The sequence below is a fragment of the Neovison vison genome, chromosome 1 (assembly GCF_020171115.1).
Source record: "Neovison vison isolate M4711 chromosome 1, ASM_NN_V1, whole genome shotgun sequence".
NCBI classification, from domain to species: Eukaryota; Metazoa; Chordata; class Mammalia; order Carnivora; family Mustelidae; genus Neogale; species Neogale vison.
The window spans coordinates 218,980,033-219,104,914 of NC_058091.1; the positions used below are offsets into that span (position 1 = coordinate 218,980,033).

The 124,882-nt window shown below is 42.0% G+C and overlaps 2 protein-coding genes and 1 non-coding gene across 9 annotated transcripts; 1 reads left to right on the forward strand and 2 right to left on the reverse strand.

Annotated features, from left to right (window-relative positions):
- Positions 1-25,836: 25,836 nt before the first annotated feature.
- GTF2H2C (GTF2H2 family member C) lies at positions 25,837-51,799 on the reverse strand. 4 transcript variants are annotated; one of them, XM_044267553.1, is made up of 16 exons: positions 51,771-51,799; positions 48,639-48,722; positions 47,915-47,992; positions 47,558-47,594; positions 47,064-47,150; positions 44,441-44,491; positions 44,061-44,115; positions 39,549-39,654; positions 38,291-38,381; positions 38,036-38,123; positions 36,841-36,948; positions 35,424-35,487; positions 32,410-32,513; positions 31,772-31,874; positions 29,022-29,061; positions 25,837-26,431 (listed from the first exon to the last, which is right to left on the reverse strand). In XM_044267553.1, the coding sequence occupies exons 2-16, from the start codon at positions 48,692-48,694 to the stop codon at positions 26,312-26,314; spliced, it is 1,188 nt and encodes a 395-aa protein (XP_044123488.1). In that variant the 5' UTR covers positions 48,695-48,722; positions 51,771-51,799; the 3' UTR covers positions 25,837-26,311. The 4 variants fall into 4 exon arrangements, with proteins under 4 accessions (XP_044123488.1, XP_044123495.1, XP_044123505.1 ...); XM_044267560.1 differs by lacking the exon at positions 51,771-51,799 and adding an exon at positions 51,736-51,753; XM_044267570.1 differs by lacking the exon at positions 47,064-47,150.
- A 4,449-nt stretch (positions 51,800-56,248) lies between these two features.
- Positions 56,249-120,346, reverse strand: OCLN (occludin). 4 transcript variants are annotated; one of them, XM_044267600.1, is made up of 9 exons: positions 120,222-120,346; positions 110,717-110,829; positions 104,785-105,460; positions 102,175-102,336; positions 72,700-72,845; positions 65,990-66,205; positions 62,555-62,726; positions 61,200-61,241; positions 56,249-58,789 (listed from the first exon to the last, which is right to left on the reverse strand). In XM_044267600.1, exons 2-9 carry the CDS (start codon positions 110,764-110,766, stop codon positions 58,688-58,690), a joined length of 1,566 nt encoding a protein of 521 aa, XP_044123535.1. In that variant the 5' UTR covers positions 110,767-110,829; positions 120,222-120,346; the 3' UTR covers positions 56,249-58,687. The 4 variants fall into 4 exon arrangements, with proteins under 4 accessions (XP_044123535.1, XP_044123526.1, XP_044123551.1 ...); XM_044267591.1 differs by lacking the exon at positions 120,222-120,346 and adding an exon at positions 119,977-120,112; XM_044267616.1 differs by lacking the exon at positions 120,222-120,346 and adding an exon at positions 120,049-120,100.
- Positions 78,376-78,487, forward strand: LOC122898254. The gene has a single exon (XR_006382937.1). It is a non-coding gene; the product is annotated as a U6 spliceosomal RNA (small nuclear RNA).
- Positions 120,347-124,882: the final 4,536 nt, after the last annotated feature.

Genomic DNA, 124,882 nt, shown 5'->3' on the forward strand with positions numbered 1-124,882 from the left:
CACTCCTCCTGCTTGTGTGCTCCTGCTCTCTCTGTATCAAGAAATAAAATCTTAGGGGCCCCTGGGTGGCTCAGTCGTTAAGCATCTGCCTTCAGCTTGGGTCATATCTCAGGGTCCTGGGATTGAGCCCTGCATTGGGCTCAGTGGGGAGCCTGCTTCCCCTCTCTTTCTGCCTGCCTCTCTGCCTACTTGTGATCTCTCTCTCTGTTAAATAAATAAAATCTTAAAAAAAAAAAAAAAAAAGAAAGAAAATCTTAAAAAAAAGACACATAGCTCAGTAGAACAGAATAGAGGGCCAAGAACTGGACCCTCAACTCTATGTTCAACTCCTCTTTGGCAAAGCAGGAAAAAATATCCAATGGAGAAAAGACAGTCTCTTCAACAAATGGTGTTGGGAAAATTGGGACAGCCAAATGCAGAAGAATGAAACTGGACCATTTCCTTACACCACACACAAAAATAGACTCAAAATGGATGAAGGACCTCAATGTGAGACAGGAATCCATCAAGATCCTTGAGGAGAACACAGGCAGCAATCTCTTCAACCTCAACCCCAGAAACTTTCTTCCTAGAAACATCGCCAAAGGCAAGGGAAGCAAGGGCAAAAATGAACTACTGGGACTTCATCAAGATCAAAAGCTTTTTTTTTTTTAGATTTATTTATTTATTTATTTGACAGACATAGATCACAAGCAGGCAGAGAGGCAGGCAGAGAGAGAGGAAGAAGGGAAGCAGGCTCCCTGCTGAGCAGAGAGCCTGACGAGGGGCTCATCCCCAGGATCCTGGGATCACCACCCAAGCGAAAGGCAGAGGCTTTAGCCCACTGAGACACCCAGGCACCCCAAGATCAAAAGCTTTTGCACAGGAAAGGAAAAAGTCAACAAACCAAAAGGCAAAAGACAGAATAGAAGATATTTGCAAATGACATACCAGATGAAGGGTCAGTATCCAAAATATAAAAAACTCATCAAACTCAACACCCAAAAAAAGAAATAATCCAATCAAGACATGGGCAGAAGAAATGAACAGACATTTCTACAGAGAAGACATCTAGATGGCCAACAGACACATGAAAAAGTGCTCAACATCAGTTGGCATCAGGGAAATACAAATCAAATCCACAGTGAGATACCACCTCACACCAGTCAGAATGGCTAAAATTAACTAGTCAGAAAACACAGGCATTGGTGATGCGGAGAAAGGGGAACCCTCCTACACTGTTGGTGGTAATGCAAGCTGGTGCAGCCACTCTGGAAAACAGCATGGAAGTTCCTCAAAAAGTTGAAAATAGAGCTACCCTATGACCCAGCAATCGCACTACTGGGTATTTACCCTAAAGACACAAATGTAGTGATCCGAAGGGGCACATGAACCTGAATGTTTATAGCAGCAATGTCCACAATAGCCAAACTATGGAAAGAACCTAGATGTCCATCAACAGATGGATAAAAATGACGTGGTATGGGGGTACCTGGGTGGCTCACTGGGTTAAGCCTATGCCTTCAGCGTAGGTCATCACCTCAGAGTCCTGGGTTTGAGCCCCACATCAGACTGTGCTCAGTGGGGAGCCTGCTTCCCCCTCTCTCTCTGCCTGCCTCTCTGCCTACTTGTGATCCCTCTCTGATTCAAATAAATAAATAAAATCTTTTTTAAAAAAAGACGCGGTAGGTACACACACACACACACACACACACACAAATGGAATATTATGCAGCCATCAAAAAATAAAATCTTGCCTTTGCAACGATGTAGACAGAACTAGACGGTATTATGCTACATGAAATAATTCAATCAGAGAAAGAAAATTATCATATGATTTCACTAATACAGGAATTTGAGAAACAAGACAAGAGGATCATAAGGGAAGAAAGGAAAAAAAGAAACAAGATGAAACCCGAAAGGGAGACAAACCATAAGAGACTCTTAATGTCAGGAAACAAACTGAGGGTTGCTGGGGGGTGAGGGGAAGGACAGACACTGGGGAGGGTATGTGCTATGGTGAGTGCTGTGAAGTATGTAAGACTGATGAATCACAGACCTGTATCCCTGAAACAAGTAGCACATTATATGTTAATAGAATAAAATAATAAAAAACAAGAAGCTTCCATCCTCATGGAGTTGCTCTGTCATCTCCCATTATGGATGTGTTCTCTCACCTGGAAGCTTCCTGAACATTAAAGTGCTGGGATATTCATGGAGGCGGCCTCAGGTAGGCTTGGTTAATCATTAACTTCATTTCTAGCCCCCCTCCTCTGTCTGGAGAATGAAAGGTGGGGCTGAAAATTCCAACCTTCTAGTCATGGCTTGACCTTTCTAGTAAGCAGCCTCCATCCAGGAGCCCATCCAAGAGCACCCAGGATGCACCCACCTCATTAGAACAAAAGGTGCACTTAGTGCTCTTATCACTTAGGGATTCACAGGGTTATTTACCACTGATCCTTTTAATAACCTATTTAAAACTATTTAATCCAGGGGCGCCTGGGTGGCTCAGTGGGTTAAAGCCCCTGCCTCTGGCTTGGGTCATGATCCCAGGGTCCTGGGATAGTGTCCCGCTTTGGGCTCTCTGCTCAGCAGGGAGCCTGCTTCCCACCCCCCACCCCCACCCCCCGCCTGCCTCTCTGCCAACTTGTGATCTCTGTCTGTCAAATAAGTAAATAAAATCTTAAAACAAAACTATTTACTCCAGAAATTTTGAGTGTTTTACCAAACTTGTCAGCCAAAGACCCAACTCTGTCAAATTCCCCTATGCTCACTTATGCTAAGAAAAACTGAAGCACTCCAGGAGAGTGGAAATCTCAGGAAAATCTTTTTTTTTTTTTAATGGATTATGACCCTATAAAATGAGGAGAATGAAAATGAAAAAAAAAAAGATGAAGACAAAGCAAAGGAACAAATAAGCAAAGCCTTTGGAATATGCTGGAGTCTTTATTCCTGATGTAAGCAGTAACTCACTCTTGACCCAGTAATCTAAAAAATGTTCTCCCTGAAGAAAATTAAAATTCAAGTTAGCAACTGTATGACTTAGAGTATACACTGATCTATGAATAATAGTTGCTAGACCTTACCCCACCCCCAACAAAGAGGTGGACTGGATTGAGGGGCACGGGTTTTTGGATGGTCATTCCTTTAATTTTCATTTCTATTAATGGAGTGTTTTTTAAGATTTTATTTATTTGACAGAGATCACAAGTAGGCAGAGAGGCAGGCAGAGAGAGAAGGAGAAAGGGGCTCCTTGCTGAGCAGAGAACCCCATTCAGGGCTTGATCCCAGGACCTTGAGATCATGACCTGAACTGAAGGCAGAGGCTTAACCCACTGAGCCACCCAGGAGCCCCATAATGGAATTTTAATGCAGTGCAGACCCCCACCCCCCCACCCCCGCTCCAAAAGAACACCTATGAATGTGTATTTGAGTCAACAAGGAGCCTTCTTAGGGCTCCAGAGATCCAGTTCAAACTCAGGATTATATTTACATTCAGATATACTTTGGTTAATGAGGACATTTAAGCTACAGGGAGGAAAATGGATTCAGAAGGGTGGATAGGTGTTAAGCAACCTCCCCTTCTGGTAGTAACACCAGCTTCCTTTCCGAGCAAACACTCCTCCCCCACTTCCCAGTCTTATTCTTTTAGGGTTCTCATCTTCTGAGTCCTCTTAGCCCATCAGTCCTCTTTTTGCTTCCAGCCAATTTGGGATGGGCTGTCACCTGCCACAGTAAGGATTCACAGTGAATCCTTACTAACAGAGCATAAAGTAAGGGAACAGCAGGCAGCAGCTCTGAGGCCGGCTGGAGGGATGGTACCTGATCTGAATATCTCATGCAGGCCTTCAGGTTGGGGCACCAAGGCAGGCTAGGGGAAGTGGCCTCAAAGAGAGGGACACCGGCTCCAGTTCAACAAGACAGTGTCGATGTGGGAAACAAAAGCAAAAGAAATGCAGCTTAAATTAAAATCTTGTTAAAGTTTGCAGCCCACGGAGAGATACCCGAAACCTGCAGAGTATGACCTTCCTCAAGGAACTCCTGGCTGCCTTAGTCCCTTAAAGTTTAAAAGTACCTAATCTTGGCAGCAGCGGGCCCCTGGGGGTCCTGAAAGCCTTGCCTCCAGATTCCTTGCAGACTTGTGGTAACCCTAACCTCTACTAATGAGGACAGATACCATCAGTCACTCCTCACAATCCACCTTAGCTCTTTCTGCCCACAGGTCCTGTCCCGTGAGTAGGGAAGCCGTGAAGGTGATGTGGTTTTGGAATACAGGTGAGGTTCGGCGGGGTGGGATCCGGAGCCGACCACCAAGAAAGAATTCTTGAGACATGTCTGGTGCAAAACGGTGGTTTACTGAAGCACGGGGACAGACCCCGTGGGCAGAAAGAGCGACTGCCCCAGAGTCTTGAGGAATGGTTGATTATATACTCAGGAAGTTGGGGCAAGTAAGGAAAAGGGAGGTTTCGGGGCGCCTGGCTGGCTCAGTGTGTTAAGCCGCTGCCTTCGGCTCAGGTCGTTATCTCAGGGTCCTGGGATCGAGTCCCGCATAGGCTCTCTGCTCAGCAGGGAGCCTGCTTCCCTCTCTCTCTCTCTCTGCCTGCCTCTCTGCCTACTTGTGATCTCTGTCAAATAAACAAATAAAATCTTTAACAACAACAAAAAAAAAAAAATTAAAGAAAAGAAAAGGGAGGTTTGGGGCGCCTGGCTCAATCAGTTTAGCATCTGGCTTCAGCTCAGGTCATGATCCTAGGGTCCTGGGATGGAGCCCACATCCGGCCACTCTCCTTCCGCCTACAGCGCCCCCTGCTGGTGTGCTTGCTGTCTCTTAATAAATAAATACAATCTTAAAAAAAAAACTTTTATATGCTAAAGAGGACCTCCAAGATAATGCCAGAGAGAACAACAAGATAATCAGAGGCCTTGCGGGTTTCAAGGCTGTTTTCCCCTCCAGCAAGGGATTAACATTAAGGTAGCTGGGAGATTCCTGGAAGAATGTCACACCTATCCCACCCAGGAGTAGGGGGTGGAAGGGAGGTTGCAGCACGTCAGTTTCTGCTTTGTTTTTAGCGAGCCTTCCACTCCCTCATCAAAAGTCTAGCCAAGGGGTGCCTGGGTGGCTCAGTGGGTTAAAGCCTCTGTCTTGGGCTCAGGTCATGATTCCAGGGTTCTGGGATCAAGCCCCGCATCACATCGGGCTCCCTGCTCAGCAGGGGCCTGCTCCCTCCTCTCTCTGCCTGCCTCCTCGGCCTACTTGTAATCTCTGTCAAATAAATAAATAAAATCTTAAAAAAAAAAAAAAAAAAAGGTCTAGCCAAGAGACAGGAGGCCCTCCGACTCCCCCAACCAGACTCACGCAGGAGACTACGTGACCAGGCTCATACAACTCAGCAGCGGAGAAACACTCAGGCTTACAAAACCAGAGATAAGGGAACGTAAGGAGACTAATGGTCATTTTTGGAATGTAGGTGAGGTTCGGTGGGGTGAGGTCCAGAGCTGACAGCCAGAAAGCGTTCTTGAGACGTCTTTGGTGCAAAAGGTGGTTTTAGGGGCGCTTGGGTGGTTCAGTAGGTTGGGTGGCTAGCCTTTGGCTGGGGCCATAGTCCCAGAGTCCTGGGGTCTAGCCCAGGACTTCTCCCTCTGCCCCTCCCCCTGCTTGTGTTCTCTCTCCCCATCTCAAATAAATAAATAAAATCTTTTTACAAAGCGCAGGTGGTTTATCAAAGCACAGGGACAAGACCATAGGTCCTGAGGGGTTGTAAAGGGCTGACTGAAGATATATTCCGGAGTTGGGGAAAGTTAAGGAAAAGAGATGTTTTCAGAAGAACTTTCATATGCTAAAGAGGACTACGGGATAGTGGAAGTCTTACCATTGTCAAGCTCAGGTTGTTTTTCCCTCTAGTAAACCATTAACATTCAGATAGTTGGGAGTTTCCTTCTGGAGGTTAGGTTATGGACAAAAATGCTTTTTTTCTTGTAAATTACTGACATTTTGTAAACGGAGGGAGACTGGCTTCTGGCTGCACTGTGATCTCTGTTAGTTAACCATTTGTTTTCCCTTCCCTTAGCTTTAGGGCAGCCAGGGGAGCCTGAGGAATGCCCCACAGACCCCACCTGGGAGCTGGGGGGGAGGGGTGGGCTGCAAAATGTCAGCCTAGCTTGCCCCCAGCCCACCTTCTGCTACCTCATCGAGACTGCCTCGTTACATCTTTTTTTTTTTTTTTTTTTGGTAAAATACATCACAAGTAGGCAGAGAGGCAGGCACAGAGAGAGAGAGAGGAGGAAGCAGGCTCCCTGCTGAGCAGAAAGCCCGATGCGGGCCTCGATCCTAAGACCCTGGGATCTTGACCTGAAGGCAGAGGCTTTAACCCACTGAGCCACCCAGGTGCCCCCTCGTTACATCTTAAATGTCGGAGATGAGCTACCCCTATGACAGTTTCAGCTGGACCACTAAAAATTACCAAACTCCAAAGGAAAAGCAAACATGGGGCTATCAGTGGTAGAGAAGTCAAGAAGATTTAGGTTCCTGGTCACTTTTCAGTAAAAGGCTGCCTGCAAAAGCCCTCAGGGGCAACCCATCCGCAACCCTTCTCCATCCCTGTAGAGAGCTTTTTCTTTCCTTTCTGTTCTCACCTTCACTTAATAAACTTTTCTGTTCTCAGCTTCACTTAATAAACTTTCACTTCACTTCAACCTTTTGCGTCTGAGTTTCCTTACTACCTACAGCTCACTGACTAGTCCTTGAAACAAGGAGAGTGACATTCTTCTGGTGACAGAACGGCATCGATGTTGACATTTTGCTAAAGGCAAAGGCAATCCCAGCCCAAACCGCACCCCCACCAGCCTCCAGGATCCTGTAAGCCTACTTTATCATGTAACAATTCCTTTAGATATTTCCTTTATCTCTAAGCCCCCCAAGATACCTTTTAGCAATCACCACCCCAAGCATATGACCCAATGATATACATCTGAATGGTCTCATGACTGAATTTCTACTGAACAGTAATAAATAGGTAGCCCCCTCAGGATCCTGGAAACCTTGTTTCCAAAACATGTGAGAGGCTTACACTATCCCTAACCCCCTCCCAACTTGAAGATATATAATCACCACCCTCACAACTCCATTGAAGCTCGCTCTGCCCACGGGTCCTGTCCCTGTGCTTTAATAAAAACACCTTTCTGCACCAAAGACATCTCAAGAGTTATTTCTTACTCCTCAGCTCTGAACACCAACATCTTTCCTACATTGGTTATAGATAAGCCACTGGGAGTAAGGGAAATTACATTTAAAAGTTCTACACAGGGGCACCTGGGTGGCTCAGTGGGTTAAAGCCTCTGCCTTCAGCTCAGGTCATGATCTCAGGGTCCTGGGATGGAGCTCCATGTCAGGCTTCCTGCTCATCAGGAAGCCTGTTTCTCCCTCTCCCACTCCCTCTGCTAGTGTTCCCTCTCTTGCTGTGTCTTTGTCAAAATCTTTTTTTAAAAATGGAAATTAATAAATTTTGAGAATTTGAGAGGATATTGAACACCATTTAAAAAACACATTCCTGGGGCGCCTGGGTGGCTCAGTGGGTTGGGCTGCTGCCTTTGGCTCAGGTCATGATCTCAGGGTCCTGGGCTCGAGTCCGGCATGGGGCTCTCTGCTCAGCAGGGAGCCTGCTTCCCTCTCTCTCTCTGCCTGCCTCTCCGTCTACTTGTGATTTCTCTCTGTCAAATAAATAAAATCTTTAAAAAAAAAAAAAAAAAAACCACATTCCTTCGGTGCCTGGGTGGCTCAGTCAGTTAAGCATCTTGACTCTTGATCTCAGCATCCCCAGTTTATGCTTTTTAAAATGTAGTACTCAATAAATTTAAAAGTCTACTCAGACATTCTGTCCATAGTTTACAAAAGAAGCAGCAAAGGTAGTTTACAAAATTGAACTCCAAGCAGCTAACAACAGACAACCAAACAGAAGCTTGGACATTTTTAGTCCTAATTTCAGCTCTGAAATTTATTGGCTAACCCTGTGCTCATGAGGACAAAAAGATGAAAGGTGACATTAGTCATCTTCATGTAACACACAGTAGTTTTTATAAGGCATTGGTTGCCTATACTTTAGACTCCTGACAACAACCATACATCCCCATGCTACCATGTGCATTCTTTCATACCCAACTCAGAGGTGCAGGAACTGGTTCGTCAACCTGGGAAGCAGCTCTGTATACTTCCTAAGCTTCTGAGCTGCCCCCCTGCCTTTCATATCAGCAAGCCTTATTAAGACTGATAAAACCCCTGCCAGACTCATCAAAAATAAGAGAGAAAGGACCCAAATGAATAAAATCATGAATGGAAGAGATCACAACCAAAACCAAAGAAATACAAACAATTATAAGCAAATATATTATAAGCAACTGTACACCACCAAATTAGACAATCTGGAAGAAATGGTTGTATTCCTAGAGATGTATAAACTACCAAAACCGAAGCAGGAAGAAATACAAAACCTGTACATACCCATAACCATTAAGGAGATTGAAGCAGTCATCAAACCTCTCTCAACAAACTAGAGCCCAGGGCCAGACAGCTTCCGAAGGGAATTCTATGAAACATTTAAAGAAGAATCAATACCTATTTTCCTGAAACTACTCCAAAAAAATAGAAATGGAAGGAAAACTTCCAAACTCATTTTATTTATTTTATTTTTAAAGATTTTATTTATTTATCAAAGAGCACAAGCAGGCAGAGTGGCAGAGAGAGAAACAGGCTCCCCGCTGAGAAAGGAGCCTGATGTGGAACCATGACCTGAGACAAAGGCTGCCACTTTACCAACTAAGCCACCCAAGCATCCCATCCAAACTCATTTTATGAGGCCAGCATTACCTGGATCCCAAAACCAGACAAAGACCCCATCAAAAAGGAGAATTATAGACCAAATCCCTGATAAACATGGATGCAAAAATTCTCACCAACATACTAGCCAATAGGATCTAACAGTACATTAAAAGAATTATTTACCACAACCAAGTTGGGATTTATTCCTGGACTGCAAGGTTGGTTCAACAACCACAAATCAATCAATGTGATACAATACATCAATAAAGAAAGAACAAGACCCATATGATCTCAACAGATGCAGAAAAAGCATTTGACAAAGTACAGCAACTGTCGGGGACCGACTCCGGCCGGGAAAGTCCCCGCCATTACAAGATGGCGCTTGACTCACTGCCAGCAAAATACGCTGCAAGTAAACAACAAACGTTCTGGTGAAGCCCGCCTAAAGGAGGACATAGTCATTGGGGTTTCAAATTTAATCAGCATAGTAACAGGATTCTCATTGGCTCTCCCCATTGCTTGGCCCCTTATTGGTCACCCTGCTCGCTGATTGGTCATATAAACGTATATAAGTGTGTAGATTTAAGGAAATAAAGAGAGAAGAGGGCGCCTGGGTGGTTCAGTGGGTTAAGCCGCTGCCTTCAGCTCAGGTCATGATCTCAGGGTCCTGGGATCGAGTCCCGCATCGGGCTCTCTGCTCAGCAAGGGGCCCGCTTCCCTTCCTCTCTCTCTGCCTGCCTCTCTGTCTACTGTGATCTCTCTCTGTCAAATAAATAAATAAAATCTTTTTTAAAAAAAAAAAAAAAAAAAGAGAGAGAGAAGATACATCTGAACCAGGGCTTCTTGTCGTCCTTGTGGGTTGAGGGCAACAAGCAACCTTTCTTGATTAAAACTCTTCATAGTGTAGGGAGAGAGTACATACCTCAATATCGTAAAAGCCGTCTATGAAAAACCCACAGTGAATATCTTTTTTTTTTTAAAGATTTTATTTATTTACTTGACAGAGAAAGACAGCGAAAGAGGGAACATAAGCAGGGGGAGTGAGGGACGGAGAAACAAACCTCCCCCTGAGCAGGTAGCCCAACGTGGGGCTTGATACCAGGACCCTGGGATCATGATCTGAGCAAAAGGCAGAGGCTTAATGACTGAGTCACCCAGGGACCCCTGAATATCATTTTCAGTGGGGAAAAACGGAGAACTTTTCCCCGGAGGTCAGGAACACGGCAGGGATGTCCATCATTACCACTGCTATTCAACATAGTACTAGAAGTCCTAGCCTTGGCAATGAGACAACAGAAAGAAATAAAAGGCATCTGAATCTGCAAAGAAGAAATCAAACTCTCACCCACTGCAGATAATATGTTACTTTATGTGCAAAACCCAAAGGTCTCCACTCCAAAACTGCCAGAACTCATACATGAATTCAGCAAACTGGCAGAATATAAAGTCAGTGCACAGAAACCAGTTGCATTTCTATACACCAACAGCAAGACAAAAGAAAAAGAAATTAAGGAACTGATCCTATTTATAATTGCACCCAAAATCATTAAGATACATAAGAATAAATATAACCAAAGAGACAAAGAATCTGTACTCAGAAAACTATGAAGTACCCATGAAAGATATTGAGGAAGACACAAAGAAATGGAAAAACATTCCATACTCATGGATTGGAAGAACAAATATTGTGAAAATATCTATGCTACCTGAAGTAATCTACACATTTAATACAATTCCTATCAAAATACCATTAACTGTTTTCACAGAAATGGAACAAATAATCCTAAAATTTGTATGGAACCAGAAAAAGACCCCATATAGCCAGAGGAATGTTGAAAAAGAAAACCAAAGCTGGTGGCATCACAATCCAAACTTCAAGTTCTATTCCAAAGCAGTAATCATCAAGACAGTATGGTACTGGCACAGAACAACACACAGCTCAGTGGAACAGAACAGAGAACCGAGAAATGGACCCTCAACTCTATCATCAACTCATCTTCGACAAACAGGAAAGAATGTCCAATGGAAAAAAGATAGTCTCTTCAACAAATGGTGCTGGGAAAATTGGATAGCCACAAACAGAAAATTGAAACTGGACCATTTCCTTACATTACATACAAAAATAGACTAAAAATGGATGAAAGACCTCAATGTGAGAAAGAAATCTATCAAAATCTTTGAGAACACAGGCTGCAACCTCTTCGACCTCAGCCACAGCAACTTCTTCCTAGAAACCTCACCAAAGGCAAGGGAAGTAAGGGTAAAAATGAACTACTGAGACTTCAAGATCAAAAGCTTTTGCACAGCAAAGTCAACAAAACCAAAAGACAGTGGACTGAAGGGTTAGTATCCAAAATATAAAGAACTAATCACACTCAACACCCAAAGAACAAATAATCCAATCAAGAAATGGGCAGAGGACATGAACAGACATTTCTGCAAAGAAGACATCCAGATGGCCAACAGACACATGAAAAAGTGATCCACATCATTCGGCATCAGGGACATACAAATAAAAACCACAATGAGATACCACCTCACACCAGTCAGAATGGCTAAAATTAACAAGTCAGAAAACGACAGATGTTGGTGAGGATGCAGAGAAAGGGGAATCTTCCAATGCTATTGGTGGGAATGCAAGCTGGTGCACCTGGAAAACAGCACAGAGGTTCCTCAAAAGGTTGAAAATAGAGCTATCTTGGGGTCCCTGGGTGGCTAAGTGGGTTAAAGCCTCTGCCTTTGGCTCAGGTCAGGATCCCAGGGTCCTGGGATTGAGCCCCGCATATGGCTTTCTGCTCAGTGGAGGGCCTGCTTCCTTCTCTCTCTCTGCCTGCCTCTTCACCTATTTGTGATCTCTGTCAAATTAAAAAAAAAAAAAAAAAAAGGTGCCTGGGTGGCTCAGTGGGTTGAGCCTCTGCCTTTGGCTCAGGTCATGATTTCAGGGTCCTGGAATCGAGTCCCGTATCGGGCTCTATGCTTGGCAGGGAGCCTGCTTCCTCCTCCTCTCTCTCTCTGCCTGCCTCTCTGCCTACTTATGATCTCGCTCTGTCAAATAAATAAATAAAATCTTAAATAAATAAATAAATAAAAAGAGCTACCTTGACCCAGCAACCACATTACTGGGCATTTGCCCCAAAGATACAAATGTAGTGATCCAAAGGGCACCCCAATGTTTATAGCAGCAATGTCCACAATGGCTAAACTATGGAATGCCTAGATGTCCATTGACAGATGAATGGATAAAGAAAAATTGGTATATATACACAAAATGGAATACTATGCAGTCATAAAAAGGAAATAGGTTATTATGCTAAGTGAAATCAGACAATCATAAAAAGACAATTATCCTATGATCTCAGTGATATGTGGAATTTGAGAAACAAGACAGAGGATCATAGGGGAAGAGAGGTGCAAATGAAACAAGAGGAAACCAGAGAGGGGGACAAACTGTAGGAGACTCAATAGCAGGAAACAAACTGAGGATGGATGGGGGGGGGGCTGGAGGAATGGGGTATCTGAGTGATGGACACTGAGGAGGGTATATGCTATGGTGAGTGCTGTGAAGTGTGTAAGACTGATGAATCAAAGACCTGTACCCCTGAAACAAGTAATACATTATATGTTAATTAAAACAAACAAAAGGGGCGCCTGGGTGGCTCAGTGGGTTAAGCAGCTGCCTTTGCTCGGATCGTGATCCCGGGGTCCTGGGATCGAGTCCCACATCAGGCTCCCTGCTGAGCAGGGAGCCTACTTTCCCCCCCTCTCTCTGTCTGCCTCTCTGCCTACTGGTGCTCTCTTGTCTGTCAAATTAAAAACAAACAAACAAACAAAAAGCTTAGTACACTCCCTCCAGTACTGTAGCAATTAAAAGAATTAAAGAAAGATGGAGGAAAAGCTGAGAAATGCATAGAAAACTAGGGTCAGGTTGACCTCATGATTTAGTTGGAGGGTCCTGAGAATGCAATCAGTATTGTCTAAGGTCCAAATTTAAGGAAAAGTAACTTATTTTATGAAATATTCGGCAAATTGTTTTATACAGTGAGTTCAAGATACTAAAATTGAATTTTAATAAAATAGACAATATACCTCATAGAACACATTTAACAGGTGAGGAAAAATTCAAAGATTATTGCAATTCAAATATGGAACCTAGGGGCACCTGGGTAACTCAGTGAGTTAACCAGGACTCTTGATTTGGGCTTAGGTCATGAGCTCAGGATTGTGAGATCCAGCCCAATCCCCGCACCACCTCCCACTCCCGCCCTCGCGGCTCTGGTCTAGAGATGGGCCTGCTTGAGATTCCCTCTCTCCCTCTGCCAGGAAGGAAGGAAGGAAGGAAAGGAAGGAAGAAAGGGAAGGAAGGGAAGGAAGAAAAGGAAGGAAGGGAAGGAAGGAAGAAAAGGAAGGAAGGGAAGGAAGGAAGAAAAGGAAGGAAGGAAGGAAGACAAGACAAAAGTGGAATCTAAACTTAAAACCCCAGAGAAATTCTTCATAAAATGACTTCAAAATTACCTATGAAAACAAAGGCAGCAGCTGAGAGGTCCCTTGCAGATACCACTTGTACGGAAAATGGCCAGTTCCTGAAGATTCCACTCTCCCCTGTCTTCCTGGTATCTAGCTTTGTCCCCTCCCAGCTTGTTCTCTGGGTTCTTGGCTCTTTTATCATACATGGCAATGTTACCAACACCACTGCCCAAAAAGAATCCACAGTCTGCATGACAGGGCTTGTGATCCTCTGCGGGGAGACTCCGGAGCCGAGCACCACAGACGACTGAGCTGCGGAAGAAGCGCCGAATCCGCCCGGGTGCAGTGAAGCCCAGCGCCGCCATCTCCCGGGGTGCGCATGCGCTGGACTGGTCCTAGGGCACCAAACCCCAAGCTTGTTGCTTCACTACATATTTGCGAGTCAAAGCCTTCCTGCGTTTTGTTCCTTCTGCTCCTCTTCTATTTTTTCGGCTTAGCGAACCTTTTGCTGTGCGGGGGACGGCCGACAGCTCCAGAGCTAACGGAAGCAGAGAAATGCTCTCTTCCGAGGCCTCCTCCCCGGCGGCCATTTTCTGAAAAGGAAAGAAAAGCAGGGTGATGAACACTTCTGTGTGGTTTACTAGCGCCTAGACTTCCCCTGGAGATTTTATTTATTTGAGAGCAAGAGCAGGAAGAGGAGTGTGTGTGGGATGCCACCTGAGCTGAAATCAGACACTAAACCAACTCAGCCCCCCAGGTGCCCCTAGTCCTCCTCCTTTCTACCCTTTCATCCTTCCTATTGCCCTTCTTCCTAAAAACACTGATCTTCTGTTTACCTTCGAACCCCATTAAGAACAAATGTGCCAGGTGTGTGAAGGTGTCGCGGCCATTCCCCAGCTCACCAGTGGGAGGGTCACTGTCTGAGCCCCTCTCACCACTTAGGTCAAAGGCACAAAACAGGGCCTCCCCTCAGCTGTCATTTACCGAGCCCTGACATGCATGCTTGTGGTCTCAACTCCTAGGGCCTCAGGAGTATTTCAATACCTACACCAGAAGTGGAATGGTTCTGCCCCACCGATGGGTTTACGGCCCCGCTTTCACACAGCACAGCTGATCTACCCACATTGCTGCAAAAGCTGCAGCCAATTGAAAATCTTGATTAAGAGCAAACCTGGGGGCTCATGAGTGGCTCAGTGGGTTAAGCCTCTGCCTTCTTTCCGCTCAGGTGGTGATCCCAGGACCTTGGGATCCAGCCCAACACAACATCGAGCCACAACTCTCCTTTGGCATCATGCTTCTTTCCAGAATAAAGGGCCAGAGTGTGGTGGACTCAGTGGACTTAGCCAAAGCAGCCAAAACCAGCCAAGGAAGAGTATTCTTGGCAGACTTCTCCTTCTGAATTTGTTTTAATAAAGTGTGGCTCTTTCCTCTGGTTCTGATATACCCCCTTTCACTTCCTTTGCTGTGCTTTTCCTCCCTTCCCTAGTTCTCTTACTTGAAATCAAGCAATCCATGCCTCAGTCTCTCTCCCACTTTTCATCTTTTTTCCCTCCGAAAGCTTTCACCATCAAATAAATTATAAGTGCAACAACTGCTTGAACAATTCGAACCACAGTGCCCTCTCCGGCAATTACACAAGGGCAGCTAACTGAAAAAACTCGTAAGACTCTATACAATATACTTTTCTAAGACTTTAATGAAGGTTAAAGACAAAATACAGAAGTAACAAAATTTTTTTTTAACATACTGATTTGAGAGAGCACACAGAAGCTGGGGGAAGGGGCAGAGGGAAGAGAAGCAGGCTCCCCACCCAGCAGAGAACCAGATATAGAGCTCAATCCCACAACTCTGGGATCATGGCCAGAGCTGAAGGCAGCTGTTTAACTGACTGAGCCACACAAGTGCCCCACAAAAATAAAAATTAAAAACAGGTTTACTCAGTTTCTAGGGATCCTTTCTCTATTGCACAGAATGCTCTTCATTTTAGGCCATGAACCACTTACACAGCTCTTAGGGAAGCTGTTGGGTAAGCCATCACCTCAGGGTCTTTTATACACCTCTGGTCATGTCGCACAAATTAGGCTACAAGGCCAGTCTCAAAACCAGAAATGAGCTGGTCCAGGCTGCCCCTTCGTCTGTCTCATCATGGCACAGGACTCGTTAGGAGATGAATAACTCGTTAGGACCTTTCATTCAGTTTGGCCAGCACCCATTACCGCAGCTCCCCTTCTCTCTGGAGATCTACAGAAGCACAGGGTCACAACAGGCCAGCTGGGATCAGTCCTGTTCTTAGACAACAAAGTTCAGGTCAGTTTTGCTGGTGTGCGGGCCATTTCTGGGCAGAGGAACCCTCCAGGGCCTTCCTAGCTCTCCTGTTCTTTGTCAGCAAGAGCTAAGAGTGCCAGGGAGGTGACCGTGTCAGGCAACTAGGATTCTGCGTGACCTCTGTGTGACTCTAGTGCCTGTCCTCTGGCCTCCCGAGAGAGAAACAGGAATAAGCGAAATACGAGGGCTGTAAGGTTAGGTGTGGAAGGAAGGCACCTTGGCCAGAGAAGGTTTACTTACAGAGAGGTTTGTCTTGCATCCCCCTCAGATGGAAGGGGAGTGTGTGACGTAAGTGGAGAGACTCTGGGCCAGCCTTTTAATGGGAAACAGTGGGAAAGTATGTGAGGAACTTGGACTCAAATTGTAGTGTCCTGGGAGGTTACCAGTTAAAGTTCTAGGGCATTGAGTCAAGAGGCATTAAATGGTCAGGACTTAACACCTACCAGCTGGCCCAAAAGAAAGTATTTTATTCTAAAGAGTTTTTCAAGATTAATGAAAGGTGGAACGCTTGGGTGGCTCAGTTGGTTAACTGTCCAGCTCTTGGTTTCAGCTCAGGTCTTGATCTCAGGGTCATACGAGAAATCGAGCCCCAAGACAGGCTCCCTGCTCAGCACCAAGTCTTTTTCTCTCTCTCCTTCTACTGCTCCCCCTGCTTGTGCTCTCTCTCAAATTTTAAAAAATCTTTAAAAAAAGATTAATGAGGGGCGCCTGAGTGGCTCCGTGGGTTAAGCCGCTGCCTTTAGCTCAGGTCATGATCTCAGGGTCCTGGGATCGAGTCCTGCATCGGGCTCTCTGCTCAGCAGGGAGCCTGCTTCCCTCTCTCTCTCTCTCTGCCTGCCTCTCCATCTACTTGTGATTTCTCCCTGTCAAATAAATAAATAAATAAAATCTTTAAAAAAAAAGATTAATGAAAGGTTATGATGCTAGTATGTCTTATTCTTCGATGGTGACAGTTTCTTTACCTTTCTGGTATCTTTTAAGGATTTTCTCTTTTATCCTTGGGATTATAAAAATTCAAAGTATTATGCCTAGGTGTAAGTGTTTCTACATTCATCGTGCTGGGCATTCAGCAGGCTTCTTCATTCTCAACACGTGAGTCTCCTGTCACCCCTGGGCAATTATCTTCTATTATTTGGTAAGTGCCTACCGTCCTTCTCTTTCACTCTGCCTGGTATTCCCAATATTCAGTTGGAAAGTTTTCACTTTCCTTCCCTCAAACATTCTCCTACTAGTTTGCTCTACTTTCTGGAGATTCCCTCTCCATGATCTTCCAACAGGAGCCCTTAATGTCTGCAATTACACTTCTACTTTCCACAGCTCTTTCTTGTTCTGACTCTTCTTTGTTTTCAAAACTTCTCATTTTTTAACCAATGCAGTCTTTTTAAATCTCTTCTATGATGCTATCACATGACAAAACTAAATCAATTTTTTAAAGATTTTATTTATTTGAGAGACAGAGAGAGAATGAGCATGAGTGGAGAGAGGGGGAGAGAGTGGGAGAGGGAGAAGCAGACTCGCTGTTGAGCAGGGAGCCACTTCAGGACTGGATCCCAGGACCCTGGGATTATGGCCTGAGCCAAAGGCAGATGCTTAACCCACTGAGCTACCCAGGTGCCCCAGAACTAAACCAATTTAATAACAAGTCTTTAAGAACCTCACAGGTAAGGGAGTGCTATTGCCAAGGGATTGTGAGGAGCCACTAGCTTTGTAGAGAAGAGGCAACATGGAAACTACCATTGGCTAGGAGGCGGATGGTTTCCTTGTAAGGGTGGCAGGCCTATTTTCTAGGGCAAGGTAAAAGAGCTAAAGCTGAGTTAGAGCACTGTGGCTGGTCTAGTTAGATTTCTCTGACAGATTTGCCAGTAAGTGCAGGCTTGCCTAGGTTTAGACTTGGCCCTGTCTGTGGGGCTAGTCTCCATTTTGTGGGTCCTGCTATAGAAATTGAACTTATCAATACTGATGTTTAAGCTCATCTGTCTTCTGCATTACCTGTTTCATTGAAAAGCTATAACCTTTTATCTTGGTGTCTATTTTTCACATTACCAGCTCTCCTCAAATGTATACACGTCTTTGGTTTCACATTTAAGAGTTGGGCAAATGGGGACGTCTGGGTGGCTCAGTTGGTTGGACGACTGCCTTCGGCTCGGGTCATGATCCTGGAGTCCCGGGATCGAGTCCCACATCGGGCTCCCAGCTTCATGGGGAGTCTGCTTCTCCCTCTGACCTTCTCCTCGCTCATGTTCTCTCTCACTGTCTCTCTCTCAAATAAATAAATAAAATCTTAAAAAAAAAAAAAGTTAGGCAAATGAGGGGTGCCTGGTTGGCTCAGTCGTTAAGCCTCTGCCTTCGGCTCAGGACGTGATCCCAGGGTCCTAGGATGGAGCCCCACATTGGGCTCTCTGGTCAGTGGGAACCCTACTTCTCCCTCTCACACTCCTCCTGCTAGTGTTCCCTTTCTGTCTCTCTCTGTCAAATAAATAAATAAAATCTTAAAAAAAAAAAAGTGTTAGGCAAATGAAAAGCTCACTGGCCATGGGATGGTTAAAAATCTACACAGGCTTGGGTGGCTCAGTCGGTTAAGCGGTTGCCTTTGCCTCAGGTCATGATCTTGGAGTCGTGGGATTGAGCCCCACATCTGCCTCTGCCTCTCTTCCTGGTTTGTGGTGTCTCTCTCTCTCAAATAAATAAGTAAAATCTTTTTCTTTTTTTAAGATTTTATTTATTGGACAGACAGAGATCACAAGTAGGCAGAGAGACAGGCAGAGAGAGAGGAGGAAGCAGTCTCCCTGCTGAGCAGAGAGAACCCCGAATCGGGCTCTCTGCCAGGACCCTGGGATCATGACCTGAGCCGAAGGCAGAGGCTTTAACCCACTGAGCCACCCAGGCACCCCAATAAGTAAAATCTTAAAAAAAAAAAAATCTAAGTCACATGAGTGTGCCTTGACCTAAGCCCTTTACTTTATGGAGAACAGAGTAGGAAGACAAGATTTACTTCAGAGAAGCCAATCTTAAGTGTCAGAGAAACACCTCAGACAATGAATTCAACTTACCTTTGTAAAGACAGAGCTAATAGCTGAAAGCTCACTTGAGATGATCCTTGAGCATAAAGTGGTCAATTCTGGAAGGACTGTTTGGGGGGGCTAGTGCCCACACTAGCTCCTCAAAGCCAGTTGAAGCAGTTTATTCACTTTTTTTTTTTTTTAAAGAGAAGACCTATTTTTTTTTAAAGATTTTATTTATTTATGTGGCAGAGAGATAGAGAGCACAAGTAAGCAGAGCCACAGGCAGAGGGAGGAGAAAAAGGCTCCCCGCTGAGCAGGGAGCTCCATGTGGGGCTCAATCCCAGGAGCCTCAGATCATGATCTGAGCTGAAGGCAGCCGCTTAACCAACTGAGCCACCCAGGCACCCAAGAGGCAATTTTTTGCCTCAGTGTTAACACCTGTCTATAAATAACCTGGTGGTGGGGTAGAGGGAGCTGGCCTTTAAATTGGTCCCTCGACATTCCGCCCTTCCTGTCACTCCTGCCCTTCTTACCTGGCATTCTGGGTCCCCAGGGTTCTATGCAGGGAACATCCTCTCCCATAGGCTACGTGGGTTTTCAGACTGTGGTTTTCTTTGGGCTGTTCTTTGATGACTATAATTCCATTGGAGTTTCCATCTCCCAAAAATCTGTTAAAATATTCATTTTTTTAAAAGATATTATTCCTTTGAGAGAGGGAGCAAGGGAAAGAGAGCACGTGCAAGCAGGTATTCACCAGCCCCTCCTCACCTTTCTATTACCAGGTATGCTGTTACAGCAACCGTGCTCCTTTGAAGCACTTTCCATGAGTCACCCAGCTGCTGCTGAACCAGCAATTCCTTTTGTAGGATGTCCAGAGGTCAGTGGACCTTCTCCATTCTGCTGACCTTTCTGCCTATAAAATTTTCCCAAATCAACCTTACTTTCCATTTATAATGTTGTCCAATATATATTTATTGTATCACCTTAAAGATTTTGTTGCCTTTATGGATTGGATTTTTTTGAACTTAAAATTCTATCTTCTGAATTTTTATTGATGATGTCCAGGACTCCTTCTGGTTTGTTTTTAATACATGATTGTAAATCCTCTTGTATATTGTAAGTAGATATTTGTATCTTCCGAACATTATGACAGTTTGTTTTTTTAAAGTCATTTCATTGTCTTGTCACATTGATTATATTTAAAACAATGTTGCTTTAAAGCAGTGATAATAGATACTGTATAGTGACTTCGGTAGGAATTCTTCTAAACTTTCACCCTAAAGAATATGGGTTGTAGGGGTGCCTGGGTGGCTCAGTGGGTTAAAGCCTCTGCCTTCAGCTCAGGTCATGATCCCAGGGTCCTGGGATCGAGCCCCGCCTTGGGCTCTCTGCTCGGCAGGGAGCCTGCTTCCCTCCCTCTCTCTCTGCCTGCCTCTCTGCCTACTTGTGATCTCTGTCTGTCAAATAAGTAAAATCATAAAAAAAAAAGAGAGAAAACGCTTAAAAAAAAAGAATATGTGTGTAGATTTTTAGTGGATATCCTTTATCAGTTGAAAGAACAACCCTTTTACTCCTAGTGCCCCTGAAAACTCCTGCATAGCCTTAAAATGTGGTAGAATTCTATTATTGGGACTTCTTTTTAAGTTCTATGCACCTTGCAATACTATGAGAAGCAGTGGTTTTCCTACTTCAGCATTTATCACAGTCCCCAGAGGATTTGCTGAAACAGATTGCTAGGCCCTCCCCAAAGGTAGATTCTGGTCTGTGACAGGTCCTAACGATGTGCCCAGGCTTTTTAAAAAAAATTCTAGTATAAGGGCGCCTGGGTGGCTCAGTGGGTTAAAGCCTCTGCCTTCGGCTCAGGTCATGATCCCAGAGTCCTGTGATTGAGTCCCGCATCGGGCTCTCTGCTCAGCAGGGAACCTGCTTCCCCCTCTTTCTCTGCCTGCCTCTCTGCCTACTTGTGATCTGTCTCTCTGTCAAATAAATAAAATCTTTAAAAAAAATTCTAGTATAGTTAACATACAATGTTAGTTTCAGGTGAACAATATAGTGATTCAACAATTCTGTACACTGAATTGCATAGCCTGTGTGGCTTTTGAAAATTAGATGTCAACATTTAAAACTTAAAACTCACTTAAGATTGTATTTATTTTCAGAGAGCGAGTGAGCATGTGGGAGCGGGGTTGGGGGAATGGGGGTGGGGAAAGGGGCAGAGGCAGAGGGAGAAAGTGAATCTCAAGATGACTCCCACGGCTGATGCAGAGTTCTGTGCAGGGCTGGATTCCACACCTTGAGATCATAACCTGAACTCAAGAGTCGGGCACTTAACTTTCTGAGCCACCCAGGCATCCCTAGGGAAACTCACTTAAAAACCCAGTTTCAGTATCAAAATATTTGGTACCAGGGGGACTACATTCCCAGGAGGAAAAAATTGGCTGGGGCTGAGTCATGGTTATTTCCCCTAGAAAGTATTTTTGACTAGGTAACAAATGAGCCTGTACAGAATTCTGAAGGTATGAAGGATGCCCAGTGAAAGCTGTATATCTCTCTTCCATCCCTGAGCCCAGAGTCTAGATGTTGTCTCCTTTAGATGGCACAGGGCTTTCCAGACACCACCACTTCGCATTACCTGACCCCCCCTTCACTTACTGCCATTATCTGCCTGGGTCCCTTTAGGCATCTGACTGCATCCAAGACCATTTTCCAGTCCCTCTTGTGCATTTAAAAAAATTGTTTTAAATTTTTTTATTAACATATATTATTAGCCCCAGGGGTATAGGTCTGTGAATCGCCAGGTTAACACACTTCATAGGACTCACCATAGCACATACCTTCCCCAATGTCCGTAACTTAACCACCCTCTCCCTCCCCCCTTCCCCCCACCTCTTGTGCTTACAGCACTTCGGTTTTATTTTATTTTTTTTTAAAGATTTTATTTATTTATCAGAGAGAGAGGGAGAGAGCGAGCACAGGCAGACAGTATGGCAAGCAGAGGCAGAGGCAGACGGAGAAGCAGGCTCCCTGCCGAGCAAGGAGCCCGATGTGGGACTCGATCCCAGGACGCTGGGATCATGACCTGAGCCGAAGGCAGCTGCTTAACCAACTGAGCCACCCAGGCGTCCCAGCACTTCGATTTTATTAGCACTTTCACACTGACTTCTTCATAGGTTGGCCTCTTAAGGATGGACAGTCCACTGATCCACGAGGTTAGGGTGTGTGTCCTTTTGGTGTCTACATCCTAATGCCTAGGATCCCATAGCAGATGTACAGGTTCATTTAGAGAATTAGTAAATTAATTAAGAAACTGTGTACTATTTCCGGAACCCAAGCCTGAGGTGCGACTCAAACAGTAATTTAGTCAGGTGAAATAAAGAACTGAATTCCCATAAAGACCCCATCAGAGTCCCCAGTCAACCTTGTAACAGGTAGCCCCCGAAGAGAATTTGAGAACACGGAAAGTAATGCATCTACAATTCTTTTAGAACCAGATCCAAAGAGGTATCAAGGGCACTCCTGAGGTTACTTCCCATAAGTGTGACAATGTCATACAACCCTTTCTTCCTAGGGCCCGAGGATTCAAACTTCTGGCCCCTTCTCATGAACTCTTACACCCACTAGAGCTCTTAGGATTTTGCCACCTGGCTTCCCATCAGCTGGCCATGCCCTGTAGCACCTCTGTGAAACTGTTCCTAAGGTTATGTACTAGCCAGTCATTACAGAGATACAAATAGCACAACACAGATGTGCCCACACATGAGGAATGTACAACATTTTGAGAAATTTTACAAAATGTTTGTTTCTTCTTCCAACTGCCATTCTGAGCATCAGAAGCCCTCTTGTCCCGTTTCCACATGGTCGTGTTTTGATTATGACATGGCATGCGGATGTACAGCACATTACATGTGGCCCCTACACCCAGAACTTACCTGATCTTCAACCAATTACTTCTTCTTGCATGGATGTAGTTCTTCTCAAGGGCAAACATAAAAGAAACAATGCACACATTGCCGTATTAGGGGGAAAGATTATTGTTTGAACCATGATCCAAGTAAAAAAATTTTTTCCATTTCCCCTTCAACTGCCTGCTCCTTAGTTATTTATTACCTTCTTTGATGAACGGGACTGCTTTTGTGTTATTGTTCAGGGCCTCCACTAACAGCTAACGTTAACTACATTACTTTATTTTCATTTGTTTCACTATGACTTCCCACAATTCTATACATCTTATCATTTTGAATACTCAATTTGTTTATATGGCTCAAAAAACTTAAACCAAATAAAAATCTTAAAAAAAAAAATTCTCATTCTCATCCCTGCTTTTGTCCACTCAGTTCTATACCCCCACCCCAGACAAACACTTTTAGTAGATCTCTGGGTTTTCTTCCACCGCTTTAGTTCTTAAAAGGCAGCCTTACTGATACCTTTCACGTACCACACAACTTACCCAGTCAAAGCATGCCATAGCTGTCAGTAGGTTCACTGAGTTGAACAATCATCATCACACAGTCGCAGATTATTTTCATCACTCCAAAAAGCAGCTCTCTGCCCACTGACATTCACTCGTTGTCCCAGCTAGCTGTTCACAGCACTCACATTATAATCTTTATTTTCATAAGGTCCAGAGTGGTATGTCCTCTTTTTTTCTTCAGAAAGATCGCTCTTTTTTTTTTTAAAGATTTTATTTATTGGGGCACCTGGGTGGCTCAGTGGGTTAAGCCGCTGCCTTCGGCTCAGGTCATGATCTCAGGGTCCTGGGATCAAGTCCCACATCAGGCTCTCTGCTCAGCAGGGAGCCTGTTTCCTCCTCTCTCTCTGCCTGCCTCTCTGCCTACTTGTGATCTCTGTCTGTCAAATAAATAAATAAAAATCTTTAAAAAAAAAAAAGATTTTATTTATTTATTTGACAGACAGAGATCACAAGTAGGCAGAGAGAGAGAGGAGGAAGCAGGCTCCCTGCCGAGCAGAGAGCCTGAAGCGGGGCTCAATCCCAGGACCCTGGAATCATGACCTGAGCCGAAGGCAGAGGCTTTAACCCACTGAGCCACCCAGGCACCCCTCAGAAAGATCTCTTATGTTAAATAGTCTCCTTTACTACTATAGTATATTGTGAAGTTCCAAGAGGGAAATTAAAAACTGGAACTAACATTCTTAGATCACCATTTCTATTTCTGTCATCTTAAATAAGCCAGTACTTTCTCTACAATATCCCTTTTATGTATGGTAGTAAGGTTATTTCTCTAAAGTATGTCTAGTAACTTTTCAAGAGGTGACCACCCATGGCGGTTCTTCTAGATCAGGTGATCTTGTTAATGGCATCTCCTACCACAGATAACCTGTGCTGACAAAAGGAAGGAAAACAGTAGTTACCTGGTTACCTATAGCTGAATTCTGTTTCCACATAAAGGACCACTGGGTCTAGGCTCGGAGAGTGTGACTCAAGGGAGAGAGAGCTGTTACTTTCATGTGGTCACGTTATGTCTCTGGGCATGTGTGTGCACGTGCTATGGAAGGTGCATATTGCTGGGCTCTAGTCAAGATTTACTGAATGAACTCTCTAAGGTAGGATTGCATTGTCTTCCTGACAATGTTCCTAACTAAAAGTTGTTAGTTATAAACTCATACATATTGTAGCAAAACTCAATTTTAAAGTTTGTAGATTTAAAATAAACATACCGGGGCGCCTGGGTGGCTCAGTGGGTTGAGCCGCTGCCTTCGGCTCAGGTCATGATCCCAGGGTCCTGGGATCGAGTCCCGCATCGGGCTCTCTGCTGAGCGGAGAGCCTGCTTTCCTCTCTCTCTCTCTCTCTGCCTGCCTCTCTGCCTACTTGTGATCTCTCTCTGTCAAATAAATAAATAAAATCTTAAAATAAAATAAAATAAAATAAACATACCTTTGCTATGGAGACCTCAGTAACTCTCAACAGGGTATGCCTTGTAAAGACTTCTGCCTATACTGGTCTCTCTACACTGAACCTAAAACATGGCCTCATCATACATCCTCACTTAAGTTTTTGCAGTGAAAACAGTGACAAAGTTGAGAGGATTAAATTAAATGGTCCCTGGGTATGAACCTGTGGTGAAAACAGTGGCAAAGTTGAGAGGATTAAGTTAAATGGTCCCTAGGTATGAACCTGAGACTAACAGCAACAGACACAACTCTGACTTCCTGAGCCTGAATGGAAAGGTAAACCAGTCTCACGTATCAAATATACAAAACGGTGGTATCAAATATGCTCCACTAAGTAAAAATGCTTTACCAGTCATTACAAAGGATGCAAGAGGCTTACCATATGAAAATGAAAGGATTAACAAGACTTTTCTTTCACTGCATGAGAATGCCCCATTAGTTATGCTTTCTAACCATGTCATCATAATAACTGATGAGGGGAGGAAGGTCAGCTAGGTTTCTAGGCAACTTTACTGTGGCAAAAATGACTCCTGGCTACTAAATTGTATCTGGACTAAATGCACTATAAATAACCTGATGGGAACTTCATGCTTTGGGCTCTTCTGTGTATGGGGTCTCTTAAAACTGACAGGTCCCTTGTGGGACCCCTGGAAGTTGTATTAGGGAACTGTTGTAAGAGGTAGTGGCTCCTTAAGGCCTGAGAAGGATCTCATCACCTTGCACCTGAACTGTATTGGATGAACTGCTACAGGACTTCCGCTGCTAAGGGGGACTGCCTGATGGTTTTCTGGCAGTCCAGTGCTCCTGTTTAATAGCCTCTGGAACAGCCAACCCATGCCACGTGTGGCCACAGTTATCTTTTGAGTTTGAACATGTACACCTAAAAAGATCCCTTTTGGTCAAAGCTATAAAATAGCTCTAGATGCATAAATTCTATAGTTATATTATGATTGTTTAGTTAAGACCAAAGAGACCCCTCAGGTGGGTGGAACAGTAATAATTTCCTAAATATTGCTTAATTTTAATCTCACACTGAATTCATTTATTAATAAATAAAATTTAAAATGAATAGATTTTTAAAATAAATTTAAATCAAAAATTTTTAACAAATAATAAATATTTATTTGCCAGAGAGAGAGAAAGAGAGAGAACACAAGCAGGGGGAGAGAGAGCAGGAGAAACAGGCTCCCCACTGAGCAAGGAGCCCAGTGTGGGACTTGGGACTAGGATCACGACTGGAGCCAAAGGCACACACTTAACTGACTGAGCCATCCAGGCACCTCTGAATTCACATTTATACTTAATTTTGTTTACACTAAAACTGAATAAAAATAAATCAGAGATTCTGTATTTACTTTAATTATAAAGCAATGAAATTATCGCATCAATTTAATCATTGTAAGTAACGCAGATACCACAATGTGTAAGACTTTGAAAACACTGTAACTCAAAATAATAGAAAACAAAAATGAGTGAACTACTATTGAATTCTGGGCACTTCTGTGACAGGACACAAATTTTAAAATTTAATAAAATTCTACATTTTCTTTTTCTCCCCTCCTCCCCTTTAAGTTTATTTTACCTTTAAGCAATTCATCGTGGCGCTCGAACTCATAACCCTGAGATCAAGAGTCTCATGCTCTTCCAAAACACCAAGCCAGGCACCCAATCCTACATTTTCTTAGCAAAAAGTGTCTTAAGTCAGATTTTCCTTTCAAACTGCTCTTCATATTTTAACTGGAGTTTCTTCTGAAGAATCATTTTATTAACAATTGCAAATGTCCTTTTAACACAGATAATGTGTACCATATGCTAGAATCAAATACTTGAAGAAGTTGGAATCTTATGAATACAGCCAGGACAACAATGAAGAGAGTCGTGAACAAAAACATCACAGTCCACACAGAAAACATTTTGGCACACAGCACAAACATAGACCTGCAGCGAAAAAGAAAAGAAAATTTAGAAAGCAGTTTTCAGAAGTACAGAACAGCTAGAAGACATTCAAACTGCTTTGCTCTTTTAGATCTCTATCAATTTTCCCCACCCATCTACCTACTTTATTACTTTCAATATACTATTCTCCAATCTAAGGTGATTATTTTTCCAAAAAACCTATTCCTTACAAATGAAAATTACTTTGTCTTGACTCCTTGAAGTTTCTTGTATTGTAAAACATTCTTAATTACTTCGTTTTAAGTAACTACCGGGCAAGACACCTAAGCTTGAAATTAGTACTACTTTCAAATGCTTAGATCATTCCTCTGATTTGATTACAAAGAAAATCATAAATATTTAACACAGATTTAGTTATTGCTAGGGAATGACCTCACAGCCAAACAAGTTATATTCCTCTTTTATTTAACTATTAAAGAATATGGAAAAAACAAAAAAAATCCATTATTCCATCAATATTACATATATGGATACTTAGGCCTTGGGGTGAAATTTCCAAGGCAGCATTCTAAACAGGTTAAAAATTATTACATCTCAAGGGATGCTTGGGTGGCTCAATTGGTTGGACAACTGCCTTACGACTCAGGTCATGATCCCAGAGTCCCGGGATCGAGTCCCACATCGGGCTCCCAGCTCCACGGGGAGTCCGCTTCTCCCTCTGACCTTCTCCTCGCTCATGCTCTCTCCCACTGTCTCTCTCTCAAATAAATAAATAAAATCTTTTAAAAAAAATTATTACATCTCAAAAGGCACAGAAATAAAGACTAAGTGTTTTCAACGACTTTTATTTATTTATTTAAAAGATTTTATTTATTTATTTGACAGAGAGAGATCACAAGCAGGCAGAGGCAGGCAGAGAGAGAGAGAGGAGGAAGCAGGCTCCCTGCTGAGCAGAGAGCCTGATGCGGGGCTCGATCCCAGCACCCTGAGATCACGACCTGAGCCGAAGGCAGCGGCTTAACCCAGGTGCCCTGACTTTTATTTATTTATTTATGTTTAAATTTATTTGGTAGAGAGAAGAGAGATCCCAAGGCAGGCAGATAGAGAGGGGAAGCAGACTCCCCATTGAGCAGGGAGCCCAATGCGGGGGAGGGGGGGATCGGGGGATGGGGAGGTGGTGCTTAACCATCTGAGCCATCAGGTGCCCCAAGACAAAGTGTTTTTAAAAACTGTCACGTGAGGAGTGCCTGGATGGCTCAGTAGGTTAGTGCCTGCTCCTCCCTGTGCTGTGCTCCCTCCCTCACTCTGACAAAAAAGTAAAATCTTTAAAAAAAAAACAAACTGTCAAGTGATTCAAAGGTGGCTCTAGTAAGGATGAAGCTACTGATGTCCAAGAAGGATATAAAACTTAATAAAATCGTTTTATGAATTGTAAGAGTAGAACAAGCAAGCAATCCTTCCAACTAATATTTCATACAGGGCATAAAGCATAGTTTTAAATATGAACACATAAATTCATAAAAACTTAAAACTAGACAGCTATCTTATTTGCATCTTTACATAAATGTATACATTCAAACTGGTCCCCTTCAAAAATTTAAAAGATATTTTCTCACTGGGACAATGGGGAACAGCCTTTGACCTGTGGCCACCTTTAGCAACAACTTCAGAACAAACTGTGAAAGAGCTTGAAAGTACCATATGGAGAAAGAACTCCTAATACTTCCAAACTAAATGGAGGGGAGCTTGCCAACTAAAGACTGTTTGTTTATTAATTAAATGTAAGTGGATTTTTAATTTAAAAAAAATTTTTTTTAAGGGGAGGTTGTTTGTTTTAAGGTTTCATTTTTGACAGGCAAGAGAGGGAACACAAGCAGAGGGAGAAGCAAGCTTCTCTCTGAGCGGAGAGCTTGATGCAGGGCTCCATCTCAGGACCCTGGGATCATGACTTGAGCTGAAAGCAGATGCTTAATGCCTGGGCCACCCAGGTGCCCCAGTTTTGTTTTGTTTTGTTTTGTTTTCTAAGGTTTTATTTATTTAAGAGAGACAGAGAGCATGAGAAGGGGGTGGGGAGGAGTAGAGGGAGACAGAAAAGCAGGCTTCCTGCTGAGCAGGAAGTCTTGACATAGGACTGGATCTCAGGACCCCCGGATCATGACTTGAGCTGAACACAGACAACCGACTGAGCCACCCAGGTGCCAACTAAAGACAGTTTAAAGTACCAAAATGCTGTTACAGAAAAATGAAAATGCAGAATTATAACAAAGACTATTTAAACCATTTTACTCCCATTTTATCAGGAATTTATTTATCAGGTTATTTATCAGGAATAACCTGATAGGAGCCTGGTTTTCGGTAATGTACTGGAAACTTCTAATGTTATTTCCTCAATATTTCTTACATAATACTTAATATTTATTTATTTATTTATTAAAAAAAGAAAAGGATTTTATCTATTTATTTGTCAGCGAGAGAGACAGCACGAGCAGGGGGAGCAGCACCAGGGTGGAGGAACCAGGCTCCAACTTGATCCCAGGACCCAGGATCATGACCTGAGCCAAAGGCAGATGCTTAACCAAATGAGCCACCCAGGCATCCCAATACTTAATATTTAGAAAGTAGATGAACTTACATGTTGGTCTTTCAATTCCCCCTGACATCCATAACAAAATCTGAAAAGAAAGTTTAAGAATCATTTTGTTAGGAATGCATTCCTTAAAATAGCATGGCAAAATCTCAGTAACAAGAATCCTATAATTAGTAAGTAGATTATCTTTACACGACTTTTATGAGAAAAGCAGAATTAAGAATACCAATAACTTAAGAAATTCTACAGTATATTGCAAGATCATCTCAGAAGGCAAAATCCTACTTCAAAAAATTTGTTAAATTTTATTTTCATCAAGGTTAAATATGAGCATGCTTTCCCTCCTGGAATTCTGTGAGGGAATTACACCCTACAGAAAATAATCTGAGTGACTATTCTGCAACTCTCCTGAGAATAGCAGATAGCCTGTATAATTCCAGATGCACAGAACAGAAGCTAATTCATGTCTGGATACCTAAGGGCTTAATTTTCAAGGAATGGTTTTAAGAGTTAGAAGTTCTCAAAACTTAATACAAAAAATAGCAGCCCTCTCCTTACCAATCCCACTTCATTTCCAGTTCCCAAATACTTTAGAAACTTTCAAAACTTGTAACTGTTTGATAGCTACCCTCACTTACAGTGCTATTTCTTGTTTTTCTGCCATTGGCTATAAGCCTCTAACAAAGGAAGATCAGAATTTAATTCTCTTTCAATCCTCTTGATCCAACAGCATGTACACACACATAACCAATGCCATTCTCAATTCTATGTACTTCAATAATTTTGAATAGAGTAATATTAAATGCTTAGCTTATTAGGACTATATAAACATATTCAGGGGTGTCTGGGTGGCTCAGTAGGTTAAGCCTCTGCCTTCAGCTCAAGTCCTGATCTCAGGGTCCTAGGATCGAACCCTGCATCATTGCATCATCGGACTCTCTGCTCAGCGAGGAGCCTGCTTCCCCCTCTCTCTGCCTGCTTTTCTGCTTATTTGTGATCTCTCTCTCTGTCAAATAAATAAATAAAATCTTTAAAAAACAAAAAAGGCGGGCGCCTGGGTGGCTCAGTGGGTTAAGCCATTGCCTTTGGCTCAGGTCATGATCTCAGGGTCCTGGGATTGAGTCCCGCATCGGGCTCTCTGCTCAGCAGGGAGCCTGCTTCCCTCTCTCTCTCTCTCTCTGCCTGCCTCTCTGACTACTTGTGATCTCTCTCTGTCAAATAAACAAATAAAATCTTTAAAAAAAAACAAAAACAAAAAACAAAAAAGGCTTATAAATTTAAAAAGGGACAAATGTGGGAGGTTGGGGTACCAGGTGGTGGGTATTATAGAGGGCACATCTTGCATGGAGCACTGGGTGTGGTGAAAAAATAATGAATACTGTTTTTCTGAAAATAAATAAATTGGAAAAAGAAAAAGAAAAAAAAATAAAAAGGGACAAATGAGGAATTTAAAAAATAAATAAACAAACATACTCATCTAAGCCATATAATACAACTCTTCCAATCTTCAAAACATTTTTTTCCTGGAGTTAATAACTATATTGTTGTCCACAAGCTTAGTTTTCTATATAATTACCACCAACACACCCTCAACTTTTCCCTGAAAAATCTAAATGTCGTCTCTACATTCACCCACATCAGGAATTCCAGTTTTCGCCCTCTTGGTGACCTCTCTCCTGGAGCATTCTAACCTTCTCCAAACTGGACTATTTTGACATGTGACACAAAAGTGTTATTCTGGAATCTCCCCTTATCATCATCCTAGGGCTTTCTTTAGACACATTGGAACTAGAACAATATTCCTATTCTCTTCCGGTCATTCTCTTTCTCAGTTCCTCTGAATCATCACTTCCACAGCTTCCCCAGAAAGTCTCTTTTTGAAGCCTCACAAGTCTGAAAATGTCTTTATTCTACCCACATTTATTTTATTTTTAAGTTTTTAAAAGGTTTTATTTATTTATTTGAGACAGAGAGCAAGCATGAACAGGGGGGAGGGGCACAGGCAGAGGGAGAAGCAGACTTGCACTGAGCAGAGAACCTGATGTGGGACGGATCCCAGGACCCTGACATCATGACCTGAGCTCAACTGACTGAGCCACCCAGGCGGTCCTCTACCCAACATTTAATTGATAGGTTTGCTAGGTATGTCATTTAAGTTGGTAACAACTGTCCACATGTTGAAGGAAATCTTGCTCTCTGGCAGCATCCAGTATTGTTGAGAAGCAAAATAATTTTAATTCCAGATTATGTGACCTAATTTTCCCTCATCAGAAATGTTAGATTTTTGCTGCTTATTATAAAATTTCACAATGATAAACTCTAGCATGGGTCTATTTTCTCTATGTTAAGACTCTTGAGAGTCCCTTTCAAGTTCTGTCCTCCCATAGAAGAAAATGTCCTTTAACTATTTCTTCCCTACTCTTCATATGATCTTTTCTCTATTTCTCTTATTATTCAATACTAGACCTTCTGGATAAATCCTCTGGTTTTATACCATGAAAATCAGCTAAGGTTGCAAACTGGGAATTTTTTGTTTTAGAGAGCTAATTTATCAAAATATATGACTATACTTACTATTCAGAGATGGGCTTAGGGAAATTAATATATTTCTGGAGATCCAGATCTGTTTAATAATGACTCATTTCAGTCAGAACCAAGGCATTCTACCAACTCATTTTCCATTTTAGAAGTAATCTTGCCCAAGTTAACAGGACTATATTTTTAATGTAATAACAACGCATTCAAACATTACTCTACCACATATAACAGATATAGATTAATCAACACTCATATACTTTTCTCCATTATGTTCTTCTAGAGAAATTTCTTGAAAAGCATCCAAAGGAAATAAATGATGGTAGGACCGAGCCAAATGTGGAGCAGACACCAAAGTGAGACCTAACAAACAAAGCAGAGAACCATGTTTAATAGCCCAAACTTCATTAAGACAATGGCTGAAATGTCAAATGATAGGCTAAATATTTTCAAGGTTTTTTAGGTTTGCTGGTACTCATTTCTTCATTTACAGATCACCTTAAAAAGGAGATTCCAGGATGGAGTCTGTTTTCTGTCATTAATCGTGTGACCTCTCTGGGCTATTTGCTTACTTAAAAATGAAACAAATTTCTACAATGCAATTACTTTTATTTTTTTCAATGCAATTACTTTAATTCCTCATTGTCTTTACATATATTTTACAAAGGTTAAGAGCAGTAAAGATGTCTCCTGGATCTACTGCAAAGCCTTTGAAGAACACACTCCTTTCAGAGGGAGAATTCGAAAACTCCTGGAATGTCATGTTTATACTTGGAAATGGAGTACTGGGCCCTCTGTCAAAAGAGGAATCCTTAATATTTACAGTTACTTTAAGAGCTACATAGATAAGAAGCTATTCAAGATTAATTTACTGGAGAGAGAACAGCTAGTTTCTTACCACAGATTTTACATTCAACTGGAAGCTCACAGTACTTGGCCCGACACTGTGGGCAGAAGTATCCTCCTAATGTAAGTCCTGGCTCAGTGTTGCTATCCAAGTGCCTGTGGGAGGAAACAGTACTTTTAAAGTGGTATAGAAAGATGGGAATGGTTACAGCAAAACGAAGTACACTACCTTGATTTTAAAATCTTGAAGCTGTTTCATAGTTCATTTAAGCCAAGGTTCATTCTTCTTTTCTCTCTGCATTTCTGTTTTGAATAGCGTATATTAATGTCTGTTTTTGCAGGGGGGGGGTGTTTTTGTTTTTAAGTAATCTGCACATCCAACGTGGGGCTGGAACTCACAACCCCAAGATCAAGAGCTGCATGCTCTCCTGACTGAGCCCGTCAGGTGTGTTGCATTAATGTCTTTGAATTCACTCATTTTTTTTCTTCTTGAGGGGCTCATCTGCTATTAGTTCCATCCAGTACATTTTTCATTTCAGACCCTGTATTCGTCTCTAAAACTTTGATTTGGGTCTTGTATGTAATAGCTGTTTTAATACTTTGACTACTAATTCCATTAACTGTGTTTTGTTTTTTTTTTTAAAGATTTTATTTATTTATTTGACAGAGAGAGATCACAAGCAGGCAGAGAGGCAGGCAGAGAGAGGAGGAAGCAGGCTCCCTGCTGAGCAGAGAGCCCGATGCGGGACTCGATCCCAGGACCCTGAGATCATGACCTGAGCTGAAGGCAGCGGCTTAACCCACTGAGCCACCCAGGCGCCCCTAACTGTGTTGTTTCTAAGTATGTTTCTGTTCCATGAATCTCTCTTTGTTATGGGTCCTATTTTCGTATTTCTTTGCATGCCTGGTCATTTTTTGTGGGTGGGGTGCTAACCACTTCTCAGTTACATTATCATAGGGGTCTTTGTGGGCTAAGTTTTTTCATCTGATAAATGCATATTCTTAAATTTAATATCCAACTTATCTATTTATTTTGGTAGCATAATTCCTTTTTTTAAATTTATTTTTATTTTTAACATATAATGTATTATTTGAGGGGTACAGATTCATCACTCTTACACAATACACAGCACTCACCATAGCACGTATCCTCCTCAATGTTCCTCACCCAGTCACCCCATCTTTCATCTCCCTCCCCTCCAGCAACTCTCAGTTTGATTCCTGAGATTAAGAGTCTCTTAGTTTGTCTCCCTCTCTGGTTTTCTCTTGTTTCATTTGCTCCTCTCTTCCCCTATGATCCTCTGCCTTGTTTTTAAAATTCCACATATTGTGCTCGCTTCGGCAGCACATATACTAAAATTCCACATATTAGTGAGATCATATGATAATTGTCTTTCTCTGATTGACTTATTTCCATCCATGTTGTTGCAAATGCAAGATTTCATTTTTTTTTCATGTTATGCCTGGTCATTTTTTTTTTTTTAAAGATTTTATTTATTTATTTGACAGAGAGAGATCACAAGTAGGCAGAGAGGCAGGCAGAGAGAGGAGAAAGCAGGCTCCCCGCTGAGCAGAGAGCCCGATGCGGGACTTGATCCCAGAACCCTGAGATCATGACCCGAGCCGAAGGCAGCGGCTTAACCCACTGAACCACCCAGGCAACCCAATTCCTGGTCATTTTTAATTGGCTGCCAGACATTATGAATTTTTCTGTTTCAGGATGCCGGATTTTTTGGTAATGCAAATAATATGTTGGGGCTTTTTCTACAATACAGTAAAGTAACTTGGAAATAGTTTGAACTGTTCAAAACTTGCTTTAGAGTTCATCAGGCTGTCCAGAACAGCTGTTAGTCTAGGGTTAATTTGGTTCCATTACTGTGGACTCTATTCAGAGCCCATTGTTAAGATATCCCTCCACATTGGTAGGACCATGAAGTGTTTCCTGCCCCATGTGGGCTCCTACAACTAGGCTGCCTGCTCCTCATCAGGAGTTCTTTCCTGGGCCTCTAGTGGCTCCCACACGAATGTGCTGATCATAACTCTGCTGATAACTCATGGGGAAGTCTTTGCAATCTAGAGAGCTCTCTGTACATCTCTTTACTTTCTAGCACTGTGCCTGGAAAACTACACCCATTTAGCCACCCCCAACTCTGAACTTGGTATCTTCACCTGACCAAGACCTCCAGGCTCTGCATGGGTTTTCCTTCCCTGTACTGCGGCCTAGAAATTCTCTCAAGGCAGTAAGCTGCACTCACCGGGCCCACACCTCATTTGCTTCCCTTCCTGCGCTGCTTGTTGTCCACATCTGAAAATCATTGTTTCATATATTTTGTCTGGTTTTCTGGCAGGAGGGAGGACAATACATTCAGTCCGTATTGTACCTTTATAGCTGAAGACACAACTCTTATTTGTGATTTTGAAAAATTGCTTTTAGTTTTATAATTACAAAAATAAAAAGCTCTGAAGTTAAAACACAGTATGTTCAAAAAGGCCTAGGAGCCATCCCTTTGCCTTTCTCCACATACTGCCCAGGTAAACGTTTGTTTAGTTTTTACTTTTTATTTCTGTTACTTTTTTTTTTTTTTTAACATTTTATTTATTTATTTGACAGACAGAGATCACAAGTAGGCAGAGAGGCAGGCAGAGAGAGAGGAGGAAGCAGGCTTCCCGACGAGCAGACAGCCTGATGTGGGGCTTGATCCCAGGACCCTGAGACCATGACCTGAGCCTAAGGCAGCGGCTTAACCCACTGAGCCACCCAGGCGCCCCATAAACAAGTATGTATATCCAGTGAAATGTCCACCGTCATCTTAGATGAGTAGCAGCATACAATACACTTTTCTCTAACCTGCTGTTTTACTTAGTAACAGATCCTGAAGATTACTCCGCAGGAGTAAACAGAGATAGTCCTCACCCTTGTTACAGCTATCAAGACGGTGACCTTTTAGGAAAGCTATTGCACCGCAATCGCACATTACTCAGTTTATGTTCTTTTATTTATAACTTATAGGAAAGAATTTAAAATGTCAAAACATAATCACTGACAGTTTCAAGGTTTTTACTTACGCCATGCTGAAAGAGGGTTTTGCATCTTGATCAGACAGAGAAGCAATGGTATGCTGAGGAAATCCTTCAGAGAAGAAAATGTATTACTTTCTTTTTTCAAGCAAATAGCAAAATTCTAGGACTAGGAACCTACAAATGTTCCTACCAGAAAGCCCACAGAGTTGTACAAAAGTTCTCTCTCCTGCCTTTCAGATTTATTACAGTATGGCCAAGCTGACTGTAATTCCAGGTCATGAGAAAAATTAAAAGTAGAGAATGTGGGGCAAAGTTCTGTCTGTACATATGGTCGCAGATTCTAAAGTTTATAATTAACTAATTTAATGATGACACATACTGCTTTTAAAAAGAAAATGTTTGTAAGTTTTATTTTTTTATTTTTATTTTTTTAAAGATTTTATTTATTTATTTGACAGGCAGAGATTACAAGTAGGCAGAGAGGCAGGCAGAGAGAGAGAGAGGAGGAAGCAGGCTCTCCGCTGAGCAGAGAGACCGACGTGGGGCTCGATCCCAGGACCCTGGGATCATGACCTGAGCCGAAGGCAGAAGCTTTAACCCACTGAGCCACCCAGGCGCCCTGTCCACTTTCATTTTACGTAAGAATATACTTATATGTTTAAAATGTTGGAATGCCTAAAACCATGCAGTCTGTCTTCCATACATATTTTTAAATTGAAAATACATCCAAGAAAAACAAAAACCATAAAAAAAAGATTTCATTACAGAAAAATTTTAAGTCTATCTACATATCAAAACAAGTAAGTAAAGGTACATGGGTGGCTCAGTCAGTTAAACATCTAACTCTAGATTTGGGTTCAGGTCGTGATCTCAGAGTTATAAGACTGAGCCCCACACCTGGTTCCATGTTCAGCACAGTCTGCTCAAGATTCTCTTTTCTTCTCTCTGTCCCTCCCTGTGGCTTACACATGCACACACTCTCTCTCAAGTAAGTCTTTTTTTTTTAGTAAAGATTTTATTTATTTATTTGACAGACAGAGACACAGCGAGAGAGGGAACACAAGCAGAGAGAGTGGGAGAGGGAGAAGCAGGCTTTCTGCTGAGCAGGGAGCCCGATGTGGGACTCCATCCCAGGACCCAGGAATCATGACCTGAGCCAAAGGCAGATGCTTAATGACAGAGCCACCCAGGCATTCCTCAAATAAACGTTTAATAATAAACAAATATCTATTTTATTTTATTAATTTTTAAAGATCTTACTTATTTGAGAGACAGAAAGAGCAAGAGCAGGAGGAGGGGCAGAGAGAGGAGGACAAACAGACCCCCCATTGAGCACAGAGCCCAATGAGGGGCTCGATCCCAGGACTTCGAGATCATGACCTGAGCCCATGTCAGACACTTAACTAAGCCACCCACGCACCCCTAAATATCCATTTTAAAATAACATAAAATAAACACTTACCCATGCGAATAAGTGAACATTCAGAACTTGAGCTAGCAGGTGGAGGACTAACATGATGTGTCAGCAATTCTTTGTAATGGCTTTCATCTAAAATAACATGGTATGTGCCTAATCAGATGAAAAGTAAAAGGAAAAAAAATTAGCTTTCCAGACACTGGTACCAATCGTACCTATTTCTTTTCTTTTCTTTTTTTTTTTTTTAAGATTTTATTCTAAGTAATCTCTATACCCAAGGTGGGGCTCAAACTCAAAACCTGAGATCAACAGCCACATGCCCTTTTGACTGAACAGCCAGATGCCCCTCAATTGTAATTCCTATGCAATTCTGTAAAAGTTTTACCATTTGAAAATGTATATTTTCAAAGTAAGTATTTAGGTTAAATTATCATTTTTCAAAAACCTCACTTAAATGACATCTCTAAACTGACTTCTCCAGGAATAATTATAATCACAATATAATTAAAGCCAAGTTGTAAGATCTTTACAAAGTATTACGTATTAGTGAAATTTCTAGTGTTTTTTTTTTAATTTATTTTTTAATTTATTTTTATTTTTTTTTATTTTAAAAGATTTTATTTATTTATTTGACAGACAGAGATTACAAGTAGACAGAGAGGCAGACAGAGAGAGGAAGGGAAGCAGGCTCCCCGCTGAGCAGAGAGCCCAACATGGGGCTCGATCCCAGGACCCTGGGATCATGACCTGAGCCGAAGGCAGAGGCTTTAACCCTCTGAGCCACCCAGGCACCCCTCTAGTGTTTCTTTTCTTTTCTTTTTTTTTTAAGATTTTATTTATTTATTTGACAGACAGAGATCACAAGTAGGCAGAGAGGCAGGGAAGCAGGCTTCCCGCTGAGCAGAGAGCCGGATTTGGGGCTTGATCCCTGGACCCTGGAATCATGACCTGAGCCGAAGGCAGAAGCTTTAACCCGCTGAGCCACCCAGGCACCCCTCTAGTGTTTCAAGACTTATAATGCTTCCTCTAAACACTGACATAATTACTGTAAAGTCCCTGCATTTTGAGATGATACCTTATAGAAGCAATGACACTTAAGATGACTATCCATATTATGGATTTCAGGCCATGAAGTGACTTAAATTCAGTACCTTATATGTAGATGAAAACATCCTAATTAATAAATTGTTACTTCTTACATAGTAACTATGAATAAATACTGAGGAATCTAGATATATACCACCAGTTTCACGAGCAAGTACAGTGCAAACCCGAACCTCTGCAGACAATCCAATAACAGACACTCTTATTTTAGCTGCCTTTAGGGTCTTCATAAAATCCATGTAAATGAAGGGTTTTGGGGGAAGAAAAAAAAATGCAAAAATTAACATACTTGAAAAACAGAATTTTCTGAAAACTAGTAATAAATTCACTACAGAATTCTCTTTAGAGTTATGACTCTGGTTTTGATTATGAAAAAATATAGTGGTTCTACCTTGATTAGATCATATATATTAGATGGATCACAAGTTGTGAGGCTGCTAAAGATGATTAGGACTTCTCTACTTGTATGTCCAGGCATGTGTCTACAGAAAGATAAAATATATTCCCATTAGGTATAACTAATTAATAAAAAATTTACCCAGACAAAATAGTCCATGTGGTTTATGTGTTTAGACTACAAAGTATCTCATTTGTTTTAACATTGCAAAGGAATGAACTGGGTATATTCTAAACATGTTAATGTAAATTTTTCTAAAATTAGCTACATAAAAAACTGATTCATTTACTGTTTCCATAAATAATTACTGAATACTCTTTTAGGTTCTAGGAATAGAGTAATAAGCAAGAATGAACAAGGTTTCTGACATCATGAAGCCTACAAACCAGTAGATTCATTCTGTGCAAACTCTAAAGTGTACACTGGAAAAGTATGCCAATACCATATGGATCAACTTTAAGGTGTGTCTTGACAAAAGTAGCATGCTTCTTTTTTAAAGGCTATAATTAAACCTCATGGTGATTCAGAGTGATAATATTCATAAACATTAATTTCTGTGTATCATTTAATTATATGATAATTTAAAGGACTTGAAGACACGATGAACTGTTTTCCCCTATCTAAAAGGTATCTATGCTTTTTGGAGCAATTTTATCAGTTATTTACACTTTCCTGCTTCTGTCTGCATTCCTGGGCCCTCGGATTTCATTTGTGGGCCCTTCTCACCTACTTCAAAACTAGAAAAATGCCTATTATACAAAGGTATAAAAGTCACGACAGACTTCCAGGGATAAAATATATGCGCTAGCACTAACAGAATATTTCCATTAGGGTCTTAACAACCTCCCAGATATCTGGGAGTTGCTGGAAAAGCATGCTACTAATTTGCAGATGTACTACAAAGTAAGGAAAGTCAATAAACGTACAACAAACTCAAAATTATTATGCACATTACATTTCATATACAATCTAATTTTTAACAAAATATTTTTCCATCAACATTTTCTTTTATACTAATATTGCTACAGTTTTAACTGTATTTTTCTAAAACCTCTAAGAATCTATCTTACCAACTCAAACGTCAAATAAAAACTACAAGCGGACACCACACTAAACATCATAAATGAGATTACATATTTCTCTTAATGTTCATTACTGATCAGCTTAGGAAGACATATATCAATACATTATCATCTCAATTCATTCAAAACAACTGGACACCAATTATAAAGAAAAAATTTGAAATACCAACTTTAGAGTTTGCATAGCCATGCTTAAGGAGTTATAGAGAGATGGTTCTCCATGACAGGTCATATCTACAGCTTTCTTCAAAGATGTTATATGTTTCCTTGGGTTTCCTAAAATAGAAATAGAATAATCTACTTATTACATTTTATCTATACATTACAGAAATTTCTGTTTCTCCCCAAACTTAACTTATCTATGTTGTTAAAGAACAGAATCTCTTTGATTTACATTTTTAACAAGTTGCACTTTTACCAAAGGCGTTTGTTGTATCAACTTTTACTTCATACAGAAAAGACAAAATAAAAAAGTTTCTATGAACTGGCACACATTTTTTCTTTAAAGATTTTGGGTTTTTTAAAAATTTATTTGACAGAGACACAGCAAAAGAGGGAGCACAAGAAGGGGGAGTGGGAGAGGGAGAAACAAGGCTTCCCGCCGAGCAGGGAGCTAGATGCAGTGTTCAATCCCAGGACCCTGGGACCATAACCCGAGCCAAAGGCAGACACTTAACGAATGAACCACCCAGGTGCCCCCACATTTTTTTTTTTTTAACGTGAGGCTTGAACTCATGACCCTGAGACCAAGAGTTGCATGCTCTACTGACTGAGCCAGCCAGGTACCCTATTAGCACGTATTTTAAATATTACTAACTTAAAAGTGCAAAACTTTTTAATTTTAAGACTCATACATTTTCACATCTCTGAAGTCATGCTGCATCTTCCAATCATTGGCAGCCAAGGAGCGCCTGTGACGCAGATATCACTGCTCCCATGTGAACCTACGAATGGCTACTGCGGCCTTTTTCCAAATGCATCACGTACTTTTTTGTGCTATTCATGCTTAGTTTCACTGCCACTTCAAGTGTTTCTACAAAAGGTTATTAATGCAAAAGGTTCTATTTTTATGTGGAAAGGCAAGGAACAGAGCAGTGAGGTATAAATTTATTATTAGTGAAAAAAATTCATTGATAAAAGAAAAATTCCCTATTTTTCTTCAGGGGATTAAAAAAAGAGCTTTAGAAGACCTAAGAAAGGAAGATTTTTGCAAATAAAAACAGCTGTATTATCTTCTGTTACCAAAATAACGTCTGAAAAGATTGTCTATTGCTATTTTCTCACACCAAACAATACATTTTTTAGTGTGAACAATTTATATATATCATCTAGCACTGTAACAAATTTTAACTGCTAGAGTGCTTCCTTCTTGATGGCTCATAAAATAAAGGTATCTTACAAATGATGGAATCTCAGAATCAATGACATATGGTATTCTTCAAACATTTTCTTCTATTTCAACACTGTCTTCATATTAATTAATGAAAATCAAAATATCATGAAATTGATTTGATCAGATAATTCATCAAATTACCTCCACACCATTCAACACTTCTTCCCAATTTGTCACTACTTACAAAGAGCGTATTTGTAGAATGAGGTTTTTTTCTTCTTTCATAATGTTTCTTAAGTATAAATTCCAAGGAACAATTTTTCTATCTTTTCCCAAAAATGTTAAATAAATTAATCAGTCTATCAACACTATCGGTACCAGTTTTTCCATGGTTCCATAAGTAATATACTGCTTTTTAAACTTCATTTTGTTCATTTAAAGTATATAAAGTAATAAAATATTGAGTGGTTTTGATTTTCGATCACTTGACTAAAATTTCTTTTTATTTAATTTTTTTAACTCCTTTTTTTTTTTTTTAAAGATTTTATTTATTTATTTAACAGACAGAGACCACAAGTAGGCAGAGAGGCAGGCAGAGAGAGGGAGGCAGAAGCAGGCTCCCTGCCAAGCAGAGAGCCCAATGCAGGGCTCAATCCCAGAACCCTGGGATCATGATCTGAGCCAAAGGCGGAGGCTTTAACCCACTGAGCCATCCATGTGCCCCTTAACTCTGTTTTTTTTTTTTTAATTAACATATAATGTATTATTAGCCCCAGGGGTATAGGTCTGTGAATCGCCAGGTTTACACACTGCACAGCACTCCCCATAGCACAAACCCTCCCCAATGTCCATAACCCAACCACCCTCTCCCTAGCCCCTTCCCCACAACAATCTAAAATTTCTTTTTTTTTTTTAAAGAGTTTATTTATTTATTTGACAGAGAGAGATCACAAGTAGGCAGAGAGGCAGGCAGAGAGAGAGGAGGAAGCAGGCTCCCCAGCAAGCAGAGAGCCCAATGTGGGGCTCGATCCCAGGATCCCGGGATCATGACCTGAGCCAACGGCAGAGGCTTTAACCCATTGAGCCACCCAGGCACCCCTAAAATTTCTTTTTTAATAGCTATTTAATTTCTCTTTGTATTCTGGTATGACTTATCTGTCATTTTTGTCCATTCATCTACATATAGCTTCTTCACGTTCTTCACGTTCTTATTTATCTGAGTAAGTTTTAAAATATCTGCCATTATTTAATACATATTTCAAGTATTTAGTCTCAGAATCAAAAAATTTTAGAAACAAGAAGTACCTCACTAAGTCCAAATCTGTCATTTCATAAGTAAGAAATGAATCTAACAAGTTAAAAGATTTGCCTAAGGACAACTACCTACCCGACAGCAGCACCAGCACGTAAACCTACATCTCCTGGCTCTCTACCCACTTCTCTTTCTACTATGCCATACAAAAGAGTTTGTTCATATCCTACTGTATTGTGAGCATAGGAAAAAGGTGAATTAGTTTACTGTCAGTGTGGTTTACAGCAGTGATTCTGATCAGAGAGACAAGGAGTGCTGTCAAAAGGCCTATCAAAATACCCAGAGGACTTTCATCCCCATACATATGACTTTCCTGCACCCACAGAAAACTACTCCGAACGTGAGAAGGGTGCAAGACAGTTGGTCCTATGTCCTTTCCTTGGGGAAACCAACCTGTCCTCTCAGTATAACAAACCAGCTGCTCCCCCTTCTTCCGTCATCCTGCTCCAAGTACAGGCAAGTAATTCAGGCCTACCAACACAATACTGCACTCTTTGGGTCATTCTGCTCAAGTGGGCAGGTCAGAAGCAGGGTCATTTGGAGACCTCTCGGGGACTTGTGCTGAAGCTACTGACTATGAGGGATATGCGGACTTGGGGCTAGTAACAGACATCTTTTCACCTTACAAAAAACCTTCAGAGAATGAGGCCAAACAGAACTAGGAACCCTGGAAACTACTATGTGTGAAATCAGCCCTCCTTTAGATGTGAGTCAATAATTTCCCTTGTGTGCTAAAGCTAGTTTGAGATTTTTTTTAGTTACTCATAACTGAATTTCTTGATCACTCCAGGCTAACATACATGTCACTCCTCACTGCCATAGTGAAAAACTATTAATTAATGACAAAAATATATTATTTTACATTCATCTGTACTGTTAAGGATGAAAGGATGAGAAACACATTTAAAGGATAGCATATTTTGGAGACATTAAAACAGAATCAGTGATGTGAATTTGTTACAGCACATTTACCAAAGCAAATAAAACCTGCACTACCTTTTTTTTTTTTTAATTAACATATAATGCACTATTTGCTTCAGGGATACAGGTCTGTGAATCGTCAGGCTTACACATTTCACAGCACTTCCCATAGCACATACCTTCCCCAATGTCCACAAACCAGCAACTCTACCCCTCCCCCCACCCCTACCACTGCACTATCTTATAAGAGAATAAAATTCAGTTAAGCATGTCGTGTAAGAAGAAAAATTGAATTATTAACAATAACTGCAACTCAATTTTTAAACCCTTTGTTCTTTAGAGGTTTAACTTAAAAAAAAATAATTTTAAGAGTAAGTGGATTTTTGGAGTTGTTACAATAATTTTATCTTAATACTTTCAGGATAAGAATCTGTAAGTCTTGGGGCGCCTGGGTGGCTCAGTGGGTTAAAGCCTCTGCCTTCGGCTCAGGTCATGATCCCAGGGTCCTGGGATCGAGCCCCGCATCGGGCTCTCTGCTCAGCGGGGAGCCTGCTTCCTCCTCTCTCTCTGCTAGTCTGTCTGCCTATTTGTGATCTTTGTCTGTCAAATAAATGAATAAAATCTTTAAAAAAAAAAAAAAAGAATCTGTAAGTCTTATATAAACATTTACATTCATTGCAGTAGTATCCATTACCGTACAGAACTCAATTTAAAACAGTTCATCTTAGGGGGCGCCTGGGTGGCTCAGTGGGTTAAGCCGCTGCCTTCGGCTCAGGTCATGATCTCAGGGTCCTGGGATCGAGTCCCGCATCGGGCTCTCTGCTCAGCCTGGAGCCTGCTTCCTCCTCTCTCTCTCTCTCTGCCTGCCTCTCTGCCTACTTGTGATCTCTCTGTCAAATAAATAAATTAAAAAAACAAAAAAACAAAAAAAAAAACAGTTCATCTTAGATACCAAGAGTTTAATGGAGGATTTAATGGACGGGTTATTAAGAGTTTCACATGGATAGCATAAAAGAAGTCTCCATTTTACTTATTAGCCAACCTTCTGAACAGGGTTACAAGGTTGAGTAAATAAAGCCAAGTCCTTGAGTTCTATAAAGGTAATTTTATGCATACCTGAGAGTTCAGTCAGTTTTTCAGCTCTTTTACTCTTTGTTACAATTATTCCAATCTCAAAATAAAAACAAAAATGATTATTAACAAATTATTTCTTCTTCATAAGAATGTACATAATGAAAATAAATTAGTAATTACAAAAGGTGTAAGTAACATATGAGAAACTTTTTCTCATGCTTTTGACAGAAATTTAGTTATGAGTTCACTGTACATTATTTAACTTTTAGAATTGTCTTGTCACTGGTAAGTGTACCAGAAACTGTTACAAAATCTGGGTCACACAGTAATTCACAGAATGTATGTCCAAAGTTTTAAAAATAAATGAGAATTGGCAGTAATAGCAGGAATCTAATTCTGAATTCCATCACTTATCTACATACCTGACTAATAGGATTTTGATCAAAATATTCTTCTACGAAGTATTCCAATAACTGTTTAAAGAAACACAAATATTAGATAAGGGCAAAATAATAACCACACAGAACATGTTTTGTGAAACCCACTTATTAAGCATTACTTCTCATGATTTTTAGGCTCATAGATTTTCAAATATGTTTAGTAAAAATATTAAATAAACAAAAATAAATTTAAGAACATTCAAATAAACAAAATTCACAATATTAAATAAATGTGAATTTAAAATGGTAAGTGATGAAATGGGTTTAACAGATGGAACCAGGGCACTGGGTGGCTTGGTTAAGGGTCTGACTCTTGATTTCAGCTTAGGTGGTGATCTCAGGGTCATGAGATTAAGCCCCAAGTCAGGTTCCGTGCTCAGTGGGAAGTCTGCTGGAGATTCTGTTTGTCCCTACACCACTCCCTGGCACGTGCGCACTAACAAATAAATCTTCAAAAAATAAAAAGAAATACGAGATAGAAATAATCTAAACATGGAAAGCTCCAATGAAGCCAGAAACGAGAGAATGCGCAGAAACGAGGATGGGTTTTGATAAATTAGGAATAATCTGAATGTGTTTCTGAACTGGGGGGAATGATCTGAGTAAGTCCAAAGACAATGAAAAGGGGTAACTGATTGACAAAGCAAGACCATGACTGGGGTGAGAGGACAGAAATTAAGAGCATAAATAATTAGCCAGTTTGTTCATTTTCTGAAATAATGTGATGAAACTTCTAATTAGTTATAGTTTGTATTAACTCAAAAAAGTGCATTCTTTAAGAAAATTTCTTCATGGGAATGTGTAATATTTACCCAAGGGTAGAGGGTAGACAGAAAGAACTATGACCAAGTCCTAGGGCATTCTGGCATTCTAAAGTGGGAGAGAGGAGCCTAAGAAGAAACACAGACTATATGTGACCAAAGTCAAAAGAAGGATGTGTGAGGCGCCTAGATAGTTCGGTCCTTAGAGGGTGTGAATCTTGGTCACAGGGTCCTGAGTCTGAGCCCCACATCAGGGGTAGAGATTACTTAAAACAAAACAAACCAACCAACCAACCCACCACACAAACAAAAAACAAAAGAAGAATGCCTTTGAGGAAGGAAGAACTGGTCAACTATTTCAGTTGCTATTAAAGATAAAAAGGAGTCGGGGCGCCTGGGTGGCTCAGTGGGTTAAAGCCTCTGCCTTCGGCTCAGGTCATGATCCCAGGGTCCTGGGATCGAGCCCTGTATCGGGCTCTCTGCTCAGCGGGGAGCCTGCTTCCTCCTCTCTTTCTCTGCCTGCCTCTCTGCCTACTTGTGATCTCTGCCTGTCAAGTAAAATAAATAAAATCTTAAAAAATAAATAAATAAAGATAAAAAAGGAGTTGAATTTCACCTCCTAGAGGTTATGGTGGACCTTGAAAATGTAGTTGTGAAAATAACACTCCAACTGGAGCGTGTTAAAGGGAGAATGCTGCAGACATTCAACTGTGGAGAGTTGATCAATACTGCAGTAAATACACACATTCACCAATAGAGAAGATAAAAGACAAATATAATCTAATAAATTTTACAAACTCGTGTACACGAAGTACCTGAAAAGGAGCAGAGGATTCTGGAGCAGAATGCAGTCCAGCTATAGGACTCAGTTTCTACCTCATCCTATTCCACTGAAGCCCCATTCACCACTGAAAAAAGTCCTGAGAACTTCCACTAGTACTCTTGCTTTTGGAAAGAAGTGAAGAGAACGAGTATTCTTATCTTTTTCCTCCCCTGCCAGACGTTATGAATGAATAGGGAAAGAAATAAAGAACTGACCTTCCTTTTTAAAAGAGAAGAACCCAAGCTTCCACTTAATTGAGGGAAAGAGTTCAAAGGCTGGAATCGCCTCATGGAAATGCATTATTTCCTCCCTCTCCTGCCCAGTTAGTTAAACAAGATACAGGATGGTTAATATAATCTCAGAAGATGAAACGAAGCCCTGTAAATCCAACAGAGTCCGCACACCACCCAAGCTGAGCCTCACCCCTTGGATGCACACCATTTCACCCCGGGGGCTACTTTTAGGCCACAGAAAAGTAGAAAAGTTCAGTACCCTAAACTACCCAGTCTAAAATCAAGCTTTAGAAGGGAAAACATGATCCACATAAAAACCTATTCATAGAGGTTCCCAGCAGCATTATTCATAATGCCCCCCCCCAAGTGGAAACAACCCAAAGTTGTAAACAATGGAATACTGTTTGGCAAAACTACAGAAAATTTTTGTGTTTGTTTTTCTACTCCCCACCTTTTTTTAAAGTTTTATTTATTTAAGTAATGTCTACACCCAATGTGGGGCTCAAATTCACAACCCTGAGATCAAGAGTCGCATACTCCTCTGAGCCAGTCAGGCACCCCTGGGTTTTCTCTTCGTAACGATAAAAATGCTCTATAATTGACTGGGGTAATAATGTTGCACAACTACTGTAATATGCAAAAACCTGTAACAGTATATTTTAAGTAAATTAACTTTATGGTATATGAATTATGTTTTAATAAAGACCTTATAGTAAAAAAAATTTTTTTTTCTTTGAATTCAGCATCCTTTTTCACATTTAGTATAAATTAAAATGGTTTTACAATACCTTTAAAGTACAAGTCAGTCTATTTGGCTTTAAATCTTGGTCTTCCATTGTTCTTGATCCATCTACTACCACATAAAGATGACGCATCTACCAAATATAAACCAAATATAACAATTTTCAAATAAATTTTTGGCCCAGAAGTAAAAATGGCATTTAGTATTTACATATTCTACACATAGTTTTTTTTTTTTAAGATTTTATTTATTTGACAGACAAGAGATCACAAGTAGGCAGAGAAGCAGGCAGAGAGAAAGGGAGGGAAGCAGGCTCCCTGCTGAGCAGAGAACCTGACACGGGGCTTGATTCCAGGACCCTGGGATCATGACCTGAGCTGAAGACAGAGGCTCTGAGCCACCCAGGTGCCCCTCTACACATACTTTTTCTTATATTCGTCTAAAACATTTATTGTCTTACTACTGTTAATTCTGTCATGACAGAATGTTTCTCTAACCCAACTAGCTCTGTATTGGTAAAGAAAAAAAATGTCAACATACCATTCCAAGTCGAACTTGTCCATGGTGCTCAAATACTCTGTTAAAATTATGTAAACATTTTAATGGAATGTCCTCTGTTATACCCCCAAAAATACAACTTTTCAACTACCTGCATTTTTTAGTGAAGCAAATTATTAATTTATGTGGTCCACATAATTACAGGCATTTTGGACAGCTCCTAAAGACCCATTTCCCTTCTGAGGTGCTACGTTGGTGGTTTTTTCCCCCTACTCAAGAGTTTAAAGGTCAGTTGCCCTAGAATACAGCTGAAATGAAGTACTGAGGAGTGGATATAGGTGGACAGAAAGGCTTAAAGGAATCTATTTAATCTTTTGTAAAACACAAAATTTTACATACCTTTTTCTCTTTGCTTTGAAGAGAATGTCTTCTATCGTAGCTTTAAGTGATCCCGATTCATCTTCTTTAAGAATCTCCCTAAAAGCAATATTTACTTGTTTGAAAAGCTAAAAATTTATTAACTCAAAAGAAATGAAAACATATTTTCACACAGAGATCTGCACATGGATGTTCATACCTGCATTACTCATAAAAGCCAAAAAGTGTAATCAGTCTATAAGTCCATCAACTGGTGAATGCAAGAATAAAAACATGGTATACAATATAATGCTATCCAGTAATAAAAAGGAATGAATTACTGATCCCTGCTACAACATGGATCAACCTTGAAAATACTGTTATATGAAAGCACCAAGACAATACTGATCACATATTGTATGATTACATTTACATGAAATATCCAAAAAGGCAAATGCATGGAGAAAAAAGTAGATTAGTAGTTGCCTCTAGCTAGAGACAGGAATGAAATTAATCGCAAACAGGCATGAAGGATCTTAATGGGGTGGTGAAAATTTTCTAAAACTGATTTATGGTGGTGATTGCACAATTCAATAAATCTAAAAAATCGATGAATTTTAAGTTGGGAACAGGTGAATTTTAACATGCGTTAAACACACTTCAATAAATTTTAAAAACCAATCACTGAACGAGAAGAGAGACAAAGTTGTAAAGAACAGTAAGAAACAAGGTGTAAAAGAGAAGGGAGAAATAATGCCCTACTCACCATGTCCTTTCATAGCCTCCTTCCCATCTCTTAGTTCTTTCAGGTTCTTCATCCATTTTTTCCTTTAATGTATTATTCAGTATCCTGTAAAAACCACTGAGTGTGAATTTCTAAGAATATTTGGCACCAAATTCATACATTTAAATGTGAAAAGTAAAGAGAGGGAAGCAAACATACAAAGTAAAAAACAGAGAATGCAAGGTCATCTAATTCTTTGCTATTTATTTAATAATCATTGTTGAATGGGAATACTGAACAAAATCCTCATGGAACTCTTTTTCCCATCCGTAAGAAAAAATACAAATGTTCACATACGAGTTTGGCACCAAGAGAGAGAGATAAGCATCTTTCTAAAATTTTTAAAAACAAAAATCCATTATTATCATGGGATAAGACCACAGAATTATGGGAAGTGAGAGAAGGTACAGATGAAACAAGATTAGCTACAAATGATGGTTATTATTATGATGGATCATAGTGCTTCACTCTACTATCTGCCCACCTTTGTATATGTGTGAATTTTCTTATTTAAAAAAAAAAAAAAAATCTCTGGGGCTCCTGGGTGGCTCAGTGGGTTAAGCCTCTGCTTTTGGCTCAGGTCATGATCTCAGGGTTCTGGGATCAAGTCCTGCATTGGGCTCTCTGCTCTGCGGGGAGCCTGCTTCCCCCCTCTCTCTGTTTGCCTCTACGCTTGCTTATGATCTGTGTTAAATAAACAAACAAAATCTTTAAAAAAAAATCTCTAAGTAAGCTCTATGGTGAAAGTGGCACTCAAACTCATAAGGTGGATACCAAGAGTCACATGCTCTACTGACTAAGCCAGCTAGGTGCCCCATCTAATCATGAGTTTTAAAATGAAATGTATTATTTATAAATGGCAAAAGCTTATGGCTCATAATTCAAAAAAGGACAAAATATTAAATGTTTATTATGCTCTCAACTATTAAAAAAAAGGAAATGTTTAGTAACTCAATAAATAGGACACAGTTTCGTCTAGATGAAGGTTAACTGGTTTTTTGCTTTATTACTTTCTGTATTTTCACGTGAACATGTATTTCTTTAATAATCGGGGATGAAAATGGTGGTGGGAGAAATCTATTAACTACAGCCAAGTAATAAACATTCTAGTCACATCTACACTTCCATCTTCCCAAATGGTATATCCCTCCGCATCCTATGCTCTCACTTCCTTTGGCTTCCTTCTTCCATATATGATCAAAGGAATCCTAAGGGCTAAGAAGACATTAAGGCAAACAAATCCCCTCACTGACAGAAGCAAAAATTAATTTCTGTAATAAGGACCATAAGCAAGACCTTACACTTCCACTTGTATCATGGTTTTCTACAGAAAAATGTATTTTAAAATCTAGAAAACTGGGGCGCCTGGGTGGCTCAGTGGGTTGGGCCGCTGCCTCCGGCTCAGGTCATGATCTGAGGGTGCTGGGATCCAGTCCCATATAGGGCTCTCTGCTCAGCAGGGGGCCTGCTTCCCTTCCTCTCTATCTGCCTGCTTCTCTGCCTACTTGTGATCTCTGTCTGCCGAATAAATAAATAAAATCTTTTAAAAAAATTAAAAAAAATAATAAAATCTAGAAAACTGACTTATCATGGACTTCTGAAATGAACATCTACTGACAAATTGGAGACTGCTTTAATGGTATCACTGCTTTCTGTGGCACCTGCTATCATCAGGTATTATTTGCTAAAATTATTATTTGCTAAAGTTCTGTATGCCTCTCACTGAATTGACAAACCATTCCCAGGCATAGGAAGAGATCTATTGGTTTCAGGAAATCTGGTGATCTACTTCAGCATACTTCGGTAGAGTGCCTGAAGCAAGACAAATGACTTAGAATTCTAACATTTGTATTATTTCAATGCCCTGGGCTAGTGCTTGTAAATTTAATGATGACTGCAGGCAGAGGATATGGTGATTAAATGAAGTTTTTGATCCTACATGAAAGTTTCTGTACTTACTGTGAATTACAAAAATCAAAGCTTACATAGTATTCGTGTCTTTTTTTTTTTTAAGATTTTGTTTCTTTATTTGACAGAGAGAGTGAGATCACAAGTAAGCAGAGAGGCAGGCAGAGAGAGAGAGGGAAGCAGGCTCCACTGAGCAGAGAGCCCGATGTGGGGCTCCCAGGACTCTGAGATCATGACCTGAGCCGAAGGCAGAGGCTTAACCCCCTGAGCCACCCAGGCGCCCCCATAGTATTCAGGTTTTTAAACTCAAATTCTTACAAAGTCACTACTGCCATCCATCATACCAATATTTAAACCGCTCTTTTATTCTTAGTTTACTACTTTTAATTTTTCTGGAAGTTCAGAAACGCAGTGAGAACTAAAGAACAGAAGCTGCAAAGAGGAATACTTCTGGCTCACTACATCCAAGGACTTCTAAGTAGAACTGTCTGCACTGGGAAATTATAGGGATAGGACAAAGGTTTTATGATCCCGTAACTACTGACGTTCCAGGGGAAACTGGAAGTTTATCATGGATGTTATTAACGGAGAAGAAGGTTATGCATCCTAGAGAAAGATGTACTTGGCGACGTCTTAGGTCTGTTATCTCCAAAAGATCCGTTTCCTGAGGCTCCAACTCCAGAAAAGCCACTCTGCCTAGCATAAGCCTGTCAGGGTGATTCCTGTCACACGAACTCAGAATGCTGCTGCAAACAAACGAGATCTGCACCAAACATCGCAGTTTATGAAGCTTTTATTCACACGTTACCCTGCCAAGCTACGAGGCATGGGTGATCACTGTCCTGTTTTCATACATGGAACTCGAGGTTTAAAACGCTGATAACTCTCTCGAGGTCACACAGCTGGAAGCAAGTTAAACTCGAACTCAAGACCACAATTCCCAAAACTCGCATTCTGCTTTAGGGAAGAAGAGCCATGCCCTGGATTGCAGCCCTAGATGCTTCTGTGCAGCTACAAGACGGAAGCTGCCGTCCTCCCCCTCCACACGCTCCCTCCCACCCTCCATCCACAACCTGCTGGTCGAAGCCCTTCAGCCTCCGCCCCCCAATCCTCCCGCCTGGCCGCGAAGGCCCCTCCTTGCTGCCGCGCTCCCCACACCGTCTGTTCCCACCTTGGCTCAGCGAGGACCTCTACCCGCGCACTCACCGGTCTCGTAGGACGCCGCTCTACCCGGAAGCTCCGCCCAGTCTGCGGAGGCCTCTGCCGAAGTCCTTCCCCCGAGCGCGGCGGAGACGCACAAACGTTCCGGCTGATGAGAGCATCGGTCGCGAGAGCAAAGGGCTCGGGGACCGGGCGTTCGTTCCAGGAGCTGACTTAGGGTGCGAGGAGGAGCCTCTTGCCCCACTTTCAGCCGTTATTCACAAAAAGGCAGGAAAAGTGATGTCTGCTCGGCCGGGTAGCCGTCGGACCGGATTTTAGGAACTTGAATTTGGTGTATTCTGAATGCAGCAGCAGCAACTAAGCCAGAACCTTGCCGTGCAACAGTTTTCTGGGGCTGCCCTGCTGCCCTGTTCCTGCAAGAAGTATTGAGCACCTGCTTTGGGCCTGATACAGTTCTAAGCACTGAGTAAATAGCAATTAAAGACTAATCCCTGCCCCCCGTGGAATTCTTCTATGAATACATTTATCGAGAAAAACATACTGTATCAAATGGTGATAGTGCAAATAGAGAAAAATGAAGCACGGAAGGGGGAAATGGTACCAGCTTAGCAGAGTGCAAGTGAGAGGAGTCCTCACTGAGAACAGTCAAGCCCTGACCCGAATGAGGAAGGGAGTTAACCATATTTACAGCTAGGGCAAGACCTCCTGAGGCGAAGGGAACTGCAAGAGCTACCGCCCAGAGGTGGAAACACATTCATGTGTTTCTGGGACTGAATGAGAAGATGGGTTGAGTGATGGCAGCTGAAGGCGGTTGGGGGCTCTTGACAAACTTGGGACAGATGATAGTGGTTTGGATGAGGGCGGTATGGCACTGCAGCTAGCGAGAAGGGCTGGATTCTAATCTTGTCCATAGACCAGCTGTGGGTTAAAAAAGAGCCAGTGACCCAAAAGTTTTCAGTTGAGCAACTGCACGGTTAGAGTTGCGATTTCTTCAAGGATGGGTGTGTGTGTGTGTGTGTGTGTGTTGATAAGATCAGTTCAGTTTTGGACAAGTTTGAGATGCCTGTGATGCCTGCTAATACAGTTAGTAGTGTGCATGAACACTGTAGGGCCTTAAAAAGGGAGAAAGATGTCAGCCTTCTGTGACTATGGTGACCTCAAGCAGAAACCAAAAACAAGAAGTGGAAAACCAGATAAGCAGAGGCTGAAGGATTTTTCATGTGTTTATGTGGAACTAAATTTTAGAACTGAATTTTTACAACTGATTATATGTCCTGACACATAATTATACATTAGATAACTGCTTGCAAGCACATCTACCCCTTCCTGCTTTGCTGTATATAACCCCCTGTGAAGGTGCAAGTTTCAGAGCGGTTCTGAGCAATGCGAAACACTGTTTCCTGGGCTACAGTCCTCAGTAAGACAAATAATGCATTTATTAATCTTCTTGGAGGTGGGCTTTTTTTTTTTTTTTAAGATGACACTAGCCTTTCCCACAAAGAAATGGCTAGGCAAGGCCCATGCAGAGGCGTCAGAAAAAGCTTAAGCCCAGGAGACGAACAGTGGGAAGGAACTGCAGGAACTGGAGCTTACTTCCCCATCAGCATACACTTCCCCCACTCTGCTGCCTATATCGCTTTGTTGGTACCAACATCTCCTCTTAGCTTCTGTCTGCTCAAAAATATAAACACCGGCCATGCAGCAGGATACTGAAAAGACCTGGATTTAAAATCAGGCTCTGCCACACTGGGTGGGTAGGCAACAAGCAAGTGACAAACTACAGTTGATGTATGGAGTGGCGATACCTTCAGCTACCCTACAGGGCTTACACATCACATAATGGCAGCTCCGTTACCAACTACTTTTATTCCCCCCCCCAGAAGACAAAGGCCTTGTTATTTTCAGTGTTGTCTTCTAAAAAGGAAAGGAGGAGAATTTGGCATTGCTGAAATCTTTCCCAGTGCCAGTCACCTTTCATTTTTGCCTCCCCCACATCTTTAACTCTTCACAGGACTCAGACTTTTTCCTTGCCCTTCCTACTTTCCGCTGCCCTCCCTTCCTTTCACAAACTCCACTTCTTCCTTTTTCTGTTCCTCCATTCTGGTTGGCCATCGTGTTATAAGACAGGATGCATTCCTATGGGACAACTGGCCACAACCCCAAGCCCCAAGTATGTGTCGTATATGTTCACAATCCATCAGTCTAGGAAAGCCTTTTTTTTTTAAATTAAAAAATTCCAATTTTTTTAAAAAAATGTAGGGTTTATACCCAATGTGGGGCTTGAACACATGACTCTATCAAGAGTCCTATGTTCTGGGACGCCTGGGTGGCTCAGTTGGTTGGGCAGCTGCCTTCGGCTCAGGTCATGATCCCGGCGTCCTGGGATCGAGTCCCACATCGGGCTCCTTGCTCGGCAGGGAGCCTGCTTCTCCCTCTGCCTCTGCCTGCCTCTCTGTCTGCCTGTGCTCGCTCTCTCTCCCTCTCTCTCTGACAAATAAATAAATAAAATCTTTAAAAAAAAATAAAAATAAATAATAAAAAAAAAAAGAGTCCTATGTTCTACCAACCGAGCTAGCCAGCAACCCTAGGGAAGGCTTTTCTTTCAAATGAAAAAAAAAAAGAGTCCCCAGCAAAGTGCATTTGTGGAGAGGAGGCTGAATCATTCAAATTCACAACTGTGAAGTTTACTCTCCTCTGTATACATTTTAGTCAAGGATCTTAACTAGAAGTTGTACCAAGACAAAACAAAGCATGTATAAATCCATGGTAATCCCCTGAAATAACTAGGGCTGACACAATATTCTAATTGTGTACAAATTGGGAGAAGAAATGGATCTAATCTAGCCTAATGTTTCAACTAGTAAAACTAAAGGATAGCTATGAAGAATGGAACAGTCTGTTCTTTGCCCATGGGTAGCTAGACACAGCCACCAGGGTTAATAAATTTATGAAGAGCTCAGCCAGTGTTATTGTGCCAAAATTCAGACTGGGAGAGGTAGACTTGCCTATTCCAATACCTTTAGATGAAACCTCACACACTGCAGAGACTCATTAAAAACCTCCACAACTTTTTATTTTTTTTAAGTTTTCATTTATTCATTTGATAGAATTCACAAGTAGGCAGAGAGGCAGGCAGAGAGAGGGGAGAGGCAGGCTCCCTGCCAAGCAGAGAGCCTGATGCAGGGCTCGATCCCAGGACCCCAGGATCATGACCCGAACCGAAGGCAGAGGCTATAACCCAGTGAGCCACCCAGGCACCCCAACTGCTTTTAACAGTATAGAATAATCCTTATTTTGACACGTAAAGGATTTGTTCATCATCCCTGAAGGCATAGTGCCAAGCCTAATGCCATTATCTACCTAAAAGTCAAAAGAAATGATACCCTAAGGCTGCACCCAGCACAGACCAATAAGGATTGGGATGATTATACACTCTTACACACGATTTGCTTTTTAAAAGCTTGTTTCGAGTCTCACCTTGCAACTTTGGAAACTAGGTGTAACTGGCCATATTTATTATGTTGTGATAAGGACTGTTGTTCTAAGTCCTACATTACCTTCATAACAACTATGGGAATAGGTACACATAGTTCTCACACAAATAAGCGAACTGAGGGACAGGAAAGCTAGGTAATTTGTCCAAGGTCACACAGCAAGTAACTGCTGCAGGGCAAAGGAAGAATAGGACAACACAAGCAGGGAGGAGCGAGCGGGTCCTGTGGCAGCCACTAGAAATCTTGGGGGGATGCCTATACTGGGTTGCAGTCCCCCCCATAAAATCACAGTTATGTTTCCATGCTTTTCTCTAACTGCAAAGTGATATTATTTTAACTTAACAGTGCTTTCTAAAAACTGCCCAAATTACTTGGGCATTTTTCTTTATGAAAACTGTTCCCGGGCGCCTGGGTGGCTCAGTGGGTTAAGCCTCTGCCTTCAGCTCAGGTCATGATCTCAGGGTCTGGGATCGAGGCCCGCATCAGGCTCTCTGCTCAGTGGGGAGCCTGTTTCCCCCTCTCTCTCTGCCTGCCTCTCTGCCTACCTGTGACCTCTCTCTCTCTCAAATAAATAAAATCTTTAAAAAAAAAAAACAAAACTGTTTCCATTAAAAGACATGTGCACAATATGAAACACAGGAGGAAGGATGACACAGCCCTCCACCTAAGTCATTCGTCCTTTCACAGAAGAGAAGTTATACAGTTAGTGGAGAACCACAAGCTACCAGGACACTGGGTCTGAATCCTGATTCCTCCAGCTGAGCCTTCAGAAATGTGCAGACGAGGTATTTCCTATCACAGTGATGAAGCAGGGAAGACAGTTCTGGGTGAGGAAGTCTTAAACAACCTCAACTCAAGAAGGTCCCCAGAGCCACAACTGGAGAACTCCTTCTTCTTCTGCTCATACAGAACGAGCGAACACACACACACACACACACACTCACACACACACACACACCCATTCTGGTCATTATAGATACTTTCAGTATTTCATATGAAACATTTTATATCAATTAAAAGTACTTAAAATACTCTTAAAATATATTTTATTAACACCAGACAGAGCAATCCCATCTTACCCAACCAATGAATTTAGTGACAGTCAACCCAGAACGGGAGTACAGAACCTAATACTCCAACAGACCAAGATTCCAATCTTATTTAATCACTTGCCACTGTGTGATGGGGGACCAGTCAACCTACCACATAATCAGTTTTCTTACATGTTAAATGAAGATGAGAAATGATTACATGTCAATGGAATGTTATAAGGATTAAATGATAATTTTATATATGTGCGTGTATACAGTTTAACTTTTACTATAAATACTAGTAGCCTTCAATTTATTTCCAAAACTACATGGCATATATGAAAAAACTAACACCTGTTCTTTCTGGAAGATGGATATACATATGTTTATAGTTTTCTATATTTCTTTAAATTTTTCAAAATACAGAGAAATTAAAATATTGATCTTATCTACTTTTAATACAAAATCACCTACATAAAGGAATCCCTGTGTGCAGGATCAGCAGGATCACAGGCTTTCCCAACAGAACTTCTGGAACAACTGTTTATATTAGAAGGCAGACTGCAGAAGCAAGCATCTCAGGTCAGAGCTGTATGAGACCTCTGATGTCTAATCTAAACCTTTAATTTTCCAAACTAGAATTTGGCCCTTAAAGTGGTTCTTAAAGTTACATCCAGCTGCTTAATCCCAAGAGGTATTTAAGTAACACATTTGAGAAATGGTTTTGTTATTTTATTTCTAAGTCCAATTTTCTGACACAATTTTATAATGGAAATTCATGCTATTTGATTCTGTTCATTCAGCTGTACACTTTTGTTTTGTCAGAACCCCAGCAACCTTCCCATCTTCATAATCTAAGTACACTGACTTCCGAGAACAAAGAAATTTCAATTTTAGCATACATAAAACTGAGTTAAGTTGCTCAAGAGAGTCTTTACTGTCTGGTGTAAAACCAAAAGGTATGAAAACTATAAACTATCACCTTTTGTAGTAAGTATGTAAGGCACATGGAAAATTAAGAATTTCTTCAATTTGAAGAAATGAATCAATGTTATAATAGAAAAATTATTTTAAGATATATCTTTGGAAAATGATTCAGACTTGTATATAAAGAATTACATACTTAAATGTCTGAATTGTATACTAATGATTATTTAAAGTTTATTCTTCAAAAATTTTCACAAAAACAGTTCTAAACTGAGGGGATAATCACAACCAACTGGGCTCACTATATATGCCCATACTATCAGCTAATTTCACTTCACTAATAAAAATTTAAATTTAAAAAACAAGTGGTGAACCAAGGGTACCATCTGAAGTAATTTCATGTTTTGTGGGATTGCATTCTATTTCCAGAAAAATCATCCTTCTGATAGCCAAGACTGGGAAAGTGAGCAACCAGCACAGCACCCAAAATAGTTTAAAACATGAACAGATAAAACTGAGTATGATTTTCCAAAACTTAACAGCACTAATGATGTAAAACAAGTGTATGAAAGAGACACAACACTAGGTTTAATACCTTAGAAAGTATGTACAGAACCTGAACATTGTTCAATTCAAGTCACAACTGAATCAGCAACATCATCAGATACTCTGATATAATGAAAAAGCCTAGTTGGTTTAAAAAAAAAAAACAAAAAACAACAATGCATGTAAACCATAAAAGATTACAAAGTATTTTAGATTACACAACAGAATTCTAACCAGGAGCTTTAAATTTTGATTCTTAAAAGGTGAATCTATATACAATCTTTAAGTTCCCATAATTTGTTATTTTTATATGATCTTTATTATCTGGATAACATAAAATAATAAAAGCTCTTTTTAACACCATTGATACGCAGAAAGAAATCAACAGGAAGGTTTTGGTTAGCTAACAGAGTTAGCTAACATATGAAAGGCCAGGGACTTTATTCATGGACTCAAGTCACAAAACAGACTTAACCAACACTGCAAGCCAGGAAACAAGCATTTTCACTCAGACACTTCACTGCAGGGACAGAATTTCCTTACCTGAGAAGGAATGGTTATAAATAACAGTTCTGAAGGCAGAACTCCGGGAGGAATGGACGAGATAGCCTATGGGAACTAATGAGCGCACTTACGTATTAACAGAAGACTGTGCAAGTTCACAGCACAGGTCACCGTGGGACCTTCCTTCAAGGTTTAAAATCCTCAACCTGTAGTCAGTCAGTCCTTAATACAGCAGCCAAAGTTTAAAGCCTAGAATCTTTAAATGGAGTGTTCAGCCCAGTTGATTATCAAAAGCTAGTTATAAAATGCTTGAATACTGATGATATTAAAGCTACCAAAACTTTGTAATGATCACAAAGACTTGGTCTCCTGGGTTAGAATCCAAAGTCATTTTGCCTTCTGACAACATTGCAGAGATGTCAAATACTTCTTAATTTCTCAAGTGTATGCCATTTGTCTTCTATGTTTTCTGTCTGTCATAATCTCCCACCATCTTCTTGATGTGTGACAATTTGCTCTTCAGCTGCTTGCAATAATTCCTCTTATTTTTGTAATCTGCAGACTAAAAAAGAAAAAAAAATAAATAAACCAGGTAAATTTAACAGAATAAAAACAAGCTGTGTTAGCTGCTAGGAAGGCAGAGGGAAGCAAAATAATCATGGAATATTAGTCAAAATTGTTGGGTTGAGGACTGGAGTAATACATACAGGCTTATGGCAGTTTCTCTGATCATACAGGCGGTTGATTCTTTTTGCTCAATTGTACCTTCTAACCTGAGTTTTACAAAGCATATGCTAATTTCTAATTATTTGTAAAGTGACCCCAAAAATTAGCTGGACTTTTTGCTAACACATCATCTTAAAAAATCATTAAAGCAAGGGTGCTTGGCTGGTTCAACTGGTAGAGCATGTGATTCTTGGTCTCGGGGTTGTGGGGTCAAGCACCACACTGAGTGTAGAGAGAACTTAAAATTTTTTAAAAGATTTTATTTATTTATTTGAGAGACAGCAAGTGTGTGCTCGCACGCACACCAGAAGGGGGAGGGGCAGAGGGAGAAGCAGGCTCCCAGGAGCGGGGAGCCCAATGTAGGGCTCGATCCCAGGACCTAGAGATCATAACCTAAGCCAAAGGCAGACACTTAACCATCTGAGCCACCCAGGCACCCCAAAAACAAAATCTTTTTTTTTTTAAAGACTTATTTGACAGAGAGAGAGAAAGAAAGTGGACACACAAATGGGGAGCTATTGGCAGAGGGAGAGGGAGAAGCAGGCCTCCTGCTGAGCAGGGAGCCCAATGTGGGGCTCCATCCCAGGACCCTGGGATCATGGCCTAAGCTGAAGGCAGATGCTTTATCAGCTGAGCCACCCAGGGACTCCCAAAAAGATTTATCTGACAGACAGAGAAAGAGAATGCAAGTGAGCATGAATGGGGTGAGGGGCAGAACAAGAGGGAGAAGGAGACTCTCTGCTTAGCAGACAGCCCGATACCAGACTCGATGCCAGGACCCTGGGAATATGACCTGAACTGAGGGCAGACAACTTAATCAGCTGAGCCCCCCAGGAGCCTCCCAAAAAACAAAATCTTTTAAAAACAATTGGTCAAACAAAAACTGGTGATATTGGTTGACTTGGGAAAGGAGAAATAGGTAAATGGGGAGTAAGAGAGGGAATTTTACTATATACCCTTTCCTTTCCTTTTTTTAAATTTAAAAAAAATTTTTTAAAGTAATCTATACAACCAACATGGGGCTTGAACTCAAAACCCCAAGAACAAAGATGCCCTACTATATACTCTTTTATTTTATTTTATTTTATTTTTTTAAAAGATTTTATTTATTTATTTGACAGAGACAGATCACAAGTAGGCAGAGAGGCAGGCAGAGAGAGAGAGAGGAGGAAGCAGGCTCCCTGCTGAGCAGAGAGCCCGATGCGGGACTCGATCCCAGGACCCTGAGATCATGACCTGAGCTGAAGGCAGCGGCTTAACCCACTGATTCACCCAGGCGCCCCTATATACTCTTTTAAATTCTTGCATTTAAAATTATGGTGTTTTGTAATTTTTAAAAAAATTTAATATAATATCTATTAAAAACAAAGTTTTAAACCAAGACAGACCGATAAAGCCAAGTGTTGACAAGGATATGGAGCAAAAGGAATCTAAACAGCTCGCTGGGAATATACTGGCAAACCAGGAAAGCTGCTGACACCATTTACCCAAGGTCAGACAGATACTTGCCCAATGACCCTGAAATTTCACTCCCAAGCACACACCTAACAAATGTGTTCACTTGTGCACAGACACTTACAAAAATGTTTCAAGATGCATTAATTATAAAAGCCATAAGCTGGGAACAACCCAAGCCCAACCAAGGCCCATATTGGACTCCATTCTCAGCACAGAGCATGCTTTTCCCTCTGATCCTTCTGTGCTTGTGCTTTCACTCTCTCTCAAATAAATAAATAAATAAGTAAAATATTTTTAAAAAGAAATCACATCTAAAATATACATACTACATGATTCCATGTACATTAAGTCCAAAATATACTAAACTCCTCTATGTTGGTAGAAAACAGGATGGTAGTTATCTGTGGGGAGAAGAAAAACCGGAGGAGAGCAGAAGAGGGGTTTGCCATGGAAATGTATCCACTGGGAAATGTATTTCTTCATCTGGGTGCCAGCTACAAAGGTATATGGTTGCTTGGTGAAAATTTACCACATTGTACATTCATGATGAGTGGTTTCAGTATATATATACTTCAAGTTTTTAAAAAAGCTTATCAGAATTGGTTGTAGCTGCAAACAACTGAAATTAAGTTCTACCTTCTGTTACAGTTTTCGGCTTGTGGTTTTAGGGCCTTTTGTCATAATCAGTGCTTGTGTGATAAGTGTTCATAGTCATTTCAAAAGGTTAAATAAAAGACATATAATAGAAAAATTCTTCCTCGAAGGATCTTACAATCTGGGATACTTACTCCCTTAACTTGCTTCAGTCTATTGTACTCATCGGCAGCAGCCTATTAATGAGAAACACAATAGAGGATGGTTAGCGGGGCATTTTCTCTTTCAAAAATAACATTCCTGATGTTCTATTTTAGAGCTAAAACTGATACCAATGCCAAAATGACAGGCAATTAAAATAATAAAGTCTTTAGGTTCTAACAACTATTACAGTCAGCAAGAGGGCCTTAGGGCAGCCAGTAAAGAGAAATGTATGACTTATTCCTCACGTTTCATTTTCATAGACAGGTTAACTATTTTGTTTAGCTGCCTCTCATCTGTCCCCATGTTGGTCCATGTGCCACGCTGACACCAGAGAGATCTTCACTAAACCATAGCTTTCATCTGGTTATAGCCCATTATGAAACTGGTCTCAGCTCCCTAGTAACTAACTTAAATATATATGTATTATGTATATATGTTAAGTGTACAGATATATACCCACACTAATATATATATTTGTGATGTATATATTATAGATATAAGTTAATATATTATATACTATACATATATAAAATATTTTGAACAATAATCTATTGGATTATAACACAAAGCATAAAACAGATATCCATTTATGTCAATACCTACATAAATTTATGTCAATACGGATATAAATGATTAAAATAAATAAAGGCGAGGAAGTGACATATTTCTTATGCACAAGAATTCCAAATAATTTGTGTAAGTGCACTGTCTTTAAAGAGCTAAAGCATAACTTCCCATTCCTGAAGAGTGATGTAGGAACACTGACTTCCTTGTAAAGAGTACAGTATAGAAAGAGGGATTAAAAAGGAAAGATTAACTTTCACAGACAAACATTATCTCAGCCATGGGGGGAAAAACCACCACCACCATAAACTACTGCTGAGTAAAATAATTAAGAAGGATGTAGTAAAACACAAGATAACTTCATATCAAAGATGGTGTGTGTCTAGGTGCACTTGTGCACGAATGGGCTAGTTTAACAAAAAATATTTTGGTGACAACCAACTGACAGAATTTAAGGCAATTTCTTTTTCTGCACCCAATTCTGTTTGCTTAATATTTTATATAAAGAATGAATTGTGTTTATAAATAGAAAAATATAGCTTTTTTTTTTTAATAGAAAGGGATATATGTACATAGCCTAATTTTTGTACTTTGTAAGTACGTTAGTATACTCTTCATTTTGGAAAGACTTTCATCCAAGACAGGATTTCAGTTGTTTTTCAAGGAAATCAATTTGAGAACTGCTAGCAAAATCTGAGTCTGCATTAATAGAAAGGATACTCTATCTTCATAAATTAGAATAACATCATCTATAATATGTAATTATCAGGTCTGAATTTACCATGTACTCTTCACTTTCTTCTCTATAGTCATCCAATTCTTTATCCAGACGAGAGAGTTCTTTATTGACCTCATCGAGTTCTGCTTGTAAGCTCTTATATTCCTGCAGGCCAGTGTCAAAATTTCTCTTGTACTGTTGTCTTTGTTGATCTGAAGTAATAGGTGGATATTCCCTAAAAATTGAGAAAATGACTATGACTCTAGCAGACATAAACTCCAGTATTTCTTCATCAAAAATAATGAAGCTGGTGGGATATGGAAAATTACAATCTCCTGCTTTCGTTTTGTTGCTTACAGAAAGAGAAAGGTGGGATGCAAATGAGTTCTCTTAAGAAGATTATACTTCAGGGGCACCCGGGTGGCTCAGTCAGATGAGGATCAGACTCTCAATTTCAGCTTAGGTCATAAAACCAATCCTCTTCGGGCTCCATGCTCAGCATGGTGGCTGCTTAAGATTCTCGCCCAACTCCCTCTGTCCCTTCCGCCTGCTTGCACTCTCTCCCTCTCTCAAAAAAAAAAAAAAAAAAAAAAAGAATGATTATACTTTATATATCACTGCTTATGCTTTTAAAAATACTATGCTTGAAAAAATATATATACTATGCTTGTGGGGAGTGCAGTGCCGATGAGTGGCTGACTCTTGGTTTTTGCTCAGGTCATGACCTCAGCAAGGATCAAGCCTAGCTTTGGCTCCACTTCAGTGGGGAGCCTGCTTGAGATTACTTCTCTCCCTCTCCCCCAGTTTGTGCACGGTCTCTAAAATAAATACCTCTTTTGAAAAATAAAATAACTGTGCTTATATAATTTCTAGAAATAAAATTAAAGGGGCGCCTGGGTGGCACAGTGTGTTAAAGCCTCTGCCTTCGGCTCAGGTCATGATCCCAGGGTACTGGGATCGAGCCCCGCATCGGGGTCTCTGCTCAGCAGGGAACCTGCTTCCTCCTCTCTCTCTCTGCTTGCCTCTCTGCCCACTTGTGATCTCTTTCTATCAAATAAATAAATAAATAAAAATCTTAAAAAAAAAATAGAAATAAAATTAAAAATCATCTATGAACTTTAAAAGTCAAGTCATAGGAACTCACTTATTCTAAATATACAACACCACATGATCATAGAATATTTCTGTTTAAAGTCTTAAAACTGGAATTTTGGAACATAAAGTATGTTTTCGTCATCACAGAGCAGAACAGGTGACAGCCAGGTAATTGTTTTCTGCTACCAACTACAGTTTTTAGATTGTCTTTTTATTTTTATTTTTTTTAAAGATTTTAAAAATTTATTTATTTGACAGACAGAGATCACAAGTAGGCAGAGATGCAGGCAGAGAGAGAGAGAGGGAGGTAGGCTCCCCGCTGAGCAGAGAGCCTGATGTGGGGCTCAATCCCAGGACCTGGGGATCATGACCCAAGCCAAAGGTAGAGGCTTTAACCCACTGAGACACCCAGGCGCCCCTAGATTGTCTTTTTAAATTGATCTTGTTTTCCTAAACAGGAATAGCTTATTTTGAGTCCTTTGATTACAGAAGTAGACTTTAAAATGTACATGTACAAAAATACATGCTCAGCGTACAAATAATGCACCAGTGCACAAAACTGAAAAAAAGCCCTGAAATTCTGCATCACTTGTAATTCTCAATATACTAGCCATTTTTTATGTGTCACTGTGATGCTCATTAACTAACAATCCACTGAGGAAATACTCTGAATTGTTTCACAGGACTAAGGAACTTCACAACAACAGGGAATTTCCATTTTTACATCTAAATTGGCCTAACATCTTCATTTTACAAAGATGAGAAATGAAATGATTTGCTCAAAAGAGGAGTAAGAATTGAGGCTTCTTAAAAGTTTTAATTTAGGGGCGCCTGGGTGGCTCAGTGGGTTAAAGCCTCTGCCTTCGGCTCAGGTCATGATCCCCGGGTCCTGGGATCGAGCCGGCATGGGGCTCTGCTCTGTGGGGAGCCTGCTTCCCCCTCTCTCTTTCTTTGCCTAATTGTGAGCTCTGTCAAATAAATAAATAAAATCTTTTAAAAAAAAAGTTTTCATTTAAATCTTCCATGGTTCTAGTTAAAAATATATTTTATATCTAGATGGCTGAACTTGGCCAAGAACTTCTATTTTGAAGATTTATTCATCTGAGAGACAGAGAGCGAGCAAGCATGTAGGGGAGGGGGAGAGGGAGAGAATCTCAAGTAAATTTCCCCCTGGAAATGTGGCTCGATCTCACCACCTGAGCCAAAACCGAGGTTAACCTATTGAGCTACTCGGGTGTCCCTGGCCAAGAACTCTTGTGGAGAAAGGGGAATGAGGAATGAGAATCACCAGTGAGATTTCATACTCTACTATACCACTCATCCCTCCTTCCACCCTGAGAAGCAATGTTTTGATGCACCACGATTCACACTGCAGATGTTTGATTTCTACCCCACTTTTCAGAATACCTGGGCATCAAAGGGCCACACACCACCCACGAGCGGAGTTGGTAATGATGCGCTGTAACTCAACCACCAGCATACACAGGAACTTAACCACACCTCCGCCAGAACACTGCATTGTTCACTGTTTATGTAACTGTTTGCCAAAATCCTCCAGATTAAATTTTTTTTTTTTTTTTTTTTTGACAGACAGAGATCACAAGTAGGCAGACAGGCAGGCAGAGAGGGAGGGGAAAGCAGGGTCCCGGCTGAGCAGAGACCCCGATGTGGGGCTCGATCCCAGGACTCTGAGATCATAACCTGAGCCAAAGGCAGAGGCCCAACCCACTGAGCCACCCAGAGGATTAAACTTCTAAAAGAATCTCTGGTCTCATCATGAAATCTTAAAAAGTGAATGCCAGGGGCACCTGGGTGGCTCAGTGGGTTAAGCCCTCTGCCTTCAGCTTTGGTCATGATCTCAGGGTCCTGGGATTGAGCCCCACATCGGGCTTCTGCTCCAAGGGGAACCTGCTTTCTCCTCTCTCTCTGCCTGCCTCTCTGCCTGCTTGTGATCTCTGTCGGTCAAATAAATAAATAAAATCTTTAAAAAAAAATCGATATACCTTTAAAAAAAAAAATAAAGTGAATGCCAAAACAAAGCCATAGCATTGGTCTGGGAATTTTATGATCAGTAACCGCAGTTCCTGTATACTCATGTTTTCTTTGTTTGGAAGACCCTTCTTGGGTGATAACTGGTGCCCCAACACTGGTGGAGTTCATCGGTCACCTCGTGCAAGATGCTCAACATGTTTTTAGGACACAGTCACAGCCAAACAGACCCCTCCCCATCCACCTTTGTTACCAAAGAGTACCAGGGGGGAAAAGAGCCTCCAGTCCTCGGCTGTTCAAGGATGAAATCGTACCACCCAAGCCCAGCTGAGCCCGCAAGCACTCCCCCAGCCGGCTGGCCCAGGCTAACATCAGAACCGGCATAGGCAGTTCCTGCACGAGGCCATCCACTACCTGATCCAGTCCTCCTCCAGCTCGTCGCACGACTCGCCGCCAGTCGTGTAGTCCGTTTCATAGTGGTCCTGCTCCGGCCGCTTGGACCTGCCTGCTCTGCCTTTCGTGGGGGCTCTTCTGGAAGGCGTCTCGTAGTTGCTGCTGCTGCTGTAGCGAGGCTGCCTGAAGTCATCCACGGGCGAGGTCACTGGCAGCTCCTGCACCACTTCCGGCACCCTAATGAAACAGCAAGCAGTGTTCAGGGATGGTGGGGTCCACTACACCCCGTGGCCAGCAAGAGCACCGTAACCACAGAGCGTGACAACAGTATGCACTAAGAGACATCCACACCTACGTGTATTCGCACAAGCAGTTCACGTACTCTGCATGACGGAGATCCCCAGGCTCCTGCGTTCAGGTTAGCACCAGCTCAGACCCTCTGGAACACACCAGAGGCTTCCAGGTTCCAACGTAAGGGGAGGCCCTCTGGAAATCCTTCTGAGTAAGATGGACCCAAGATTGCACTTTAGGAAGCCCAGGCTGCTGTGGGAGAGGTGTTTCCTGGACCTGTGCCAGGGACTTACTCCACAAAAGGAGGTCAAGAAAATAACACTCAGGATTCTCTTCCACAGGTTCTTCCAGGTTCATGGAATTCAGAGTTGAAGAGAAATGCACGTACCTGTCTACCTTTGGAAGATGACTCTCAGAGGTAAGCATTTTTTATTTAAAGATTCTGTTTATTTATTTGACAGAGAGAGATAGGCAGAGAGGCAGATAGAGAGGGAAGCAGGCTCCCCCCTGAGCAGAGAGCCTGATGAGGGGCTGGATCCCAGGACCCTGGGATCATGACCTGAGCCAAAGGCAGAGACTTTAACCCACTGAGCCACCCAGGGACCCCAGAGGTAAGCATTTTTAATATTAATTCTAGACTCCTATACAGCAGTTTTCTTGTCAAGATATAATCTAGAAAAACTAAAGTACTAAAAATTTAAACTGCTAAGGTCATCTTATAGCCATGTAGACCGAATGGCATGGAAGCATTACAATTATTAGACTTATTTTCCTAATGCAATTATTTAATATTGCATTAGATTTTTAATTGCAAATGTTTCTGTGCCAAGCATGAAAACGAGGCCAAACACAGAAATAAGTAGCAAGAGCTATGGCAATGGTTCAGTACATGTGAGTGACAGCGATGCAGAGCTGAACTCTTCCTGGCAGCAGAGCTGCAGAAGGGCAAGAAGAGCGCTGAAGGAAGACAAAAGACACGCCAGAGACTTTCCAGCCTCAGCCTTGATATTCAAACCAACTATTTAAAATGTCTTAAGATTTTTGTTTTCTGGGGCACCTGGGTGGCTCAGTGGGTTGAGCCGCTGCCTTCGGCTCGGGTCATGATCCCAGCGTCCTGGGATCGAGCCCTGCATCGGGCTCTCTGCTCTGTGGGGAGCCTGCTTCCTCCTCTCTCTCTGCCTGCCTCTCTGCCTACTTGTGATCTCTGTCTGTCAAATAAATAAAAATCTTAAAAAAAAAAAAAAAAGATTTTTGTTTTCTCACTGCTTTCAATTTACAGAAGCTCTCATCTTGAGCTTTGTCTGTGAGGTGTAATCTATTTTCTAGGTGATCCAGAACTGCTTGCCACTAACTGTTGTCAGTCTTCAGATTTCTATCAAACTTACTAATGTCTTGTAGAAGCCTAAAACGTTGGGATGTGTATGCACAGTTGCGGTGGTTAAGTGGGATTTATGCCTACTTTTGAATGTATTCAGGTTGCAGTGGCTTTGTATGCTTTGTTATTGCTACATCTAAAGAAGGGAAAATGTGACTTTCTCCATGAGTCAATGAGTAACAAGTTCCTAGACACTCTGCCAAAACTGCCAGTATTATGCTTCTCGCTCTGGGAACGCAGCAGGTGTATTTGAGGGAGTAGTGACTAGAGGAGAAGGAAGCCAAACAGCAAAACAAAGTAGAAAAGAACAAAACCCAAAACATTAAAACAGGCCTCCTCCCATAATTACATTAGATATTGATCTTACAAATCTTTACTTTGTTGGGCTCCTCTGCCCCTTCCCCTTGCTTGTACACACACACTCTCTCTCTCTCTCTTAAATACATAAATACAATCTTTTAAAATAAATAAGTAAATAAATAAATAGCTCTTTACTTTGGAAGTTTTCCACCTCCCACTCTCCGACATACTTTCAACACCAGAGGGGTAACATACTTGATACAGCATAAAACCTAAACACAAAATGCTTACAAGTATATATACAGTTAAGAGCTAGGGAATATGGGGGCGCCCGGGGGGCTCAGTGGGTTAAGTCTCTGCCTTCGGCTCAGGTCATGATCTCAGGGTCCTAGGATCGAGCCCCGCATCGGGGCTATTTTCTAAATCCTGTGCTGGAAGGTCAACATAGCCTGGAAAAAGTGGATGACTGTGCTGCTTTAATAGAAGCTGTACCGACAATAAAGCCCACACAGCAACAGGAGTCCTCATATCTTCATTCTGAGTTCCTGGCTCACACCCTTTCTGAAGGGAGCCCATTCCTTGGTCTAATGTGGACCAGTGAATTCCTACAACTCGTATACAGTCCTAACAGATTATCCTAATGGCTTCTTTACTGCACCATACAAGGTTCATTGGCACTCTCGGGTGTCAGCCCACCTCGAAAGCTCTGGGACATGCCAACATTCAACTTCCTTGACTTACAAAGATGAATTCACCCTGGATTTGGACAGGATAGCAGGAGAGGTACCTAGTGGGGGGGCGGGTAGCTCCTAAATTTAACTAGAAAAGGTAGAGAAGCAACCATTTTCAGTTAAATTCTGCTATCTCCTAACCCAGTGTGAATTCTAATTGCCTTGAAATTCTAAGATACAGGACATGATGAGCACAAAGATACAACTGTAATTACCGTATGATTCCACTTTATAAGAACTTCAATAATAAACTCAACTAAGAGGTAGTTACGGGCATCAAAATTGTGGTGGGGGGATGGAGATATCAATGAAGAATGGGCACATGAGGACCTTTTGGAGTGCTTGGTATGTTTCTCTGTTGGTTGGTGATGGTGACTTCAGCATTCACACATGCAAAAAATATCATCAAACTGTTATGTGTTCAAGATTAGTACTCTTGACTGAATGTGTGTTATGCCCTGGGGGAAAAAATTCTAAGTGTGGAGGTACCTCATCCTTACCATGGACCTCAGACACAATGTTCCTGCTCTAATTCCTTGTCTATGGACTACAAGAGCAAGGAGAGGCCCTCGTGGGCTACTAAGCACCTTCATGAAAACCTGACAGACAAACCCATGACATAATGTACATCCCCTACCCCACACAAGTGGATGTGCTCTGAATCTTCCAGAGCATGCAGAAATCTTCCATGGGCAACACCCAGCCATATCTATTATTCCCCAGAGGCTGCAAGTTCCTTCCAACATTAATGGATACAAAACAGGACATAATGTCCCATTACATTCCTTAGCACAATCCCCATCCTCCCCTTCTTCTAGATTTTGAAACTAGGCATCACATTTGCATTTCCCAGACCTTCAAAAAAGTTCTAGGGTGTAGGCTGGGAATAAAAATAAGTACACCCCCTGAGGACTACAATTCGAGTGTACCTATCAAAATGAAATAGGAAATTTCTTCCAGCTCAGCACTTCTGCTTTTAGTTATTTCTCTTCCAGATGTATTCGCATATGTGAAAAGTGATTCATGTACAAGTTTATATCCTGTAGCGATTTGTAATAAAACACTGGGGGGAAAGTGTGCATCAATATAGGTTAACAAAGTATAGTATATCCATCTGGTGGAATATTATGCCGCTATAAAGCAGATCAGTAAACTCTTTGTATGCTGATATGCACAATCTCCAAGACATATTGCTAATAATGTATTTAATATGTTAGTATTTTTAAAAAAGATTTTATTTTTACTTATTTGAGATGGAGGGAGAAAAGCAAGGGACCACAAATGGGGGGCAGAGGGAGCAGGAGAAGCAGGCTCCCCACTGAGCAGGGAGCCCGACTTGGGGCTCAATTCCAGGACCCCAAGACCATGACCTGAGCCAAAGGTATAAACTTAACCGACTGGGCCACCCAGGTACCCCCCAATATGCCAGTATTTTCTAAAGAAAGGTCTAACTAATGTACATTTTGGCCAACATATTTTAAAAATAATTTCTGGAATTATAAGAGAAATTAAGAGAAATCAAGAGCTATATAAGAGGGGCACCTGGGTGGCTCAGTGGGTTAAAGCCTCTGCCTTCAGCTCAGGTTGTGATCCCAGGGTCCTGGAATCGAGCCCCGCATCAGGCTATCTGCTCGGTGGGGAGACTGCTTCCTCCTCTCTCTCTCTGCCTGCCTCTCTGACTACTTGTGATTTCTGTCAAATAAATAAATAAAATCTTAAAAAAAAAAAAAAAGAGTTATATAAGAAAAATTGGTGGGGTGCCTAGGTGGCTCAGTTGGTTAAGCATCTGAATCTTGATCTCAGCTCAGGTTTTGATCTCAGGGTTGTGAGCTCAAGCTCTGCACCTGAGTTCAAGCCCAGTGTGAAGCCTACTTTAAAAAAAAGAAGGTGGTAACACTAGCTGCCTCTAGGAACAGGAACTAGGTAGTGGGGGACAAAAGCTAAACCTATGTCCCTTTTCCATTTTATATTTACAAATGTATTGGCTTATTCAAGAATAAGTAAGATTTTTAAATTGTTGCAAATGAATTTGTGAAAATATCTTGGTTTTCATGAAAAGAGACAGTATGTGGAATACTATGTAACCATTCAGGCTTTATAATTAATTTAGAGGCACAGCTGGTCACAAGACGCATTATAAAATTTATTATGTATGCACGGAAGTCATACAAATCATAGTTTTAAACTTTTACAAGGGTTGTGTCTCTACTTCGTACACCTTTGCCCCTGACTGCCTCAAGCACTTTGGCTTTTTCTCAAAATCCAAACAGAAGGAGAACAAAGAAAATGCTCTCCCTCCAAATCATTCACAACCAATGAAATGAAACCAATGGCATAGTCAATTCTAAAGACCCAAACAAAATATGTATCGAGGGTAAGGCAAACTCCTGTCTGTTTCCAAGTTCCATTCCAGGGTAATAAAAAAAGCTATTATCTCAAACTGACTCCACAATTAACTCAGCTGCAGGTGCCCAAACTACCATGCATTCGGGGGGATTTCTACCTAAAGTGGACCACTAGATGGGAGGGATGGGGGTAGGCGCGGGAGCTGGAGATACAACTTTGAAGCAACACCAAGTTTTCCAGCAGATACACCTTTAACTTAAAACCATCCAAGTAGTTAAAGGGAAGGTTTATTTATTTTTTAAATTTATTTTAATTTTTTAATTTAAAGATCTTTATTTATTTATGTATTTATTTGATAGATCACAAGTAGGCAGAGAGGCAGGCAGAGAGAGAGAGAGAGGAGGAAGCAGGCGCCCTGCTGAGCACAGCCCAATGCGGGACTCCATCCCAGAACCCTGAAATCATGACCTGAGCCAAAGGCAGAGGCTTTAACCCACTGAGCCACGCAGGCGCCCAGGGAAGGCTTTATTTTTTAGTCTACAAAGGAATTTGAAGTTCTAGAATTGTATATAGAAACGAGGGTGGCTGCCTGAGTCAGTCGCTGGAATACGTGACTCTTGATCTCAAGGCTGTGAGTTTCAGCCCCACCGTGGGTGTAGAGGTGACCTAAAAATAAAATCTTCAGGGGCACCTGGGTGGCTCGGTGTGTTGGGCCTCTGCCTTCCACTTGGATCATGATCTCAGGGTCCTGGGATCGAGTCAGAGAGCCCCAAGTCAGGCTCTCTGCTCAGCTGGGAGTCTGCTTCCCCATCTCTCTCCCCTCTGCCTGCCTCTCTGCTTACTTGTGATCTCTCTGTCAAATAAATAAATAAAACATTAAAAAAACAATAAAATAAAATCTTCAAAAAAAAGATGAGTAATTTTTCATCCTCAGGCAAAAATTATATCCAGTCTACAATAGTATTTCAAAATACCCTTCCCTCTCTAGTCATTAAGTTGAATTAGAATTAGGCTTTAGGGTAAATTAAAACCACAACAGGGATACCATTTCAGCAACCATAATGGCACCTACTTTAGGCCAGAAGCTCAGTGTGAGATTATTTACACTACTTGTAAAATGACACCTACAGGCTTTATCAGTTTCACATCCCCCAGCAACATGAATCTAGCACAGCCAGTGAGATCTCAGAATTCCTGAATTCAAACAAAGTCTGCTCATAAATAAAGATGGACGTGCCTGGGGGTGGATCAACCTGCAACCTTCCCCTTCCATTCATGAGACCTAGCAGTTACAGGCAAGGAGAGACAGAACCGCACACAGCTCTGCCTTCTATCAGTACCATCCTCCACTTTAACCTCAACTTCAAAACCAGCAACAGGGAAGAGAACCACTTTTTTCAGAGCAGAAAAACCCGATTTATCCTTTCATCCTGAAACCAGCAAGAGAAAAGAAGCTTAGAAGGGGGAGAAGATCCCACAAGCTGACAGTCTCCCCGTTCTCATCTGCCAACCCAACCCTCCATCAACACTGCAAAAGATCAGTCTCCAGCCTTTGGGAAACTGTTAAATTTATTTATTTATTTTAAAGCATTTATTTTAAATGGTACAATAGGAACTGATTTATTAACGTATATCCAATTACTCACTTTTAAGACTCATTCTCTCTGAAGGAGGAAGATGCTACTTACGGTGTTGACTTGTAGGAAGACTCCGGATAGGGCCTCTTGTCATTCACTTTACCATTAGAAGAGTAGGCCACAGGACTGTCCACTCTCTCCACATAGTCAGAAGGGGGAGGAGGCATGTCCTGTGTGCCCGCAGAAACGTTTTTAACCTAAAGAAAAAGCCCCAGGAGACACAGTTATTACTGACCCTGTAATTTAAAGGGGAAAGAAATGAAGAAAAATATCACATATAAAATTACCTAATACTTATTGGGCTCATTAATACCGTTCACCCACCTTGTTATTGTTAGTTAGTGTTAACAATCAAACCCGTATTCCTACCAATACACAACTGATGCCATTGTTAACTTAACAAGTCCAGAATTACAAAGAAGGGGAAAAAAATCCCAATTACCTGACCCTCATCCTGAAGTGACCAGACAGAAAGATTATCCATTGCTCCACCCGATATACAAGGACTAATCTCATTTTATCTAGGCTGGGTCTGGGTTAGGGCAAGAATTTTCATTTCATTTGTTTTCCTTTCCTTTCTTTTTTTTTTAAGATTTTATTTATTTATTTATTTTTTAAGATTTTTATTCATTTATTTGACACAGAGAGATCACAAGTAGGCAGAGAGGCAGACAGAGAGAGAGAGGAGGAAGCAGGCTCCCTGCTGAGCAGAGAGCCCGATGTGGGACTCGATCCCAGGATCCTGAGATCATGACCTGAGCCAAAGGCAGCGGCTTAATCCACTGAGCCACAGCACAAGAACACAAGCGGGGTAGTGGCAGAGGGAGAAGACTCCCCACTGAGAGGGAGGCCAACACGGGGCTCAATCCCAGGACCCCGGGATCATGACCTGAGCCAAAGGCAGACGCTTAACCAACTAAGCCACCCAGGCGCCCCAAGAATTTTCATCCCTAACAAGTTCTAAGGTAATGCTTATGCTGCTGTCTGGGCACCACAGTTAGAAAACAACTAATTTAGGACAAAAGACACTGGTTCTTCTTAACCTATCCACACTAAATATGGAATGTTGAAGCCACAGAAGAAATTAAGAAGCGCAAATTGACTTCTGCTATAGTTCTTCAATGAGAGATTTGTTTATCTTTTTTTTAAGATTTTATTTATTTATTTGACAAAGATCACAAGATCACAAGTAGGCAGAGAGAGAGGGGGAAACAGGCTCCCTGCTGAGCAGAGAGCCCGATGTGGGGCTCGATCTCAGGACTCTGAGACCACGACGTTAGCCGAAGGCAGAAGCTTAACCCACTGAGCCACCCAGGCACACCTATTCTCCTTAGCATACATTTTCAATGGCTCTGTTCTTAATACACGACCTCAGTATCAGGAAAAACCAAACAATCTGATTAAAAATGGGCAGAGGACCTGATAGACATTTTCCCAAAGAAGACGAACAGATGGCCAACAGACACATGAAACCATAAAAAAACTGACAGAAAAAAACTTAAGATGACACACACAAATGGAAAGATACTCCATGCTCTCGGATTGTAAGAACGATTATTGTTTGTATGTCCATACTACCCAAAGCAATCTACAGATGTAATGCAGTCCCTATCAAAATACCTACAGCATTGTTCACAGAACTAGAATAGTATCTGAAATTTGTATGAAGGCACAAAGACTCCAAAAAGCCAAAGCAATCTTGGGAAAGAGCAACAAAACTGGAGGTATCACAATCCTGGACTGCAAGATATACTAAAAAGCTGAAGTACTCAAGACAGCATGGTACTGGGACAAAAATTAGACACACAGATCAATGGAACAGAATGGAGAGTGCAGAAACAGACCACACTCATATGGTCAAACTAGACAAAGGAGGCAAGAACACAGAACCTGGAGAAAACAGTCTTTCCAACAGACGGGGCTGCACAACTGGACTACAGTATGCCCAGGCTGAAATTGGATCGCTGTCCTACACCAAATACACAAATAAACTCAAAATGGCCTAAGGACCTAACTGGGAGGCCTGAAACCATACAACAATTAGAAGAAAACACAGGCAGTAATCTTTTTGGCATCAGCTATAGAAACATTTTTCTAGGTCTGTCTCCCAAGACAAGGCAAACAAAAGCAAAAATAAACTACCAGGACTACCCCAAAATAAAACTTTCGCACAGCAAAGTTAACAATCAACAAAACAAAGAAGCAACACACTGCATGAGAGAACGTATTTGCGAATGATACATCCAATAAGGGATTAATATCTAAAATACATGAACTCAGCATCCAGAAAAACCAAATAATCTGATTAAAAATGGGCAGAGGACCTGACACATTTCTCCCAAGACGACACACAAATGGCCAAGAGACACATGAGAAGATGCTCAACATCACCAATCATCAGGGAAATGCAAATCAAAACCATTATGAGGTATCACCTTACACCCGCCAGAGAAGCGAAAATCAAAAAGAAATAATAAGAAGACAAAATAATGATGATAACAACAACAACAAAAAGACAAGACACTGGTAAAGATGTGGAGAAAAAGGAACCCTCAGGCACTACTGGACGGAATGCAAACCGGTACAGCCACTGTGGAAAACAGTATGGAGGCGCCTCAAAAAATTAAAAATAGGCCATAAGATCCAGTCATTCCACTACTGGCCATTTGCCCAAAGAAAACAAAAACACTAATTCAAAAAGACATATGCATCCCTCCCTGTGTTTATTGCAGCATTATTTACAATAGCCAAGATGTGGAAACAACCAGTGTCCAGTGACAGCTGACTGGGCAAAGATGATGTGATGTATATGGAATAAAGTTACTCAGCCACAAAAAAGAATGAGATCTGGTCATATGCAACAACATGAATGGACCTAGAAGCTATGTTAGTCATGTAAGTCAAGCTAAGTCAAACAAGTCAGATAAAGAAAAACAAATACTACATGATTTCACTCATATACGGAATTTAAGAAATAATACAAATGAATAAACACAGAAAAAGGGAGACAAAAACCAGATTTTTTTTTTTAAGATTTTCATTTATTTAACACACAGACAGCGATCACAAGTAGGCAGAGAGGCAGGTGAATAGAGAGGGGGAAGCAGGCTCCCTGCTAAGCAGAGAGCCCAATGCGGGGCTCGATCTCATGACCCTGAGATCATGACCTGAGCTGAAGGCAGAGGCTTAACCCTCTGAGCCACCCAGGCGCCCCAAAAAACCAGATCTTCAATACAAGGAACAAACCTGTGGTTGCTGGAGGGGACGTGGGTCGGGGGGATAGGTTAAAAAAAAGAGGATTAAAAGGAGCAAATTTGGGGTGCCTGAGTGGCTCAGTGGGTTAAGCCTCTGCCTTCGGCTCAGGTCATGATCTCAGGGTCTTGGAATGGAGCCCCATGTCAGGCTCTCTGCTCAGCAGGGAGCCTGCTTCCCCCTCCCTCTCTCTGCCTGCCTCTCTGCCTACTTGTGATCTCTGTCAAATAAATAAATAAACTCTTTAAAAAAAAAAAAAAGAGGTGCAAACTTCCACTTACAAAACAAGTCATAAAGATGAAAAGTTCAGCATAGAAAATACAGTCAGGGCGCCTGGGTGGCTCAGTGGGTTAAGTCGCTGCCTTCGGCTCAGGTCATGATCTCAAGATCCTTGATCGAGTCCCGCATTGGGCTCTCTGCTCAGCAGGGAGCCTGCTTCCCTCTCTCTCTCTGCCTGCCTCTCTGCCTACTTGTGATCTGTCTCTGTCAAATAAATAAAATAAAATCTTAAAAAAAAAAAAAAAGAAAATGCAGTCAGTAAGATTGTAATAAGGTAGTCTTGTGACAAGTGGTGACTATACTTATCATATGAGCAATGAGGAATATAGACAGTTGTGGAATCATTACGTCATACACCTGAAACTGATATAACATTGTATGTTCATTTTACTACAACTAAAAAAAAAAATTAGTGGCATGGTCAATGGAGAAACACCCTATGTCATAAAGTTCTGTTTACAGTCCAATGAGATGAGAAGACACCATATTTAGCACAGTACCTTGATGAGCATAGAAAAACTCAGAAGATGCTGGGTTCTGAAATTAAAGCCAGCTGATGTAAACAAAGAACTTCTGCAAGTATTTAAATGTGAAAGCAGACTATTTTGCTATTAAGTCCTTACAATTAGGTTCAGCACCAATACAGCGTATTTCCCTACAACACACACAGTTTACGCCTTGTTTCCCATTAAGCATAGCATTGAAACAGGACCTGCTCCTTTCCATCACTGCAGTAACACATACGACGATACCTCTTTACCCACCACTTGAAGTACATAAGGTATTCTTTTTTTTTTTTTTTAAGATTTTATTTATTTGTCAGAGAGGGAGAGAGCGAGCAAGCACAGGCAGACAGAAGCAGAGGGAGAAGCAGGCTCCCCGTCGAGCAAGGAGCCCGATGTGGGACTCGATCCCAGGACCCTGGGATCATGACCTGAGCCGAAGGCAGCCGCTTAACCAACTGAGCCACCCAGGCGTCCCTACATAAGGTATTCTTGATTAGCAGTCCCTCAAGCCAGAAATGGGATCACTTCCTTCTGAAAGTGGGAGTTTGGCGGCAACTGGGAAACCAGCGGGTGGCTTGCAAGGGAGTGTGCTTAGATGTCACCGCATGGGGACACGGACAGGTGGGAACCATTCTCAGCTCCCAATGGATTCCCTAGAACTTGACACCACTGCCAAGCTTCACAGGCAAACACTCCCCAAGTCAAAGGTCTATTCTTATCTTGGACATCAGAATTTCAAAAGACTTCCTTTACTTAAAGACCCATTAAACACTTTTCCATGTTTTTCCTCTTCACAACTTGAGCTGAGGCTGCAAAGCTCTACTATTCTGGCAAACCTGAAATCGAAACCTTACCAAAAAAAAGGCACCTGGGTGTACTTGCAGACTTCTTAGTGCCTGGAAGGGTAAGCCCTTCCTCTGTCTTTGCCAGATAATCCTTAATTGGGCTTCAAGTCTTGGCTCATTACCAAATAGTGGCCATGCCCATAAGCCCCAGAGGCCTTCCACACATGTCTTTGCTGAGAGATGAGGCACCCACCTGCACTCGGTCTCGCTCAGCACCTGTGCACACAAGCCTCCCACAGGAGAGCGCTTAGGCACGGCCTTACAGGCGTTCCCAACCAGAATAATGGCTTGCTCCTGTCATTGTTCTGACTTCAGGGGGCAGTGGACTATTCTTAAGACCACAACTTTCTGCCCGCTTACAATGTGCCAAACAATGAAACACAGATCATTCAGTAGGCACAAGTGTACAGATAAATACTAACATTCCCTTTTCAGAGATGAGGAAGCTATGACTCAGGGAACTAGACACCTTTTCCAAGCACCTACACTTGGAAAAGGTTAATGTGGGATTGAAGTATACGGCTCCCTCAAAAGCCTCTGCTACAATCCGCCACCCCTCCCTGGGCTGCCTCCTACCTTTCCCTGGGTCTCCAGAGCCCAGCATGGTACCAGGCACAAATCAGGAGCCCAGAACTGGCTGCAGAAAGGTGATCTCGTTTATTACTGCTGAACTTCTATGCTGTACATATCCAAACATCTTATCAAATGAGCTGCTCTGAGCTGACCTTCAGCTCTTTCAGTCAGCAGAACCAGACCAGCTTGACCCCTCACTTCACCCTCCAGCACAGGGCTCCAGTTTTTAAACCTTTTTTATGCATTTTTACACAGAAAATCCCAAGGCAGTGCTTTGCTTTGGCAGAAGGTATACTAAAGTTAGAACAATGCAGGGAAGATTAATTATTAACATGGCCCCGGTGCAAGTATGATACGCAAATTTATAATGCATTGCAGATTAAAAAAAAAATTCTCCAGCCAGACTCAAAGATAAATAAGAAGCAGGCTTTGTCCTGAAAAGGAGCTTAACAATCTCTAGGCAAAGGCAAAATATGTTTGTAAAACAAGGAGTAAGGTATTTTTTTTCTTCCTATCCTTCATTTTTCCCGAAAGAAGCTGAATTATTCCTTTCTCATAGTACCAATGCAAACTTGTTGCATTCAAAGAACAGCAGCCCCAGTGGGCACTTACACAGGAGTCCTCAGCCTTTGTTTCCTGGTGTGAGCAGAGGCATTTCTTTTTTTTTAAGATTTCATTTATTTATTTGACAGAGAGAGACACAGCAATAGAGGGAACACAAGCAGGGGGAGTGGAAGAGGGAGAAGCAGGCTTCCTGCTGAGCAGGGAGCCCCATATGGGGCTCCACCCCAGGACTCATGACCTGAGCCAAAGGCAGACACCTAACACGGCCCCCCATAAAGGGATTTCTGAGCGGCACTGGTATTACTGATTGGGTCCTCAGCCAGTCCACAAAACTTGATGACGTAGCTCAAATTCTTGACAATAAGCAAATAAAACCCACCATTCTAATAGCTGTTGTAAATTTTTAAAGCTTTAGAACCTGAGAAAAATGAGGCTTAATACTCAATAAAAAATAGTGAATGGCCTTCCTAAAGTATCCTGAGAAAAGCTCTAAGGGATTAGGGTTAGAAGAAAGCAGAGCAAAAATATGAAGTAAAAAAAGATAGGCCTTTTAAGTATAAGTACTGAGGGGAAAGAAAAGTTTGAGAGACGGTGGGTACTGCTCTGAAGCCCGGTGGAGCCTCAGGGCCAGCCTGGAGGCCTGATCCCCTACTCCCACCCAAGAGCCTTTCAGTGGGGAAGAGACCCTGGTAAAGCAGGGGGCATGGGGGTGGACGGATGCTGCAGAAATCCACACAGCAGGCCCAATTGGCTTCCCTTAAATGGCTTCTGTTTGAGGAGGTGCTGGTCCTAGTAGCATCCCGTCCCACATTCAGATATTGTGAAAGGGAAAAACAAGACAGCAAAAGGAAGCAGACGCCTGGGTGGCAAGTTGGTTAAGTATCTGCCTTTGGCTCAGGTCATGGTCCCAGCATTCTGGAACCAAGCCCCACGTGGAGCCCCACACAGGAGCCTGCTTCTCCCTCTCGCTGCTGCTCCTCCTGCTTCTGCTCTCTCTCTGACGAATAAGTAAATGAAATCTTTTAACAAGAGAAGAAAGAGGAGGGACGGACATACACAGTGGCTGTGGAGAAGACATACATCTAACCAACTAAAGAGTGACTCAGACTCACTCTTGAGACTAACTTCAAAAAGGAAAAGTACTCACACAGACCACGTTTAAAGAATACAAATAATTAATTTAGGGTGATACATAGGAAAGTTCCACTAAGAGTCCTTACTCCCATTAAGAAAGAACTAAAGTGCTTCTGAAATATCAAAATAAAATACATTCAAATAAAGTAATTTCAAAAGATTTTCACAAGAGGTAATTACAACGAGGACAAATTTTTATTCAAAATTTAATTATACCTGGGGCGCCTGGGTAGCTTAATCAGTTAAGTGCCTGCCTTGGGCTCAGGTCATGATCTTGGGTTCCTGGGCTAGAGTCCCAGGTTGGACTCCATACTCAACGGGGAGCCTGCTTCTCCCTCTGCCTCTCTGCCCCACCTCCTGCTCGTACTCTCTTAAATAAATAAATAAAATCCTTTAAAAAAAAAAAATCCTCCATTTTAATTATACTTATTAGAAGTGTTCTGATTATGCACTTGTGAAAAAAATCCTGGTAACAAATAACATCTAACGCTCCTTGGAGAGTTAATAAAAACATCCTAAGTCCCTGTGGGGTGCCAAAAGGCAAACAAAAGGGGTGGCTCCAGCGCAGCTGTCCCCCCAGCAACTATCATCACGGCCCCTCCTTCCCTGGATCCGAGCATCTCCACCATCATGGGTGCCTGCGCTCTGGGCTTCTGTGCAGCCGCCCCACCCTGACTTTCTTCAAGTCAGAGATGGCACAAAAAGGTCAAGAAAGGTTTAGGTCACTTTGAAAGGAAACCCTCCCTCTCCCAAAACCAAGTGTGGGTAAACACTGCTCTCCACACAAATCAAGGTCGTCTGCAATTAGCATAACTCAAAAAGAGCAATGACAGTCAACCCCCACTCTCCTCTTGGCCCCCTCTTCATTCCCAGTCCACACAACACAGGCTCCACCCACATCCAAGTGGTGGGGTCAATGTGACACAAGTCACTGACCTCTGAGAACGGAAGGGAAAGTTCACCTGTTTGAGTATCGGTCACATGCCTACAAAACCTGGCCTTGCTTGTTCCTCACCACTGCCAGGAAAGATAGGACTATCTCCATTTTCAGATGAGGAAATGGAGTCTTTGTGAATAAATTAATCGGCCCAAGGTCACTTGGTAGAGGGAGGATTGGAACCCTGGTCTGCCTGACTCCAAAGACAAACTCCTTCTGGCACAACTAACAGCCACCTCAGTCAAGGATGGCTGGAGGTACTCCTGTTATCTAGGTGCTGACTATTCCCCGAAACAACAGGAACCATTCTCAGCACCTTACCTCCTCACCACACCCTAACCGGTATGACGTGAATCCACTCTGAAGAGTTTCACTTGCTTATCAGACGAACGTTGTTAGAGATGATTTTAAAACAAAACTACTGTGGATTAAACGGACTTGAAAATTAAAACGAATACTTAAAACGAATACGTGCTTCGTCACCAGGGGTCTCTGTTGAGATCACAGTGTAGGAACACCACCCTCCAAAGGGAAACAGAAAGGCTTTTCCTGCTTGGTAAATTAAGTGGAGAAACATAGCAGACATCAGAGGGAAGAGCACCATAATCTCAAAGTACCATCTCCAGTGTTTACCACCTGAGGTCCACCTTCTCTGGCACTACAGCAAGTGGCCCAACTCGTTTTTCCTGTTTTGGGTTGTTTTACTCTCATAGATGCTCACTCAACAAAGCCTCAAAATTGCCTCCAGAAAGCACCGTCAAGAGGTTCCTCTGTTCTCAGCGGGTTGAACAGAGATGCTCTCCAAGGAACTAATCCGACAAGTGACGAGATGGTGGACGAGGCTTGAGCAAATCTGATTAATTTATATCAATCAGATTAATCAGATTAATTTATATTAATTTATAATTAGTTTATATTATCAGATGCCACTGAGGATTTAGCTAACACAAGGTCCCCTGCCCAAACTGACGTTGCCCACAGGGAATTATTAACGTATACCAGCAAAGGTGAATTCTGCCGCTCCCTAAGTTTCAATGAGGTATTTGAACTTGGGGGGTGGGGAGCAGTGTAGAAATCTCATACTCAATCTGTGATCTCATTCAAGGTCCCCTAGTCCTGGAAATGGAAATCCTGCTGCAGACTCATGTACCCTGTGTCAGCACACCCCAGCAGGTGTGCCATGAGGCACAGAACACCTAAGTCCTCAGAGCTAGAGCCCATGGTCAGTCACCAACTGGGGATCCACATCCCCTTTAAGTTTACTGCTCTGTACAAAAATACCATTTTCTAAGTATGCCATAGCATGGAAAAGGCCTCAGCTTCTCTCAAAAGCTCTCTGGGGTTGCGGTGTTACAGCTGCAGCTTGCTTCTACGGAACAGCTGTTCTCAAAGCGTGGTCCCCACTCCCAGAACATCCACTATACCTGAGAACTTGCTAGAACCACACACTCTCATGTGCCATTCCTGAGGATGAGAAACCATGGGGGTGGGCCGGCAAGCCCTTTTAACTCTGCCCTCCACATGTTCCTGATGCTTGCTATGTTTTGAAAACTGCTAAGGGACCACAAACTTTTCCTACACATCACAGACAAGTGACCCACTTAGACCATGACAACTACAGTTAACATTCATTGCAGTGCCAGAAATATAAGAATCTTTGCTTTCCAAGAGCCACAGAGACACCCACTAGCTCAAGCATTTTCAACCTCCCACCTCACCATTCATCACAACTCCCTAAACTGGCTCTCCATGATGCTCTGGCCTCCCCAAGACTAAGCCCTAAGTCTGCAGATGAATAGGGCGCTCCTACTTTTGTTCTATTCTGTCCCCTCTGAGGCCACAGATAACAGCAAAATCTTTCCTGGGGTGAGAATCTAGGATCCCGAGAGTCAGCACTCCTTCTTGGTCCTGGTTGAAAATTAAAATGCTGTTCCAGTTTCTGCAGATGTCTAATGCTGATCACCAGTAACCCCCTGTCCCTGTCACCTGCCCAAACACACCGGCCTCCCCACTCCCATGTGCAGGGATAGAACAGGCAGAGCCTGCCTATAACCTTCAAGAGAGGGGCGCCTGGGTGGCTCAGTGGCTTAAGCCACTGCCTTCGGCTCGGGTCATGATCTCAGGGTCCTGGGATCAAGCCTGCTTCCCCCCCCCCACCTCTGCCTGACTCTCTGCCTATTTGTTATCTCTCTCTCTGTCAAATAAATAAATAAAATCTTAAAAAAAAAAAAAAAACCTTCAAGAGAGCATTTGGTACTTTATTTCTCGTGGCAAGCTTACAAATCAGGGGAAGATTAAGTTAAAATGAACCAACATTACAGTTCCATACAAATTTTAGGATTATTTGTTCCAGCACTTTGAAGAATGCTGGTGGAATTCTGAAAGGGATGGCACTGAAAGTATAGATTGCTCTGGGCCATATAGACATTTTAACAATGTTTATTCTTCCGCTCCATGACACCATACACAAAGATAAACTGGAAATGGATGAAAGACCTCAACATGAGGCAAGAATCTATCAAAATCCTAGAGGAGACCATAGGCAGTAACCTATTCAACATCAGCCACAGCAACTTCTTTCAAGACATGTCTCCAAAGGCAAAGGAAACAAAAGTGAAAATGAATTTTAGGACTTCATCAAGATAAAAAGCTGTACAGCAAAGGAAACAGTCAACAAAACAAAGAGGGAACCCACAGAATGGGAGATGTTCACAAATGACATTACAGACAAAGGGCTGATATCCAAGATCTAGAAAGAACTCCTCAAGTTCAACACCCAAAAACCAGATGATCATGTCAAAAAATGGGCAAAAGACATGAACAGACACTTCTCAAAAGAAAACATACAGAAAGCCAAAGTTGGTGGCATCACAATTTCAGACTTCAAGCTCTATTACAAAGCTGTTATCATCAAGATGGAATGGTACTGGCACAAAAACAGACACATAGATCAATGGAATAGAAGAGAGAGCCCAGAAATAGACCCTCAACTCTATGGTCAACTAATCTTCGACAAAGCAGAAAGAATGTCCAATAGAAAAAAAGACAGTCTCTTCAACAAATGGTGTTGGGAAAATTGGACATCCACAAGGAGAAAAATTAAATTGGACCATTTCCTTACACGACACATGAAAATAGACTCAAAATGGATGAAGGACCTCAATGTGAGAAAGGAATCCATCAACATCCTTGAGGAGAACACAGGCACCAACCTCTTCGACCTCAGCCGCAGCAACTTCTTCCCAGGAACATCGCCAAAGGCAAGGGACACAAGGGCAAAATGAACTATTGGGACTTCATCAAGATCAAAATCTTTTGCACAGCAAAGGAAACAGTTAACAAAACCAAAAGACAGCAGACAAAATGGGAGAAGATATTTGGAAACGACATATCAGATAAAGGGCTAGTATCCAAAATCTATAAAGAACTTATCAAACTCAACACCCAAAGAACAAATAATCCAATCAAGTAATGGGCAGAGGACATGAACAGACATTTCTACAAAGAAGACATCCAGATGGCCAACAGACAAATGAAAAAGTGCTCCACATCATTCGGCATCAGGGAAATACAATCAAAACCACAGTGAGGGGGGCGCCTGGGTGGCTCAGTGGGTTAAGCCGCTGCCTTCGGCTCAGGTCATGATCTCAGGGTCCTGGGATCGAGTCCCGCATCGGGCTCTCTGCTCAGCGGGGAGCCTGCTTCCCTCTCTCTCTCTGCCTGCCTTTCCATCTACTTGTGATTTCTCTCTGTCAAATAAATAAATAAAATCTTTAAAAAAAAAAAAAAAAAAAAAACCACAGTGAGATACCACCTCACACCAGTCAGAATGGCTAAAATTAACAAGTCAGGAAATGATGCTGGCAAGGATCCAGAAAAGGGGGAATCCTCCTACACTGTTAGTGGGAATGCAAGCTGGTGCAACCACTCTGGAAAACAGCATGGAAGTTCCTCAAAAAGTTGAAAACAGAGCTACCCTATGACCCAGCAATCACACTACTGGGTATTTACCCTAAAGATACAAATGTAGTGAACCGAAGGGCCACGTGCACCCAAATGTTTATAGCAGCAATGTCCACAATATCCAAACTATGGAAAGAAGCTAGATGTCCATCAACAGATGAATGGATAAAGATGTGGTGTGTACACACACACACACACACACACACACAATGAAATACTATGTAGCCATCAAAAGAAATGAAATCTTGCCATTTGCGATGACGCGGATGGAGCTACAGGGTATTATGCTAGTGAAATAAGTCAATTGAAGAAAGACAATTATCATATCTCACTAATATGAGGAAGTTGAGAGGCAACATGGGGGGGGTTGGGGGTTAGGAAAAGAATAAATGAAACAAGACAGGATCAGGAGGGAGACAAACCATAAGAGACTCTTAATCTCACAAAACAAACTGAGGGTTGTGGGGGTGGGAGGGTAGGGAGAAGGAGGTGGGGTTATGGACATTGGGGAAGGTATGTGCTATGGTGAGTGCTGTGAAGTATGTAAACCTGGTGATTCACAGACCTGTACCCCTGGGGTTAATAATACATTATATGTTAATTTTAAAAATTTTTAAATTAAAAAAAAACAACATACAAATGGCTAACAGACACATGAGAAAATGTTCATTATCACTAACCATCAGGGGAATTCAAATCAAAACCACATTGAGATACCACCTTACACCAGGCAGAATGGTCAAAATCAACAGGACGGTAAATAACATGTGTTGGAGAGGATGTGGAGAAAGGGGAACCCTCTAAAAACTGTTGGTAGCAATGTAAGTTGGTGCAGCCACTTCGGAAAATCGTAGAGATTCACCAAAAAATTAAAAACAGAGCTACCCTATGACCCTGCAATTGCACTACTGGGTATTTATCCCAAAAATAAAGACATAGTAAAACAAAGGGCCATATGTACCCCAGTGTCCATAGCAGCAACGTCCACAACCGCCAAACTGTGCAAAGAGCCAAGATGCCCTTCAACAGAGGAATGGCTAAAGAAGACGCGGTCCATATATACAATGGAATATTACTCAGCCATCAGAAAGGAGATATACCCTTCTTTTTGTATCAACATAGATGGGACTGGAGGAGATTGTGCTGAGTGAAATAAGTCAAGCAGAGAAAGTCAATTATCATATGGTTTCACTTACTTGTGGAGCATAAAGAATAACATGGAGGACATTAGGAGAAGTGAATCGGGGGAAATCAGAGTGGGAGACAAACCATGAGAGACTGTGGACTCTGAGAAACAAACTGAGGGTTTTGGAAGGGAGGGGGGTGGGGGATGGGTGAGCCTGGTGGTGGGTATTAAGGAGGGCACAGATTGCATGGAGCACTGGTGTGATGCATAAACAATGAATCTTTGAACACTAAAAAAATAAAATAAAACAAAGATGTTAAAAAAAAATGAACCAACATTAAACGTATTTATATTTTGGGTACTCTTACCAAGCTTCCTTATTCAAGCTCATCATTGCAACACGGGCAATTACCATTCTAGCTAGAATTTACTGTGTGTTAATAAGTTATGTGCTGGCCTGACCTAAGCCCTCTAATCACTACAGCGTCAGCTTATCTGAAGATAAAACCTTTATTTTCAGTGACATATAAAGATTCTATCAAACAAAAAGACAAAGACCTGGGGCAAGGTGATTACCTTCATCAGAGTCCACGGAAGCCAAAAGTCACCCAATACTGATCACAAAGAACAGGGCCCAAGAGCCACATCATGGACCCTGTCTCTTTCTCTCCCCTTCTCTAGGTCCAGCCAGATCATCCTCACTAGCTTCTATCATGAGAGGTAAATGCTGGAAATAAGGCTACATAAATGTTTCATCACTATGTCAAAACCTTACAAACTTCTAGAAATGAGAGTAGGTAGATATCAAAGTTAGTCTTTAGGGGCACCTGGGTGGCTCAGTGGGTTGGGCCGCTGCCTTCGGCTCGGGTCATGATCTCAGGGTCCTAGGATCGAGTCCCACATCGGGCTCTCTGCTCAGCAGGGAGCCTGCTTCCCTCTCTCTCTCTCTCTGCCTGCCTCTCCATCTACTTGTGATTTCTCTCTGACAAATAAATAAATAAAATCTTAAAAAAAAAAAAAGTTAGTCTTCAAAGTATGTCTTACTTAAAAACAGGATCTTATTTAATAAACTTCACTTACATCTTGGTAACAATGGAGAAATTAGTTGATGGCGTGTTCTTTCCAAACTTAGTCTATTCTTGCTTCTGATATAAACCAAGTAGCATAACCAGAAAAAGTGCAAATTAGGAGACATGCAGAAAATACTAGCTGGGAAGTGATATCCTGGTCTGTAGTAGACAAGCATTTCGCATGCATATAAATCTCATTTTAGTCTGTTAGTTTTATTACCTAAGTACTGTTTTCCCCAATTCTACTGGCGAAGACAACTGAGGCTTAGAGGTTTTCAGAAGAACAACAACAGAACAAAATCTACACGTTACAAGGCAAATACAACACTTGTCCTGCTGGTCATGAGGACAGGTTTGAGACAAGCTGCCAAAGCCCTCTGCAAACCTCAGTTTCTCCTTCTACAAGAAGGGTGTCCATCCTGTTAGGGCTGCAGTTAGGATAATAATAATGTATAAAGTGGCTAGCCCAAAATGTATACTTTAGGAAGTGCTGATTCCTTTATTTCTTTTACTGTGATTTTTCTTTTGGCTTTGTTGCCAAAATTCAGATGTGAAACTCAAACCCGGATCATCTTGATATACTACGCCGGCAAGAGCACTGAGAAAGCAGTCTCAGCTAGAGCAGCCTCCGCCTGACTCCAGGTCACTGACAAGCTGCCATCTTGGTAGTGAGGTAGTGTGGTTGTGTGACCCCACCCTAAGGTCCCGGACCTCACTCAGGTTGTATCACTTTACCAAAGCCGGATCAAAATTTATTCACAGAGCACTTGAAACCAAGGTGCTGAACTCTTAGTTACTATAGCAACCCGAACACGGTAGCAATAAAAACTAACCTCCAGAGCCCATGTCTTACAATCAGCGCCTTGATATTTACCATAGGCATGTGCTTTTCCAAGGCCCGGCCCCACTGATAAGTATTAACTCGAGAGAAAATGAATATGTATGTCTTGATACTTATGTTTATGACCTTCTGAACGTGCAGGTGGAGGGAAGAGAGATTTGAACACAAAGATAAACATGAAATACTCATCTTCGTGGACTACTTAATATTAGTCCTTCCCAACTCTGCTCTGACATCCAGGGCTAAAGAGTGCCCCCACTGCATTCTCGGTGTTCTGGCAAGACTTGGCTCCTCAGAACACAGTCCTGTGCCCTGGTAAGAAGCCCAACTCAAGCAGGGGCTGGAAGGGATCTGAGCAGCATGACACCCTCCTGGGAGAAGCTGGCAGAGTTCAGAGGGGCAATGAGTGAAGCAGGCACGTTCAAAGCTGCTCAGAGGGGCGCCTGGGTGGCTCAGTGGGTTAAAGCCTCTGCCTTCGGCTCAGGTCATGATCCCAGGGTCCTGGGATGGAGCCCTGCTTTGGGCTCTCTGCTCAGCGGGGAGTCTGCTTCCCCTCCCCCGCCACCCCCACCTGCCTCTTGGCCTACTTGTGATCTCTCTCTGTCAAATAAATAAATAAAATCTTAAAAAAAAAAAAAAAAAAAAAAAGCTGCTCAGAAACCCATCCTAAGCTATTCAAAAGACATTCTGAATTTAAACCAGCCCACATGGCCAGAGTCATCATGAATCAGAGGGCAATTACAATTAATTCATGTACTACATATTGTCTACAGGGCAGTTTCCCTAGAAACCACCTCCCTATTCCACACGGTAACTGTGGGAAGTGCCAACTGACATGTTATGTGACGAGGGTCCTCCCATGAGCACCACAGGTTAGTGGACAGATGGTCCCCTGACCTCAGCCTCATCAGGGCCCCTTCCGCAGGCCAATCCTAGATGAAGCACTAACATGAAAAATTCAAGAGCTCTAAGTGGCTGCTTCCTGCTCCTCTCCTCTGATAGAAAAATGAAGCCTATCCAGACAGAAGGAAATAAATCTTAACGGTGTTTAAATCCCTGGTTTTAATTGTTCCTGATATTCAGCCATATCCCCGTCCTCTGTGGCTAAGTTGTTGAAGTTCTAAGTACCATGAGTCAACACCCAAAATCTTGCAAATAAATTCCTCTTTTTACCTATACTAAGTTGTATTGTCTGTCACCTGTAATTGGAAATTGCTAATTCATTCAACATCAAAATTCTTTTTTTTTGTACATTGAACTGTTTTCAATATCCCTGGAAGGCACACAACTATACTTATACTGCTTTTCTCAGATACATGCCATATTGGTCTTCAGAAGCAGACAAGACAATATGGCCAGATTATATGAATAAGGAACCCAGGGTCCAGAGGACTTAATCTGTTTGCCAAAGAGTGCTGGAATCAGCACTCGAACCCAGACCTTCAAAATCCTGTGTTGCTGCCCTATACCAGGCATCCATTTCCAAACCACACTTACTTGACATACATATTGGTTAAAAATAATAGAAACAATCTGCCTTAAGTCACAACAGAAGCATTGAAGCTGGACTCCAAACCCTGTTATTTCAAGTCTCTAGCATGCTGCTGCTGCTTTAGGGTAGGTTACATAATTTATTAATTCTTCTGTTTGGAACACATCAAAGCATATACAGAAACTATGCAATAATAAAAAAAAATTATTTGAGTGGAATTGAGCTAATATGCTGGTTCTACCAGTCAAAGGTAGAAAAGCCACCATCATACATGAAGAGTAGAAGAAAGGGGTGGCCCTAACAACCCTGTGAGGCTGTTTATCCACAACACACTACAAAAGAAGGAAGGGTCTCCTCTGCCTATGGCAACGCACAAACCTAGCAGTGCCTGGTTTTCCAGGCTGTATATATTGCTCAGAGCATTGAGGAGGAAGTCTGCTCCATGAGAACATCTGAGGGGACCTACTCTAATTCCACTGGGACTATGAGTTGATTCCCAGCACTGAAAAGCACCTCAGTCCTAAGGTCAAGACAATGGAAAGGGAAAGATCACCATCTTATCTAATTGAAGCAGGGAAGGCAGCTTGGAGCTAGTTCACCTCTGGGGGAAGGTAAATGGAAGAGTAAAATCCACAAAGCATAATGTTACTTAGACTTAATAATTCTTGGGTGAGCTGGTGGATATGTAGGTGTCCATTATGAAACAGATAATAAACAGGGAGGCAATGCATGGGCCAGAGGTGACAATGTCATGAACCAAGATTTAAGATTAATTTGTTTCTATGAACCTGAAGTCCAATTAAAAAAGAGAGAGAGAAGTAATAATTAAAGTTTCCCTAAGAGCATGCTGGTAAGGAAATACTCAGTTAGGGTTCTAGACCTGGCTTTACCACCTACTGTATGACCCTATATATGTAAATAAAAAAATGCTCTTCATTACGTAACAGCAAAGTTAACTTCAACACTGATTTCCTCCTTTTTCAAAAAAAATTACCATATACTTGAAGAAAATGACATAACAACTTTTTTAAAAAAAGATTTATTGGGGCGCCTGGGTGGCTCAGTGGGTAAAGCTGCTACCTTCAGCTCAGGTCATGATCCCAGGGTCCTGGGATCGAGCCCCACATCGGGCTGTCTGCTCTGCAGGGAGCCTGCTTCCTCTTCTCTCTCTCTCTGCCTGCCTCTCTGCCTACTTGTGATCTCTGTCAAATAAATAAATAAAATCTTAAAAAAAAAAAAGATTTATTTATTTGAGAGAGAGAGAGAAGCAGACTCCCCACCGAGCAGATAGCTTGATATGGAGCTCCATTCCCAGGACTCTGAGATCAGGACCCGAACTGAAGGCAGACACTTAACCGACTGAGTCACCCAAATGTCCCAATCTAGTAACTTTTTACTAATTATTCTTGTCAAAATGAGTTCACAAAAAGAAGAATAACCCAGAGCATTGACTTTCACCAAAAATGTAAAATTGCATAAGATAAAAATTCAGGATGACTGGCCATTTGAGAACAAAATTAAATTAGATCTTCTCTCATATCACACTAAGAAATAACTTGGTCAATCTGAATGAACTGTTTCATTAGGAATCAGTATTTATTAAAGACTTTACAGTGAAAACTGAATGCAGTGTATAAGAACTCTTTCTATCATCTTTCCAACTTTTCAATAAATCTAAAACTATTCTAACATAAAAATTTTATTTTAAAAATTGGATTGGGGGTAATGGGTGCACAATGCTACAAGTTTACTAAAAAATCAGTTAATTGTATACTTATAATGTGTGAATTTTATGGTATATAAATTATACTTCACTAAAGCTATTTTTAAAAGTCCCTGGGTCTAGGGGCGCCTGAGTGGCTCAGTGGGATAAAGCCTCAGGTGGTGATCCCAAGGGTCCTGGGATCTTAAGTCCCACATCTGGCTCTCTGCTCAGCAGGGAGCCTGCTTCCTCCTCTCTCTCTGCCTGCCTCTCTGCCTACTTGTGATCTCTGTCAAACAAATAAATAAAATCTTTAAATAAAATAAAAGTTCCTGGGTCTAAAGGTTTAAAATGAAAAAATTATAAAATCAAGAAACACAAGAGAGGAATTTTATACCAATCAAGGATGAACAGACAGGTATGTTTAACTGAATCCTCTGCACACATTTAGTCCACAACAGGGTAAAAAAATAAAACTTTAAAAACTGAAGAAACTACAGAAGACTATTCTTTTTTTTTTTTTTTAAGATTTTTAATTTATTTATTTGACAGACAGAAATTACAAGTAGATGGAGAGGCAGGCAGAGAGAGAGAGAGGGAAGCAGGCTCCCTGCTGAGCAGAGAGCCCGATGCGGGACTCGATCCCAGGACCCTAAGATCATGACCTGAGCCAAAGGCAGCGGCTTAACCCACTGAGCCGCCCAGGAGCCCAAGAAGACTATTCTTTTTTTTAAGATTTTATTTATTTATTTTAGAGAGTGCACACAGGGCCAGGGGCAGAGGGAGTCTCAAGCAGATTCCCGCTAAGCACAGAGCCTGATGCAGGGCTCATCTCATGACCCTGAAATCACAACCTGAGCTGAAACCAAGAGCTGGACACAACCAACTGCCTACACAGGTGCCCCAAAACTACAGAAGACTATTAACACACCTCAAAGATGTCTGGAAAACTCTAGGAACAGCACAAAAATAATATGGAAGCCATAAACATACAAATGGAAAAATGTAAGCACTTAAAAAATAAAAACATTGTTAAAAAAAAAAAGGTGAAAGACCAAAAACAATCTGGGAAAAAATATTAGCAACATATAAGACAAAATGCTAATATTCACAATATAAAAAACTCCATTAAGAGTGAACAAACCAAAAGAAAACTAAGCCAAGGTATGAATCAATCAATTTAAGAATACAAATTAGTTGATGGAAATATGCTAAATCACACACAAAAAAATTTTTTTAAGATTTTGTTTTTTTGACAGAGAGAGCACAAGCGGGGGGAGCAGCAGGCAGAGGGAGAGGGAGAAGCAGGCTCCCCGCTGAGCAGGGAGCCTGATGCAGGGAGATCATGACCTGAGCCAAAGGGAGATGCTTACCCAACTGAGCCACCGAGGCAGTTGATCACAGTAATTTTTAAGTTAAAATAAAACTCAACCTTCACTTATCAGATTAATAAAAATCAGACTAGTGATGTCCAGAGCAGGGCAAAGATGTGGAGAAAAAAGCACTCTCCTATATTGTCAGTAGAACTAAACAGCCTTTAAAAACAAGGCAATGTGGCAGCACCTGACAATTTAAAATCTGACACTTGATGAACCCTTTTAAAAATCTATCTCATATATACTACTAAGAGTGCATAAAAACATGTAGGAATGTTCACTGCACCGTTATCTCTAACTGCAAACAAGTGGAAGCAATCAAAACGTTCACAAATAGGAGAATGAATCATAGGACTGTCGTACTATGCAATACCATACAGCTGCTAAAAGCAACTAGGTAAAGGGTTATGTACTAACAGATTTAATTATTCTAAGTATTTTACAAAGTTCACTTATTGTAACAAACCCATGCAGTAGGTACAACGATCATCCTCATTTTAGGGATGGGGAAGCTCAAGTAGAAAGATCTTGCCAGGTCCCACAAAAGCAACTGGCAGGGCTGCATTTTGACCCGGGGAATTTGGCCCAAGTCTACACTTTATACCCACTCTGCTGTACTGTACTGATTTTGTGTCTGTGACTACACACATGGATGGAGTCTAAGCTGGGGAGCTGGGGGAGGAGAAATATCCACATGACAATAAGAAGTACCTAATTTCAAAAAATTAAATTGTGAGTGAGCAAATGAGTGTCTGAGAAGGTATGAAATCGGGGGCGTCTGGGTGGCTCCGTCATTTAAAAGTCCAACTCTTAATTTCAGCTCAGATCACAATCTCAGGGTCATAAGATCGAGAACCTGTCTAAGATTCTCTTTCTCCCTCTGCTCCTTCACTATTCCCCACCCTCGCTCTTTCTCTCCCTCTCTTAAAAAAAAAAAAGAAAAAGAAAAAGAAAAAAGCAAGAAATCAATAATTAAGGAGAAGGATTAGGAAGACATTGACCTTTCTGATATGGAACAACTGAACAGCTCATTTGAGAAAATTCTTCAGAGAGCATTAAAAAATTTAAGAATAAAATTTGTCTGAATTTTCTTTTCTTTTCTTTTTTTTTTTTTTTGTATATGTGCTGCCAAAACGAGCACTGAATTTTCATAAAAAGGGGGAAAAAAAAGGATTGGGCACCTAGGTGGCCCAATTGGTTAAGCTTCCGACTCTTGATCTCACCTCAGGTCTTGATTTCTGGTTCATGAGTTCAAGCCCTGTGCTGGGCTCCACACTGGGCAGAGAACCTACTTAAAAAAAAAAAAGAAAAGAAAAAGAAAAAAAGAAAAAAGATATAAACCTCTTAGAAGTCATTAAGCAGGCCCAGTGGAAATGGTGAGAGAGAAGATGGAACTTTCACTTTTTTCTTTTTTTTTCCTATATTTGTGTTTTGTTAGAATAAATTTGATTATTTTCATACTAAGACCTTCTCACAAACCACCACAAACAAAACCCATTACTTTAAAAAGTCAAAAACTGAAAAAAAAAAATTTAATACTCACCAATAGGGATTGGCCAAATAGATCTATACAATGGAATGTTACTAGAAAAGGTATGTGGAACCACAGATTCAAACATCACTGCTGGTTGTCTAAATTGGTACAGGTATTTTAAAAGGCAATTTCAATATTCAATTTCTCAATATTTATTAAAAAAAAAAAAATATATATATATATATATATATATATATCTCCTCTGACTCAGTAATACTACTCTGAAAAATCTGTCCTAGAGAAGTATGTAACCAGATACACAAGGTATACAAAGTTTTTTTTTTTTTTTAAGATTTTATTTATTTATTTGACAGACAGAGATCACAAGTAGGCAGAGAGGCAGGCAGAGAGAGAGAGAGGAGGAAGCAGGCTCCCCGTCGAGCAGAGAGACCCATGTGGGGCTCGATCCGTCGAGCAGAGAGACCCATGTGGGGCTCGATCCGTCGAGCAGAGAGACCCATGTGGGGCTCGATCCCAGGACTCCAAGATCATGACCCAAGCTGAAGGCAGAGGCCTCAAGTCACTGAGCCACCCAGGCGCCCTGGTATACAAAGTCTTTAAAATCCTATCACTGATTATAATATTAAATAGCAAATGTATGGGGTGCCTGGGTGGCTCAGTCAGTTAAGCGTCTGCCCTCAGCACGGGTTGCGATCATGGGGTCCTGGGATCAAGCCCTGCATTGGGCTCCTTATTCAGTGGGGAGCCTGCTTCTCCCTCTGCCTGTCACTCTCCCTGCTTCTGCTCTCTTTCTCACTGTCAAATAAATAAATAAATCTTAAAAAAAAATAAAGAGCAAATGTAATCATCAATGAGACTGGTTACATCAAACATGTTATATCCATATGAAACATGACTATGAAGTGGTAAGAAGTTCATCACAATAGGTTGTAAAGCGAAAAGGGTACAGGTAGAATGGTGTGATCAGTACACTTTCGTGTAATTAAGCAGGGGGTCTATTTTTCTCTGATTTATTTTCACAAAATGAAACAATGAAAGAAAGCGCCTGGTTGGCTCAGTTGGTTGAGTGTCTGACCCTTGGTTTCAGCTCAGATCATGGTCTCAGGGTCCTGGGGTTGAGCCCATACTTCGGAAACCCCACTCAGCGGGGAGTGTGCTTGTCTCCCTCTTCCTCTGCCCCTCCCCCCACTTGTGCTCTCTTCAAAATAAGTAAATAAGTCTTTTTTAAAAATACCACAATAGGGACGCCTGGGTGGCTCAGTTGGTTGGGCGGCTGCCTTCGGCTCAGGTCATGATCCCAGTGTCCTGGGATCGAGTCCCACATCAGGCTCCTTGCTCAGCAGGGAGCCTGCTTCTCTCTCTGCCTCTGCCTACCACTCTGCCTGCCACTCTGTCTGCCTGTGCTCACTCACTCTCTCTCTGACAAATAAATAAATAAAATCTTTAAAAAACAACAACAACAAAAACCACAATAAAAGGAATCATAAAAAACTAAGAAGAGTACTTCCAAGAGTAGGAAATGATAGAAAAAGATACCTAGAAATGAGCAAATGGGAATGAATAATAAAAGGATGGAAAGGAGAGATTTCCCTTAAAACCTTTTTGTTTTTTACTATTTTTAAGTTTTTATTTTAATTCCAGTTAGTTAACATACAGTATTATGTTAGTTTCAAGGGTACAACATAATGACTTAAAACTTCCATACAACGGGGCGCCTGGGTGGCTCAGTGGGTTAAAGCCTCTGCCTTCGGCTCAGGTCATGATCCCAGGGTCCTGGGATCGAGCCCCGCATCGGGCTCTCTGCTCAGCAGGGAGCCTGCTTCCTCCTCTCTCTCTGCCTGCCTCTCTGCCTACTTGTGATCTCTGTCAAATAAATAAATAAAATCTTAAAAAAAAAAACAAAAAACTTCCATACAACAACTGTAAACATAAGTTTTGTAATATAACTTGAAGTCTGGAATTGTAATGCCTCAAGTTCTTTCTTCTTCAAGATTGTTTTGGCTATTTGGGGTCTTTTGTGGTTCCATACAAATTTTAAGACTATTTGTTCTACTTCTGTGAAAAGTGCTGTTGGTATTTTGATAAGGAATGCATTAAATATACACACTGCCTTGGGTCGTATAGACATTTGAACAATACTTGTTTTTCCAATCCACGGGCATTATGGAATGTCTTTCCCTTTCTTTGTGTCAGCTTTAATTTCTTTCATTAGTGTTTTGTATTTCAGAGTACAGGTCGTTCACGTCTTTGAGCAAACCTGTTTTTTGTTTTGTTTTGTTTTGTTTTTAATTATAATTCTGACCACAGGTTTTTTTGTTTTGTTTTTTTTTAAGTCGGCTCCACACTGGGCTCACAGTCCTGAGACCAACACCTAAACCAAGACCAAGAGTTGGCCACTTAACACACTGAGCCACCCAGGTGCCCCATCCAAAGACTTTTTAAAAGATTATAATTGATTGGGGAAGTTGCTACTTCGCTAAAAAGTACAAAAATTAAAACAGCACACTGACAGTTGCAACAACATAAATGAATCTCACAGACACTATGTTAAGTGGATGCAAAAACACACATTTTGTAATTTCATTCATATGAATTTTAAGAACAGGCAAAACCAACTGACAGAAAAACCAAGTGACAGGAATGAGAGGGGTTACCATCCTCTAGGGGATACTGAGAAAGGGCATGAGGAAACCACGGACACTCAAACAAACTACATCTTAACCTGGGTGAGTTATGTATACGTATAAAAACTCACCAAGCTAAGCAACTGGTGGACCTACTGTACTTTACTCTGTACACACAGCTATACATTGCACTTCAATAAAAAGTATCAAAAATGTTTGAGGAGTATTTAATGATGTGATAAAAAAAACTGTAATATAATGTTAAATCAAAAAGCAGAATTTTGGGGTGCCTGGGTGGCTCAGTGGGTTAAAGCCTCTGCTTTCAGCTCAGATCATGATCCCGGGGTCCTAAGATTGAGCCCCTCATCAGGCTCTCTGCTTGGCAGGGAGCCTGCTTCCCCCTCTCTCTCTGCCTGCCTCTCTGCCTGCTTGTGATCTCTGTCAAATAATAAAAAAAAAAGTCTTAAAAAAAAGAAGAATTTCACACTGACAAGGAACATAATCATACTTCCTCTGATTTAGAATAAGAAGGGGGGAGGGATTAAAGAAAATACATCAGGGGGCACCTGGGTGGCTCAGTGGGTTAAGCCTCTGCCTTGGGCTCAGGTCATGATCTCAGGGTCCTAGGATCGAGTCCCACACAGGGCTCTCTGCTAAACATGGAACCTATTTAACTTCCTCTCTCTCTGCCTACTTGTGATCTCTGCCTGCCAAATAAATAAATAAAATCTTTTAAAAAAAAGATAATACATCAGAAATTCAATTAGCTAACATATAGTACATCATCAGTTTTTTATGTAGTGTTCAGTGATTTTTTTTTTAAAATACTTTATTTATTCAACAGAGATCAAAGGTAGGCAGAGAGGCAGGCGAGAGAAAGAGGGGGAAGCAGGCTCCTCACTGGGCAGAGAGCCCGATGCAGGACTTGATTCCAGGACCCTGAGATCATGACCTGAGCTGAAGGCAGAGGCTTAACCCTCTGAGCCACCCTGGTACCCCTCAATGATTCTTTAGTTGCGTATAACACCCAGAGCTCATCACATCATGGGCCCTCCTTAATGCCCGTCACCCAGTTACTCTCTCTATATATCTTTTTAAAGATTTTATTTATCTGAGAGAAAGAGTATGAGAGAGCGCCCGAGTCGGTACGGAGGGATAAGAGGAAGAAGGAGGTTCTCCACTAAGCAGGGAGCCCAATGTCAGGACCTCAGGACCATGACCTGAGCCAAAAGCAGATGCTTAACAAACTGACCCACCCAGGCACCCCAATATATACATTTTTTAATTTCGAAAAAGTACCAATGGGGCGCTGGGTGGCTCAGTGGGTTAAGCCTCTGCCTTCGGCTCAGGTCATGATCTCAGGGTCCTGGGATCAAGTCCCGCATCGGGCTCTCTGCTCAGCAGGGAGCCTGCTTCCCTCTCTCTCTCTGCCTGCCTCTCTGCCTACTTGTGATCTCTCTGTCAAATAAATAAATAAAATCTTTAAAAAAAAAAAAAAAGAAAGAAAAAGTACCAACTAGCTCTGGAGTTTGAGGACATAACAGAAGAAAACAAACACCCTCAAATTTATTAAACGAAACTTCTCGTCAAATAAATAAATAAAATCTTAAAAAAAAAAACCTTCAAACATCTAACATACAACAATGTTGGTACAAACTTAAGGCACTAACTACAAAGGACCAGGTTAACACCCACAACATGGCCTGCTTATTTTATAAAGTAAAAGATAAGCAGAAAGGGGAAGGGAAAAAAAAAAAAAAAACCAACCCTAAGAATCCCTAGGAAGGCAAAGAAACCATTGTGCTGGAGATTTGGGAGACAGGAAATTACAGAGTTGTACATTCTCTCACACATAATACCTAAGGACTGAAACCTGCTTAAAACTCTTAAGACACAACTTCTGAAGTGCTTTTCTCTGGGGATTCTGATCCTAAAGATTTCAAAAATCCAGGAAAGAGCAGTAAGACCTAATAAAATAATAACTGTCTAGACTTACCCTAATACATAGGGAACAAGGAAACTAATTTTCAATAGCTAATTAATTGTTCCTTTAATAAGGTTTTCTTCCCCCTAAAAAAACCCCGCGATACTAGCTATATGGGGAGTATCTGATCTCATTTCCCTACAATTAAATTCAAATTTTACATTATTTATTTATTTATTTGTTTTTTTGAAAGAGTGAGGGAGGGGGAGAGGGAGAGGGAGAGAACCTTAAGCAGGCTCCACGCTCAGTACAGAGCCCCCCCTGTGGGGCTCAATCTTACAACCCTGAGATCATGACCTAAGCGGAAAAAAATCAAGAGTCAGAACCTTAACCAACTGAGCCACCCAGGATCTCCTAGAAGTCAAATTTTAATCCCCACTTAGTACAACTAATTAATGGTACATTTTCTTTCCATTATTTTAAGTGAAGATTACTTTTACGGTATTAATTTCTAAAAACCAAAAGATAGAAAAATCACAAATCCACTGTCAGGCACTTCAAACACAGCATCAAACATTTTCACCTGGGCCGCTACTGTTAGGAGTTAGTTGGACAGTTAGGTGGTCAGGGTCCCCAAAAAGAAGATACAGAGTCAGGACAGCTAAGATCAAGTATCCGTGACATCCTGGTTCTGCAGCTTAGACTGGACAGCACTGACATTCCATTTTGCAGCCTCTGCAGAAATGATTTCTGCAAAACGACCCAAAATAAGACAACTACCACAAAGCACTGGTCAGTATCATGGGCAAGGGACAGTGAAGACATAAGCCTCCACATTCAGTAAGAGAAAAAGACCATCAACACAAAACATTAACCTAATAGCTAGACAAATACTTGGCCCAAGCCCTGACTGGCACCACTCAGCACACCCTGATTACTTAAGAAGGTTCCGCAAAAGAGGTCATAAAAACCCCTGAACTTAGGACTTCCAGGGGCAACCCACCCGGGTCCCTCCTCCCTCTCTGGGAACTTTACACTCTTGTTCAATAACCTTTGCTTTGCTGCCCACCAGTATTTGTCGGTCTACCTCTTCATTCTTGGAAGTGGCATGGCCAAGAACCATGGGCATTATGGGGATACAAATCCTGTAACACACATTATCAGAGGGACAGAGGTGCTGAGCAGAATGGAGCAAGAGAGAGCACAGAAAGGAGAGTTGTGTAAGTAAATGGAAGAAACAAGGAAGAGGGACTAAGGTCAGCAAAGCAAACTTCGGCAGGGTGAGGGGAGAATGGATTGAAAAGCAAACTACCTGTGGCTAAAATCACCTCCAAATAACTTATTTCAAATAGCATTTCTTAGCCACGTCAACTGGGGAAACTAAGGGAAGCAGCCGGTGGCGCATGCGACTCTTGATCTCACCATTTGTGGGTCTGAGCCCCACACTGGGTGTAGAGAATACTTACAAATAAAATCCTTAAAAAATAAAATGATTAAATAATAAAATAAAAGTAAAGTCCTTTCTGCTTTATGGAAGTATCATTTCCATAAATTGTTATGGCTATCTTTTGCCCAATTATCAAAAGCACCTAGAACTGATTAAAACCTCAGGACAGTAAAATCAGACGAGAGACCAAAGTTCACTAGAACACTATTACTACCAGCATTAGTCTCTCTTGAGTTAGTTGTTGTTTTTTTTTTTTTCCCCAGGCTCTCGAAACCTCGAGTAAACAAATCCAACAGCCAGTGAAAACTGACACACCCAGAAACTCCCAGTGAGAAACATTTACTTCATAGTTCACAACAGACGTCCTATTCCATCTACAGGTGGCCTTGCCTGGAGCTAAAGGTCGAAAGAAAACACTCCCCTACACCTTCACACTTATGGGGGGAAAAGGGGGAGGACAAAGAAACCACACAGGCTTCAAGGCAAGGCCAGGAACACAGGAACTCTCCTCTCAGTGGTGTATACATGCCACACCTTCTGATGTTCCTAAGACTGTTTCCTTTTGGCTCCTTAACTAACTAGAGGAAAATCTCATCTACAGTTCTAGATTTCTTAAAATCAGACATACACAGGGACGCCTGGATGGCTCAGTCAGTTGGGCACCTGCCTTCATTCAGCTCAGGTCATGATCCCAGGATTGAGCCTCGCATCGGGAATCCCTGCTCAGCGGGAAGTCTGTTTCTCCCTCTGCCGGCCACTCCCCCTGATAGTTCTCTCTCTCTCCCTCTGACACAAATACAGAAATAAAATCTTTAAAAAAAAAAAAAAAAAAATCAGACATACAGAATGCCAGAGCTAAAGAAGTCTTCAAGATTAGTAACGTCTTTATCCGTGACCTGACCAGCAGTCCCCGCCCTTAGCACTTTTCCCTTCACTCCCACTGGCCAGAACAAACCTCCTCTGAAGGCCCTGTCCAGGCTTCTCAGCTAACCCTCACCGCAGGAAGTCAGTCTGCTCAAAGAAACCTACGATGGCAGTTTCTGAGGATGCCTCCAACTGCTTCCTAATGGAGTTTCTGAGAAATAAAGTCTCACTCCAGACATCTCTGAGGACATGTTAGGTATCAGTAATACATATTTCCAAGGTATTTTCGGAAGGAGGAAATTGCTGAGCTTTCAGCAAATCACATCTACACATACTGGCAGAAATGACAATATGGCATATATAAAAAAGGGAATTGCTCTAATTTCTCTCTGCCTCACTGACATATTTCGTAAGTATCCATGCAGAATTAGTCACTATAGGGGCACTTGGGTGGCTCAGTGGGTTGAAGCCTCTGCCTTCGGCTCAGGTCATGATCCCAGGGCTGGGGGATCGAGCCCCACATCAGGCTCTCTGCTCAGCGGGGAGCCTGCTTCCTCCTCTCTCTCTGCCTGCCTCTCTGCCTACCTGCAATCTCTGTCAAATAAGTAAGATCTTAAAAAAAAAAAAAAAAGAATTAGTCACTATAATTTGCTAGGCTGTTACTCATGTAAACACTTTGAACATAGCAGCTGCCACCATTCCAAAACACCCCTCTTGACCCAAGACAGCAAGCACCCTAAGTAGCAGTGCCCTCCTCCAAAATGATAACCAGGAATATAAAGGGGGAGGAATGGTTCTCTTTTGCAAAGACCAAGTTCTTTCTGCATGATTCCTTTAGAAGCCATTTCTTTTCAATGCCTAGATACACTTCTTGCAAATGGAAATCTGAGGGGTGCCTGGGTGGCTCAGGCGTTTGCCTCATTTTTTTTTTTTTTAAGATTTTACTTATTTATTTGAGAGACAGAGAGAGAAAGCGCAAGTGAAGGGAGGAGCAGAGGAGGAGGGACAAGCAGACTCCAAGCTGCTTGGAGCCCGATGCAGAGCTGAATATCACAATCCTGAGATTGGACCTGAGCAAGAAACAAGAGTCCGACACTTAACGGACTGAGCCACCCAGGTACCCCAGTGTCTGACTCTTGATTTGACTCAGGTCATGATCTCAGGGTTATGAGATCAAGCCCCATGTCGGGCTTGGTGCAGAGTCTGCTTGAGATTCTCCCTCTCCCTCTGCCCCTCCCCCTGCTTGAGAATGCACCCCCAACAAAATGAATGAATGAATGAATCAGTCAATCAATCTATCATTTTGCAGTAAAACAATTTCCACTTAACATAGCACCTTTTTTAAAAAATCATAGCACCTTCTTAAATTCTGAGTAAAACATGAGGGCACAACTCTTGCAACATATACAAACAGTAATTTTAAGAACACAGTTTCACAAAGCACTAAAGGTCAGGTTGAGACAGAAACCTGTTATAAAAAAAAAAGCAAATGTCCAATATTTTACCACTTACCCACTCTTCGACATTGGGGGGTTGTTCATCATAAACATGTTCTTTGTCCCACAAAATATTTGACTTGTCATACCGATCCATCTTTCCTCGGGTTTTCACGGCAAAGAAAATTATTAAAGCAAAAGCCACAATAACCATGAACCCCAGTACAATGGCAATTGCCTAAAAAGAGATTAAAGATATTGACAGTTAGATTTTAATTGTTTACTTTATCTTAATCCAGTAAAAACCTAAGGCCCTACACTACATATCTGTGGTTTAACAGATATAAAACCGAAACACTCACATTTCAGAAATATAAATGTTGGCCCAGGCTAGGTGGGCTGAGGCTAACAACACACGCAGCTTGATTCAATACTCAGAAAAGGCTTCAAGTTAGGCACTATCATCATTCCATTTTAAGTGACAGAACTCTAGGTCCAAAGCTCGAGTGCCAAGTGGCCTTATTTTTATTAACAGATGAAAATGGCCAGTAAATTAACTCAATCATCAGTATCCTTCTAAAGGGCTTGAAAATTGTGACTCTCAGAAATAGCTTTAGATACATAAGCATGTTTATAATCTCGTTCATAACACATACTGGGCAAATGTTTTTACACTGAATGTAAATTCCAGTCCATAGAGGATCTACCTTACCATAAAGTATGCAGACATGATTTAACCAAGCTACAAATTAGAGAAAATGGATGAGTGATTCATGTAGTCTGGCAGGTGGTTTCTGCTGGAAATCTTTTGTGTACTTGCAAGAAAGGGCCCCGTGACAAGGAAACTCCCACCCTGACAGTTCTCCCAGTGTCTGGTAAGTCTGTTAAGTGGTCCACTGGCCTGGAGAAATTTGAAACTGAGGCAGGTACCAGGCCCCTGGCCTAGATTCTGCTCACTGTAACAGGGGGGTCTCTGTGTAGCCATGATACCCTTTTTCAGTGAATACAGGTTTGGGGCACTCAAAGGACTAAGAGAGATGGGGTGTGGTAAGGCAGGAGTACCAACCCTCAGCCCTGTTTACCACAGGTAACATCTGAATGCCAACAACAAATCTGCTGAAATTCAGAGGGAAAACATTTCAGTCTTCAAAATAATGGTAGTTAATGGAAATAATCTAACCCCAAAGGAGTGACTCATTCAGGTAAAAGAGTAAGAATTCCTGATTCAGTTTAAGGACGGGGGCAGGGAAAAAAAAACAGGGAAAAAAAGATTAGAAATCCAATATGAGGGGCGCCTGGGTGGCTCAGGGGGTTGAGCCTCTGCCTTCCGCTCAGGTCATGATCTCGGGGTCCTGGGATCGAGCCCCGCATCGGGCTCTCTGCTCGGCAGGGAGCCTACTTCCTCCTCTCTGTCTCTCTCTCTGCCTACTTGTGATCTCTCTCTGTCAAATAAATAAATAAAATCTTAAAAAAAAAAAATCCATCATGACAAAGATCAGCAACCTCATACCTATTCGCATGGGTAGAATCAAAGAGACAAAACAGTGCTGGTGAGAATGTGTACAAAACAGAATCCTCACACATTTCTGGTAAATGTAAAACAGTCCAACCAGTCTGGAGGACAGTCTGGCAGCTCCTCAAAAGCTTAAGCACAGACACACTGTAAGACCCAGCAATTCTATCCCTAGGCATACACCCAAGAGAAACTGAAACATGGGTTCACGCAAGAACTTGTCCACAAGTGGTCAGAGCATTATTCATAACAGCCAAAACACACATAGCCCAAATGCCCATCAATTGCTGAACGGATAAGTAAGATATGCTATAGCCATACAATGGAATATTATTCCACAATAAAAAGGAATTGATATGACATTCATGAATCGTGAAAACATTAATGTGAAATGAAAGAAGCCAATCATGGGGGTACCTGGATGGCTTGGTCAGGGGGGAGCATGTGACTCTTGATCTTGGGGTTGTAAACTTGAGGCCCACAATGAGAGCACAGATTACTTAAATAAAACTTCAAAAAAAAAGAAAATAAGAAAAAAGAAAGAAGCCAATCATAAAATACCACATATTGTATGATTTTGTATATATGAAATATCCAGAATAGGCAAATGTATAGAATAAGATTAGCGGTCACCTAGATCTGGGAAGGGTTAGAGAAAAAAGTTACCGCTAATGCGTATGGGGTTTTTGTTGAGGCTATTGAAAGTTCTAAAACTGATGATGGTGATGGATGCAGAACTCTGAATATACTTAGATTACTGAACCAAACTTTAAGTGAATGAATTATATGGTATGTTAATAGTATCTTTTTTTAAAGATTTTATTTATTTATTTGACACAGAGAGAGAGATCACAAGTAGGCAGAGAGGCAGGCAGAGAAGAGAGGGGGAAGGAAGCTCCCTGCTGAGCAGAGAGCCTGATGCGGGGTTTGATCCCAGGACCCTGAGATCACGACCTGAGCCGAAGACAGAGGCTTAACCCACTGAGCCACCCAGGCGCCCCTGTTAATAGTATCGTAATAATGACACCCAGCCCCTCTCCAGATTCTGATCTAAATACAAGTGACGCCTTGTCAGCAATATTTTTTCAAAGTTCCCCCAAGTGATTCTATTAAGCATCCCGAGAGCCTCTACCCAAAGCCTCTACCCAAAGCCAGGACAAAAACCATCCATACCTCTTGGGGATCCACCACACAGTAGTGATACAAATACTGATCCATGTAGATCCCAGTAGTTGTAGACGCATAATACTGGTTGCAGAGGGCATATATCTGTGTACTGTATATAGACCCAGAAGCCTGGGCAGTTGGGTTGACTCCCATTATGTAGACAATGGTGGCGATAAACATCATGACACCCAGGATAGCACTCAGTATTATGACGGTCAAGTAGTATCTTCTTGTCCTAGATATGTCAGATCGTATAACGCTGGTAACAAATACCACCAATGCGGCAATGAAACAAAAGGCCGCCATGGCCAGGAGGAAGCCCTTTGCTGCTCTTGGATCGGTGTAGCCTCCATAGCCATAACCATAATTATAACCATACGCATAGCCACCTCCGTAGCTACCAAAGCCACTGCTATAAGGGTAGCCTAGTCCGCCACCCAGTAAGCCAGTTCCATAGCCTCGATCCCAGGCAAGTGTGGAGGCAACACAGGCAAATATGGCGATGCACATCACAATAACGAGCATAGACAAAATCCGAATGACTCCTGGAGGAGAGGTCCATTTGTAGAAGTGAAGAATTTCATCTTCTGGGTAGAAAGAGTACGCCGGCTGAGAGAGCATGGGTCGGACGTGCATGTCTCCACCATAGACATCATTACTTGGTGCATAATGATTGGGCTTGCTGAAATGCACATGAAAACACTTTCAAGTTAATACCATTTGGAGGGAGCAGAAAGAACACAGAATGTACATGGAATAATTTAAACCAGCTACTGGCCAAAAAAAAAAGAAATTAACCTGTTAGTACTACCTCACTACAATGGGACACTTTATGTTCTCCAAATTCAAATGTCGACATCTTTTTTTTTTTTTTTAACATTTTTATTTATTTGACAGACAGATCACAAATAGGCAGAGAGGCAGGCAGAGAGAGAGAGGAGGAGGAGGCAGGCTTCCCGCTGAGCAGAGAGCCCGATGTGAGGCCCGATCCCAGGACCCTGGGATCATGACCCAAGCCGAAGGCAGAGCCTTTAACCACTGAGCTACCCAGGCGCCCCAAATGTCGACATCTTAAGTCCCAATGTAATGGTATTAGAAGTGTGGCTTAACTAGATTCTGAGCTAGAGTGCTCATGAATGGGAACAGTGCCTTCACAAAGGAGATCCCAGGAACGGTCTTGCCCCTTCTACCGTGTGAGGATACAAGCAGTCGGCAGTCTGGGGTGCCTGGGTGACTCAGGGGGTGGGGGTCTAAAGAAGTCCACAGTCTGCAACCCAGAAGAGAACGTTCCCTAGAACCTGACCACACTGGTACCTTATCTTGGACTTCCAGTCTTTAAAACTGTGAGTGAGTGTGTGAGTGAGTAAGAAGGAGGAAGGAAGGAAGGAAGGAAGGAAGGAAAAGAAAAGGAAAGAAAGAAAGACAGAAAGAAAGAAATAAATGGAGGGAGGGAGGAAAGAAGGAGAAAAGAAAGAGAAGAGAAGAAAGGAGGGAAGGAAGGAAGGAAAGAAAGAAATGAAGGGAGGGAGGGAGGAAGGAAGGAAAAGAAAAGAAAGAAAAGAGAGAGAAAGGAAGGAAGGAAGGAAAATAAATAAATAAATAAATAAATAAATAAATAAATGGAGGGAGGGAGGGAGGGAGGGAGGGAGAAATGGAAGGAAGGAAGGATGGAAGGAAGGAATTCATGTTGTTTACATGCTACCCAGTGTGTGGTCCTTTTTATAGCACCCTGAAGCTACTGAGACACCTGAAGACACTGAGACACCTTGACTGAACAGTGAAGGTTTCTGTGTATCAGAATCACCTGGAGGGCTTGTTGAAACATAGATTGTTGGTCTCCAACCCCAAGTTGCTGATTCGGCAAATCTGGGGCAGGACAAGTTTCCAGATGCCGCTGCTGCTGCCAGTCTGGGAACCATACATTGAGAACGACTGCTCTAAGTTCTATAGACTAGAGGTTCTCGAATTTTCTACCTATGAGAATCACCTGGGGGAATCTGTAGAATGCCCAGATGAAGCACTCCATCTCCAGTAAAACTGTAACCCCTGGGGAGGGGACCCAGGCAGTTCGGAACAATGATGTGAGACCAGTGCATTCAGATACAACACCTACAGTGGCCCACGCAGTGTCACATCCAATTTCTGGCAGCCTCACTCTCTTACCTGAGAAAGCACATTCATTCATTTATTCACATGACAGCTATTTCCTGGAGCTGCTGGGCTGGTGTGGTGGGGGCACTGTGCTAAGTACTGACGATACAACAATCAACGCAAGTGTCTCAACCCAGCCCCCCAACCCAGGTTAGTCTCTTTGAAGGCAGTAAGACATTAAACAAATCACTACATGATCTCCAGTTAGTTATGGTAAGAGCTACAAGATATATCGGATATTCACTGAGGGCTCATCAGGGTGATGCCTATTAACTTGTCAACTCTAGTGGCATAATCATAAACTCACTGGAGACAGATACGTTGATGTGTGGCATGCAGAATCTAAGAAATGTGGGTTCCGGGCAGAGCAGAATTCAATTCCCAAACTGACCTCACCCTCTTTGGTTTTTGCCATTATTTCCTTGGTCAGATTCTCTCTTTCCAAAGCAAGACATCCTACAACTGGGTGCTGCCAACCACAAGAATTCAAGGAAAAGGAGAAACTGGAAAGAACTCTCACATGCTGGTCTTTGAAAATGTCACATGAAAATTCCGTAACTCATTCTACTTGGTTATTTGGGATGTCTCTATCTGGATTTGTCACGAACAGTGTAGCCATGGGCATCCTGAACATGTGTCCTCACACATACAAGTACTTCTTTTTCTACGGTATATATCCAGGAGAATTTTTGAGTCAATTTTTTTTTTTACCTTCCACTCTGAGACAACATCGAGGTGTTTTCCAAAATGATTACAGCACTTTTTAAAATGATTCTATCATTTAAAATCCCACTGACACTGTAACATTCAGAGAAGCATTGTTTATGAGATCCTGAAACTGGAAAATAGTCCAAATATCTACCTAGAGAGGAACAGGTACCTGTAACATAGCCACAGACAGAAAGCTACAGAGATGATGAGCTAATACAGCAGCCACTGGCCACATGATTTACTGAACACCTGACATATACCTTGTCCAAACTGAGATGTGCTATTAAGTATAAAATACTTAGTAATTCTAGTATAAAAAAAGAAATGCAGGGGTTCCCGGGTGGCTCAGTCAGTTAAGCATCAGACTCTTGGTTTCAACTCAGGTCATGATCTCAGGGTCATGAGATCAAGCCCCATGTTGGGCTCTGCACTGAGCAGGGAGCCTGCTTAAGATTCTCTATCCTCGGGGTGCCTGGGTGGCTCAGCTGGTTAAGCCACCGCCTTTGGCTCGGGTCACGGCCCGAGTCCTGGGATCGAGTCCCACATGGGGCTTCCTCTGCTCTGTGGGGAGCCTGCTTCTCCCTCTCCCTTTCCCCCTGCTTGTGCTCTCTTTCTCTCTCTGTCAAATAAATAAATAAAATCTTTAAAAAAAAAAAAAAAAAAAAGATTCTCTATCCTTTGTCCTCTGCCCCACCCCCCACCACTCATGTTCCCTCTCTCTTTCTCTCTCTCAAAAGAAGAAAGAAAAAAGAAATTCAACACCACCTAGAGAGAACCCTAATATTAACTATGTATTTTGGGTGACAATGATTTGTCAGTTAAAGTTCATCAATTTTAACACATGTACCACCCTGGTGGAGGTGATACTGATAATGGGATAGGCAACACATGTATAACGGAGGGGGCATATGGGAAATCTTTGTACTTCCCTCTTAGAGTTTTGCTGTGAATACAAAACTGCTCTAAAAAAAAAAAAAAAATAACGATTATTTTAAAAAAGGAATATAAAGTACCCCATGAGTCAGTGTTTACACTACATACTGAAATACTTTAAATACATTAGGTTAAGTGAAAAATTAAATATTATATAAAATCAGTATAATTATTAAAATAAGTTTGTTTTTAATTGGTTAGAAGAAAAAATTACACATATGGTTCATGTTTGTTTATTTTTATTTATTTATTTTAAAGAGAGAGGGTATGGGGGGGCAGGCAGGGAGCAGACAGAGAGGGAGAAGCAGACTCCCCACTGAGCAGGGAGCCCAACGCAAGGCTCAATCCCAGGACTCCAAGATCATGACCTTAACCAACTGAGACACCCGGGCACCCCTCACATTTTATTTCTATGGTAGTCCTTTGAAGCAAAGAAAGTTTAATAACGAAGTAAAACTGAAATGTATTGTTTACGATAAAACAGTAAAAAAAAAAAAAAGAAAAGAAAATGAAAATGAAAGAGCAAGTGATAACCATATGTAAGAACAGCAGTTTCCAGGGAAAGGTGGGGACACATAGAAGGGCTTGGAGGTGTTCTATTCTTGACCTATATGATGATCTTGCTTTGACTTTATTCATTGTTTCATATACATGTCCTATGCTGTTTTCTATGTGTGCGTTATATTTCATCAATGTTTACAAAAGCAACACAAAATAAATCTCGGGTTCATGGAGCACTACTCAATTACTATCTTTTCTAGCATAACGTAAGGACCACATCTTCATGAACAACTGTGTCCCTACAATGCTCAGGTATTAATCAAGAGGCAATGTAACAGGAGCACAACTCCTACCACAGCTATCGAAGAGCTGAGGCTACAAACTACTTAAAGGAAAAAAATCTCTGCAACAAATTTAAAAATTTTCACTGTTAAATTTCCAAATGACTAGGGATGCCAAGAACCCTTAACTTCGCTTCTTATTTTATATAATGGCAAGAAGCACTCTTAAAACTGACAACGTGGGGGCACCTGGGTGGCTCAGTGGGTTAAAGTCTCTGCCTTCAACGCAGGTCATGATCCCAGGGTCCTGGAATCGAGCCCCGCATGAGGCTCTCTGCTCAGTGGGGAGCCTGCTTCCCCTTCTCTCTCTCTGCCTGCCTCTCTGACTACTTGTGATCTCTGACTGTCAAATAAATAAATAAAATCTTTAAAAAACGAACAAAAAAAACCCCTGACAATTGGAGGGCCTCTGGGTAGCACAGTTAGTTAGGCAACTGCCTTCAGCTCAGGTTCCAGAGTCCAGGATCAAGTCCCACATTGGGCTCCCAGCTCCACGGGGAGTCTGCTTCTCTCTCTGACCTTCTCCCCTCTCATGCTCCCTCTTTCAAATAAATAAATAAAATCTTTAAAAAAAATAAGTAAAAAAAAAAAAAAAAAACCTGACAATGTGGAAAACATTGTCAAGTCAAAGAATCAGTTACAGAGGACCACATACTGCGTGATAACATGCACAGGAAAGGTGAAAAATGGACAAATCTAGAAACAGAGAGATTCGTGACTGCCTAGTACCAGGAAGGTGGAGGGTGGGTGGGGGTGATAAGTGAGTGGTAACTGGCAGTGGTTTCTTTGCGGAGGGGGTGATGAAAATGTTCTTAAATTGATGTGGTGATGGCCGCACAGCTCTGTGACTATACTAAAACCCCTGAAGGGTACATTCTAAATGGGTGAATTGCACCGTGTATGACCACTATCTCAAAAAAGTATGAATTAAAGAATCGACAACAAGTCAGGGTTAGGATCAGTCACCTCAACGAAGCATTAATACAGAAGCTTCATACCATCTGTGATAAAACAAAAAGGAATAAAGAGACCCAAAAGTATCAGCCTAGACTATACAGAAGCAAACAACAGCAACAGGTGACAGCAGTTGCCTCTGCAGAGAAACACCGGCATCCTGGAAGTTAAGCTTCAGGGGGAAACTCACTTCCGCTTTACACCCTTTGTTTCCATCTAAATTTACAAACACACATTATTTTGCTATTCTTAACAGCAAACACTTAACAGATCAAAGTTTCACCTATATATATTTTTTACACGTGACAGACTTAACAAAAAGAAAAAAAAAGTGAAGCATTACTCACAATTCATCTGGTCTGTACGGAGGTGGACTTTCAAAAGGCCGCGACGACATGGCTGATGTCACTGATCACCTGCTCTTCAGGCACTGCCCCGCAGCTCCCCAGAATAAGCCGATCTGAGCAACGTAAGGAGGGTAATGGCATTACTGCTGAGCTCAGAGTTTCCTTGATTGCTAAGAAACCTAATGATACCAATCTCAAATAACTCCACACACCATGATTATTCCTCTTGTCCTTCTCACCGCCATCCTTACCTCCTTACATACCATTAATTCCTTGAGTACAGGGAATCAATAAGCATAGAACTACTCCGCCTGGTGGTCCTCACAGTACCAAGCACCATGCTCTGCACATCACTGGCAAATAAATTCTAACTTTAGGGGCGCCTGGGTGGCTCAGTGGGTTAAAGCCTCTGCCTTCAGCTCAGGTCATGATCCCAGGGTCCTGGGATTGAGCCCCACATCGGCTCTCTGCTCGGCAGGGAGCCTGCTTCCTCCTCTCTGTCTCTGCCTGCCTCTCTGCCCACTTGGGATCTCTGTCTGTCAAATAAAAAAAATTTTAAAATAAATAAATAAATAAATAAATCTTAAAAAAATAAATCCTAACTTTTTAAAAAAATATATTTTATTTATTTATTTGATAGAGATCACAAGGAGGCAGAGAGGCAGGCAGAGAAAGAGAGGGAAGCAGGCTCCCCGCAGAGCAGAGAGCCTGATGTGGGGCTCAATCCCAGGACCCTGGGACCATGACCTGAGCGGAAGACAGAGGCTTTAACCCACTGAGCCACCCAAGCGCCCCAGAAATCCTAACTTTAATTTCTAAGTTGTAGTCATAAAAAATTCACAAAGTTTTGGGGCACCTGGGTGGCTCAGTGGGTTGGGCCGCTGCCTTCGGCTCAGGTCATGATCTCAGGGTCCTGGGATCGAGTACCGCATCAGGCTCTCTGCTCAGCAGGGAGCCTGCTTCCCTCTCTCTCTCTCTCTGCCTGCCTCTCCATCTACTTGTGATTTCTGTCAAATAAATACATAAAATCTTTAAAAAAAAAATTCACAAAGTTTTTACAGCATAGGTTAAAAAAAAAAAAAGGTATTTTCCAAACCGTTCCTTCGAAGAACAAGAAACGTAAAAAATAAGAAAATTTCTTAAAATGTATTTACTGTTGTTGTTGTTGTTGTTTTTAAGTTTGAGTAACACCATTTTTTTTTAATTTTTATTTTTTGAGAGAGAGCAAGCGAGTACAGGCATGAGTAGTGGGAGGGGTAGAGGGAGGGGAAAAGAGAGAATCTCAAGGAAACTCCGTACTGAATGCAGAACCTGACATGGGGCTCAATCTCACCACCCTGAGAGCATGACCCTGAGATTATGACATGAGCAGAAATCAAGAGTCTGATGCTTAATCAACTGACTGAGCCACCCAGGCACCCCAATCAACAAGTAATTATTAAGTGCCTACCCTATACTATGGGAGTCTGTAGAAGTACTAGAGAAGGTCAAAGACAAAGAAAAAAAGCAACTACAACAGGCAGTTATTTAGTTATCAGGGATGACTATGTGATCAAGTGCAGGGCAGGGATAAGCAGAGGAGAAAGACCAAGACTTAAAGAAGAGGAGGAAGAAGCTGGGGGTGGGGGAGTGGGCAAGGAAGATCACTTGAGCAAGAGCTACAATCCAAGTATATCAAACTAAGTATTTTTTCCTTTTAAAATAAAGTATGCCGAAAAAAGGTATTATGTTAGGTAAATAAATTCAAATTCTCTAAATTCTGTTCCTTAGAATCAGTGGCAACTATCCTCCACATCCTTATGGACAGTCAATTCCAAATTTTCAAAATAAGATGTCGCCCAAATGTATATAAAACCTCAAAGATGGAAATATGTTGACTTGTTAGGAACACCAAGACAATTAGCGTGATTTTTCCAACACAGTGAGGGAAGACAGGTTCTTTAGTTTATTAAAAACAAAACAAAAAACTGTATTACTGAGTATTAACATACCCAAAAAAATGCGCAAATCTTTAAGTGTACAGAGCTCTGGAACTAACTGATGTTCAAAAAAAGAACATTTAAAAAAAAAAAAAAAACTGAATTTAAACACTATTAGGGGCAACCTGAGTGGCTCAGACTGTTAAGCAACCCACTCTTTATTTCCACGGCTCAGGTTGGGACAGCGGGGTCCTGAGATGGAGCCCCTAGGGAGCCTCGGCTCTCAACACAGGGTCTGCTGGAGATTCTCCCTCTGCCCCTCCCCCCCACTCATGAGTGCAAGGGCATGCACTTGCTCTCTGATTAATAAATCAATTTGGGGACGCCTGGGTGGCTCAGCCATTAGGTGTCTGTCTGCCTTCTGCTCGGGTCATGGTCCTGGGATCAAGCCCCATAACTGGCTCCCTGCTCAGTGGCAGGAAGCCTGCTTCTCCCTCTCCCATTCCTGTTGCTTATATTCCCTCTCTTCCTGTGTCTCTCTCTGTCAAATAAATAAATAAAATCTTAATTTTTTTAAAAATTTTATTTATTTGACAGAGAGAAAGGGCACAAGTAGACAGAGCGGTAAACGGAGGGAGAAAGAGGCTTCCTGCCAGCAAGAAGCCTGATGCGGGACTCGATCCCAAGACCGTGGAATCATGACCTGAGCCGAAGGCAGACGCTTAACTCACTGCCTTCTGCTGAGGTCATGATCCCAGGGTCATGGGATTGAGCCCCACATCGTGCTCTCTGCTCAGCAGGGAGCCTGCTTCCATCTCTCTCTGCCTGCCTCTCTGCCTACTTGTGATCTCTACCTGTCAAATAAACAAATAAATAATCTTAAAAAGAAAAAAGATAAACTGAATTTAAACACTATTAAATGTAGGACTCCAATTCTGAAGCTGAATGTCAAATACTAACAAATGTTATCTTAGCCCTTTTATAGCTATGGCTCACACATTCAAGACTATGCCAAAAAATTCCAGGCTCCATGGTATTTTTTTTTTAAGATTTTATTTATTTATTTGAGAGAGAAAGAATAAGCGACAGCATGAGAAGGGGTAGGGTCAGAAGGAGAAGCTGACTCGCCACTGAGCAGGGAGCCCAATGTGGGACTCGATCCCAGGATTCCAGGATCATGACCTGAGCTGAAGGCAGTGGCTTAACCAACTGAGCCACCCAGAAGCCCTCAATGGTAGTTTTTTAAGTCATCTCTACACCCAACATGGGGCTTGAATTCACAACTCCAAGATCAAGAGTCGCATGCTCCACTGATTGAGCCAGCCAGCGGCCCCTCCATGGTAGTTTTCAGGAATTCTAAATTAATCCAGACTCAGGCTAAAGTTTAAATTTTGTCAAAAAACCAGATACCAAAACCTCTTTCCACCGTGCTATTTCAGGAATTCAGAGTTTAGTTATCAGCCTCCTCTATTACCAAAGATTTTATATTGTGTAGCAAGTAATTTTAGGAAGTTTATCAAGAACAAGGCACGCCATATTGACTTCAATTCATTTTTTTAGAAGGTTACCAAACTGGCAGATGAAGCCCAAGAATCACAGACACTCCTCTGGAACTGAAAAATGGAATGTAAATATGATAAAAGAACAGACCATTCATGATCCCAGCCTCCTGGGACTGACTCCTACACGTGGGGCTTTTTGCTCAGCAGGAAGCTTGCTTCTCCCTCTGTCTGCCATTCCCCCTGCTTTCGCTCCTGTTTGCTAGCTCTGTCACTCTGACAAATGAAATCCTAAAAACAAAACACAAAAAAACCTGGACCATTTATGCCCACCTAAAGGGAAGGTGCTTTGGTGACCACAGATGAGGTGGGCAAGCTTATCCAGATTTACAGCTGACAAAACACTGGAAAGGATAACCAACCCACTGGCTTCAAGTATATCAAATTCTCCGCAGGGCCAGACTGACGGATTAAAACAAACCTGGCGGTTTTAAAGGCTCACTGTGAGAGGACAAATTCTACTTCTCTTCCTTGAACCTCACTACCCTACACTGCCGAAGGGCAGGGAATAAGCCTGACCTCTAGGCTGGAATAATTAAGATAATATATTAAGGAAGATGAGCAAAAGCATTCACAGCAAGGTGGTTATCTTGAAAGTGAGACATTCCAGTGTTCAGGCACTTGGGTACATTGTATTCATTTTCAAATACTGGTGGCACAAATAAATCATGTTACGAAAGGAGGCTCAATTTTTTTTTTTTTAAAGATTTTATTTATTTATTTATTTGACAGAGAGAAATCACAAGTAGATGGAGAGGCAGGCAGAGAGAGAGAGAGAGGGAAGCAGGCTCCCTGCCGAGCAGAGAGCCCGATGCGGGACTCGATCCCAGGACCCTGAGATCATGACCTGAGCCGAAGGCAGCGGCTTAACCCACTGAGCCACCCAGGCGCCCCAGGAGGCTCAATTTTTTAAAAGGCATTTCCTTGGTGAGAATTTCAACAAACTTAACAACTTATCCCAAACTCTGGCAGTGTTCCCAGACAGTGCTTCCATCTAGGAATGCTACACTTTATTATTATTATTATTTTAAGATTTTTATTTATTTGATAGAAAGATCACAAGTAGGCAAGAGAGGCAGGCAGAGAGAGAGAGAGGGAAGCAGGCTCCCTGCTGAGCAGAGAGCCCGATGGGGGACTTGATCCCAGGACCCTGGGACCATGACCTGAGCCGAAGGCAGAGGCTTTAACCCACTGAGCCCCCAGGCCCCCCAGAATGCTACACTTTAAAAATAAACCTGTATAATCATAAAATCTGTGCATCATGTGTCCCAACTAGGTGCCTCCCTGGAGGTGACTGACTGTTCAAGAACTAGAAAAACCCGGGCGCCTGGGTGGCTCAGTGGGTTGGGCCGCTGCCTTCGGCTCAGGTCATGATCTCAGGGTCCTGGGATCGAGTCCCGCATCAGGCTCTCTGCTCCGCAGGGAGCCTGCTTCCCTCTCTCTCTCTCTCTGCCTGCCTCTCCAACTACTTGTGATTTCTCTCTGTCAAATAAATAAATAAAATCTTTAAAAAAAAAAGAACTAGAAAAACCCGGCTCCTGGGTGGCTTAGTTGGTTATTAAGTGACTGTCATAATCCTGGAATCCCCAGATCAAGTCCCGCACTGGACTCCCTGCTGAGCACGGAGTCTGCTTCTCCCTTTAACACTCCCCCCTCTCATGGTCTCCATCGCAAATAAATAAATAAAATCCTAAAAAGAAATTAAAAAGAACTAGAAAAACCATGTCTTAAGACAACTGATTGGAAAAACAGGAAATGTCTGGCCTGGTCAAACCAACACTTAGAAGGACCACTACAGCAACCTTCACGTATCTGCAGAGCTGTCTTTGTAGTCCTAGAAACCATTCTTTGAAGAAAAGATACCACAGGATCAGATTTCATGTCAATGTTAGGAAGCCTCTCCCTCACCCTGACTTCACACACCCTTCAAAAATAACAAATAACAATTTTTATCTCAAGCCATGTATGCAAACCTTCAACTGTTTGATATCTGGGGAGGCTGAACTGAAGGAACTCTAATGTCTCCTTCAAGGCAGTCTGGGACATGCTTTCAGGATACAGCCACAGGGGAAAAAAAAAAAAAAAGAAAAGAAAAGAAAAAATCAACAAGAGACTGTTACTCAAACCCCAGCGGGACAACGTTAACATTATCTGCTCCATAAATGTATGTTGAGTGAAGGATAAAATAAAAGGAATGAAGAGGATACAGGATCCAGCCTAAGAGGCTCAGTGGCCAAGGTCACAGTGCCCGAACCAAGCAGATGATAGGGACATAAGTCAAAAAGACTAATTAAAGTCAGGAGCAAAAAGGAAACAGCAGACTCTTACTAAATACGTAAGGTTGACTGAAGTTAAAATATTAAAAAGTTCTTCCCTTGAAAATGTTCTTTTTTTTCCCCTGAAGATTTTATTTATTTATTTGACAGGCAGAGAATACAGTAGGCAGAGAGGCAGGAAGAAAGAGGAGGAAGCAGTCTTCCTGCTGAGCAGAGAGCCCGATAGGGGACTTGATCCCAGGACCCTGAGATCATGACCTGACCCAAAGGCAGAGGCTTAACCCACTGGCCACCCAGGAGCCCCGCCCCTTGAAAATGTTTCCTGGCTAAAGCTGTCCTAATAGAAGTCCAAGCTAAAACAAAGAATTTTCTTCTTCCTGAAAACGCTATGTCCCTGAATAATTCTTTAAAGCAATGGTCAGTAAAAGATAAAATTTATCATATCTAAGGAGAGCCTATTCCTTTTCAATCACATGCAGCAACAGTTAATTTGTCTTTATGAAGTTTTTTAAAAGTTGTGGCTGGTACAAAATTTTCTATTTATATTTTGGCACATAATTAGTAAGTTGTCTAAAATTTTAAAATTAGGCAGATTTTAGGGAGCCTGGGTGGCTCAGTGGGTTAAACCCTCTGCCTTTGGGTCAGGTCATGATCTCAGGGTCCTGGGATCAAGCCCCACACTGGGCTCTCTGCTCAGCGGGGAGCCTGCTTCCCCTCTCTCTCTGCCTGCCTCTCTGCCTACCTGTGATCTCTGTCTGTCAAATAAAATCTTAAAAAAAAAAAAATTAGGCAGATTTTGCAACAGATGAGCTCTGTATCGGTAACTGTATTTCAGATAAGCTCTCCAGATGATTCTTAAGCACACCACGTGTTTCCAGCATCGCTGCCTAGATTAAAGGAGTCAATCCCAGGAGGGCCTTGGTCTTGGCATTTCCTGTCTATAATGGGCAGGAACCAGATGTTCAGATCTCACATCAAATATCCCCTCCTCAGAGGTGCCCTCCTGGAAGTCACCCACTTCATCCACCAAATCGTGTTTTTTCAGAACAAACCTCCTCTACTAATTATTATTTTTTCTTTCTTTCTTTCTTTTTTAATTTCTTAAACTGCCACCATCTCCGCCCCAACTGGAATACCAGCTTTTCTGTCTTGACCATCAATCACTCTTCCTGATCCCCGATACAAAGTGTTGTGTGATCAGTCAACATACAATTTATAAAACCCAACAGCTCATATTACAGTTGGGATTTCAATACAGCTGTGAATGTCTGTAAGTTCCTCACAATGCTAGCACTCAGTAAATACCATCCTTTAGTTTCGACCAAATTAGTTAAGTGCTTACAATCTGGAGGAGAGAAGAGAGTCAAACACATAACCATGAGGACATCATCTGGTAGTCTGTTGAAAAGCGGAATTCCAGGCCCACATCTGCCCAATGAATCTGAATCTATCTTAATAAGATCCCCAGGTGATTCATACCACAATCAAGGTTAGGAACCATGGGGTTAGGGGGCAGGGCAAGCCAAGAGGCTAAAACAAAAGTGTTAATAAAAATCCTCAGGGTCTTTTCACCCCAGTATTTCCATAAATAATAACCTGGATGAAAAAAAAAAAAAAACCGCTAAGGACTCTAATCAAGGAAGCCTTTAAATGCAACTGCCTTCTGGCAGTCTCCTGGGCAGGTGAAAGATTTTATATCAATTAATTTGTGTGGTCAAAAGTAATCTTTGTTATTTTGAAAGGATAGTAATTCCAATTATCTTTAAAAGAAAACAGGAAGTTTACCATCACAGCAAACAAGAGGTGGAAATATTCTATGAGACCAGAGCAGCTAGTCAAAAGTAGAGTGATCCAGAAAACCCCCAAATCCTTCTGGTGCAGGAGTATCAAGGGCTGCTGCTTTTCTGGTATACCCTCCCGGATTAGCCAAAGCAGTTTTCAAGCCACACCATTTGTAATGTTTCCCCTACCTCCGTTTTCCCTTTGAAATGAAGTTCTAATCTACCTTTTAGAGTTGTCAGTATCACCAAACGATAACAAAGAACAAAACTCTTGGCACAGTGTCGGGCTCTCAGTCAGGAGGCACTGCCCACCGTTTCCTTGAAATCTCTCCCTCCTCCTCTCCATCACTGAACCACGGTGGCACTAATAACTAAATAAATGCAAAAACAAACAAACAAACAAACTACACAGAAGTGTTGCTTTGAGGAGACAGCTATTACTGTGGCTCCACCATTTACTATTCTAAAACACCAGAAAGAGAAAACAAAGATTCATTTGTATCGAGCAAAAGCAACACGGCTATACTGGGAATGGGCAGCTTGAGAAATCCACCTGCGCCTAGAAAGGACTAGTTTGCTGTTCCACCAAGCATCACCAGAAGTGCCTTCATGGGAAGGTTTCTCTTTTCCAGGGATCCCAATAATACACCTATTGTGCGTGAGGGTCACACACTAACCTGGCAGGCTGCCTCTGCCCCGCCCCGAGTCGTCTCCCAGGTGGGCAGTTTGCCCAGCCAGCCCCAGGGCCGGCCTGAGGATGCCGTGGCTTCTCGGGGCTATCGCTTCGCCTGGGACACAGGGGCTCGGAACTGCTCTTCCAGCCCCAAGGAGCAGAGGCCATTTTGGCCCCTCAACCCCGCTCTCCCCGCACACTTCCTCCGACGCAGGCAACATGTCGGCTGGCCCTGCCCCGTAGGTGTCTGAGCCCCGCGGCAGGTCCGCGTGGGTGCGCCCGGCCGGTCAGCGCCCGCGCGCGCCCAGCTGCGAAACCCCGGAGGCAGGTCCGCCCACCCGGCCGCGGCCTCTGGGTCACGGGTGAGAATCCGAAGCGTGAGCAGCTTCCCTCGAAGGCCAGCCTCGCTCGAAAATAAATCCCCGCCCCCAGGCTTGAATCGACGCGGGCTCGCACAGCTCCCCACGAACTGGACGCCACACGGCCGGCCGGCCCACCCCCGGCACTAAGGCAGCCGGCCCCCGCGCCTCCCCCGCCCCGCGACACCCGAGGGGTGGGTCGGGGAGAATCGATGAGGTCCTGCCCCAGCTCCGGGATCCCAGCCGCCCGGCCAGCGAGCAGGGCCCCCGGCTGCAGCCGTCAGGCTCAGGACCCCGGAGAAGCCGGGCGTGCGCCCCGTTCCCGACCACCTCCCAGCATCGCAGTCCCGAGGGCTGCACGCGGGACTCGGGAATCGCCCGCCCGCCCCCACCAAAGCGAAAAGGTGGGCGCGCCGCGGGGACGCAGGGAGAGCACTAAGCGTTTCCGCCTAAAAGAGCTGATCGGCCGCTCCAAGTGGCCCTTCGCCGAGGCAGCCTCCAAGTTAGACCAGCGCGGCTCCCCCGCCAGACCCGCTCCCTTGCGACTCCCGCCGGTCCCAGCCCAGAGCGAAACCGCCACCGAAACCAGCGTGGGGCGTCCTTCCCCGCGCCTCCCCTACCGGACCCGAGCCACGATCCCGCGCGGGGACTCTGAGGCTACCGTGCGCCCCCGGCGCCGCGCCCAACTCTCACCTACTCACGGCAGCCCCGCCGACCCTCCGAGGACCGCGGGAGCCCAAGGACGCGCTTACTTGGCGAGCGCACCTACCGGGAACTCGGCTAGGAATTCAGTCAGTCCCCTTCCACTCCTTCTCCTCCTCCTCCTCCTCCTCCTTCCCCTCGCCCCCACCCACCACCCGGGCCGTCCTGCCCCCGGGCATGCGCACCAACGCCAGGCCGGTGCAGGAGGTCCGCCGCCCCGCGCACGGCCAGCTCACCTGTTGCACCCGGCGCGGGCCCCTAGGTGCTCTGCCTGGAGTCCTGCAGGAGAAGGAGAAAGGGGGAGGAGGACGCCAGCGAGGAAGCGTGCTGTGGCCGTCCCCTCCCTCAGTGACCCATTCACCTGAAACTCGGATGGGAGGGGGAAGGGAGCGGTGGAGAAGGAGGCGGGAGGAACCAGCCCTTCTCCGCACACCCTTGCCGCGATCCCAGTTAAAGGAACAGCGCGGCCTTGGGGACCAAGCGTAGACGAGGCGCCCGGGCTCCGGGAAGGTGCGGGTGGCCCTGGCCCGCGCTCTGGCGCGCTCCGAACTCCGGAGGCTTCGGGTAGAGCAGAGTAGTTAGCGATCCCAGGCCAAGGGAGGTCTGGAGGGGACTGGCTGTTTGAAGAGGGTCCAAGGGTGCTCAGCCCTCCGACGCGAAATGCCCCTCCTTACCACTTTTCTGCTCCGAAAATTTGGTAAGATTTTGTTGGAAAGAAGCAGCCAGAAGTGGGAGATCTCAAAATTAAATTAAGGAACTGTTTCTGAATCTCTGGAGACAGACAAGAAGACCATTACTCAGAGAGGTTAAATGAAGGTGAGAGATGATAGATGTTCTTGTTGGTAAATTTGCCATGAAAATAAAGTTCACACTGTTGTATCCATTATTAATAACTCAACGTCGTTTGCCGCGCCCCGAGATTTAAACTATTTTTTTAAAGATTTTATTTATTTATTTGACAGAGAGAGATCACAAGCAGGCTGAGAGGCAGGCAGGCAGAGAGGAGGAAGCAGGCTCCCTGCTGAGCAGAGAGCCCGATGCGGGCCTCGATCCCAGGACCCTGAGATTATGACCTGAGCCGAAGGCAGCGGCTTAACCCACTGAGCCACCCAGGCGCCCGAGATTTAAACAATTTAATATTCTCTTGGATGGGGGCGGGGGAGCCTAGTTCTGTGTGCTGTATTGTATTTCGTGATCTGTAGGTTAATTCCAAAGGAGTGTTCACTTAGGAAAATTCATAGTCTAACACATAGCATTGTGTATCTTTTTATATAGTATATTAATATATTTTTAAATTGTACTCTACATTCCTCAAAATGTTAAAAATAGAATTACCTATTATCCAGCAATTACACTGCTAGGTATTTACCCACGGGATATAAAAATAGAGATTCAAAGGGATACATGCCCCCGCCCCCCATGTTATAGAAGCATTATCAAGAATAGCCAAGGGGGACGCCTGGGTGGCTCAGTTGGTTGGGCAGCTGCCTTCGGCTCGGGTCATGATCCCAGCGTCCTGGGATCGAGTCCCGCATCGGGCTCCTTGCTCGGCAGGGAGCCTGCTTCTCCCTCTGCCTCTGCCTGCCTCTCTGTCTGCCTGTGCTCACTCTCTCCCCCTCTCTCTCTGACAAATAAATAAATAAAATCTTAAAAAAAAAAAAAAAAGAATAGCCAAGGGGCGCCTGGGTGGCTCAGGTCATGATCTCAGGGTCCTACGCATCGGGCTCTCTGCTCAGCAGGAAGCCTGCTTCCCTCTCTCTCTCTCTGCCTGCCTCTCCATCTACTTGTGATTTCTGTCTGTCAAATAAATAAATAAAATCTTTAAAAAAAAAAGAATAGCCAAACTATGGAAAGGTCCAAATGTCCATAGGTCCATACACTGATGAATGGATGAAATAGATGTGGTAAATATATATAGATACAGATAAAGATATGTAGATATATGGATATAGATAGTATGGTACTATTATGGTACTATGAGTACTATTACTCAGCCATCAGAAAGAATGAAATCTTGACATTTGCAATGGCATGGATTGAGCTAGAGTGTATTATGCTAAGTGAGGTAAGTCATTCAGAGAAAGACAAATACCATAAATCTCACTAATCTGTGGGATTTAAGAAAGAAAACAGATGGGATGTTAAGAAAGAAAATGTATGGGAGGGGGAAAGGAAAAAAGAGAGAGAGAGAAAGAGAGAGGGAAACAAGTCATAAGAGACTTTTATGGACAGAGAACAAACTGAGGGTTGATGGAGGGAGGTGGGTGGTTGATGGGCTAGATGGGGGATGGGCATTCAGGAGGGCACTTGTGATGAGCACTGGGTATTGCATGTAAGTGATGAATCACTAAATCCTTCCCCAAAACCAATATTGTACTGTATGTTAACTGCCTAAAATTTAAATTAAAAACAAATAATAATAATTTTACTCCAAAATGTTACTATTTTAGTTATTGGCAATTTAACTATCTGCATTGAAGCCTAGAATTTAGGTTTCTTAAATACCTGCTCTACTTTGTGCTTCAATCTGGAATGTCAGCATTGCTAATTAACTTTTGTCCAATCCCACCCATCTCCCTGCCTTTAATCTTTAGGTACAATTCAATGCTTAAGGAAGTAAAAGCATTATATAAATATAAGGGATTTGAAATGATGACAGCCTTAATGGGTAGTTAATCTAATTTTGTGTGTGTGTGTTTGTGTGTGTGTGTGTGTGTGTGTGTAAATCATTGCTACAATTATTTTAGCATGACCATGTAGTTTTCGAATGATGCAGTTTAAATTAGTGTTCTTAACACTGGGGAAGTCAGGTTAATCCTCTTAATGTTCTGCTGTCAGATTACTGAAATCTCCAAACATTCCATTCAGTTTATAATTAAACAAGGGAACATTTCCTAATACTCTCAGACTTATAAACACATATCTATTATTTTATAGTGTACTTTGAGAGGTTCTGAAGAGAACTGAGAGTTTTCTTCCACTTTTTAAAAATTGAAATATTTTTCACAGACCATAAACTTCACCCTGAATTTTAAAGCATGTATACAAGTCAGTGGCTTTTCCTGTATTCTCAAGATTGTATAATTACTACCACAGTCTAACTCCAGAAATCTCGGGTCCATCAGCAGTCACTCCCCCATTGCCTCTTGTCTCCAAACCCTAGCAACCACTACCCTACTTTCTGTCTCTACTGATTTGCCCATTCTGGACATTTTATATGAATGGATAATACAATATGTGGCCTTCTGTGTCTAAGAATAGCACAATGTTTTCAAGATTCATTCATGTTGTGGTACCTGCCAGTACTCCATTCTTTCTTTTTTTTAAAGATTTTATATATTTCGGGCAGCTGGGTGACTTAGTTGTTTAGGCTCTGCCTTCAGCTCAGGTCATGATCCCTGGGTCCCTGGGATTTTCACTGTCTCTCTCTGTGAATATTTAAAAATATTTAAAAATATTTAAAAAATATTTTTAAAAGATTTTATTTACTTGACAGAGAAAGAGAGCAAGCGAGTACAAGCAGGGGGAATGGCAGAGGGAGAGGGAGAAGCAGGCCTTCCACTGAGCAAAAAGCCCCACCCTGGGCTTTATCCCAGGACTCTGAGATCATGACCTGAGCCAAAGGCACACACTTAACTGACTGAGCCACCCAGGTGCTCCACTCCATTCCTTTTTGTGGCTGAATAATATTCCATCACATGGACATGACATACCACATTTTGTTTAAACTTTCATCAATTGATGGACATCTGGGTTATTTCTATTTCCTGGCTATTATCAATAATGCCACTATGAACACGCATGCTCAAGTGTTTGTGTGGACATATGTTTTCAATTTCCTTGGGTGAATTAAGTTTTTATTTATTTATTTATTTTTTAAGATTTTATTTATTCATTTGACAGACAGAGATCACAAGTAGGCAGAGAGGCAGGCAGAGAGAGAGGGGGAAGCAGTCTCCCTACTGAGCAGAGAGCCCAATGTGGGGCTTGATCCCAGGACCCTGGGATCATGACCCAAGCTGAAGGCAGAGGCTTTAACCCACTGAGCCACCCAGGTGCCCCTGAATCAAGTTTTTAAATTAAACTTTTTATCATTTTAAGAGACCAACTTATGCATAGAATGTTATTTTTCTTATTCCCACACTAAACCTAAACACAAAGGCATCTGTTAGGATGGAAGGTGAGTTCCCATATTTTATTTGCTTCCTTGGCAAATTCATTCATTCAACCACCTTTCCTGAGGGCCCACCACATGAACAGTAGTGAACCAAATCCAGAAATCCCTGTCTTTGGGAAGCTTACATTCTAGTTACTGCCTAATTTAGGAAGATGACATAATCAGATTTTTAAGGTGAACTATGTGAATTAGTAAGTTTTATTCACATTTTTAACTACAAAATGGCAATTTCATATGGTTCAATTTGATAGTGAGCTAAATTTCTATTGGAATATTATGTAGTATTTTTATTCCATTCAAGTTAATTTCCTAGACAATGCTGACAACATTGAAAAAAATTTTTTTTTAATTTTATTTATTTATGTGACAGATCTCAAGTAGGCAGAGAGGCAGGCAGAGAGAGAGGAGGAAGCAGGCTCCCTGCTGAGCAGAGAGCCTGATGCAGGGCTTGATCCCAGGACCCTGGGATCATGACCTGAGCCAAACACAGAGGCTTTAACCCACTGAGCCACCCAGGTGCCCCAACATTGAAAAAATTTAAAAATATTTTTCTCTTAGCTATTTTCTAATGGTGTGTGTTTTAAGTAGTAGTTGAAAATGTTCAGAAAGAAAAGCCAGCCTGAAAACCTAAGACATCATCTGTCAATAGCGAGATAAAGTTTGTTGAATGCTATATGAGGCCATGCTCAATGTAATCATGTTCTATAATCACAAATTGTA

What these genes read in the sequence shown, in the direction of transcription:
- GTF2H2C (XM_044267553.1), bottom strand. Translation starts at nt 48,694, where the DNA reads ATGGATGAAGAACCTGAAAGAACTAAGAGATGGGAAGGAGGCTATGAA. An exon ending in ATCAAAATCCTATTAGTCAG is followed by an intron (nt 44,116 to 44,440) that starts GTATGTAGATAA and finishes TTTTATTTTGAG; the next exon opens with ATTGGAATAATTGTAACAAA. An exon ending in ATGTTCACTTATTCGCATGG is followed by an intron (nt 35,488 to 36,840) that starts GTAAGTGTTTAT and finishes TCTTCTCTGAAG; the next exon opens with GATTTCCTCAGCATACCATT.
- OCLN (XM_044267600.1), bottom strand. Translation starts at nt 110,766, where the DNA reads ATGTCGTCGCGGCCTTTTGAAAGTCCACCTCCGTACAGACCAGATGAA. An exon ending in CCGTACAGACCAGATGAATT is followed by an intron (nt 105,461 to 110,716) that starts GTGAGTAATGCT and finishes TGTGCATTTCAG; the next exon opens with CAAGCCCAATCATTATGCAC. An exon ending in CTGGAGGAGGACTGGATCAG is followed by an intron (nt 62,727 to 65,989) that starts GTAGTGGATGGC and finishes CTCAATTTTTAG; the next exon opens with GGAATATCCACCTATTACTT.